At 41.4% G+C, this 144179-nt stretch overlaps 1 protein-coding gene and 1 pseudogene across 2 annotated transcripts; both read right to left on the reverse strand.

Moving 5' to 3' along the window:
- Positions 1-7923: 7923 nt before the first annotated feature.
- Positions 7924-65776, reverse strand: LOC124595015 (transcription initiation factor TFIID subunit 3-like). Of its 2 annotated transcripts, XM_047133565.1 has the most exons (3): positions 65648-65746; positions 23464-24001; positions 7924-12487 (listed from the first exon to the last, which is right to left on the reverse strand). In XM_047133565.1, exon 3 carries the CDS (start codon positions 12389-12391, stop codon positions 9203-9205), a length of 3189 nt encoding a protein of 1062 aa, XP_046989521.1. In that variant the 5' UTR covers positions 12392-12487; positions 23464-24001; positions 65648-65746; the 3' UTR covers positions 7924-9202. The 2 variants fall into 2 exon arrangements, with proteins under 2 accessions (XP_046989521.1, XP_046989520.1); XM_047133564.1 differs by lacking the exon at positions 23464-24001 and having other exon boundaries at positions 65648-65776.
- Positions 65777-121314: 55538 nt separating this feature from the next.
- On the reverse strand, positions 121315-121432 carry LOC124596769 (annotated as a pseudogene).
- Between the last annotated feature and the right edge of the window lie 22747 nt (positions 121433-144179).

Genomic DNA, 144179 nt, shown 5'->3' on the forward strand with positions numbered 1-144179 from the left:
CGGATCTCCGGGCAGGGACTACTCATGAGGACGTCATTATCAGGAGAAAGAAAACTGGCGTTCTACAGATCGGAGCGTGGAACGTCAGATCCCTTAATCGGGCAGGTAGGTTAGAAAATTTAAAAAGGGAAATGGATAGGTTAAAATTAGGTATAGTGGGAATTAGTGAAGTTCGGTGGCAGGAGGAGCAAGACTTTTGGTCATGTGAATACAGGGTTACACAAACAAAATCAAATAGGGGTAATTCAAGAGTAGGTTTAATAATGAATAAAAAAAATAGGAGTGCGGGTAAGCTACTACAAACAGCATAGTGAACGCATTATTGTGGCCAAGATAGACACAAAGCCCACGCCTTCTACAATGGTACAAGTTCATATGCCAACTAGCTATGCAGATGACGAAGAAATTGAAAAAAATGTATGATGAGATAAAAGAAATTATTCAGATAGTGAAGGGAGACGAAAATTTAATAGTCATGGATGACTGGAATTTGGTAGTAGGAAAAGGGAGAGAAGGAAACATAGTAGCTGAATATGGATTGGGAGTAAGAAATGAAAGAGGAAGCCGCCTGGTAGAATTTTGCACAGAGCATAAATTAATCATAGCTAACACTTGGTTCCAGAATCATAAAAGAAGGATGTACACACAGAAGAAGCCTGGAGATACTGACAGGTTTCAGATAGATTATATAATGGTAAGACAGAGATTTAGGAACCAGGTTTTAAATTGTAAGACATTTCCAGGGGCAGATGTGGACTCTGACCACAATCTATTGGTTATGAACTGTAGATTAAAACTGAAGAAACTGCAAAAAGGTGGGGAATTTAAGGGGATGGGACCTGGGTAAACTGACTAAACCAGAGGTTGTACAGTGTTTCAGGGAGAGCATAAGGGAACAACTGACAGAAATGGGGGAAAGAAATACAGTAGAAGAAGAATGGGTAGCTTTGAGGGATGAAGTAGTGAAGGCAGCAGAGGATCAAGTAGGTAAAAAGATGAGGGCTAGTAGAAATCCTTGAACAAAAGAAATATTGAATTTAATTGATGAAAGGAGAAAATATAAAAATGTAGTAAATGAAGCAGGCAAAAAGGAATACAAACGTTTCAAAAATGAGATCGACAGGAAGTGCAAAATGGCTAAGCTGGGGTGGCTAGAGGACAGATGTAAGGATGTAGAGGCTTATCTCACTAGGGGTAAGATAGATACTGCCTACAGGAAAATTAAAGAGACCTTTGAAGAAAAGAGAACCAATTGCATGAATACCAAGTGCTCAGATGGAAACCCAAGTCTAAGCAAAGAAGGGAAAGCAGAAAGGTGGAACGAGTATATAGAGGGTCTATACAAGGGTGATGTACTTGAGGACAATATTATGGAAATGGAAGAGGATGTAGATGAGGATGAAATGAGAGATATGATACTGTGTAGAGAGTTTGACAGAGCACTGAAAGACCTAAGTCAAAACAAGGCCCCGGGAGTAGACAACATTCCATTAGAACTACTGACAGCCTTGGGAGAGCCAGTTCTGACAAAACTCTACCATTTGGTGAGCAAGATGTATGAGACAGGCGAAATACCCTCAGACTTCAAGAAGAATATAGTAATTCCAATCCCAAAGAAAGCATGTGTTGACAAATGCGAAAATTATCGAACTATCGGTTTGATAAGTCACGGCTGCAAAGCACTAATGCGAATTCTTTACAGATGAATGGAAAAACTGGTAGAAGAAGACCTCGGGGAAGATCAGTTTGGATTCCGTAGAAATATTGAAACATGTGAGGCAATGCTGACCCTATGACTTATCTTAGAAGCTAAATTAAGAAAAGGAAAAGCTATGTTTATAGCAATTCTGGACTCGGAGAAAGCTTTTGACAATGTTGACTGGAATATTCTCTTTCAAATTCTGAAGGTGGCAGGGGTAAAATATAGGGAGCGAAAGGCTATTTACAATTTGTACAGGAACCAGATGGCAGTTATAAGAGTCCAGGGGCACGAAAGGGAAGCAGTGGTTGGGAAGGGAGTGAGACAGGGTTGTAGCCTCTCCCCAGTGTTATTCAATCTGTATATGGAGCAAGCAGTAAAGTAAACAGAAGAAAAATTCAGAATAGGAATTAAAATCCATGGAGAAGAATAAAAAATGATACTGTAATTCTGCCAGAGACAGCAAAGGACTTGGAAGAGCAGTTGAACGGAATGGACAGTGTCTTGAAAGGAGGATATAAGATGAACATCAACACAAGCAAAACGAGGATAATGGAATGTAATCGAATTAAGTCAGGTGATGCTGAGGGAATTAGATTAGGAAATAAGACACTTAAAGTGGTAAAGGAGTTTTGCTATTTGGGGAGCAAAATAACTGATGATGGTCGAAGTAGAGAGGATATAAAATGTAGACTGGCAACGGCAAGGAAAGCGTTTCTGAAGAAGAGAAATTTGTTAACATTGAGTATAGATTTTTAAGTGTGAGGAAGTCGTTTCTGAAAGTATTTGTATGGAGCGTAGCCATGTATGGAAGTGAAACATGGACGATAACTAGTTTGGACAAGAAGAGAATAGAAGCTTTCGAAATGTGGTGCTACAGAAGAATGCTGAAGATTAGATAGGTACATCACATAACTAATGAGGAGGCATTGAATAGAATTGGGGAGAAGAGGAGTTTGTGGCACAACTTGATTAGAAGAAGGGATCGGTTGGTAGGACATGTTCTGAGGCATCAAGGGATCACCAATTTAGTATTGGAGGGCAGCGTGGAGGGTAAAAATCGTAGAGGGAGACCAAGAGATGAATACACTAAGCAGATTCAGAAGGATGTAGGTTGCAGTAGTTACTAGGAGATGAAGAAGCTTGCACAGGATAGAGTAGCATGGAGAGCTGCATCAAACCAGTCAAGACTGAAGACCACAACAACAACAACAACAAAGAAATGCACAAATATTTTTAGAATTGTTTCATTACTAAGAGTCATAACTTTCCTGAGTTTTTGATACAATTGCAGTTTAAAAGAAATGTGCAATATTCATCTCAGTAACACCACTCTCCTCCCTAGTCACAAAACCATAGCACACTTTAATCCTTACCAAGCGAGGTGGTGCAGTGGTTAGCACACTGGACTCGCATTTGGGTGGACGACGGTTCAAGCCCGCGTCCGGCCATCATAATAGTTTTCCGTGGTTTCCCTAAATCGCTTCATGCAAATGACAGGATGGTTCCTTTGAACGGGCACAGCTGACTTCGTTCCCCATCCTTCCCTAATTCAATTGGACTGATGACCTCACTGTTTGGCCCCTCTCCCAAACCAACCAACCTATCTACTTTAATCATTACTGTAGGAACATGATTAGGAAGCCTGTAACAAGCCAATATTTTTGGATCACTCATCACTGGTGACTGTTAGATAGGAACAGATTATATTGCTTCACTGCCTATAAGGGATATTATGCTTTACTTTAGAATTTTTTTTGTCCAAAAAGCCATAATATGTCACATACAGGTGACAAACATCTCGAGTAATACTCCTGCAATATGGCACTACCCATAGTGAATGACATACAGATAGACCCAGTGATGTTTTCAAGAGACATTACATTTTATAATTAACTTGTTCAATATATTTTCTCAACCCCCATGTTTACAAACACCCTGCTTACAGGTGATTGAAACAAATATTGATGTGTGTATAGGATTCCTACAGGCAGGTGTCCCAGTCACAAAATTCAGGTTGTGAGAGAAGCATCTGCTGATGGTAGTAGTGTTGAATGATGAATGGACTTTTAAAAGTTTATGGAGACAGATAATGGACGTAACTGTTGCCACATAGTGAAGAGCTTACTGACACTGTTTGGCACTATTTGGATACTGCACAGTAATTTTAACCGCCAGTCGGTTATTAAGAACTTTGTACATTAGTGTGTACCAGTTGTGTGGCACATAGAATATCATCAGAACCAGATGTACACCAAGCTACCAATAGCTCTTGATTAATTTTCTTGAACTAGGGAATTTACATAGCTTATAAATTACTTCAAATACAACAAACTCTTAGTTAAATACTGCAAAGGGCTTCTCTGCAAGTGGCAATTTCTGAACTAACAGGCATTTATTAATCCATGAAGGAGTTCTTATTAACTGAGTATTAAGTCTTTAGCCACTCTACGGCAGATCTAGCTAAATTTCTCTTTAAGTTTCTGAAACTATACAGTTATTGTTCAGTAAGCTAACTGAGATTTCAGCATGTGGAAAGCAGAAAGCAGGTAATCAGTTTCTGATTATTTTTTAATTACCCATATTAGTATTTTGTTGGCCATTGTTCAGTTGGTGGCAAGAACAATTGTTTACAAACATTGGTGAGAATGGTAACAAACTATTGGAAAGAACTATACAAAACCTACAGGTAACTGCACTGCCTCTCCACAGTGTGGCATTAGGGCTTGTAACATCGCCGTGTCAATAAAGCAGCGATGAGCTGCATTTAAGAACCTTTAACTAATTCTGTGTTATATTTTGTTTAAATAAACGAAAGATTGTTTTGTCTCACTCACTGCCATGAAGAAGACACCTTCTGTTTTACCTCTAGTTACAATTAGACATCTTTTTCCATTAGAGGTGCGGTGACCATTTTGCAATGTGTAATATTTACTCAACTATCATAAAATATATTTATGTGAACTCAATCAGCCATTCTAATAATTTAATTAACAAAACTGAGACTGTCGCTGCATGTCAATATAGAGATACATTTGACCAGCAAAAGTTGTCAATGCTGCTAGTGCAAACTGAACGGCCAAAATATCTAAGAGCCTTGTCTTCTCGAATGTTTAATTAGGGATTTCAAACTCTGATGCCTTAAAATTATCTTGTCCTTATTTCAGTTTCAAGTAACACAGTCAAAGCATCCCTTTTGTTTAACAGGCAATGGCACAACTGTTAATATTTTTGCAATAAGACTGCAGGTCTTCCAGATAGTCTCACGTACTGATGTCATTGCACAAGTAAGGTGCTTCTTTCTATCCGATCCTCGCATCTGACCTAGACTTTATTTCAATCTCTAATTCCGAAATCCAATATCCAGCCGCAAAACCTTTCACACAATTGTCTGGTAAACATCAATGTCTTTTTTTCATGTCACCCCTTCTTAGTAAAAGAACAGATATAAACTAATGAAATAAATGACGGAGGAAGATACAGATATAGGCTTTCACACAATCTGTACTTACTGGCTGATTAATTTTTTTTAAAATAATGAGTGAATTAAGCACACTAAACATAAAGCACTCATCAATAGTATTTAACAAAAGCAAAGAATAAATAAATAGGTCTAAATGTGGGATATACAGTAACCAGAGAAGTACAATCTTTCAGTATGTCAGTAAACCTAGTATAACTTCTGGTTGTGCCATAAACTTCAAAGATCTACCAAAACGTCTTAAATGTTTCATCCATGAAAAGTGTATCACTCCTCACCCTCCGGTCATTTCTCTGTTTATCATTTCCGCCTTGCTCTCAAAATAGCTGAACTTCCAGACAGAATCAGTTACATTAAGTCTAGAATTTTTAAAATTGAAGGAGAAACTTTGGCAAATGTCCTTGTTCATCCAACCCATATCCAAGCATGGATGACAAAGTATACTAGAAATTGCCCGAGTTTTGAAATACATATTTACTTTCCTTCAAATGCACGGAACTCCGGAAACGAAAGAAATTTTTTTGTTAGGTTATGGCTATGAAATTATCATAAAGATACATGAAGTGATTATCTTGCACACTTTTGTGAAAAAACATCTGCTGTGTGTGTGTGTGTGTGTGTGTGTGTGTGTGTGTGTGTGTGAGAGAGAGAGAGAGAGAGAGAGAGAGAGAGAGAGAGAGAGAGAGAGAGAGAGAGAGAGAGTGTACTCAGTTATCACTGGAAATGCCAGAGCTCCGTTAGCAGAGATCAGGTGATCAGAATTCAACTAAAAATGATACTCTGGCCACCTGCTCTCCCCCAACTCTCACCACGAGGAGGTGGAGATGGTCTTTGAGAGTCACACAAATTTTTTATGTTATGCAACAGTGAATAGCACCATTACAACTTAAAAGAACATTAGCTAACTTTGCAAAAGGCTTCTTAATTGTGTAACACAGCCAAATTCACTTTAAAGGAAAAATGAAGCAAAAAGCATAAAAATTACCTAATCACTGTATATTAAAAAATATACTATAAATTTTGACAATTTCAATTCTGGACATTAACCAATGTTTATATTTGTGACTGAGTAAATGTTCATTGTATCTGCAGAAATCTGAAATCATGTATCATCTTTTCAGGCTATTGGGCCTTACAACTGCTGCTATGGAAGCACAGATCCTTGTTCTGCATCATCAGTGTCAAAAATGGCCCTACTTTGGAAATAAATGAGTAGTACATTGAAATGTGTGTAGTTCATTATCTGATGATTATCATTATCTGGAATAATATAACAATTTCATAGTCTGTACCTCAACGATTCCAATCACAGCAAACACTTAACCATTTTTAAATTATTTTGTACGAGTATAACACATTAACTGCTACCTGGAATCTGTGTACACAACAGGTGCCTCTGCTGCGCCATCACCGGCCTTGTGACAGTAAGCATGTTAAACTCTACAAATGCTTCATATAGATATTTTATCCTGTGCTTTTAAATTTTACATACGCAAATATTTAACATTTTCTCATTACAGTGCACAGGTACAATATTTGGACTACCTTCTTTTCAACAGAAACAAATATTAACACAAACAATAAGGATACAATGAAATTATTTTATTTCAGTTTTCTGGTGGTATGAATGTGCAGCATTTCAATGACTTTTTGGGAGGAGAAAGAATTTTGAGGCCATTCTTTAATGTTTGAATTAAAATAGGGAAAATACCATTCTAATGTTGTACGAGTTCATCTCAAGTAGTCAAAAAGTGCAGCAAACAAGTCATTTTTAACTTAGACCAACTTAGTTATTTCCAATACTCTCCCACCCCTTTCTTCGTTCAATTTCTAATGCTTCAGAAAGGAACAAGTTGGTGCTGCCACTTCAGAAATTGTTGCAATATAAAAATTATCTTTTTTGTGTGTGTTCATTTTGTTATGTTTAACAAATACACCATATTGTGGCTGAAAGTCATTAGAAAAAAACTATATCTTATACTTCGCAACCCATAATACAGTGCGTAGCAGAGCATTTAAAGTTATTTTTAAAACAAAAAACCAGCAGGCCTTTTAAGACACACCAAATGATGCTGAATTATCAGGTTTACTTTGCATTAATGGAGGCAGTACACGCTATGTTTTTCCTACTTGGTTACTGATTTATTGAAATGCCAAGTTGGGCACCACCACCACCACCACCACCACCACCACCACCACCAAGAACTTTCTATCCTGGTAGACTAATTGCCATGGAAAAAAAAAAGACAGTACCATCTAATCCATACACAGAATATGAAGCTATACAGTGTGGAAATCAAATTTATGGGCCTTATATAATGCCACAAGTTAAAAATTGAAAAATTAAGAATTATCCAATCAGCTGACAGGTCCCCTAAAACCTGCAACTTGCTCTTATAAACCAGTGACATCTCTTCAATCCTGTACTAAATAAAGTCTGTATGTAAGAAAATTGTGCATCCATAATTAAGAGTAAGAACTGTAAACTTACAGTCACAACAAAGATGAATCACAAACTAATTAATGCTCTCCAAATGAAATGTGAACACTGACTTTACAGAACAGCCATCACAAAGTATAAGCCTTTTTATTTTGACAATAACTAAATAATGAAGACACCAATATTTTTGAAGAAATTTGGTTGATTTCCAGTTACTGAACATACAGACATATGTGTATTTTGTGTGTGTGTGTGTGTGTGTGTGTGTGTGTGTGTGTGTGTGTGTGTGTGTGTTTTAGAGAGAGAGAGAGAGAGAGAGAGAGAGAGAGAGAGCAAATATGGCTGAAATTGGAATTGTTACCAGGACGTTCTTGTTTACTTTCCAGTTTTTAGGGGTTCTCACAAAAACATTTTAGGTTTCTTAAAAAGAATTATTCTGGGACCTTAATCGACCCAAATGTAATGTGTTACCATGTTGTAGGATATAAATAAATAAATCTCTGGATATACACAAATTAATTATAAAGTACGTAAGTGCCAGCATATTTTTATGCCACATAATGACTATCTTACAGAACATTAAGACTAAAGTTATGTTTATTACCTTATTGCTGAATATATCTGAACAATACTTTTTATATTTTCTGTAACAATGTACCAAAACATTAAACAAATATGGTACAAAAACATAACTTTCCTCTGACATATTTAACAATATCCACTTTTTATCACAGTACAACTACAAATAACAATTAAAACACAAATATAACAGTTTATTTCTTAACATAAGCAAGGTTTTGCACACACTTTCTAATTACAAAACATTTTGGCATGGATTACAAACACATTTCATTAACACATACACAAATTAAACCATTATAGCAAATGACAATGGAAACATATAAAAATACAGTCTTATCAGAGGAAGTTTTATCTTTAAAGCTTGCTTTCATAGGTAACAGTACAAAATTCTTTGGTGCATAACATGCACAGGAAAATAATCATCATTCTAATACATCAAATAACTGAATTAGTGCTCTGTTTTAGTTTTATGTTGTCCTTAGAGGCACATCTAGCAGTATCAGTCAGAGTTACAAACCAATAACCACTGTACAAAATTTAGGTAATTATGAAGTATGCAGACAAAAAAACCATCAAAAGCTGTAAAATGATGGATAAACAATCTGCAACTTTTAAAAGGTTCAGTCTTTTGTTAATTCTACAATTACTGCACTCACAAAAATACTTTCTTCATAGCAATGACTTACAGGTTTTGTACTAATAATACAGATGGACTGGAAGGAATATCACAGTGGCAACAGAAAAAAAACACACAATTCAAGTAGCCAGAAATAATACGTCAAAAGGATGCATTACTACAGCTTTTAACAAAATGAAATCAATTTTTCAAATGATTTGAAAACAACTTTCACAACTCACCTTTATACACCACAGATGATATATATGTATCCGTTTCACTCACATAATTAAAAAACAGAATTTGCATTTAACTTGTAAGCAAAAGACATGACCTTAAACCCTTCAAAAGTGTTAATATAATTTCTTCAGGTACACGAGTATATCATTTTTTCGAAGATTTGCTATGAGATTTTTTACGGTGGACTGAAGAACTTTTATGTTTCTTCATCTGCCTATCATTTTTGGAAAAGCAATATGAGCAAAACCAATCAACATTTTCATCTGGTGCAGAGTCAATTCCTACACATGCCCAGTGGTACCATGCATAGCAGTCATCGCAGCGTATCATTGGGCTACCATCATCTTGTCCACCACATGAAGGGCACACCCAAACACGGTTGCCAGATTCATCAAAATAGAATCCAACAGGACCATCATCTGAAATTGTTACAGGAAGGCCATTCACTGGTACTTGAACTTTGGGAAGCGAGGGTTGTTGCGAGACAGAAGGAATAACAACAGGTGAAGATGGTGCCACAGGTAATGATGCAGACAACCCATGGCGCTTTTTGGAGTGTTCTGTCAGTGCTGAATGTTTGTGTTTTCTCTTCACACCGGAAACAGTTTCTTTGTGCGACAGATCACCAGACCGTTTATCACCTGAGAATGATGTCAACTGCATCAGACCTTCTGCAGCCACTAGATCACTTTTTGAGTGAACCTTATCTCCATCAAACTGTACCTTTTCTTTCTTTGGGCTATGTTTCTTTTCATGCTTCTTTTTCTTTTTCTTATGTTTGTGCTTCTCTCTGCCTATTTCAACAACAGGAGGTGTCACTTTACCTGGTGTTGGTGGTCTTGCAGGTGGGGGAGTGCCTAAATCTAAGCCAAGCTGTACCTCTTGGGCATCACTTATAACTTTTTTACATCTAGAATGTACAGAGATCCCTGTAGGAACATCTGGAGTACGTGGTGTTTTCGGTGTTTCTGTGATTCTTACAGCTGATGGTGTTCCAAATAAAGCTTTAGCTGGTTTCACCACATCAATTTCTGAGTCACTGCTACTGCTATAAATGAGAGCTGCCCTTACACGCCAAGTGGGCATATTAGTTGAACTAGATATTTCTTCTTTCACCCTTTTATGCGAATGCTTTGACAATGACTCTTCTGTTGTAACAGAAGATGTTCTCTTACTTGAAACACACTCTTTTTCCTTTCCTTTAATGTCCATATTAGCAGGTGTCATTACCTTACTTGTTTTGTTGGGTTTTGTTGTATCATTTCCCACAACTTTATTCACAACTGGGGGCTGGGAGATTCCTTTATCACTGTGCAGCTTCTGTACTTCATTTGTAACTGGAGGTACCTTCTGTGCACGTATGAGATCTGTTCCCTTGGTAGTGTTTGATTTATGATCTTTGTCCTTGACAATGTCACACTTTTTCTTCTTTTGGACAATGTCTGGAGCAAATAGATTATCTAAAGTAGTATCCCATTGGCTACCTGTTTTCTGGGGGAGTTTAGAAAATGATCCAGCATGTTTTGCTTTTTTACTAGAAAGGTTCCCTTTATTGCTTGTGCATGCTTCTTTTGTGGATGATTTTGCAGAGGAATTAAGCAGCTTTTTTGACGGTGTTGCAGTTTCAGTCTTTTTATCTTGCTTTTCTCTTAATTTATCAGCTGGCACAGGAAGATGGGAAGTTCCTTCCTTCGATACAGGTTTATTTCTCTCGTTGATATTCATATCCACAACTGTAGCTAAGCTATTGCTTTTATATGTCGAAGATGGTGTAACAGCAGTATCTGTGACCTTAGTAATTTTTGGTTGCTTATTCTCAATAGGATCAACACTTGACTGAGTTTCAGCAGAATTACCACCTACACACTTTGGACTGTTCCTTTGGTGATTGATAGGCTCAGACTTATCTACAGTCTTTACTGATTGGGGATCTGTCAATAACAAAGGTTTAGCAATTTCTTTTGGAGTGCATGTGAGACTTCCATCATCTAATGAGCTCTTTCCTTCCTTATTATTAATTGTAATTTCAGTTTTAATTTGTGACTTTTGAGGCATTAAATTATTTGAATTAAGAGTAGATGAAGTTTGATCACTTGTTACAGGATTTACATCCATAGGTTCTTTTTTAATAGGAACATCGCTCCACTGCGAACTCTCAAGTGGTTCAGACTTTGGTTTATCCCCTAATTTTTTACACTGAGGTAGCAGATTATTAACAGTTGTGTCCGGTCCAAAATCAGAACTATCTTTATAAGATGTAGCGCCAGGCACAGGTTGCATATTGTGCTTGAATGCCAATTTATTGTCCGTTGAAATATGCTTAGCACCAGGTAATTGTAATGGCTTAGGATTTCTCTCTTTTGCTGATGCAAGGGTTAAGGATTTTTTATCCACATGATGAGAATGATGCAGAATATCCTTTGAAGTCATAGAATTCAATGGATTCCCCTTAGAATTAATGTATTTTTGTGAATTGAATGGTTGTGTTTTGTCACAAAATCTTGAAGTAAAAGCTGAGTCAACGCTTTGTCCAGAGGAACATTCAGGTGGAGGTCTTACCTTACCCATCCCTAAAACAGTTTTGATTTTTGTTTTACCAACTCCTGTGTTCTCCTTCCCTTTAATTTTTTTCTTTTCCTTCTTTGTATGGAAGCCACTCAAAGCACGCTGTCTGTCAGGAGATGGCGAATATCGAGGTGGTGTAGTTGGCCTGCGAGCAGATGGCTGTCTACCATCACGTGATGCGGAGAGGATACCACATTCTGTCATCGCCACCACTGAGGCTTGTGATGCCTGAGGTATATTGTCTGTTGATCTGGATATATCCTCAGCCTTACAAGATCCTCCTGTGACATCAACTGAAACTTCAGATGGATATATACCAACATTTGAATCTGTATGCTGTATGGGTGGTACCAGATGGCTACAGCATTCATCTTCTGATTCAGCCCAACTGTCGAAGAACTGAAGATGTTGTTCCACTCCATTACGGCGGGAAGGCACTTGCACTGGGAAGACTGGGACTGCACCAGAAGAGGTAGTGCCACTGTTCTCAGGCCACGGAACTTGGCCAACTTCATGAATATACTCCTCTAGAGGGGGGATAGTAACTCCTGCATCACTAAGAGCAAGAGCAAGATCTTCAAGAACTGGAACTGTTGAACCACGTTGTTCAGCATACTCATGAGCTCCCTTACCAAGGCTTTTGATATAATGTTCTAGAAGATCGATCAGTACTTCCATAGATGTTGGTTTTATCTTCCTCCAACCAATCGTCTGGCAAAGTGCAGCAACAACAATTCGTAGACATTTTCTTGCGAACACATTTGCCATCGCAGTCACTCCTCCAAATTCACTTGGAGCTACAGCAAACTGGCACTAACGAATGTGTGTGCCATGTTTCTTCATAAAATTTCGCAGTGCCTCTTTCTGGAAAATCATAGGAATTACATACACACACACATCATCAAGACAGAGTTTACAACAATATTTATTTCTGATAAGTAAAGGAATGACAGGGAAATTTCTTTAACGTAGAAAGAGCTCAAAGTTGTTCTCACTGTAAACTAAAATAATGGGCTCTGCTAGGATTCCAAATGCATAATCAAATATTCAACACACAAACAGTTATCAATTCCTATTTGAACATTTGTATGAGAGTTTAAAACTATAGTTACAGTTCTGAAAACTTAAACTGCAATTACTATACAGTGTTGCATTGAATGGGGGTGGGACATGAATAATCAAAATCAAGTTTAATTAAACAATGACAAAATAAATTTACATTGTATGAGCTACATCACTGTTTAATTAAAAAGAATAAAATAAACTTTCATTATACTACTCTGATGCCACTGCATACAACTCTTACCCACAGTAATGACACACTATGCATTAAAGAGCGCAGTTGTATCAGATCACAGCCAATCACTTATTAGATTGCTAATTATCTTGTATAGACCTGCCTCATTGTTGGATTGTGGTGCTAGCTCAGAATCTAGGTAATTTTCTTGCACGCATCATACATCTTTTCCCACCCAGCACTCAGTGTATTTTATATTATTGCTGTTGGGGCGGCACAACTAATCACTGGGTTAGCTGAAGCAACAATGAAGGAATAGGTATGGGCTCACATTTGTAAAGCGAAAATGGTACAGCAGAAGACAATATTATTTGTGGTTGGCGTACTTTATACGAAAGTGCATCTGCTGGAGGGTTAATATAATAGGGGGAATGATAAAGTAATGGCAAGAACCAGGTAATCCAGTAACAACTATTATTACAAGCAGCAGCCTGGTATAATGACAAAAATTTGTATTCACGTGCAGCATTCACACAAATTCAAAGCCATCAAATTTTGGATGGATGATTTTCCTGAAGCTGTGAATGTCAAAATTTTGATAACTCAATCAACAGAATGCTTAGGAAAAAAAGTTTAGGAGACTCTAAAGGAAGGTATTTCGTTTTTCATCTCAGGATCTTCTCCTGACATTTGTTTAATGATTTTTCTGATTTTCGTCAGCACTAATTGCACTGTCAAAGGTTCACCCTACATTGTTGGTTGTGGACAACTAAAGCAACAGTTTTTCTGTTTGAAGTTTGGTTGGCACTCTAGCTCAATTAACCACAGATCAAATGGCAAATAGGCTGCAGCTCAGTGAGGGAATTATCTTGGCATTCACCTGAACAACAGGGGTGAACCACACTATGGGAAACTAAATACATTGACAAGGTGGTAATTTTAAGCCTGCTCCTCCTGCACACAAATCCAATGCCTTAATCCTTTGAATGTCAAGGTCACAATCTATCTTTATCCTTTACAGATGCCAGTACTGTCAGAGACGCAATTTGTTGCTACTCTGTTTACTTTCACATAGCTTATAATTGTAGCTAGCAGGCTTGTATTGATGCTCAACATTTCGATTTACATGTACATTGATAGTTAACAACTTTTGAGCACCACTGCAGTCAAATATTGAATATTGACAACACTGCTACTGCATTATTAGTTTGCTGACATCATGCTTTGTAACTTTTTTACATTTTGTTATTTCATCAGCCAGCATAATTTAGGTGAAGTATTTTTATTTACTGTTTTTTTTTCTGTGCTATTTCTCTTTAAGCTAATGTTTTCAGTTTGTTTCATTTGCTTTTGCAATTTATTTTTTTTAAATTTGTCCAACAATGAAATTTGAAAGTTACTGGAAAATAATGGTGATACAGAGTATTTTCATGAAAGTAGCTGTGGTTCAGAAAGTAAATCATGTTCCTGCTGATATATTGATTGAAACAGAAGACAGAATGAAAAATACACGATACACTGAAGTGATTGCACTTTAACCCATTATTTCCCATTGAATGATTCATCATACACTTGCTCTTCTCAGGCACATTTGTTTTCAGAAGCTCTCAGTCAACAACTGAAATATTCCTTTTATGTTTTACTGTTAGTCTGAAACTCCATCATTTAAACTAACAGTAGCAGTGGAGATCAGGCTTGTTTATTTCCTGATGGAAAGCATTTGTTCTAGTGGTATTGACTGTGCTGCTTCTCATCATGGACAGCTGGTAAGTATTAAAAGTATGATGTGCAGGTTCATAATTTCGCTCATATTATTACGGATTAGTAATTTGAATATTTAAATGCAATATATAAGCACACACTGGAAAAGAGTACTTTATATGCTTTGTTGTGGTACTTACTTATGTCTTTACGTATGAAATAAGGGGTCATTTTCTTGCAGTTGGTCCGATTTATTTCAGATATAATTTGGAAAAGGAGTGGGACTCAGAAGAAGTTCTAAATATCCTGTTCTCCACAGATGATGATGATGAAACTTTGTCAGACATGTTTGATACATGCCAGGAGCTAGAATTTGTACTTGTTATGCCAAATGATGGTGTGGACACTGATGATGATCAGGTAGTGATGCAATAGTTGCTGGTTTAGGGAAGAAGGTTCTGGGACAAACTGCAGGGATAAGATTAGTAAATACTGACAGCCTTGCTGAAAATGTTACATCTTCATCCACTTAAGAGGAAAATCCCTGCTGTTCCAAATCGCGAAAGTGGTCTCGAGTTAGGAAAACAAGACACTGGATAGAAGACTAGGCTCTTCACCAAAAATTGGCGTATCTCGTGATCCTACACCTGATATAATAGAACATCTCCCCACATCAAACTCGACTCCAATAGATCTTTTTCGGAAAGTTTTTGATGCTGATTTGGTTGAGATTCTGACGAGAGAGAGAGAGAGAGAGAGAGAGAGAGAGAGAGAGAGAGAGAGAGAGAGAGAGAGAGAGAGTAAAAATGCTGTTCAAAAAGGATACGGCATACAAATAAGTCATAACGACATCCACAAATACATTGCCAGTTTGCTGTTATCCGAATATTGTGAATATTGTAAGATCATGCATAGACGTATGTACTGGGAGACCAGACCTGACACAAACAATGACCTTGTTTCGAATTCTATCTCCAGAAATACTTTTGACAAAATTCATAGACTCTTCTGTGTTAATGATAATGACAGCATTGAAAAAGAAGATAAAGTCTATAAGGTTCAGCCATTATTTCACATCTAAATAAAACATTTCAAGATATCATACAGCCTCTAGAGTCAAACATCTCCTCGGATGAGGTCATGGAGCCTTATTATGGCCATCACTTCATGAAACAGATTATAAGAGGCAAGCCAATTCACTATAGTTTCAAATTATGGTGTTTACTACATCTAATGGATATCTCAGCCAATGACCTTGCCGCAATGGTAACACCGGTTCCTGTGAGATTACTGAAGCTAAGCGCTGTTGGGCTGGGCTAGCACTTGGATGGGTGACCATCTGGTCTGCTGAGCGCTGTTGGCAAGTGGGGTGCACTCAGCACTTGTGAAGCAAACTGAGCAGCTACTTGATTGAGAAGTAGCAGCTCTGGTCTTGTAAACTGACATATGGCCGGGAGAGCTGTGTGCTGACCACATGCCCTTCCATATCCGCATCCAGTGACACCTGTGGGCTGAGGATGGCATGGCAGCCGGTCAGTACCATTGGGCCTTCCAAGGCCTGTTCGGAGTTTATTTTAGTTTGGTTTAATGGATATATCATCAAATTTAAGCCATATGTTGTAGTACGTTGAAGAGATCCCCATAAGCCACTGGGGCATACTGTAGTTGAAAAGCTCTCTGTGGGCTACATCCCTCGCAACAGCACAGTGTAGATTTATAATTACTTTAACTCTTTGCCCCTACTTGAATCTCTTACTTCAAATTGAATCAAATGCATAGAAACCCCGAGAAATGACTGCTTGGATAAGGCACCCATACCAGATATAAAGAAGGCACCATGAGGTGCTACTCTTGTGTTACATGATACATAGAATACTATCACACTTTTAAGATGGAATGACAATCGTCAAGTGACTCTGGGGACAAATGTACGGGATGAAAGTGTATTGGGTGAAAGTACAAGTTGACGGTGGAATGGACAATCAAGAAAGAAGGTTTCCATACCACAGCCATCCCTTAGTTGCCACATGGGAGGGGTAGATCTTTTTGACGATCTACAAAGTCTACATCGCATTCGAATAAGATCAAAGAAATGGTGCTGGCCAATGATCAGGTTCTGCCTAAATGGTGCTGTTTTGAATATGTGGATTCTATACCAGCAGCTAAATAACAATGTAAGCTTAATGGAATTTACCAAACATATTGTACTATCCGTTCTGACTTCACCCAACATTGAAAAGCTAAGAGTTGTGAGGCCAAGATTTCTGTCACAGGTGAAAGACATAAGACATAAGATTCATGAGCAGAGCACACAAAGAAGATGTGGGCAGTGTGGTAAATGTACAAAATTCTACTGTGTAAAATGCAATGTGAGACTCCATCCGAAGTGAAGTTTCATTTTGTATCAACAGTGGTAAGAAGACTAAGTTGTCTAATGAACTATTATTTTTATCATTTGCCCTTTATTATTGCAACGTCTTACTTTATTCATGTAATGCAGTAGTTATTTTGTTGGTTCTACTATATAGATTTGCCATGTCTACTTGATGTATAAATAAATACTTTAACCTTAAAATATAAATAAAATGAACATTACAATACCTAGGTATTATTATTGTACTTTCTCTTCATTTATTTGTGTAATGAATGATAATCATGAAAAATTCAACATATTACTTGTGATAAAATTGTGTAAGGAATTCTACCCCTTACTGCCCACCGTATGTTATATCATATGTAAAAATGATTTATGAATTGACGACTATCATCATAAACTAACATCAATACTGTGATTATTAATCCACGGGGGTAGTGGATCTGAAATTTTATCAAAACCTTAAAAAAAAAATTCTGGGATATAATGGGTTAAACACAACAGCCACTACCACATCCATCTCACAATGTGCCTGGACCAAAGCACATGCCAACAGTGTGGGATATTTTATATATATATAACGGTTGCTTCATCAGGAAAGAGGGAAGGAGAGGGAAAGACGAAAGGAAGTGGGTTTTAAGGGAGAGGGTAAGGAGTCATTCCAATCCCGGGAGCGGAAAGACTTACCTTAGGGGGAAAAAAGGACGGGTATACACTCGCACACACACACATATCCATCCACACATATACAGACACAAGCAGACATCAGATGTCACATTGGCTGCAGTAAGAGATTTTATAACATGCTTACAGAACATGGGATTCAGCAAACAAATTACACTGTTTTCACACAGGAGCACAAAACCATCTAAGGCATTTCCATGGTTTGGTAAAATGTATTCTGCTCCAAAACACAACTGCATACGTTGAACGTATTAGTTAACTGTCCAATTATTATCTTTGTAAACAATATTAAAAAATTCCTTTTTCTCGTGTCACTTTACTCAGAAATTTGTATAGATACTAAAAACATTAGTGAGCTTCCTTTAAAGCAAGTACAGTGTTAATTATGTTAAAACAAAATCAAATTAAATTAATATTTACTATTTTTTAGAAGTGCTCTTTACTTCATCACTTACATAAACAATTTACAGTGGAGAAGTATGACAATCTGGATATACCATAACAAACATTTTTGTGTGTAAGTGGCATTTTTTCATGTTTTTAAATTGAATGCAGCATGATATATGGTAATTTAAACAGAATACTACATGACAATGTATAAACTGTAAGACATTTTTAGCAGTCACCATAGTAAAAGGCTGATTGAAAAAAGGTTAACTAATGCATCATAAGCTTAGTTCCAATCAGTGAAAATGAAGAAGTAAAGGTAATTAACCACTTCAATGCTATAGAGTTCCTCTTTGCATTCCACGCTGAGGCGGCTTTTGCTATGACTGTACTGCTTGCCAAATGCTGGTGCCTGTGCTGAGAGACAGCATTCCAGCCGATGTGAAATACGTATCACCCAATTTTTCAAATATTATTAAGTGGGAAAAAAAGGAGTTTTGCACTGTCTGATATCTTCGACTGATAAAGGACTAATTTTTTTTTCCGCTAAATGTCAGTTATTATAATGCACCACATTAGGTAAAGCATTGCTTCGACTGATAAGGGACTGAATTTTTTTCTTCTTTTTTTGTTATATGCTGTAGTTATTATTATACTGCTTCAAATTAAGTACAACATAGAACAACACTGTAAAGATTTTACAGAGACAAAAACGCATTGCCTAAATGTTGCATATGGTTGATTCAGCTCGTACATTGCAGTGAATTAAATGTAGATAAGACATTTTCACCCCCTTGCACATCATGAATCATGTTGTCATAACAATCGCATTATCTCAAACAATTCAAGATGTCAAAACAAGGTTTTTTGCAAATCACATGCACTGAGGCACATATGTTGTATGATAAATACTCTAAAGTTTTTTGTTCAATGAGATACTGAAGTAACTCGTCCACAGCAGTGAGAGGTCAGCGGCTCAGGACACAATCAGGTGTCCATACCACTGTAGGAAAATCCAAGCGGTACGCATATAGAAGTCCACGTCACCTGGCGAACGGCTTAGCAGCAAAAGTGTTGAAAACCTTAAACGCAACAGCCAGCGGATGCAGATGAAATACCAGTGTCACTTATTATGCAAAGTGCTTCAGTAACTGCAAAATCCTTGGTACGCAAATGAGGGAGTAGATCCTGAGACATTAACCATTTCTCAGGTGATAACTTTATTTAAAAGCTATCAACTTATTATTCCTCCCAGCATTTTCTAAATTCCTTGAGAGATCATATGAAACAACAAATCTATTACTTAAATGACCACAAGCTATTTAATAGTAATAAACATGACTTTCAAAACTGGCAGATGTAAAGAAACAGAAATAATGGATTAGACACACAAAAAATTTAGTAAACAACAAGATAGTTGTAGGAACTAATTTTGAGCTTTCCAAAGCTTTTATACTGTTGGTCATCAAATTGAGATAAGAGAGAAGCAACTGGAATCAAAATAGTAAAAAGTAAGTGGTTCAATTCCTATATATCCAAAATACAACACAAGTAGTGGAACTTGCATCAGCTCATTCTAATCATGAAGTCGGATTAGTATCTGTCACCAAGAAAGTTAAACAGGTGAAGAGCAAGATGGTGTGGAGGACCCCTTTTGTTCCTTATTAACATAAACGATATACAGACCTCAGACACTGCATCTAAATTACATTTGCAGATGATACTAATGTAATGAATGAATTTAATTCTTTGGGGAGGCTGAAAGGGACTAAACATGGTATTGCTGGCACGTGATCGGCAGAGGTTATACCCTTCACAAAGGGCAAAGAAAGATGATCATGCATTCGTGGCATCTTTTACGGTACACAGCTTGTTAGTAGTGATGTCATTCTCCGTTTCAAGCCTCCAAAAGAAGAATACATAGTGTCAACTGCAAATTGGATCGCAGTATCCACATCTCCCGGGTTTCTATCTCAGTGCTTCCTTTGCTAACTGGTCTATAAGATAATTTCCAGGAATCCCAACGTGACTTGGGGCCCAGAAGAATATAATTGAGCAACAAGTATTGTAGACACAAGAAAGATGATCATGTCAAGACCAACAGGTTTCAAGGATAGCATTTGGCTTATGGCTAGTAAGCTGCTTGGAGTGTTACAACAGATCAGCAAATTTTCATGAGTGCAAATGTAGAGGAGAATTTTGATAATGTCCACTAATTGTAATGTAAACACACTACACCCGGACAGCAGCGAGTGCTGAAAAATGTGCCCTGGAACGTGTGAATGCATAACTGATTTAATTGTCGACCTCTGCGCTGTCACTACAGATGGCTATTGAACCATGAAATTCACCAAGAACTGAAAGAAACAAATGCCAAAATGCAGGCCAACTGAAATGTTCAGCCAGATCTTTGGATGAAGTACACACAACTGTTGTAGGGGAGGTTGGTTTCAAGAAGGTAACCTGACAAGAGGAAACCGAGGTCAGGGTGAAGAGACTCCAGGTAAACTGCTGTTAGGACACCAGGCTTAGGTCACCCTTGTGGGAGGTAAATCCCCCTGTGAGGGGAATGTAAATAGTAATTTGGGCGTACTGGGTAACAGTGGATCTGTAGGACGATGAATCCCAGTCTCTATCAGGAGACAATGAGGGTGGTTTGATAAGACTGGTAAATTTCCAAGAAAGAATGGAACATTTTTGTTGCAACTTCACAGTTGGTAAGTTCGATTGTTCCAGGATTGTGTAACTAATCTCAACAATGTACAGCATACTGTTCAGCATTGACAGCTGTCCAAATTGCTCGGTGTGTCCACTGTGATTGAAAATGGAGAACAAGAGAGTTATGTGCTAAACATGGTTGGACAAGCACTGAAGACGAAACATGCTCCCTTCGTCCAACTGAGGTCACCACAAAGGAAACCATCGATGAAATTCATGATTTGGTAATGCAGACTGCCGAATAAAAATGCATGAGATTGCCAAGACTGTAGGCATCTCACTGAGCAAGTGCATAACACCTTGCATGGAGAATGGACTACGAAGAAACTGTGTGCGAGGTGGGTGCCGCGATTGCTCAGTCAATGAAAAGTACATGTGGCACAACATTTCAATACAATCTCTCACGATGTATAACCACAATCCTAAAAAAATGTTTTGTGCTGATTTGTGACTGTTTATGAAATCTTGGTCAATCATTACACTACAGAGTCAAAATGGCAGTCGAAACAATGAAGAATGCTGGTGAACGTGCACCGAAGAAGGCAAAGATAATAATTTTATCAGTTGGTAAGGTAATGGTCACTGCTTTTTGGGGTTTGCAAGGAATAACCCTTGTAGATTACTTGGGGAAAGGTAAAATCATAACTGGAGCCTATTATAATGACTAAGGTTGGTATGCAAATATTGCTCTATCAGCAGGATAACTCACCACCCACACACCATCAATAACAATGGCAACAGTGCATGAACTGGGTTTTAAATTGGTTCCTCATCCACCTTATTCACCACACTAGCCCCAATTGACTTTTCTCCCTGTTTCCTAACTTGAAATTTTGATTTGCTGGGAACAAATTTTCTCAAATGAAGTAGTGATGGTTGTAGTTGGTGAGTATTTTGTGGAGTTTGACAGAACCTATTTTTCCGATGGGATGAAAAAAGCTGGTGGAGTGCTGGATCAAATGTATATCCCTCAAAGGAGACTATGTCAAGAAAGTCAAATCCTGCAGTGGTGAACTGGATCTGACTGCTGTTATATTGAACGGCTGCTTATCCATACACGAGGCACCTCAAATCCAGACGGGACAAGACTAGTACTTTGTACAGATGCAAGAGGGTGTAGTAGTCTCCAGACAGTAGTGTTGAGTTTTAATTGGCACTTCTTTTTAAGTTGGCAAATATCTGGTAGCCATGTCAACTGAGAATTTAAAAACCCTAAACAATGATATGACAATCACATTGAGCAGTTCATTACAAAAGTAAAGTTCAGTGTGCGGATGGACAGTTCCATGTTAAATCTGTGAGTGAGAACCCAGTATTGTCCTTTGCTAATGACAAATGTGCAGCTGTCATTCAGAAAAATTCATGGTTATAGATACATAGTAAATACAAAAGTCATTTGGATGCGCAGACATTGAGAAAAGGGCCCCCCAGTCTCTTCAAGCCTATTATTTGCTATTGGAAAAAGTATTACACTGAGCATGGACCTCTGTGGGACTCCCTTTTGCTATATATGGAGAATGCTGTAGGACACTCCAACTCCGATAGGCAACTGCAGAGAAAGAGAAAATTCTGGATGGAAATCAGGACAGGGTCTCTATAATCCCACTTGTACAATGTGGTAAGAATGTGGTAGCACCATGAGGTCACATTGGCCTTCCTTAAGTCAATGAAGAAAACAGCGAGTTCCTGGGGAATCGCCAATTCTACTGTGTGTAGCACTGAAGCAGTATTATTGTGTATTACCTATTCACTGTTTTGTTGGTTAGTAGCACTGGTGTTTAAAGTACGGCAGTCACATTCTTGAAGGCCCATCACTGAGGGCATTTGGTTGGTTAATTACAGGTGGAGACATATGACAAGCAGGAAGTGACGACTCTTGTAGAGACTGCCAAGAACAACAGACTAAAAGATCGATAGCAGTATAAGTTCTATTTGCCTTGATAAATGGGTTGGTGTGCCACTCTTTAGCAAACAGCATTCAGCCCCCCATTCACTGATTCTTTAAAAATCTAACTCCCACATACAAATCAGCTTCAAATACATGATTACCTTGCAAGTGAGTTAATGTACTAAATATTTGATATCAAAGGCATGCAAGAGTGAAAAGCTCAGAAAAGGTTTGAAATTGAATGTAAAGTTTGTTTGAAGTCACTAAGTGCTCTCACTCTCAAATAATGGATGAATAGTTGGCAAAATATTGCGTGCCCTGAGTTACATTGCCTCAAGACACACAGACATTTTCGAACTTTAGCACTCAACTTTTGTGTTAGACCTTTAATGTAAGACCATACCTCTTAATGAGCAGACTATGACAGCATTTAAATTTGGTCAATCATTATTTGAAATACTGGAAATCAAAATTTTGTTGCCCTGGAAGTAGTTAGGTAAGAAACCTGCAACTGGAAATGGGCATTGCTTTACCCATTTTGCAGTACAGGTATGCCAAGGTCTGTGATTATTTCTTCAACTAGAGTACTTTCATTACATGTTCTATTACCACCCCACACTGGGTTACGGGATCACCAAGGTGAAAAGGTGGAGGTAGCGGACAAGATCAGTTCAACTATCTCTTGTTATTTCATCTCCTTGTGTGGTGAAAAACAGGCATTACACAGAGTAAAATCTGTAGTTGTCTGTGTGTAAACAATCACAACCTCTAATGCTGTATTGTGTGGTACTTTATCACTAAAAATGTCCACCAGTATCAATTTACAGACCACCTGACAGGGGCATACTTACCATGTTTGCATCATTTATGGTCATTTGAACTGGATGGCGTTATTCATATTTTTCTTGCCCTCAGAATGCTAAAGGTAGTCAAGGGTTTTTTATTCCTGCAACTTGTTTTCTTTAGCATCAGACAGTTCAAAGAATTATGGGAATGTTCCTCTCCTCAGTTTATATATGAGGGCCACCCAGAAAGTAAAGAACATTTGCACTTCTAGTCTGTGCACATGTCTTGTGGCAGCTGCTCACTGGATCTTGGTGTTAGTCTAAAGTGGACAGTTGCCACACGTGGTTGTTAAATTGGACCTTGTCACATGGTAAGTGCAGAAATATCTGTGACCATGGCAGTGCTAAATGCAAATCCCGCCAACTGAAGTGCAAGGTGATATTCCTTTTTTGAAGGTGGAAAACATTAGACCCTGTGATATTCACCACAGACTTGTTACCACTTATGGCGAAGGTGTAAGAATGCAGCCCTTCTCCGAAAATGGTGTATACTGTTTAAGAATGGGAGAACCGATGTTCAGTAACCTCCATCATCACCAATGCACTGAAACAAAAGATAGATTGCATCATTCGAGAGAATCTATGATTCACTATTAGCGACACGCATGAACACTGCAAGAAGTGTCTCATTCAATTGTGCATGAAATTGTTCCTTAGAATACCACAAATATCTTTGCACAGTGGGTGACTCGTATGCTCATTAATAACTAAAAAGTTGGGGGGATGGGGGCTGCATTAGTGTTCTTGGCGTATTACAAAACAGACGGCAACATGTTCATTGACTTTACTGCAACAGGAGATTGAACATGGGCTTCTCACAACACCCCCACGATGAAGAAACAGTCTTTGGTGTGGCATCATCCTCAGTTGCCACAGAAGCCAATCAAGTTTAAACAAACTGCACCAACTCAAAAACTGACGGATTCTATATTCTGGGATGGTGAAAGGTCCTTACTTGGTAAATTCACACCCTGCAAGACAACAATGAATAGTGATGCATACTGTACTACTCTTTAATATTTGTCAGGCTATTCAGAACTGCAAAACAGGCAAGTTCTAGCAAGAGTTTTTCCTAGTGCACAACAGTGCACCTCCACATGCTGCCTGGCAGACAAGCCTACTGCATGAGAAATTCCAGTAGAACATCGAGCAGCCTCTTTACAGTTCAGACCTGGCATTGACTGACTTTTTTCTGTTTCCGAAACTCAAGTAGGACTTTGCTGGTACATGTTTTGCACATGGAACTGGTTTGAACAGCAAGGCAGGCACATGGTATGAAGACGGTATATACAAACTGGTGCCAATGTACATCAAGTGGCTTACTTCAAAGGGGAAGTAGATGAACTATGTGCCAACACGTGTACATTCAGATGCTTTATTATTATTATTATTATTATTATTATTATTATCTTTCTTTTCTCAGACCTTAGGTCTGGTTCGGAATGAAAGTGACGCGGACCTTGATCAAGCGTCACTTCCTTTTAACTGTACGGTATATGTTACATTGCGTTTAGGAACTTTCGGGTAATTGAGCATGTATCAATAATTACGGATTTCTGAAGTTGTGTATATAAGTTTGGATGTAGCTGTATTGCATTGATGTACTGGTGGATATTGCGTGGTATGACTCCTGTAGTTGAAAGTATAATTGGTATAATGTCAACTTTATCCTGATGCCACATGTCCTTGACTTCCTCAGCCAGTTGGGTGTATTTTTCAATTTTTTCTCCTGTTTTCTTCTGTATATTTGCTGTATTGGGTATGGATATTTCAATTAGTTGTGTTAATTTCTTCTTTTTATTGGTGAGTATGATGTCAGGTTTGTTATGTGGCGTTGTTTTATCTGTTATAATGGTTCTGTTCCAGTATAATTTGTATTCATCATTCTCCAGTACATTTTGTGGTGTATACTTGTATGTAGGAACGTGTTGTTTTAAAAGTTTATGTTGTAAGGCAAGCTGTTGATGTATTACTTTTGCGACGTTGTCATGTCTTCTGGGGTATTCTGTATTCGGTAGTATTGCACATCCGCTTGTGATGTGATCTACTGTTTCTATTTGTTGTTTACAAAGTCTGCATTTATCCGTTGTGGTATTGGGATCTTTAATAATATGCTTGCTGTAATATCTGGTGTTTATTGTTTGATCCTGTATTGCAATCATGAATCCTTCTGTCTCACTGTATATATTGCCTCTTCTTAGCCATGTGTTGGATGCGTCTTGATCGATGTGTGGCTGTGTTAGATGATACGGGTGCTTGCCATGTAGTGTTTTCTTTTTCCAATTTACTTTCTTTGTATCTGTTGATGTTATGTGATCTAAAGGGTTGTAGAAGTGGTTATGAAATTGTAGTGGTGTAGCCGATGTATTTATGTGGGTGATTGTTTTGTGTATTTTGCTAGTTTCTGCTCGTTCTAGAAAGAATTTTCTTAAATTGTCTACCTGTCCATAATGTAGGTTTTTTATGTCGATAAATCCCCTTCCTCCTTCCTTTCTGCTTAATGTGAATCTTTCTGTTGCTGAATGTATGTGATGTATTCTATATTTGTGGCATTGTGATCGTGTAAGTGTATTGAGTGCTTCTAGGTCTGTGTTACTCCATTTCCCTACTCCAAATGAGTAGGTCAATATTGGTATAGCATAGGTATTTATAGCTTTTGTCTTGTTTCTTGCTGTCAATTCTGTTTTCAGTATTTTTGTTAGTCTTTGTCTATATTTTTCTTTTAGCTCTTCCTTAATATTTCTATCATCTATTCCTATTTTTTGTCTGTATCCTAGATATTTATAGGCATCTGTTTTTTCCATCGCTTCTATGCAGTCGCTGTGGTTATCCAATATGTAATCTTCTTGTTTAGTGTGTTTTCCCTTGACTATGCTATTTTTCTTACATTTGTCTGTTCCAAAAGCCATATTTATATCATTGCTAAATACTTCTGTTATCTTTAGTAATTGGTTGAGTTGTTGATTTGTTGCTGCCAGTAGTTTTAGATCATCCATGTATAGCAAATGTGTGATTTTGTGTGGGTATGTTCCAGTAATATTATAGCCATAATTTGTATTATTTAGCATGTTGGATAGTGGGTTCAGAGCAAGGCAGAACCAGAAAGGACTTAATGAGTCTCCTTGGTATATTCCACGCTTAATCTGTACTGGCTGTGATGTGATATTATTTGAATTTGTTTGGATATTAGGTGCGGTTTTCCAATTTTTCATTACTATGTTTAGGAACTGTATCAATTTAGGATCTACTTTTGTTTAGTTTTAGCTTGAATTGTCACCTCTGCATCTATTATCAGTTGCTCTTTACATCCTCTTGCTCCTTTGCAACAGTCTCTTTGTTCTTCATTTATAATTTTGTTCTGTGTTGTGTCATTAATTTCTGTGTAATGACTGAAGTTAATATTTTGTATATTGTTGGTAGGCATGTTATGGGGCGATATTTAGCTGGGTTTGCTGTGTCTGCTTGATCTTTAAGTTTCAGATAAGTTATTCCATGTTTAAGTGTATCAGGGAATGTGTATGGGTCTGCAATGTAACTGTTAAATAATTTAGTTAGATGTGAATGTGTTGAGGTGAACTTCTTTAGCCAGAAATTTGCTATTTTATCTTTTCCTGGGGCTTTCCAATTGTGAGTAGAATTAATTGCTTGGGTGACTTCATGTTGCAAAATTATCACTTCAGGCATTTGTGGTATCATCTTGTATGTGTCTGTTTCTGCTTGTATCCACGTTGCACGCCTGTTATGTTGTACCGGGTTTTACCATATGTTGCTCCGGAAGTGTTCCACGTCTGTTATGTTTGGTGGATTGTCTATTTTAATGTGTGTGTTATGTACTGTCTGGTAAAATTTCTTTTGGTCGGTGTTGAATGTTTGGTTTTGTTTCCTTCTATTTTCACTGTTTTTGTATCTTCTAAGTCGTTTGGCCAATGCTTGTAATTTCTGCTTCTTTTCATCTAATTGCTCTATCGCTTCTTGTTGTGAGATTTTACCTAAACTTTTTCGTTTTTTGTCTGATATTTCATTTCTTATAAATTGTGTTTGCTGTTCCATGTCTTTTCTCAGTTTTTCTATTTTGATCTGTAGCCTGTGTTGCCATGCTGGTTTTGTGGGTTTCTTCTGTGTGTTGGTTGGTTCTGATCTCTGCCTAGTGTGTATATTTAGTGTAGTGAGTGCTCCTATATAAACCAGTAGTTGTAACTCTTCAATAGTTGTGTTTTCATTTATTTTGTTGTGTTTGATTGCGTTGATAGTTGTTATTGTTGTTTCGACTTGTGGGTTATTTTGTGGTCTATGCAAGAATGGTCTAATGTCTGTATTTGTGTCTTTGTATTCTATATATGTCAGCTGAAATTTCTCTTCTATATCTAACATGTGTGTCACTTCGTGTTCTATTTGTGCTTGTTCTGGTGGCTGTCTTAAGATTTCGTTTTCCTCTGATTGTTTAATTGATGCATGTTGGTCTTTGTTTGTTTGCTCTGGGATGTTTGAGTCCATTACTGTATTTTCTTCTTCTTCTGATTGCACATTATTTTGTTCCAGTATTTGTTGTACTTGTTGTTTGATGTTTTCTAATTCTGACTGGGGTATCCTGTTATTTTTGATTATTACACGAATCTGATCAGCTAGACATTGTTCTGTTAAAAATTTTAATTATGGGTATCTGGTAATAAATGTTGTGTATACTTGTGATCTGTATCCAGTTGTGTTGGTTCCTAGGTTTGTTGATTGGTAATAACAGAACATGAGGTATCAATTAACTTCATTTGACCATCTCATCCTCTGTCTTTGTTTTCCTTCTATGGTGGTTGCAGGAAGCATATCCTGCAAAACACCTCTATTTGGATTTAAATCATTTTCCAGTTGGCTAGCAGTGTCGTTACCATTGTGGGCGGGCATAGGGTTCAAGCGTCATCCCCGACCATGTCAGCGCTTGTCCGAGGCTTCTTTAGTTCTGTCCTGAACCAACTAATCACACTAAAAGGGGGGTTAGCCCTATTAGTGGTTTGTTCTTTTCGTCGCCTTTTACGACTGGCAGAACATACCAAAGGCCTATTCTTTTCCCGGGCCTCCACGGGGGATGATTATTATTATCATTATTTTAATGAGTATCTTTGAATACCAAATGTTCTTTGTTTTCTGGTTGGCCTTTGTATATTGGCAGTTGGACACATGGAATGTTCTGTTACTTCAACCATCTGCTGTCACCACATAAAGGTATTGTTGCAGTGAGATGTGTCCAAAACAAGAACATGGAGCGATGGAGAGTATAGTTTTACATCAGATTGGTAAGTCATTACTCTGATCTTTTCAGGTAATACAGTGGCTCTCTGATACACTCTGCTATCCTCTGGCCCCATCGGATATGTCAAACATATTGAATGCTACATTCTGTGAAGTTTGTCGTGCAGTTCTTCAAATGTCTGTAAGGTGAGATCTTGATGAAAAATAATACCCTGGATGTGTGTGTGTGTGTGTGTGTGTGTGTGTGTGTGTGTGTGTGTGTGTGCGCGCGAGCACGCAGGAGAGCAGTGTCTGTGACTGATCACTTGTTGCTTATTTAATAAGGATGCTGCCACTTTGCATTTTGCTAATGGATGCTACTTCCACAAATTTTTCTTCAATATTTTTAACAAAGAATAATAACTTTGCAGTAAAAAAGAACCTCCCACCAGTTTGCGGACAAACTAGGTGTTGAGGAGACATTTCTCTTCACCTCTATTGAATTTACTTCAACCTTTTGAACTTTCACATTTCTGCATTTCACAGATATGTTCAGCCTGGTGAGGCTGCTGGGGTCTTGCAGCTGCCAGCATACAAAGTTTGATACTTTTCATTGTGGATCATCCGCAATGGTGTCACCCACTCTGAGCGAAGACTCTTGCTATGGGCCACGCCCTGTCACAGCAATGGCTGTCTGGCACTGTAACCAGTGCTTTGAGCATCCATACCCCAATTAAGACTGGGATCCTTTATGTGCATTGGGAGAGGGAATGCAGCTCTTGCACAAACAGTTTGTTCCACCTGTTGTGAGGATGCTACAACTGCAGGTACCTGATGACCACCCTACAACGGCCTGGCTAATGTGTTTAATCTTTAGCACCTAACTAGACTTTTCACAAAAAATGAGATCAAGACAGAATTGCATAGTGGGTGGAATGTGTGTCACAACATACCTGATACGCACTACTATAAAACTGGAGGTCAAACTGGTTATGGGGACCAAACGTAAGTTAGTCAACAGATGTGGAAAAGACAGTAAGAAAGAAAAGTAAGCTTATTCTGTGTCCAAAAGAAAAGCCAGGTTGCTGACAGGGAAGGTGTCCTACAGATGGATTACGAGAGAAGGTGCAGTCAGATAGTAGGCTCAAGCACCAAAAAGACAGTCTTGTGAAATACTTCTGAACACGTTTTCTGAAAACTGTCTTGAGCAGCTAGCCCAGCAGCCCACACGTAATGAAAATATCTTTAAGTCATTGGCACACGGGATGAATTATGTAACATTGACGTGGCACTGAACGAGTTTTGTTATGTCACTTTCTGCTACTTCTCATTGAGAAGCATTTAGTCACGTGAAAAACACAATAAGTTCTGTGATATTTCAGCAACTTGTCACGTAAAGTAGAACCAATAGGAAGCAACAGCGCTTCCTATGACAAGCAGAAAGCAAGATGCCATATTGTACGTGCCGTGTTCAGCAGGAAGCCCACATTCGATGTGTTTTATGTTATACATTACCTCCTATGAATATATGCTGTTTCTAAGCACCAGCATATTGAATGTCTCGAGATGACTCATTATTGGTAAGAGTTGCTATAATAAAATGGCCGTAAAGTCATACTGGTGGTTAAAGAATTTTCATATTTAGTTATTTTCAAGTTATAACTCGTGTGTAATGAGAAAAAGCCATTTTAAATCAATGACCCATTTAAGATGGGTGAAAACATGTTGTTATTATGATATATTATATAATTAAGAATCAACAACATTTCTCCAAATAAAATACAAAAAAGGTGATATACATAAGGCGTGCTTCAACTTAGCGTTGTTGGTTGAGGCACTGTGACAAAGAACCAGCAGTAGTTTGGACAGGACGTGGGTACATGCCCCACTACATCCATTTTTTTTCACCTCCACATTTTCCAGAGAGTTGTGGGAGTTTGATACGAAATTAACAGAAATAATTTCTGTGATATAAGTGCACTCACTGTCAGAAGTGAGTGGGTCTGATTTGGTGAACTTTCATAAGCCGATGTCTTTCCCGAGTGGACATGCATCCATTTTTGTTTTGTTACATATTCATGGATATTAAAACTTTTATTTATGTATACCACAGAACATGACTGTCATACAGCCAGGAAAGGAAATGTTTGTTTTAACAGAGCTAAGGTCGGAATTCTACGCGCATCCATTTTTGTGAACAAGCTGTATGGTTCGTGAGCCAAATAAATCCAACAACTGCTGATGGAGAGTGCAGGAGTGCAAAATCACATCCACAAGGTCATGCTGCATGGTGCATGTCTTGTGATGTGGGATATCCCTCTGCGTGCATATCAACGTTAGCTGCCTAGTCCTGTATGCCGATGGCTTTAGACCTGGTAGCTACAAATATGCTGGACCTTAAAAACAATGCTGGTACAGAAACAGGGATTAGCGATCATTATGTCATTATAGCAACTATGATTATGAAAATCAATAAAGCAGTCAAGAAGGTTAGGAGTGTGTGTCTGCTAGATATAGCAGATAAGCAGTTATTAGCATCTCACTTAGACAGTGAATTGGCATTACTTAGTTCCAGTAAGATGGATGTAGAGGAATTACTTTTAGCACATTATAAATTGTGGTCTGGAGAGTTATGTGCCTTGTTTAAGTGGACAAAGAATGGAAAATACCCACCATAGTTTAATAACGAAACATGGAGGATGCTGTGGAAGTGCAGGCTGATGCACTCTGTTCAAAAGGGAACACACAAATGACAAGTGGAAATTAGTAGAGATTCACGCATCTGTGAAAAGATCTACGCATGAAGCATAGAACAACTACCACTGTCAAATCTTAACAAAAGATCTTGCAAGAGAGCCCGAGAAAATTTTGGTCTTATGTAAAATCGCTAAATCGCTATGCGGGTCTAATGCTTCCATTCAGCCGCTAGTTGACCAGTCTGGTGCGGCATTTGAAGATAGCGAAACAAAAGCTTAAGTTTTAAATTCGATGTTCAAGAAATCATTCACACAGGAGAATCATACAAACTTAATGTCATTTGACCAGTGGACAGCCTCCCGTGTGGATGACATAGTAATTCACATTCCTGGCATAGAGAAACAACCGAAGATTTAAAAGCAAATAAATTACCTGGTCCAGATAGAAGCTTTCATTCATCATGAATCTCTCACTCAGCACGAAGTCCCAAGCAAGTGGAGAAAAGTGCAGGTGACTCAAATAATAAGGGTGAAAGAACGGACCCACAAAATTACAGACCAATATCCATAATTTCTGTTTGCTGAAAAATCCTTGAACATATTCTCAGTTTGAATATAATAAACCTTCTTGCGGCTGAGAAGTTTATGTCCACAAATAAGCATGGCTTTAGAAAGCATCACTCATGCTAAATTCACCTTGTTCTTTTTTCGTATGATCTACTGAGAACTTTGGATGAAGGGAACAAGCAGATTCCATATTTCTAGATTTCCAGAAAGCATTTGACATGGTGCCCCACTGCTGGCTGTTATCAAAGCTACAAGCATATGGTATAAGTTCACAGGTATGTAACTGGCTTGAAGACTTCTTAAATAACAGAACCCAGTATGTTGTCCTCGACGGCGAATGTTAATCAGAGACAAGGGTGTTGTCAGGAGTGTCCCAGGGAAGTGTGATAGGACTGCTGTTGTTCTAGATACACATAAATAATTTACAGGATAGGGTGGGCGACAAACTGTGGTTGCTTGTTGACAATGCCGTGTTGTACGGTAGGGTGTCGAAGTTGAATGACTGTAGGATGATACAAGAAGACTTTGACAAAATTTCCAGTTTGTATGATGAATGGCAGCTAGCCCCAAATGTGGAAAAACGTAAGTTAATGTGAATGAGTAGGGAGATCAAACCTGTGACGTTCAGATACAGTATTACTAGTGTCCTGCTTGACACAGTCAAATTGTTTAAATATCTGAGCATAACCTTGCAAAGCGATACGAGATGGAACAAGCTTGTGAGAACTGTGGTAGGGAAGGCGAATGGTTGACTTAAGTTTATTGGGTTATTTTTGGGAAAGAGTGGTTCACCTTCAAAGGAGACCCCACATACAGGATGCTGGTGTGACCTATTCTCGAGTACTGCTCAAGTGTTTGGGACCTGTACCAATGAAGGAAGACATTGAAGCAATTCAGAGGTGGACTGCCAGATTTATTACCTGTAGGTTCAAAGAACACATTAAGTGAGATGCTTCAGGAACTCAAATGGGAATCCCTGGAGAGTAGGCGTCATTCTTTTCGAGAACACTACTGGGAAAATTAAAAAAACCAGCATTTGAAGCTAACTGCTGAACGATTGTATTGCCACCAACATACATAGCGCTTAAGGTCCACAAAGATAAGACATGAGACATTAGGGCTCATATGGAGGCACACAATCATTTTTCCCCTCACTCTATTTGCAAGTGGAACAGGAAAGGAAATGACCACCAAGTAGTGGTACAGGGTACCCTCTGCCACGCAGCATGTGGTGGCTTGCAGAGTACCGATGTAGATGCCTCAGAGCTCCATGCTCACCACACACGTATTCACAAAATAATTGTTAACCCCTGCAGAGAGGAAAAAGTTAGTTAGTTGGTTGGTTGGTTGGTTTGATTAAAAGAGGGGGAGGGGGGGTACCAAACTACAAGGTCATCAGTCCCTTGTTCCTAATAAATCAATGCCAGAAGTGTGAAAATAAAATCGACAAGACATGTAACACAAAACGGAAAGAAAGAAAAAATCACAAGAACGAAGGAAAGGCAACGAACACTAAAAGGAACGAATGAGGACTAGAAAACAACAGGTAGACGCTAGAAACAGAACAGAGTAAAACAATAAAGCAGATTACAGTGGTTGGCCGACCATGAGAATAAAAAGGAAAAGCCAGACACTCCGCAACACATTAAAACCTCCACCCGAAAAGCACTAGGGTAGAGGACACAGAGGAACAAAGGACATGCGCTAAAATCTACATAGAAGTACAAAACCCACTCTCACAGATAAAACGTAAAACTAAAGCTGCTGTTGAGGCACTGTCGCCCAACACTGAAAGCAAGGTGCTGGGAAAGTTAAAAGTCTGCCGCAGAGCGGCTAAAACTGGGCAGTCCAGCAAGAGGTGGACGACTGTCATTTGGGAACCACAGCGACACAGGTGGGTCCTCGCGGTGGAGTAGGTAACCATGCGTTAGCCATGTACGGCCCATGCCGAGCCGGCAGAGGACAACTGATTCCCTGCGAGCGGACTGCGATGAAGACTTCCACACATTCGCAGTCTCCTTAATGACATGCAGTTTGCTGTATGTACTGTTACGCCATTCCGTCTCCCAAAGCCGGTAAACCCTGTGGCATAAGACAGAATGCACGTCAGCTTCAGAGGTGCCCATCTCCAGAAGCGGTTTCCACGTCGCCTGTCGGCAAGTTTGTTGCCAGGGATTCCGACATGTGCTGGGGTCCACACAAACACCACTGAACAGCGGGATCGTTCCAGGGCATAGATGGACTCTTGTATGGACACTACCAGATGATGGCAAGGGTAGCACTGGTCGATAGCTTGTAGGCTGCTCAATGAGTCAGAACACAGGAGAAATGACGCGCCAGGGCACGAGCGGTTGAGCTCAAGAGCACGAGATATGGCCACCAGCTCTGCAGTGAAAACACTGCAGCCATGTGGGAAGGAGTGCTGTTCAATATGTACTCCACGAACATGGGCAAAGCTTACGTGACCATCAGGTTCAGCTGTTGGTGTAAACCACATCAGAGCCACGGAACACATCAAAAATCAAGAGGAGGTGACAGCGGAGAGCGGCAGGGTTAACGGAGTCCTTAGGGCCACGCAAAAGGTCCAGACGAAGCTGCAGCCGAGGCGTACACCATGGAGGTGTACGAACGGACCGCAAGTAGAGGTGATAAAGGAAAGGACTCCAGTTCAGAGAGAAGGAACTGCAATCATAGCCCTGCCTGGGCCGCCAATGCGGGAGATGGACTGCCGTGGGCGGGAGATGGAGACGTTAATTCAGATGTTCAGGAGACCTATGAATGTGTACAATCACTGGCAAGCAGTTGAGCACTCTGATCTTCAATCGACGGACTCCAGCCTCCACCAGTATGCCCGTCACCAGAATCGTTCTAAGACCTCCTGTCGCTAGTCAAACTCCACAATGATGCAATGGGTCGAGCAAACGCAATGCTGAGGGCACCGCCGAACCATAGTCAAGACTGGATTGAACAAGGGCTCTGTAAAGCTGCAGCAGCGTGGAGCAATCTGCACCCCAGTTGGTGTTGCTCACGCAGCGGAAGGCATTGAGGTGCTGCCAACACTTCCGTTTAAGCTGACGAAGACGAGGAAGCCAAGTCAAACGAGCGTCGAAAACCAGACCTAAGAATCAATGTCTCCACTACAGTGAGTGGATAATTATTAAGGTAAAATGCTGGTTCCGGATGAACGGTGAGATGCCGACAGAAATGCATGACACACGTCTTCATGGCGGAAAACTGAAGTCAAGGGCTAGAGCCCATGACTGTGCCTTGTGGATGGCTCCCTATAGGCGTTGCTCAGCAACACCAGTACTGGAGCAGCAGTATGAAATGCAGAAGTTGTCTGCATACAGAGAAGATGAGACAGAGGACCCGACAGCTGCTGCTAGACCATTAATGGCCACTAAAAATAGAGAGACTCAATACAGAGCCCTGCGGGACTCCATTCTCTTGGATATGGATGGAACTATGGGAGGCACCAACTTGGGACACAGAAAGTAAGGAGTGACAGGAAGCAGGAGCAGGCCCCGGAGACACCACTCATACAATGTGGCAAGGATATGATGCTGCCAGGTCGTTTCGTATGCTTTACGTAAGTCTAAAAAGACAGCAACCAGGTGTTGGCATCCGGAAAAGGCTGTTCGGATGGCAGACTCGAGGGACGCAATATTATCAGTGGTAGAGCGACCCTGGCAGAAGCCGCCCTGACATGGAGCCAGTTGGCCACGTGACTCCAGGACCAAACCCAACTACCGACACACCATACATTCCAGCAGCTTACAAAGAACGTTGGTGAGGCTGATGGGCTGATAGCTATCCACATCAAGTGGGTTTGTACCAGATTAGAGCACCAGAATGATGGTGCTCTCTCGCCACTGCAATGGAAAGACACCATCGCACCAGATCTGCTTGAAGACGACGAGGATGTGTCGCTTGTAGTCAGATGATGGATGTTTAATCATCTGACAGTGGATTCGATCAGGCCCAGAAGCTGTGTCGGGGCAATGTGCAAGGGCACTGAGGAGCTCCCACTCTGTAAATGAGGCGTTATAGGAATCACTGTGGCATGTAGTGAATGACAGGACTTTCCCTTCCAGCTGCCATTTGAGTGTGCGAAAGGCTTGGGTAAGTATCCGATGCAGAGGCTCGAGCAAAGTGCTCAGCAATCGCATTTGCAACGGTAGATAACACGCAATTTATGTTAACACTGGGAGCACCTGTTGGGGTCTGGTACTCGAAAACATGTATGATCTTTGCCCAGACTTGGGAAGGTGACGTATGGTACCCAATGGTCACAACGTGTGTCTCCCAACATTCCTGCTTCCACTGTTTGATATGTTGGTGAACGCGGGCACGTAGCCTTTTAAAGGCTATGAAGTGCACCAGGGAAGGGTGCCGCTTTTGCCACTATAGAGCTCGCTGACGCTCCTTAATTGTTTCTGTGACTTCCGGCAACCACCAAGGGACTACCTTATGCCGGGGGCACCCTAAGGAGCGAGGGATCACATTTTCTGCCGCAGACACAATTTTTGTTGTCACCTGCTCAAACATCACATCGATGTTACCGTGTGAGGGCAATTCAATGGTGACAGCAGAGGTGAAAGTTTCCCAGTCCGCCTTCTTTAAAGCCCATCTGGGCAGGCATCCGTGGGCCTGACGCCGGGGCAGTGACAGGAAGACGGGGAAGCAGTCACTACCACACAGGTCATCATGTTCTCTCCAGTTTATAGATGGGAGAAGTCCGGGGCCGCAAATTGATGAATCAATGGCCGAGTAACTACCATGAGGTACACTGAAATGTGCGGCGGCCCCAGTATTTAAGAGGCAGAGGTCAAACTGAGACAGTAAAGTTTCGAAATCTCTGCCTCAGCCAGTAAGCATGGTGCCACCCCACAATGGGTTATGGGCATTAAAATCTCCCAAAAGTAGGAAATATTTAGGGAGTTGATCAGCGAGTGCAACTAATACATCCTGGGCTACTGCACCATCTGGAGGAAGATATACATTGCAGACAGTTATTTCCTGCATCATCCTTATTCTGACCACCACAGCTTCAACAGGGGTTTGAAGGGGCACAGTGTCCCTACAGACTGAGTTCAGGACATAATCGCAATCTCCACCTGACACTCTATTATAGTTGCTACGGTTCCTGTAATATCCCTTATAGCCATGGAGGGCAGGGGTCTGCATTGCCATGAATGAGGTTCCTGGAGGGCAATGCAGATAGCAGGTGTAAAGCTTAACAGTTGCCGTAGCTCCAGCCAGGCAGTGGAAAAAACGGCCCCAATTTTACTGAAGGATGACGTCTTTGTGAGACTGGGAAGGCATGGAACATTCAATGAGGTAGTTTACGCCTCAGAGTCACCTGCTGCCACCAACTTATTGCCTGAGCAGTCTACATCCATTGTGTCTGAGGGCCTGGCGAGATCCAGGTCCTCAGTGGACGCCAGAATCTCCACCCCATCCTCAGACGCAGAGCTTGTAGGTAGCGGTGGTGTGGGTGCCACCGCAATTTCCTTGGTCTTAGGGAGTCTTTTGGGTTTCTCACACTGTTCCTTGGTTTTCTCTACCTGGGAGGATTTCACTGACTCAGTCTCCAGGACTGAGGATGAGCATGAAGCCCTACGACCAGCTGCTTTTGAGCTTTTCAGCCACTGGTGGGTGCAATCTTTCCCACTAGCAGAAACTTGGGTTGGGAGTGACCCAATGGACCTCTTCCTAGCAAGAGAAGTCGAAGAAGGCTTACACTTCTCCAGCTTAGAAGTGGGGACCGACGTCCCTGATGGTTGGGGGTGGGGGGTGGGGGGGGTTTGCTCCCAAAGTAAGTGGTGTCGGAGCAACAGGGAGGGAAGTGCCTCCCACCACCAAGGGAGCAGGTGTAGTCTTCCAGATGTGAGAGGTGACGGGTTGGCGGAGCTGATGGTGCCAGAACTGTTGTAGTGGCAGCATAAGACAATGTCATACGTACAGGATAAAGGTGTTCAAATTTTCTCTTAACCACAGTGTAGGTCAGTCGGTCCGGGGTCTTGTACTCCATGACTTTCCTTTCTTTCTGGAGAATCCTGCAGTCTGGCGAGCAAGGTGAATGGTACTCTCCAGACAGATGACACAGATGGGAGGTGGGGCACTGGAGTATTGGGATGTGATGGGCGTCCGCAATATCGACATGTGACGCTGGAAGTACAGCGGGAAGACATATGGCCGAACTTCCAGCACTTAAAGCACCATATTGGGGGAGGGATATAGGGCTTTACATCACAGCGGTAGACCATCACCTTGACCTTCTCAGGCAATGTATCACACTCTAAGTCCAAGATGAAGACACTGGTGGGACACGGCTGACAAAATGTACACCTCGCCGATCTAAATTGGCACGCAGCTCATCGTCAGACTGCAAAAGAAGGTCCCTGTGTAATATGATACCCTGGACAATATTTAAGCTCTTATGGGGCATGATGGTTACAGAAACATCCTCCAGCTTTTCGCAAGCGAGTAATGTCCGTGACTCGGTTGTTTTGATCAAGACTGACCAAGATCTTATTTTGGACAATCCCTCCACCTCCCCAAACTTGTCCTCTAAATGTTTAACAAAAAACTGAGGCTTCATCATCATGAAAGATTCCCCATCAGCTCTCGAACACACAAGGTACTGGGGCGAATAAGATCCGCAGCCATCCTTAGCACGATGTTCCTTCCATGGTGTGGCCAGGGAAGGGTAGGATTTGAGGAAGTACTTCTGTACATTGAATTGAGCTTGTGAACGCTTAGAGACTGCTGGTGTTTCACCACCAGCAAGGGACGATGGACGAAGCTTCATCGCATGTCGTCCGACCTGATGTCACCCACTCCGACCAGGGGCCCTCCCTACAGCCACCACCCAGCCGCAGCAAAGGCCACCTGGCACGATGGCCATTGCCGGGAGTCCCAATGCCCCAGGGGGATGGGCATCTACCCCTTGGCATATGTGGGGAGTTAACGGTGCAGGCTTCAGCAGAGCGATCCCTGTGTAGTCAGGGGGCTACAACCAACAGGCTACATGGCGGCCACCACAATGAACTGGCTACAGTGCTGGATATAAGGTGCAAAGAAGTCCATGGTCATCGTCGACACAGAAAGCAACACTACGTAGTGCAGGGTGGAAAACGTACCCAGGAAGGTGTCCTTGCCCAAAAGATTGAGAATGGGCGTGACTGAAATGTGATGACAAGAATGTGGGATGAAGATCTCAATGCACGATGGACATGATGCACCATGTAAGGCGCCTTCTCCAATTGGCTCGCTCTTTGGGAAAATTTTGAAAAATGGAGGTCAAACCTACAGGGGACCATCGCAAAGGCCAAAACATGTGAGACTCCTTTTAGTCACCTCTTACGACAGGCAGGAATACCTCGAGCCTATTCTAACCCTCGGAACTGCAGGGGGGAGAGGAAAAAGTGAGCAATGTTGAGGGGGGGGGGGGGGGGGGGGGGTCTGTATAAACTTATGAATCCCAGAAGTCCATGCAGTTTTGGTTCAGTGCCAATAGGCTGATCTTATACGAAGGAAAGTTGGTTGGTTGATTGGGGTTGAAGGGACTAAACAGCAAGGTCATCAGTCCCTTGTTTCACAGATGGTCCATTCGGACGGATTTACATCTTGTAAATGTGATGTGTTGTTAATGGTGAAAAAAGGAGGGAAATCAGCAAGTGGGCAACCCCAAGACTATGCTAGAGGCAGGAAATATCCCACCTCTGATGCAGTACAGGCGAGACTACCTGCTATTCAAAAGTGTTCAACTGCTAGAAAGTAAAAGTGTGTATTGTAAAAGGAGACTAACCAAATCCAAAAAGCGATAAAAACAGAGTTTAAGGGAGAGAAAAAGAGGATCTTGGCCAAGGAGGTGTGTCAGGAATCTCCAAACACAGCTTACAGTGGGAGACACCCCAACCCTCACTGCCCTGCCGCTACTCCAGAGGGAGATTAAAAACCTTAGAACTGAAAATAAAAACCACTTTCACAGAGGAAACTGAGAACCAGTTCAACCATCCGGGAATCGTCTGCAAATATTAAAAGTAAGGTGTGGAGTAGTCTGTACTTAGTACGCAGAGCCAAAAGAAGGGGACATTCCACCAAAATGTGGGCTACTGACTGGAAGGATCCACAACAACAAAGTGGAGGTGGCTCATTACACAAAAGGAAACCATGGCTCAGCCTGGTATGGCCGATGCAGAGACGACACAGAGTGGTCAAGTCCTTTCGGGAGAGGCAGAAGGAAGAACGCCACGGGACAGGTGTCACCTTAATTGCACAAAGTTTATTAGACAGGGAGGTAGCCTCCCAAGAGTTGGCCCATGATTGTGCGAAGTGGGATTTGATACGAAGCCGTGAATCCTCCACAGGAGGGGTTAAGGGGGGGAGGGGGGGGGGGGTGGTAGCTGACTGCTACCCCAGCCAAATGATCAGCAAGCTCATTACCTGGGATACCCATATGGCCAGGGACCCAAAGGAAGTCAACGGAACAAGCAGCATGATAAAGATCAGCAAGACGTCATGGAGGGCCGAGACCAAGGGATGGCAGGAAAAACACCGATCAATAGCCTGAAGGCCACTCATTGAGTCCGTACATAACAAAACGCAGTTGAGTTGAGACTGTTTAATAAAGGTAAGGGCTTGGGAAATTGCCGTTAATTCTGCAGTAAACACCCCACATGCAGTTGGCAGGAGATGATTTTCCATGCCAACAGAGGACGCGAAGGCTTATCCCACATGATCAGCAGATTTAGAGCCATCGGTGTAAAAAACAACAGCATCCCGAAACTCCCATAAAAGTCCGTCAGCGGAAAAAAAACGGAACACTATCATGGAAACGGAATCTTTCAGACCTCGGTAGAGCTCCATCTGAATCCAGGGCCGAGGAACTAATTATTATTTTATCTGTTACTACAATTTTTTCTTGTGCGACACTGAACTATATCAGAAGCAAATTCATCAACTGTCATTCGGGTGAAATGTTTGATGTCACTCTCTCGGCCAGAGGATAGTTACACGAGGTCAGTCAAGAGAAATTGTTTGCGTGTTACATGCCTACACTGTCTACAATTGTGTTTGATAATGCTCCCAACCACTCTCTTCATGACACGAGAGCTACAGCTAGCACAGTGGTGGTGGATCTTAGAATCTAATCTCTCTCCATAATACACAGTTCTCAAGTAAGAAACTGACAACTGCAAATACATAATGGCATACAGTCTTTTGGCAATTTCAAACCAATAGAATTGATATTTATTTTATTTATTTAACATGATCTGGACCCAATTTAAATGTTACATTGACCACCTCCTCCTCACAACCCAAAAAATGTCATGTCTCAAGACTGGAAAAATGCGGTCTGTCATATGCATCACACCACGGAAAAATACTTCTAGCAACTGTGTAGTTCAAATGGCTCTGAGCACTATGGGACTTAACATCTGAGGTCGTCAGTCCCCTAGAACTTAGAACTGCTTAAACCTAACTAACCTAAGGACATCACACACATCCATGCCCGAGGCAGGATTCGAACCTGCGACCGTAGCGGTCGTGCGGTTCCAGACTGGAGCGCCTAGAGCCGCTCGGCCACAACTGTGTAGTGACTAGAATAATGTCACTAAAGTTAATAATAATAATAATAAGAAGAAGAAGAAGAAGAAGAAGAAGAAGAAGAAGAAAGGAGGAGGAGGTTGCAACGGAATTTCAGCTAAATATTTGATGTGCCAAATTTAAGTACCTGCACATCGAAATTATATTTTTCTAAGACCCTGACCAACAAAAATGATCATGTTCGATAATGTTCCTGCCTGCATTACATGTTCACACCTCTCACCATAAGAGGGTTCGTGCCACCACCTTCCACCATATGAGGATACATGATGCACCCATGAACATTGTAATGTAATTACTGTCTTTGAATAAAAATGTCATTTCCTTTTGTCTCATTCTGTGTTTCTTTCAGTTACCTTATACACTATAGTGAAGCAGTTCTTAATATGTTACTGGCACTGACATCACGTGAAAGTTATTTTCATCCTTAAGTTTTGCACACCAGTGTATTAGGTACAGAAAGCAGGTTAAAACATAAAATTCACAGCAATGATATATTTTATTTAAATTTAAGTGTACATCAAAAGAATGGGCTAGTGGTAAACTGAGGTGGTGTATATGTTATAGTATGTTCTAACAATAGTTTGTCAAGTACAATTTTGTGATCTCTCATGCATAACCTTTGGAATGATAACTGAATACACCAACAGAGCAATTTTTCTTATTTTGCTCTGTTCTATACCCACTGTTGATGTTTTCTATAGCTGTGAGAATCCTTTATGAAAGTTAAGCTGAATAGCAGTTAAAAAGTTCAGCACAGTTAAATGAGGCCACTTTCCCATACACTTTTGGAGACCGGAAGCAGAAGAGGTTTACAATTACATGTAGTTTGCTTATCCCATTTTTTTTTTAAATATGGTTATTTCTATATCATATTTAAATATTTAAGGAAATGTGCCACAAGTCGCAGATTGAGACTAGCCCCATCATTTCAACACAATCTTTAAACCCGGCGATGATGTAACAGTGTCAATTTGACCCTGCTCATTTTGTTTTGTTGGCAGTTCTTTGTTGCGCAGTTGCACATTGTCGAAGTCCACAGTAGCTGTAATTACTGAACTACCCTCCCTAACGTGCGCACGCACTCAATCGGCTTCCATCTGTGAAAGGAGATAAACGAGTTCAAAAGGTAGGAGGGTATTTTTTATCCTTCCACAACCGCAAGCACTATTTGTGTGCCATTTTTACATTTAACTTTTTTCATGAATGTTTCATGTTTTTTGGTGTTTTTAGCCAAAATGGACAACTAAGAAAAAGAGGCTGAGCATCTACGTCGTTCGCTGGCGGAATTATCAGACAGTGAAAATCGCTTTACAACAGATGGCGGTGAAAATGCCAGTCTCCACCACAAATACTGAAACTGATGAATTGACAGGAGATAAAAAGAAACCAAAAATAAACATGTTTTATAATTCAACGAAAGGTGGAGTTGATGTTGCAGATGAGCTGTCAGCGACTTATGATGTACGCCGCAACTAAAAAAAAAAATGGCCTCAGACTGAGTTCTACACAATACTGAATATGGCCAGCATAAATGCTGCTATTGTTCAGCAATCAAATAACAATAAAAACCAATAGTGTCGAATTTCATAAAAACACTAGGCTGTATGCTCGTCAGTGAACACTTGAGTGCCCGACAAGAAATACCGCAACTACCAAGCACTTTGCATAAGAGAATCAGAGAATTTAGCGGAGAATCGGCCCAAGAATTGACTGTCAGAGTCCGAGGCATACAAAAAAGATGTCAAAGAGTGTCCCCTACGCTAGACATCGTAGGACACCACAAGTTTGTGAAGGTAGTCCTAAGTACATTTGTCAAGAACACATTGATCCATTCTGCCGACAGTGTGCTATGGCAAGAGATGATTAACAGCTTATGTCAAAAGTTCATTGTTCGTTTTGCATTCAAAAAGGATTTATCTTATCTCTTAAATATTTAGCTAAAATCTGAATTACTGATGAGAATGTATGGTTTTGTAGGATTTTAAAAAATATGCAATGTTAAGAGCTGTTAAAATGGTTATTTTTAGACTTTATGTAAAAATTAAGTAATAAAGCATTTGTACACTTAATGGTGTTTATATGAAAATTCTTTAATTAATAAATAATTCATAAATTTAATCCCCATCTTTTCTTAAAAAGTGCCAATAAATACTTAAAAACTATAAATGAAAAACAGAGCCAATATGACCCTTCACATCCTCGCTGGGTTAATATTCTATTAGAAATATCATCAGCATAATTAATACTTTTTAGTGATCTGATGAAGTTAGTAATCTCTATTTTGCAAGTTGAAATTTTAAAACTAATGTCTGTTAGCAGTTTATGCAATGCATGCACAAGTAAATGTAACACTTCTCCCTACCACACTAAGTTGTAGCACCCCCCCTCCCCCCCCTTTCCCCCTTTAAGCTCCGTGAGTGCACACAGTTTGTGGATTGTTGAAAACTCATGAAGATGAAACCAATGAATTTAATTGTGCAATTTCAACCATCAGAATACAAGTATACAAAGAATCACGTGTGCTGCAAACATTGCTGACAGTTTCTTTCTTTTAAATCATTAGAAAGCTTCAATGACAAAATAGTCGGATGTAACTTTTGCCCAGTATCAATAGACTCTAGTGGAAGTTAATCTTACCCTCGAAACAAAGTCCAAGGATACTGCTGGGGTTAAGACTTTCACTGTACAGCTTATTATATTTTACTTAAACAATAACACGTTAAAGATTTGTTGGATGACTCGTGACAAGATGTGTCTGTATTGCCTAAAAGGTACAGAAAACTGACAGATTTTATCAAAGAAATGCATTGGGAACATTTCCAAGGTTGTTTCTACAAACTATCCTCACCCAAAACTACTATGAGTGTCCCACTACACATTGGTTCTCAGAGCTTGGATACATTTTTACGACACAATTGCTATTTGTTTGCACAAGTGATGTCACAGTTCCCATGCAGGATTTGTTATTGTTACAAGAACAGATAACCATTATTTGTGTAGCCATCGTAAAGCAAAATAATATAATGAGTACTTTGGATTACAATGAATCACAACAAAATCCATCATGATATTTGGACAAAGAAGAGTGGAAGCAGTTTTTAGCTGGCATACTGTGGACCAGAATTTAACTCCTAATTACACTTGGTGCGCTGCAGCATTTTTGATCTGTGCCTGTAAATATAAAAAAGGAACTTAATTTTGGATTATTTTTCATAATTCTCATGTTGTGGACTGTGCATGATGATGTATACACCGATCAATCACAACCTTATGACCACCTACCTAACAACCAGTACGTCCACCTTTGGCGCACACAACAGCAGCTACACATCGTAGCCTTGTTAAGTTACTGAAGGGAGCTGGCACCACATCTTCTGTCACCTAATTCCCGTAAATTCTGGGAAAGGTGCGATGAGCTCAGACGCCATGTTCACTCAAACCCAGATGTGTTCAATCAGTTACAGATCCGGCGAGCTGGGAGGGCCAGTACATCAACTGGTACTCACCAGTGTTCCTCGAACCACTCCATCACACTCCTGGTGTTGCAACATGGTGCATTAGAGTTGAAAAATGCCACTGCTGTCGGGAAACATTATCGTCATGAACGCATGTATGTGGTCTGCAAATGGTGTATGACTCCTCAGCCATCATGGCACCTTGCATGTGTCCCACTGGACACATGGATGGCCATGTGAATGTTCCATAGAGCATAATGCAGCCACCACCAGCTGGTCTCCATCTTGCTGTACAGGTGTCAAAGAGCTGTTTCCCTGGAAGATGATGGATTTGCATCCTTCCATCAGCATAATAAAGAAGGTATTGAGATTCATTAGACCATGCAACACACTGCCACAACACCAACGTTCAGCACCAAAGGTCATGTGCTCATTTCAGTCGTAGGTGCCTATGTCTTGGTGTTAACATTGGGACACGCATAGGTCATTGGCGGTGGAGGCTCATTGTTAGGAGTGTTCTGTGCACCTTGTGTTTAGGCACACTTTTACTCTGCCGAGCATTAAAGTCTGATGTTAGTTCTGACGCAATTTGCTGCCTGTCCTGTTTTACCAGTCTGCCCAGCCTACGACGTCTGACAAACGTAATGAGGGGTGGCTGCCCAACCCTGTGATGTCTGGATGTGGTTTCACCTTGGTTTTGCCACACATCAAAGACACTCATCACACCACTCCTCAAACATCCGACAAGTCATGCAGTTTCCGAAATGCTCTTGCCAAGCCTCTGAGCCATCACAATCTTCCCTCTCAGTCAAACTCTGATAGACTGTGTGTCTTCCTAATTCTACACACAGACAGCACACTCTCTGACACCACATGCACTGTGTGTGTGTGTGAGACTAGCAGTCAATCATGCCTCGCCAGATGACACTGCTATAGCTACTTCATGTATTTTTGCTAGTCTTGTTAATGATGTCGCAATAGACACTCCTCAGTTACGGTGATCTCTCTTAAATGTTGCTCAAATGTTTACAGTGTACATAAAATTACCTTGCCTCATACTTACAGAGATTGGTTGGTTGGTTTAAAAGGGGGTGGCGGGAGGGGGGGGGGGGCATGTAAGGGACCAAACTATGAGGTCATTGGTCCTTTGTTCCTGGTAAAATAATTACACAGGCAAAAGAAGAAAAGAAAGGAGACTTACAGCACAATACAAGGAGAAAGGAAGAACCATAAGAACGACAGAAGGACAACCAACACTACTATGGATAAAACAGGAAAAGAAAACCACAAAGAGAAGCAAGAAACATGTAGAAGGGGTAAAAACAAGAGAGCAGATGACCATGGCTGGCCGATCATGAGAATAAAAAGGAAAAGCCAGCCACTCTGCGACACATTAAAACATCAAGCCTAAAAGCATTAGAGTGGAGAATACAAAGAGACAAAGGACACGCGCTGAAACTTATAAAAAATGTTAAAACCCACCGTCACGCATAAAACATAAAACTAAATTAGCCAATGAGGCGCAGTCAGCTAAAATTAATGGCAACAAGTCCAGTAACTGAAGAGTCCATTGCAAGGCAACCAAAGACGGATAGCTCAACAAGATATGGGCCAGCCACTGTCAGCCGGGCGCCGCACCGACACTGAGGTGGGTCATCACGGCGCAGGAGGTAGCCATGCGTAACACAAGCGTGGCCAATGCAGAGCTGGCAGAAAACCACAGACTACCTGTGAGAGGCTCGCATGGAGGACTGCCACACATTTGTAATCTCCTTAATGCCACACAGTTTGTTGTGCGTGCTGAGGTTATGCCGTATCGTCTCCCAAAGCCGCAAAACCTTTTAGCGTACTACTGAACGCACGTCAGTTGCAGAGAAGCCCATCTCCATTAAGCAGTTTCCGCGTAGCCTGTTTGGCCAGGCTGTCGGCAAGTTCGTTGCCTCGGATTCCGATGTGACCTGCGGTCCAGACAAACAGCACTGAACGCCTGGACCGTTCCAGGGCATATAGATGGACTCCTGGATGGTCACTACCAAATGACGACAAGGGTAGCACTGGTCGATAGCTTGTAGGCTGCTCAAGGAGTCAGTACACAGATTAAACGACTCCCCAGGGCATGAATGGATGTGCTCAAGAGCACGAGATATATCCACCAGCTCGGCAGTGAAGACACTGAAGCCATCGGGCAAGCAATGCTGTTCAATACGTCCTCCATGGACATACACAAAGCCGACATGAGCATCAGCCATCAAGGCGTCTGTGTAAACCACTTTGTGGCCTCTGTACATGTCAAGAATCGAGAGGAAGTGGCATGGCAGAGCCGCAGAGCTAATTGAGTCCTTAGGGCCATGTGAAAGGTCCAGGCAAAGCTGCAGCCTAGGTGTACAACATGAAGGTGTACATGAATCGACCTCAAGTATAGGTGCTAAAGGCAAGGACTCCAGTTCAGAAAGGAGGGATCGGACAAGAACCGTAATTGGAAGCCCTGACCTGGGCCGCCGATGCGGGAGATGAACCGCCATGGGTGGGAAAAGGAGACGGTGATTCAGATGTGCAGGAGAACTATGAACATGTGCAACGTAACTGCCCAGCAGCTGTGCATGTCTAACCTGCAATGGAGGTACTCCAGCCTCCTCAAGGAGGCTGGACACCGGACTTGTCCAAAAAGCTCCTGTTGCTAGGTAAAAGCCACAGTGGTGCCCTGGGTCAAGTAAACGCAACGCTGAGGGTGCCGCTGAACCATAAATCAGACTCCCAGAGGCCAGGTGTGATTGAACAAGGGCTCTGTAGAGCTGCAGCAGTGTAGAGCGATCTGCACCCGAGTTAGTGTTGCTCAGGCAGTGGAGGGCACTGAGGTGCTGCCAGCACTTCCGCTTACAAAGGTGAGGTATCCAAGTCAATTGGGCGACTAAAACCAGTCTTAAGAATTGATATGTCTCCACTACAGTGAGTGGATCATCGTTAAGGTAAAGTTCTGGTTCCGGATGAACGATATGATGCCGACAGAAGTGCATGATGCACGACTTCGCGACTGAAAACTGGGAGCCGTGGACTAGAGACCATGACTGTGCCTTGTGAATGGATGGTTCCCTGTAGGCCCCACTCGGTAACACCAGTACTGGAGGAGCAGTATGAAATGCAAAAGTCGTCTGCATACAGAGAAGGTGAGACCAATGACCCAACAGCTGCTGCTAGACCATTAATGGCCACTAAAAAACAAGAAACACTGTATACAGAGCCCTGCGGGACCCCATTCTCCTGAATATGGAGGAACTACGGGAGGCACGAACTTGGACACGGAAAGTACGAAGCGACAGGAAATTTTGGATAAAAATCGAAAGCAGGCCCTGGAGCCCCCACTCATACAATGTGGCAAGGATACAATGCCACCAGGTCATGTCGTACGCTTTGCGCAAGTCAAAAAGGATGGCAACCAGGTGTTGGCATCTGGAAAAGGCTGTTTGGATGGCAGATTCGAGGGACACAAGATTATCAGTGGTAGAGCGACCTTGGCAGAAGCCGCCCTGACATAGAGCCAGTGGGCCACATGATTCCCGGACCCAACCCAACCTGCCGACACACCAGACATTCCAGGAGCTTACGAAGAACATTGGGAGGCTGATGTGTCAATAGCTACCCACATCAAGTGGGTTTTTAAAGGGTTTTAGCACCAGAATGATGGTGCTCTCCCTCCATTGTGATGGAAAGATGCCATCGCACCATATCCAGTTGAAGATGATGAGGAGATGTCGCTTCTAGTAAGATGAGAGATGTTTAATCACCTGACTGTGGATCCGATCTGGCCCAGGAGCTGTGTTGGGGGAATATGCAAGGCCACTCTGTAAATGGAACGTTATAGGATTCACTGTGGCGTGTAGTGAATGAGAGGACTTTCCGTTCCAACCACCGTTTGAGAGTGCGAAAGGCAGCACGGGGGGAGGGGGAGGGGGGGGGGGGCAATTCTCTGATGCAGAAGCTAGAGCATAGTCCTCAGAAAAGTGCTCGGCAATCGCGTTTGTGTCGGTAGATAACACGCCATTTATGTTAACACTGGCAACACCTGTTGGGGTCTGGTACCATAAAACAAGTTTGATCTTTGCCCAGACTTGGGAAGGTGACGTATGGCACCCAATGGTTGAGATGTATCTCTCCCAACACTCCTGCTTCACTCGTTTGATAAGTTGGCGACGCGGGCATGGAGACATTTAAAGACTATGAGGGGGCTCCAAAGAAGGGTGCCGCTGTAGAGCTCGCCAACACTCATTTATTGCTACAGCAACTTCCAGTGACCATCAAGGGACTGGTTTTCATTGGGGGCACCCTGAAGAGCGAAGGATCGTGTTTTCTGCTACAGGAACAATTGTTGTTTGCACCTGCTCAACCATCACATTGATGTTACTGTGAGGGGGAGATTCAATGGTGACAGGAGAGGTGAAAGTTTCCCAGTCCGCCTTCTTTAAAGCCCATCTGGGCAGGAGGTAATGACAGGAGGATGGGAAGTGGTCACTACCACACAGGTCATCATGTGCTCTCCAGTGGGCAGATGTGAGAAATCCTGGGCTGCAAACTGATAAATCAAAGGCCAAGTAACTACCAAGAGACACAATGAAATGTCTGGCGACCCCAGAATTTAAGAGGCAGATGTCGAACTGAGACAGTAAAGTTTTGACCTCTCTGCTTCGGCCAATAAGCATGGTGCCACCCTACAAGGGGGTTATGGGCATTAAAATCTCCCGAAAGTAGGAAAAGTTTAGGGAGTCGGTCAATCAATGCAGTTAATACATTCAGGGATACTGCATCATCTGAAGGAAGATCTACTTTGCAGACAGTTACTTCCTGCATCGTCCTTGTTCTGGCAGCCACAGCTTCAAGAGGGGTTTGAAGGGGCACAGATTCACTACAGACTAAGTTTAGGACATAAAAGCGAATTCCACCTGACACTCAATTGTAGTCGCTACGGTTCCTGTAGTATCCCTTACAGCTGCAGAGGGCAGGGGTCCACATTGCTGGGAACGAGGTATCCTGGAGGGCAATGCAGAAATCAGGTGTAAAGCTTAACAGTTGCCGTAGCTCAGCCTCAGGGTCACCTGCTCCCACTGACTTTTTGCCTGAGCAGTCTACATCCATTGTGTCTGAGTGTCCAGCGAGATCTAGGTCCTAAGCAGACGCCAGAATCTCCATCTCATCTGCAGACACAGAGTTTGTAGGTAGCAGTGGTGTGGGTGCCACCGGGACTCCCTTGGTCTTGGGGACCTTCTTTTTGGATTTCTCTCACTGCTCCTTGGGTTTCCCTGTCTGGGAGGACTTCACTGACTCAGTCTCATGGACTGAGGATGAGCATGAAGCCCTACGACCATCTGCTTTTGGGGTTTCAGCCACTGGTGGTGTCACCTTTCCCATTAGCAGAAACCTGGGAAGGGAGTGACCCAAGCGACCCCTTCCTAGTGAGAGGAGCCGAAGAAGACTTACGCTTCTCTGGCTCAGAAGTGGGGACTGGTATCCCCCATATTTGGGTTGGGGGGGGGGGGGGGGGGGGGGAGGGAGGGGGTGTTGCTCCCGAAGTAGGTGGCGAGGGAGCAACAGGGAGAGAAGTGCCACCCACCATCAAGGGGGCAGGTGTAGTCTTCTGGTGCTGAGTGGCGACAGGAATGCGAGGAACTGATGGGGCGTCAACTGCTCTAGTAGCAGCGGCGTAAGAGGTGGTCATAGCCACAGGATGCAGGTGCTCAAATTTCCTCTTAGCCTCAGTGTAGGTCAGACAGTCCACGGTCTTATATTCCACGATTTTCCTCTCTTTCTGTAAAATTCTGCAGTCCGGCGAGCAAGGTAAATGATGCTCTCCGCAGTTGACACAGATGGGAGGCAGGGCACGTAGAGTATTTGGATGTGATGGACGTCCACAATCTCAACATGTGATGTTGAAAGTACAGCGGGACGACATGGCTGAACTCCCAGCACTTAAAGCACTGCATCGGTGGAGCGATATATGGCTTTACGTCACAGCGGTAGACCATCACCTTGACCTTCTCGGGCAAGATGAAGACACCAGTAGCAACCTGATTATCCCTTGGACCCCGATTGACACGCCGGATGAAATGAACACCTCGCCGCTTTTAATTGGTGTGCAGCTCGTGGGCAGACTGCAAAAGAAGGTCCCTGTGGAATATGACACCCTGGACCATATTTAAGCTCTTATGGAGTGTGATGGTAACAGAAAGGTCCCCAACTTGTCACAAGGGAGTAATGCCCGTGACTGGGCAGAGGATGCTGTTTTTATCAAGACTGACCCAGAGCGCATTTTGGACAAGCCCTCCCCCACCCGAAACGCTCCACAAAAAACCTGAGGCTTTATGGACATGAAGAAGTCCCCATCAACTCTCGTACATACAAGGTACCTGGGCGAATAAGCTTGATTGCCATCCTTAACCTGGCGTTCCTCCCACAGTGTGGCCAGGAAGGGGAATGGTTTGGGGTCATATTTCTTAGCACTGAAGTTAGACTTTGCCCACTTAGAGACTGCTCGCAGCGGACCACCAGCAAGAGATGATGTACTACACTTCCAGGTGTGTCATCAGTGCTGATGCCACCCACTCCGACCAGGGGGCCTCCCCACAAGCGCCAACCAGCCTCAACAAGGGCCACCTAGGAGGATGGCCATTGCCAGGAGTCCCAATGCCCCAGGGAGATGGGCATCTACTCCATGGCATACGTGGGGAATTAACAGCGCAGGCATCAGCAGAGCGATCGCTGTGTTATCAGGAGCCTACAACCAACAGGGTACAAGGTGCCCCCCCCCCCTCTCACACACAATGGACTGACTACCGTGCTGAATATGAGGTGCTAAGAAGTCCATGGTCATTGTCGGCACAGAAAGCGACACTGCATAGTGCATGGTGGAAAATGCACTCAGGAAGGTGACCTCGCCCAAGAGATGGAGAATGAGTGGGACTGCAATGCGATGACGAGAAAGTGGGCTAAAGATCTCAATGCGCGATAGACACGATGCACCACGTAAGGCGCCCTTCCCCAATTGGCTCACTCTCCAGGAAAATTTAGAGAGATGGAGGTCAAACCCGACAGGGGACCATCACATGAACTCCGAAACGTTTGAGACTCCTTTTAATCGCCTCTTACGACAGGCAGGAATACCTTGGGCCTATTCTAACCATCGGACCTGTGGGGGGAGGTGGGAGTGGGGGGGGGCTGGGGGCCTCGCTCAGGAAGTGTGGTGTGGATTCTAGCCTTCGGACCCGCAAGGGTGGGGAGATGGGGGGCTTCCACAGAAAGTGTGGTGTAGGGAAGGGGACAACAGCAGCAGTGGGGGTTCCACTGCAGGTGGTCACCCCATGGTAGGGAGGTGCAGTTCAACAGCTGAAGGTCACTCACAAGCAGATCTTGTAAGATACAGATGGGAAGTCTGCAAATGATTATATTAACAGTTTGTGCCACAACAATCAGTAATTCAAGTCAACCACTTATTAAAAACACAATGGGTTAACGAATTAAGATGAAATTGCAACATAAGGGCAAGTTATTTTCGCTTGACTTATAAACTTATTTTTCCTTTCTGTTGTTAGTATGTTAAAATTAGCTTATTTCGCCAAAATCCAGCATGGTTTACAGAATTTTAACTCACATGGTACTACAAGTTCAATTGCAACAAAATCCTGAAACAGTCTTATTGAGCAAACAACCGAGGACAAGTCTGGCCAACAGGTTAGGAAAAGGCAGTGTTCTGTATCTAACATTCTTCACTTGTAAATCTATACTAAGTCTCATTTCAGTAGCTATCAAAGGCCCTTAAAAAATTACATTACATCATTGGGGTGGGAGTCAGGGGGAACTGTACGTACATCACCATTGGAAAAATGCTTGTGTCGAAGCACATAAAAGATGAAGACGTTCATCTTTAGAAAACTGGCAGAAACTTTGGAAACCACCTACCCCAATCCTCATTCTGCCTTTCTCACCAAAAATTTTGGCAGGCGAACATATTCATCCTCTTTTAGATGGAACATTCTGCGGCCTTTTACCCAGTCTCTCTTTGAAAGCCTTCATTCTTAGTAACTTCCTCTCACTGCCGCTATCTATATGCGGCACACTCCCTCTTTTTCTCCTCTCACTTACACTGTCTCCTTTTGCCTTTCTTTCTCACCGCTACTGCTATATTTACATCACTTTTTACAGTCAATTTAAGTTCTTTTGAGTCAGGTTAAGAGCATTTGCAACCTATTTTTTGTAACTGTGATACTACACAACACAATGGCTTATGTTGCAATCTTAAAATAGCCTAACATGTGGTACACACACAATTTCCATAAATTCAATGAGGATTATACACCATTGATTAGGACATTAGCGAGACTTGGCAACACATATAAAGTAGAAGCACCAGCCTTTTGACAGTGCTCCAGTCTTTGTCACTTCCAAGTTTTGGTAAGTAGTAAAGGAAGTGAAATCATTCGCTTTTGTATGGATATAGGAAATTTTATGTCTTACTATATGGTAGCAGGATGGGTTGGCAAGATGGCGAGTCAAGGACAAGTGTCATTTAAGTCCTTGGTTGAAAGATAAATCTGTATTATATTTTTGTTCTTTTTGTACATTTCACATTTTGGATACCTTACCAATGCTGATGGTGGGTACGACACTTGTCAAATTGTCATGGTATTTTAAGACTGGCACAGAGCTGGAAACCTGAGCTCTGCACAAATGTCTGTCTTGTTTACCTGAACTCCGTTCTATACACATCCCCACCTTTTTTAAATACTTTTTGCTGCAAATAGCCACATTTGTGCACTAACCTTTAGGATCGCTAAATATAATCAGTTTGTTAAGAGGGTGGGACAGGAAACTGCCTGTATAGGTATAGGATGTACAACACAGGTGGTGCCCTGAGGACCATAACTGATAGCACCCAATGTTAGCATGGTTGAGCTGTTCCAGTTACACATATGGTCACATCTTGCCAGCATTGTATGGCAAGTCAATGAGGCGCTGCAGATGACTGATGAATGCTGACTAAGTTCACACTGCACTGTTGCTGATGGACACTATTGGGAGATGGAGTAACACTAAGCATGGCCTACACCCCCTACAGAACTGGGAAAAAAAGTTCATAGAATTAATTAGTGAGAGTACCGCAGATCAGCGTGGGGCAAATCCATGCATCATGCCGCCCCTTCTGCTTACATGATGACTAGCCGAGCTCATCTGTACTGGGAACATAAGAGCGCGAGAGGCAATGCACTGTTGAGGGCCGCTGGTTGTTCAGGTACCTGACTGAGCCTCTGTCAACAGGGTTCATTGCAATAGGGAAGGCAGAAATGTAGCTCTAAGCAGACAGTTCAGCCCAAGACAATGAACTGACCACAGTGTAAGCAACTTGCACTTGGAGTTGGTTACGGTCTTTGAGGAGGATGGTGGTATGCATAACAGAACAATGAAGTGGAGACAAATACAGCACATGGTGGTACTTCATATGAATGTGCAAGTTGCTCTTTAGAACGACCTTAAAGAGTGTTGGATCATATATTTATATCGGTGGTGGCACACATATTAATGCTGGAGAAAATCCAATCAGGGTTAGTGTAAAGATTTTCAATTGATAACTGTTGAATTAACAAAGTTAAACACCTATAAGAAGTTACTCATTTGTATATTTGTGTGTGTGTGTGTGTGTGTGTGTGTGTGTGTGTGTGTGTGTGTGTGTGTGAGAGAGCACACCACTCACCTACTGGTAATGAAGATACTTTCTTCAATAAATTAACTCAAGTCCCGGGAAGATCTTCAGCGCCCAAAACTAATACAGGATATGGATACATGAATATTAAGACAAATTTAAGCATTTTGGCATGGCAAGAAGGTTAACGCTACTACTAGGATATCAAATACTACAGCAGCAGTCTTAGACCATATACATACATACAGGTAGTGCCAGAAAACAAAACTGCGGGTCTATAAAAGGATCTTGTCTGAAAGTAAAAGTACATACTTTTTCTAGGGTATTGGCAAATCAAACCCAGAGTAATGCATATTTGAAAAAAGAATGTAGATCCTAAGTTCTCTAAATTCCGCATATTGATTAAATTAATTTTAGGAGACATTTCCAAAAGTAGGCACTTCGACCACAGTGGCTGTGGTTATTAGAAAGGCCTCCCACATACTTACTTCCCACTTCTGTACGTAAGCGCTACACTAACCCACAATTCCTAGATTCAGGTCAATGGAAGTGTCCGATTCCACCAGTCTGCTTTGACCCATAATGTAATGGTGGTGGTGTGTGTGACGTCACTATGGCGCGGTGTTTATGAGTTGATGTGTTTGTAGACGTTGTGTTGTATTTGATGGTGCTCTCTGGCGATGGATGTGACCGAGCTGAGTTTAACAAGTGGTATTTGGTGCATTTGATTTTTGGTTGTCATTGTAAATATGTTTATTTGAGTTTAGGTAGTTGGTGTGATACCGTGGATTATGGAAGCGTTTTCAGTGAGTTATTAATGTTTTCTTGTTTGTGTGTTTGGCATTTTTGTTAGGTCTGATTAGTTTGGTGTTTGTTGTGCAGAAAGAAGCTAATTTCTTTATTGCTTTTTTGTTAGTGAAGTTCACGAGTATCATTACAATCTGCGGTGGGTGACGATATGATGTCTGTCACAGTTTCTGCAGATGTTTGGTCTTATTGTTAAATATGTTATGTCTCACGTTTGTGGCAACAACACGAGGCTGACGAGAGTTCCGGCGGCTCGGACCAGGGGCACATATATGTGGTGTTGTTGGCATGACAATTTCTGGCAGCTGATAAGATGTGGCACCTGATTTGAGAAAGCTAGGTTGGCCATGTGGGAGATTGGCCTCCTTACTTATTATTTTTGTTATCGGTACACTATAAATTTTTATATGCATGAGACTAGTATGAGTGAGAGAACTGTTTTGGATCGGTTTTCTTTTCATCGAGAAGTTTATTCAGAGGTCTTGGGCTGGGTTGTGGGTGTGGACAGCTGTTATTTGGCGGTGGGAAGGGTGACCGTATTTTTAGGATTTTGTAGGGTCATAGGAGGGAACTGGTGGGTCTGATTGAGGAATGTATCGAGGGAGATAGTACTATAATTTCTGATTCAATTTCGACTTATATGGGTTTGGGGAAGAGAGGCAGTAAGCATTTAGTAGTTAACCACAGAACTGAGTTTAAGGATTATGTCACTAGAGCTTGTACTAACACTATAGAGAGATTTTGGGTGGCAATTAAATCAGTGATGGGGGTCTTCCAACCTGCAATCCAATTTAGATGAGTATTGCTGGCAGAGAGTATCCCTGATAATTATTGTATTTTTCACAATTTTTTTTGAGGGCTGTGGGAAGATGTACATATAGGCTGAGCGTGGTTAGTTGAGGGGGTTGTGTGTAGTTGGTGGATGGGGTGTTTGTGGGGTTAATGGGGCAGGTTATGGGGTGGGGTGGCGTTTAAAGATTATATTGGTGAGGACCAGTCTGGCTGCTATTAGTTTTTTTGTAAGATGTGACTGATTTTGATTTACTTCCGTGTTTCTTTGCTGGTGGTGTTTTTTCCAGGTGTAATATCAGTGGATGGGGTTGGTTTATGGGTGGCAGATTGTGAATGTTTTAGGGGATTATTTTTTGTTTCTGGTGTGTGTACGAGTGCATGCACACTGTGGCCAACATATGTGGTATTTCCGGGGGTGTCTGTTGATAAGTAATTTTTGTTTTTATTTCATTCTATAGTAATTGTGGTGTTCTGTCTGTTGTATATTTATGGACAGTCAGTTTTATTTTAATTGAAGTAGTAAATATGGGATATTTGGGTTTTTGAGCTGAGGTTTTGGGTCCACTTTTCTGAGTTGTAGATGTTGGTTTTTCATTACGGATATCTGTGATTGAGCTATATAGGTCAAGGGAAATAGCAGATTCCTGTGGTTTGTTGGTGTACTAGAATGCTGCAATTAAATTTTTTTTTTGATGTAATTTGTTTTGGGACGGTCGGTTTTTTTCTATTATTGTATATTTCGCGTGTCCCTGCCAAAAACCCACCATTTTTCACAACTGTCCCATTAATTTCATTTTATTTTTTAAGTGACATGTTATTGTGTCATTTTTATTTTTGTTTGCATCTGCTGCTGGTGCATGTATATAGTGATGTCAGTGTCACCATTTTGTATACAAGGAAACTAGCCGTTTCTGCCATACTAATGATATCATGGGTAAAAGCAGACAGGTGGAATCTGACACTTCTGTAATGCCCTTGATACGTATCATGTATAAGAAGCATACATGAGGGTACTGCTTGCTTAAAAAATCAGAAATAAATATATTCTGCAGGAAACAGAAACAAAGTAGTGTGGAATGCCATAAAACATGACACTGGGAATGACAAATATAACAACATACAAATCACAGATAAGGGCAATATAAAAGAAAATCTTCAGGAATCAGCAGATTTTCTAAATGAATAATTCTCTAGTCCTCCACAGAACTTGCAGCCAAATCTTCCCAACACACATGAAGCACTCACAATGACACATATACCCAGCACGGCAATTATGTTTTACACAGAGTGTGAAGTCAGGAAGACAATTTAGAAATTTAGTTAGCAGGCATGGACGAGGTTCCAGTCTTTGTGCTGAAGGTGTGCATCAACAGCTTGCAAGCCTCATTAACAAACATGCAGTTTCACTATGGTCTTCATTCTGAAAAGTGAGTTGCATGAATAAATATAAGCTTTTTAACAAATAACAGTTTGGTTTCTGAAGTGGGAGAACAATATCGACAGTTACAGATTTAACAAAAGTGGTCAAAATCCTTGACAAGGACTACTGTGTTAAAGATATGTACTTAGACTCGTCTAAGGTTTATGGCACTGTTGACCACAAAATACTGCTAAAAAATCAAGAAGCAATAGGGGTGAGAGGTATGGGGAACTGGTTGTTCCAGTCTTACCTGAAAAACTCTGTGAAAAATAGCAGAGAGGGTGCACATCGTAACAGCTGATAATATTTTAACTAAACAATTGTCAGACCAGAAAGACACAAACATAGGCGTACCTCACGATAGTTTACTGAGACCTCACAGTAGTTTACCGAGTCTAATTCTGTTCCTAATATATATCAATAACTTTTAAGTATTAGACATGGAGAGAGAGTTATTTTTCTGATGATCTCAATTTCATAGTGACTTAAAATAGCAGACCTATTATAAGAGAAAACAAATGAACCTCTGAAGGAGTTTACAATTGAGAAGTATGTAATAAATTAACATTTAACACAAAGAAAACAAATAGTAGGCACTTCTGCATAAAGAAGAAAAGTAACTCTTGTTGCATTAAGCATATATGAGAAATCTACAGATTGTGTACCACAATGAACAGAGTTTTTAGGGACAAATATCAACCATAACATGGAATGAACATTAAAAAAAATTGTAAAAAATTTCATCAGCATGTTATGTTGTTACAGTTCTATCATTAGTTTTTAAAAGCCAATGTTGTGGTTACACAATATTCTAACGTACATTCATATCTTACTATGAAAATTTAAGGCACAAAATACAGATAATTTTTAAAACTGCTTGAAAGGATCATAAGAATTTAACTGGATGCAGTAGTCTGGCTTACTGTACAGAACTTACTACAACTTGTTTTTTTTTTTTTTGGGGGGGGGGGGGGGGGGGGGGGGGGGAGATAGGTATCCTTACTGCACCAAGTGAGCAGATCTACCAGTCTGTTGAGTATATAAAGGAAGACACAACTCAATATTCCATTAATAATTCTCCCCGTGATCAAGAAAGAAAATTCGGTTTGGACTTACATTTATAAAGGAAAAACAAACCCAAAACAGCATTTTCTATCAGGGAATAAAATTGTACAACAAAATACCATATGAGATGAAGAAGAAGAAGAAAAAAGTGCTAAACACATCATTTAAAAGTAACCTAAAACATTCACAACTAACGAATGCTATACAATTAAATACTACCCGCATTAGATGTTAACACTGAAAGGGGATAACAAACATCCTGTCACACTACAATACATGATCGCAATGTAATGCTATTACAAGGGAATCTTTTGCAAAAACATATAGTGCACACCACTAATGTATCATTCTGAGTTTAACATCTTAGTCAGCATAATGTGATGCCGACTAAGGTCTTCAGGTGGATTCAGAACAGGACAAGAAGACGTGCATGTGGCATAACTGCACATTCACAGGCCCGACATCAGTTATCCAAACAGACTGGAATTAGCTCAAAGAGCATAGCAACAAAGGGGTCAAGAGAAATTTTTCTGATTACGGTTTTAGGGCGCAAAACTGCAATGGTCGTAAGCACCCATTCTGTGACTCAGGGAAGTGTAAAAAAACAGCATGTTAAATCAGCATGAATGGGAGCGAAACAATGTCATCTCACTAACACTGATAAACTCAAGGACGTGATCGGCTGAGTTCGTGTCATCTGCTAAAAGGGAAGATATATCAGGCAACAGCTGTAAACAGGCGCGTAGCGGATTAAAATAGGGGCACTGAAGTAAAAGGTGTCTCACCACCCACAGCACAGTACAAAGCGGCAGAGGATCGCCACTTAAAAGATGTCGATGGCTAAAAAGACAGTGCCCTATCTGGAATCTAGTTTAAATTACCTCCTCTCAATGACAAGTCCGGGAGGAAAAGGTCCGATCACAGGGAAGAGGTTTTACATCCTGTAATTTATTATCGGGAAGTGTAGACCGATGTGTGTGCCGTAAAAGAGCAACACAATGACACAAGACGCTCTGCAGATCGGCAAAGGGAACCGTGCGAACAGCGGGCCGAGGAAGAGAGACTGCTGCTGCTATATTGGCTGCCTTGTTTCTGCAGATGCCAATGTGCCCTGGGATCCAGAGGAATGCCACGAAGATGCCCCCCCCCCCCCCCCACAAGTGGAGGCAGTCCTGAATCCGGAGAACCAGAGGGTGGACAGGATAAAGAGCTTGGAGGTTGAGAAGAGAGCTGAGCGAATCCATGCATATAATATACTGTAGCCGCTTATGGCGACAGATGAATTGGACAGCCTGCGGAACAGCATTAAGCTCCGCAGTAAAAACTGAACACTGGTCAGGAAGCCGAAATCTAATAGGGGTGTCGCCAAAACATATATGGGCACTCCCAACACCAAATGTGGTCTTTGAGCCGTCAGTGTAAATAAATGTGGCATCCTCCATTTGTGTGCACAGAGCAGTAAATGCCCGATGATAAACTATAGGGGGGGAAGGGGGGTACTATCCTTGAGAAGCTGAGAAAGGTCACGAAGAAGGCATGTCTGGGGACAAGGCCACGGTGGCACCGTGCCCCCATTTGTCGAGAAAGTTTTAGGAAAGTGGAAGGAAAGAGAACGTAACAGACTCCCGGTGATAGAAGAGAGGAAGAGCAGCCCCTGCATACCCTAAATCCAAGGAGGCGTCGAAAAAAAGGGCATGGGTCAGATGAGCAGGCATGGAAGACAGATGACTAGCGTAATGACTCAGTAGGACAGCTCGCGAATTGGACAGCGGAGGTTCAACAGTTTCAGCGTAACCGCTCTCCATGGGGCTGGTGTAAAAAGCTCCAGACACTAAATGCAATCCATGATGGAGGGCATAGTCGAAATGTCGAAGAATTGATGGCCATGCGGAGGAGTAAACTATGCTTCCATAGTACAATTTCGAGAGCACTAAGGCGCGATACAGGCGGAGGACGACCATTCTGTCCACTCCCTAGGAGTTACCACTCAGAAAACAAAGGGTGTTGAGGGATCGCAGGCTATAAGCTGAAAGATATGAATCGTGGGAAGACCAGCACAGTTTTCTGTCCAATGTAAATCCCAAGAATTTGGCGACGTGCGCGAACAGAAGGCCAACAAGGCCTAGATGTAAGGAAGGCAGAGGAAACTCCGTATGACACCAAAAATTTACACAGACGGCGAAAAAAATCTGAAGCCGGATTCGATGCTCCACGAGTGGAGGCGATCGAGACATCCTTGAAGATGTCGTTCAAGAAGGTTGGTCTATTGAGAGCTGTAGTAGATTGTAAAATTGATGACAAAGAGGGATCCCGTGACACTGGGAAGGAGACAATCCATAATTGGATTTATGGTGATAGCAAACAGTACAACACTTACCATGGAACCCTGGGACACCCTGTTTGCTTCAGAGAAAGAACGGGAGAGAGTAGTATTCACCCACACCTTAAACCCGTGCTCTGTCATAAATTCACTAATGAAAAGGGGTAGCTGACCTCGAAAGCCCCAAGAGAACAGTGTGCGGAGGATGCCTATCCTTCAACAGGTATTGCATGCCCTCCCCAGACCAAAATACATTGCTACCATTTGGCGTTTCCTGAGACAATTGTTCATGATATAAGTAGAGAGAGCAACAAGATAGTCAACAGCAGAATGATGCTTTCGGAAACCGCATTGAACAGGTGTTAAAAGGTTTCGGGACTCCAGCCACCAGCCTAAACAGCAATTCACTATATGCTCCAAAACCTTAAGCACAATATTCGTGAGAGATATGGGGCGAAAACTAGAGGGGAGATGTTTGTCCTTTCCAGGTTTTGGAACAGGAATTTTGTTTCACCTTATGACGTAACTGTTGTCTTGTGTGAAGTCCACAGGGGCACAGCACATTTAAAATGGACTTTGTTTGCAGAAGGTGTATTGGACTATGTGGCAGCATTCTCTAGTGTGGGTTACATATGTTTATAAGTTGTTTGCGAGTGCTGTTAGCGATTTATTCCACTTCTTGAGTGCTATTTGTGACAATAATATTTGAGGAATTTGTGGCAGTCTGTTAGTGATGTATTTTGATGTTGGCAGTTGTGGGCATTAAGAGTTGTTTTCAGATGTGGAATTATTAGTACAGGGTGCGTATGCATGCAGCTCTAATTTTATGTCGTATATTTCGGTAGTTATGGATTGGGTCCAGCATATGTGGCGTTGTCACAGGACAATACATGGCTTTCTATCTGGACCAGTTCCTATTCCAAGTAGTCTACACTGACCATTCAAGAAATTGTGCTGTTGACATTTTTGCTGATGCTAGACTTGTGTGTTGACTGCTTTCATGGTTATAATTTTTTGTTGTAGAATGTATAGTATGTTTATGTGCATAATTATGTGCTTCCTGTTTACCAAAACTGGTGTTAATGCACTTTTTTTATGAATTTCTGGATTTTGCTAGTTTCTGGTGATTATGTTCAATCGTGAGTGGAAAGTATTGTGGAGTTTGTTTTACCTAGATTTGTGAGTTTTGGTTTTTAATATTTGTTACATGGGTGAGTTTGGTTTTGTGGTACCACAGACAGTTTTAGATATATAGTCAAGTGAAATTACTGGCACTGGGTTTTAGATCTGTGCATGTGTTCATGGTATCGTGGACCTTGTTTAAAGTATATGCGATAAGTGAGATTTCTGATACTTTTTCTAAAATTGTGGTTTTGTTGACTATTGAGGATTCTGATTGCTTCATTTCTGCTTAGCATTTATTTAGTATCTCATCAGTATTAGGACAATATATATTTTGTTTGTCAACGTCTAAAATCCTCAAATTCCCGCAGTTGTCCCACTAGTTACAGGTTAAATATTTTTCGTAATATTTGTGTGTCTTTGTGGGTAATGAGTGATGCCATGATCACCATAGCATAAAATAGGTATGTCCACCATCTCAATGACATCACAGGTCAAAGCCGATGGGTGGATACATAATCTTTGACTTTGCCCAAGATGTTCATGGTGCAGGAATCACCAGCAGTCACTGTGTGTCAACCAAATGAGGAAGGGCAGTTGTTAAAACAATGAACCTTTATTTGGGAGGTTGGAGTTTGTTCTGAACAGATCCCGATTTGTTTTTCTAAATCATTTCAACAAGACCGTGGCTGACCGAGTGCCCTACTTCTTAAAATTAGATCTATATATCCTACTTGTATGTGTATTTTGAGCGATTTATTTTCACTGTATTACCATGACAGATCCTATACTATTTGAAGATGATCCCTGAACGATTAAATTAAACGTTACGAGATTTTTATTGCTCAGTTGTTTTGTAAGGGAAATAAATTAATAAGTGATTGATGATGTTCTGAGAGCAACTTTCACTATTTTTGCAGAGACAAATGTTAAGGATGGGCTCTTCTTTAATGCAAGATATGTAACATTCACTTGTTAGATTTACTAACCCACACAAAGGTGCAAAGACTGGTGATCACGAACATCACGACGCCAACTCTCTCATGGCCTTCAAACACTGGCAGTGAAATTTTCTTCCACCATAAGGATTCTAACTGGCTTACCTCCAAGTCGATTGCAACTGAACACATGTGTGTTAGCAGCTCAACTACAGAGGCGAGTATATTCGAAGTTAAGTTAAGACCCATGAATTTATATAAAAATGCAATCTCCCTTCATTTTGACATGGCCAATCAAAACATGGAAACAGTTTCAGCGACAAGACCAAGGGAATGTGAAATGCTTAACAAGATTCAGAGGACTGGAACACCTGGCTGTCAATAACTGATGCAGCTTGTTCCAGGTTCAAGGCCAAGAGAAGTTACAAAAATGAACAGGCGATAAAAGCTATCCAGGGAGGCACCAAATGTCTACTGAAGCCAAAGATAATGGTATGCCAAGGGTGACGAAGTGTCAATTTTTGCTATTTCACAACACCAGCTGAGGATAAAGGAAATATTTTAGTCCAGCAACTTTTGTTGACTGCTAAAGCACTACACAAAATTCTGCTGGACAGTGTATAGTAACTAGTATGTAAAAAGAAGAGACAAAACCCATTTACTAGTGGAAGACCAAACAGAAAATGGTATAAATCATATACTAAAATTTGTCAATTTTGAGAAAAGAGAATGACACAGAATTTGACGTCATCTTGTGAAATTGTTCACTGAGCAAAAATTTTTTACAGCTAGTTCCCAGGGATAGACCAGCTTTTGAAAGAGGGGAAAAAAACTGCAAATAGCAAATACTGCACACAGTTTTCAGGCCATAATAAAGTGCATTTTTTTCCAACTGAAGGGAGAAAAAGTGATCACACATATGGTGTATGAAGTTGATTACAGTGACCATTTGACAGTAAATGCAGTCTGTAAGCTAGCTCTGCTTGTTGTTTTTTCGTAAGAGATAATTCCTACAATATCAGCTAACAGCACACCAAAAACAAGGTGGAGTGTTAGTAATGTCCCATATTCTATGAACACACAGAAAATGTGTTCCTACCTTCAAGAAATCCAATAGCCTATAATATTTTTCACTGGTGGTTGTATATATCATATGACTTTAGCGTTGTCCAAGTTCTTTTCAGGGAATCGTATAGTGGTTTTGCACTGTTCCTAGCTCAACACATTTTCGTACCCTAAGTACTACAGAATTCTCTGCAACACTTTAAATAGTTACTTGAATATTCAGTAAAACTAAGAGATCTATATCGTAAAACACACTGAAGCTATGGATCAACAACCTTGTAGGAAACACACCAACCTACAATATACTGTCAAAGACTGCTACATCTACCTTGGTGGAATTTCTGAATGAGTACAGGCCTACACCTTCCTCACAAGAGGAGCAATTAATGCTCAAAGTCAAATGGTTGCTAGCAGATCAGAAGTCATTAACGATTGTTGTCATACTGACAACAAGAAACTGTTCAGAATGAAGTATAAGACGACACACAACAGGAAGGTGAAGTACAACACCACCATGATTTATTAGGCATGGTACTTTTGGTCATTCCCTTGTCTTTCTACAGCAACTTAAACTATGATACCACAGTAGTAGCATTAAAAACATAATAACAGTCATGAATTATAGTTAAACAGAGAAACTTAGATACCGGAAAGGTTAAGAAAGATGTCTACGGCATTCCTTATAACGATAAAGTTAACAATTTCATTAGGTCTAAGTCATAGAAGTTGTTAACTTGCTGCAAAATGCAGTAAAAATCGAAAAACATAGATTAATAATTCGAACAACTAACCTTGGCACAGAATGTAGTGTGCAATAAAAAACTAGAAACACACTGGTACTGCCGGTGTTAAGTGAAACCAGTGCAATGAAGGAATTGTAAAATCTAACAACAATCTGATTCGAAAGTAAAAAGATTTAAAACAGGGTCACTTTATAATCTCTGCGAATTAGCAACCTCCTCTCTTGATAACGCAATGTAACACTCGATCTAAGATGCATCAAAATTAGAGCATCACATGTCGAAAATAATTTGTTGCAAAATTCAAGCACGTACACCAACAAAGTCCAGCATCTCTCCATACAAAATAGGTGCGGTATATATTCCTTTTCGAATGGTAAATGAGAATGGTTAAGGTGCAATCTGCTGACAAAACTGTCGTCTAACATTCACATTGTCTCCATTTTAATTATTTCTCAATTAAGACACCACTTTACCACAATTAATACATATTGCGTAATCTCTCGAAAAATAAATTAATTGGAGGGACGAACTTGCCCGCATTGTTAGAGGTTACATTCTCAAATTTCACGAAATTTTTACCAACACTGAAACAGCATTTTTGAGTTCAATCATAACCAAGCAACGAAGACAATAATAAAATTGTTACTAATAAAAGATTAAGAACCTGATTAACATCTTACCTTACTCTCCGCAGCGATAATCACTTATATAAGATATTGGCATATCTTTGCCATGCAAACCAAATGCAGTTCCAAGAATATTATCAAATATCATATTACTCATATCACATTATTAACACCATGTGTTCCAGTTTTGAAACGAATATGCAACTTCATAGATACCATTATCCTACACGGCTACCAACAGCAAGGCCATCACGTATGTGTGCTTTGTTATTTCTGAAATTGTCACGGCAAGGATACACACCTTTAAAAATCTAAAGTTTTACAGATTCCTGCATAATGTTTGCCTGAAAACTGTTCCAAACTTTCGCAACAGAATACCAAACTCCACACTAAACCCTCGACAGGGATGGAAAGTATATAGGATATATACCAAGCTCGTCTTGTTACAAGAGTTAAAATTTATAGTAGTATTTGTTTTGGCCTAGGTCCTCATTACAAATATTTTTCACAGCCCAAAATTGTTTCAACTTGTTCGTTCAACATCTTTCTAACCGCAAACACAACACACCTCTAAACAATAAATATTCAACTGTCTTTCTCTAAATAGATATGATGCATGTAACAAGTAATTTCTCTGATCAGCATAGTCAAACAGCATAAAAAGGAATTCACAGATTCACATTTAATTAAAGAAGGGAAATATAGTTTCACTGATCGAGTCATAAATGCAGACTCCTGACTATATTCGAGATAGTTTACTGGTCAAACGATGGGAAGAAGTTCACCAATGACAGACAGTGGATGATAAATCATATTATTTCCTAAACACATTCACACAATGCTATCATTAGATTTGGCCAAAGATCGCTCTTTGCGTGGCGTTGACGTGACTGAGACCAGGTACACTGAAACTATAGCAAAATGAGAGAAAGTGTAGGTAGCATTTGGGATAAAAGTGACTCAAGCCGGTTCGCACACGCAATGAAAGTGTCGCGACAGCTACTGGTATTCTGTAGTGGTAATGTAGTTTCATACGTGAATTCCCAATTTTTAGTGGCGCAACTTGAGAGCCGCAGCTTTTGTCATCCCACAAAAGTTCAACTTTGCGGCGCCACTTTCCTTCCACCACCGCTCCCCGGTGGCTGTATTTCGAAACACAAGCATTGTGTCGGAGTTAAGACAGATACTGAGGAGTCATTGTACTGTACTCCATTCAGTTTCAGTATATTTTCCTTTTATTGCTGAAAAAAGTGAAAACAGTATTCGACAGGCACAGTTTCGTAGCTTATTGATAGACTATTCCGTCGGCTCTTAAGGCCCGTCCACACGCAACGATCTGTCTGCGCAAATGTCTGCGCACATCACATCTGCGCAGACAGATCGTTGCGTGTGAACAGAAGATTTGCACCAACCTCAGGTGTGTGCAAACCTGGAAGTTGGAGTTGAAGGTTTGAGCGAAACCTCTCAAACCTGTGGGTTCAAACCACATCTGCGCAGACAAGTTGGAGCGTGTGGACAGGAGATCGTCGCAAATCTGGCGCGAAACAGCTGTTTGCTCAGTCTAGTGTTTGTATTTGTGTGCACAGGGCATTAAAATGGCTGATACTCGTCAGTGTTCTCGAGAGTTTGTAAGTGAATTCATTGAAATATACAGAAACCACCCATGTTTGTGGAAGATTAAAAGTAAAGAATATAGTGACCGAGACAAAAAGACAGCAGCATACAATGCTCTAATTGAAAAATTGCGGGCAGTTGGCGCCTCGGCAAACAGAGAAACGGTAATAAAAAAATAATTTCGTTGCGAATTGGCGAAATTATTTGCGGATGGATGTCGAAACTTATAATTATCTCTTAAAGCATGTAACCCCTCATATTATGAGAAAAATACTTGTATGAGAAGGGAAATTTCTCCTCATGAACGCCTGGCAGTAACATTAAGATTCCTAGCAACAGGAAGGAGCTACAATGATTTGGAATTTTCATCTGCAATATCGAAACAAGCATTGAGTGAAATAATACCCAACACATGTGAAGCTATTTACGCTTTCCTGAAAGATGAGTTCATGAAGGCAAGTCAAGTAAATCAGTCTGTCAGCGAACTGTTTACCGAAAAGAGTTATCCAAAGTTCAGAAATCTAGAAGATCTGGTGTAGGAGTAGATCAAGTATACCAGCCAACGTTATGGTATTTTGATCTACTTGGCTTTCTTAGTGATCAAGAAACGCCAAGGCCAAGCAGGAGTACAATTGAAGATGAAATTGGAGTGCCAATGTGCGAGGAAATGGAACACGAGGTTATGTAAAACAAAACAGGTTCGCCCTGCAACTCTCGCAGTAAATTTACGTGACAAAACTGCTTTCGCTTTAGCAGTCACTGTCTGCACCATTTTGACCGCTTTCTCTGTTTCCTGCGGTTGGTCTGAATGTTTTTTGCAACACAAGTTGCGAATACAGACCACAACAGAACTTCCTCCATTTCTATTTTTCAAAATAACTGAATTAAATTTTGACGTTTTCGGGGAGCGTAGTCGCTTGCCACTGATATTTCTTTTCTACACCGACAGATGGCGGGCGAGTAGTAGATTGGGGTTTGTGTCGTGTGAACACACCACATTTGCAGCGATCTTTTGCATGTACAGACATCGGCGCCGATGTCTGCGCAGACAGATCGTTGCGTGTGGACCGGGCTTTAGTAGAATATTTTATTCATTATAAATGAAGAAGTGATTTCACTCATAACTTATATTTGATTTTCTGTAGCAGTGTGTGTGTGTGTGTGTGTGTGTGTGTAGGTAATATTTGCACACCAATGATGTATCCTACAACCTTAAAAATTTTTGGATGAATAAATAAATAAACTTATTATCTAACCAAAAAATCAGTCGTATAAACTTCGTGATTGGCAAGACAAACCACTGTATAAATTGTGGATTATAAGCTGGATATAGCCCCTAAATATGATGAGGCAAATGTTAAACTAAAAATTAGTTATTCCAAATGCCTTTGTCGACGAATGCAATATGATTCTAAAATCTCGGAAGAGTGGCATGTTTGCAGATGATGTTTACATGCCAGCTGTTGGATAGTTTGACATAGCGTACAGCACCTTTTTTAAATATGTGTTTGCGGCCCCTGATTTGTGCCTGCGTGAAACCTATTTTCCAATGGCATATTTGGGTTTCATCTTCCTGGTATTTAACTCCTGTCACAGCTCTAATGCCACAAGATGCACTGATACCTGCACATATGATTCAAATTATTGCCATACTGAAAGATGTGCAAGTACACAGAATTTGTGGCGTCCTTTGTGAACTGTAGTTCACGCTTCCACTACAGAAAGCCACAAGCTGTGGTTGTGTGTGTGAACCCAGCTTTACACGAGGAAGAGATGATCAATGACTAGCTTTTCACAATAAGGAATTAAAAGTTCACTGCAAGTAGTAGCCTACTGGAAAATCCTCCACCTTGTCTTAAAAAACACAGTGCAAAAGTACAAAATATCAAGAAAAAAGCAAAGATAATTTGTAAATATTAGCCCTACACATGAAAGTAATAAACTCTCTGAGTTAAGTGTTGGAACTCTCTGATGACAATATCTGTGAAGCAGATGAGCTATATTCTAATTACAAAGGCCTACAAATTTATATTTTGCACTTTTTTTTTGCAACTCTGGTAATCATTCTGGGTGCTCCTAATGATTATTGATGTGCCGAGTTCACAAAAGCCAGGGGTTTCCCTCTATATGTAAAGTTGTTTGACAAGAAATGATAAATATCCAGAAATTTCACAAAAAACACATTTTTATTTAACATTATGAACCAAGGCAATAATATCCAGGATGACCTTTAAAAGATAGCTTAGATGAGTTTAGATTAGATTAGATTAGATTCATCATTCATTCCAAGACCCACAAAAGATGGGACCCTTCTGGGTGAGAAACATGTTAGTTAATCACATTACATAAATGTAATTAGAAAAACTTGAGTTTCATTAATTTTAATGATCCTCAGTCAATAAACAGTAAAATTATGTACATGAATTAAAATTAAACTTCTAATACTTACAGGTTTAATACTTACATCTGCTTTCATTAAGTCCATCATTCACACAGTAGCTAGATACTTGGCTATTGCAACCAAATATTGTCAAAAAATAAAGCAAATTATTCATTTCAATGATCCTCAGTTAAGAACAGTCAAATTATGTACAAGATTTAAAATTAAACTTCCACTATTTACAGACTTAAGACTTACATCTGTTTCCATACATCCATCATTCACGCGGTAGGTAGTTACTTGGCTGTTACAACCAAGTAGTGTCAAAAATTATAGTATAATAAATTTTCATTAAATGGTCTACTGCACTTGTTGAGTAATTCATGGATGGAATAGAAGGGGTTGGCCATCAAAAATTCTTTTAAATTATGTTTAAATTGTGCCTTGTCTGAAACTAAACTCTTAATGGTTGCTGGTAACTTATTGAAAATATGCGTTGCTGAATACTGGGCTCCTTTCTGGGCAAGAGTAAATGATTTTAAATCTTTATGTATTTTGTCTTATGCCTAGTATTGATACTGCGTACTAAGCAGTCAGTTGGAAAAAGAGATGTATTATTTACAGCAAACTTAATTAAGGAATAAATATACTGAGAAGCTGTAGTTAGTATGCCCTATTCTTTGAATAGGTTTCGACATGATGTTCTTGGATCTACACTACACATTACTCTTATTATACGCTTCTGTACTCTAAAAATTTTTTCTCGGAAATGAATCACACAAATAACGAAATTGTTCATGTTTTCAGGCATTATAATTGTCCCAGTTGAACAGCTCTGTGAGTCAGATCATTATGAAGTTAGATTGACCACTACTGTCAGATGCTGGGTCGAATATGAATTTTGTTTCTGTTGATGCTATTGACAGATGGTGTTTTACAAGACATCTGAATGGGAATGGGAAATGGAAACTAGAAGAACTGGTAAGTGGGGACACTGACACTTACGAGCATATCTCTTCATCACTTCATCGCCATGTCATCTATTAGCAGACTACTGAGAAGGGCTTTGAGATCGTTGCCATGAAACTATCAAAGTTTAAATTAATAGCTGTCGCTTTTATTACTCCCCATTTATTGGTAAGCTAGATTAATTTCTGAATAAATCAAGAACAATGACTTGGGATGGAACTTTAAAGGAGATTACAACTTTTTGTTTACTTCAAGTGTTACAATGTTATCCCCCCTCCCCATCACACACAGACACACACACACACACACACACACACACACACACACACACACACGCACATCTGTCACAATTGATACCTAAAAAGGAATTGTGGCTTTTCAAATTAAATGCCTCAATGCTTCACACTTAAATAATCGTAAAACACATTTGGCTGAAAAACAACATGCTACGCAGACAGTTGACATTTCATGTTAATACTAAATGACCTGATGTAGCAAAACTAGCTGATCAATCTTATGGCAAATGAAACTCCATGTTCACTAAGACATTACACAATTACTACCAGCTACTGGAAGAATGCATTTAATTCCATTTTTATGCCTACATTTGGTGTAAGGTACAGCGGACCCTCAACTTAAATGTTTCCACACGTAAACTGTTCTGCGGTGCATTTCAGGTGTTACAGCGGTATCTACACATCTAAGTTACTTAAAAGATGTAGACAGTTCAATCAGATGCCATGTTTTTCTATATTGCAAAAATACACTGTCAAAAAAAATAGCAGCACCAAGAAGGGGCTATACAACATAAACAAAAGTTGGTAGGCGTATCTCTACATCTGAAACATAATGTCTATTCAAATTTCACACCAGTTGCGTAAGGGTGGCGATAGTAGCATCACTATCAGGATCCAAATCATATTTGCTTTAAATATATGCTGTAACAGTCGTGAGCGTTAGTTATCTTTGAGACTGGACACAGTGAGTTGACATGAGTTGCCTCTAAGGCGACAAAAACGCCATTATTATCACCTCTCTGAGTTTGAATGAGGTCGTGTAGTAGGGCTACTAGAAGCTGGACATTCCTTCTGCAGTACTGCAGAAAGACTTGGCAGGAATGTAACCACTATACACGATTTCTGGCAGCAGTGGCCATGAGAATGTGAGGTCACAAGAAGGCTAGGCTCCAGATTGAGACATGGCACTACAGAGAAGGAAGATCACTATGTTTGATTTATGGCTCTGGCACATCGTACTGCATCTACAGGAGCAATCTGAGCAGCAGTTAACACAACAATGACACAACGAACTGTTACAAATCGATTACTTCAATGTCAGCTTAAGAGTCAGATGCCCTGTAGTACACAGTCCACTGCCCCCAAACCACCGCCATTTGCGACTTCAGTGGTGTCAAGTGAGAGCTCATTGGAGGTCTGATGTGTTTTCTGATGAAAGTTGGTTCTACCTTCGTGGGTGATGGCCAGGTATTAGTTAGAAGAAGGCCAGTTAGGGGTCTGCGACCAACCTGTCTGCATCCAAGACACACTGGACCCACATCTGGAGTTATCGTCTGGGGTGCTATTTCGAATGATAGCTGGAACACTCTCTTGCTATCCCATGTACCCTGACAGTATATCTGTGTATCAGTTTGTTTATTTGACTTCTTGTACTGCCATTCATTAACAGCATTCCATGGAGTGCTTTCCATCAGGGCTATGCTCGCCCACATACAGCTGTCGTTAACCAATATGCTCTACAGAGTGTCGACATCTTGTCTTGACCTTCTAGATCACCAGATCTGTTTCCAGTGGAGCACTATGGAACTTCATGGGACAACAACTCCAGCATCATCCACAAACCATGTGAACTGTCCTTGTATTAACTGATCAAGTGCGTTGAATGCCACCCGACAAAACGACATCTAGCACCTATACAGCACAGTGCATGCACATTTCCAAGTTTGTATTCGATGTCCTGATGGTTGCGCCAGTTATTAATGTACCACCATTTCACATTTGCATTGACTTACCTCACGGTTAACTTAACCTGTGATCTTGCAAAGTTAATCACTTAAATATGTTACATAGTCAACTGTATTCCCGAAATTTCATTACTTCACAGTAATTATTTCTTGGTATAGCGATTTTTTCCCATTGAGGCGTAGCGCCTCTAAATCGTCCCTATTGAGATGGGGGCTTCGTGAACAGGTGTGCAGTATGAGTTAAGTGCAAGACAGGTGGCGTCACATGGCTCGAGTGTATGTAGTTTCTATGCCATATAATAGAAGCCACTGGCTGATGAACACTGTTGGAGATGTAGTCAAACTACTATTTATATTATTTCTGATTTTGTTTGTTTAATTTTCTAATTTTGTTTTAATTACTACTATGATTCTGCTTTGTAATTAGAGTAAAAGAAAGTGTGAATCCAATTGAGTAAAGCTTTTATACTATACATTGAAGTAACAGCTGTCTGAGTAATGTTTGAGAATGAGGTGTATTATTCATGCGAAGAGCTTCTGTAAAGTTTGGAAGGTAGGAGACGAGATACTGGCAGAAGTAAAGCTGTGAGTACCGGGCGTGAGTCGTGCTTCGGTAGCTCAGTTGGTAGAGCACTTGCTTGCGAAAGGCAAAGGTCCCGAGTTCGAGTCTCGGTCGGGCACACAGTTTTAATCTGCCAGGAAGTTTCAGTATCTATCTTATCCCTCGTGAGATAAGCCTCTACATCCTTACATTTGTCCTCTAGTCATCCCTGCTTAGCCATTTTGCACTTCCTGTCGATCTCATTTTTGAGGCGTTTGTATTCCTTTTTGCCTGCTTCACTCACTGCGTTTTTGTATTTTCTCCTTTCATCAATTAAATTCAGAATCTCTTCTGTTACCCAAGGATTTCTACTAGCCCTCGTCTTTTTACCTACTTGATCCTCTGCTGCCTTCACTATTTTCATTCCTCAAAGATACCCATTCTTCTTCTGCTGTATTTCTTTCCCCCATTCCTGTCAATTGTTCCCTTATGCTCTCCCTGTTCTGTACAACCTCTGGTTCTTTTAATTTATCCAGGTACTATCTCCTTAAATTCCTACCTTTTTGCAGTTTCTTCAGTTTTAATCTACAGTTCATAACCAATAGATTGTGGTCACAGTCCACATCTGCCCCTGGAAATGTCTTACAATTTAAAATCTGATTCCTAAATCTCTGTCTTACCATTATATAATCTATCTGAAACCTTCTAGTATCTCCAGGGATCTTCCATGAATACAACCTTCTTTCATGAGTCATGATCATTAAGTTATGCTCTGTGCAAAATTCTACCAGGCGGCTTACTCTTTAATTTCTTAGCCCCAATCCATATTTACCTACTACGTTTCCTTCTCTTCCTTTTCCTACTGCTGAATTCCAGTCATCCATGACTATTAAATTTTCGTCTCCCTTCACTATCTGAATAATTTCTTTTATCTCATCACACATTTTTTCAATTTCTTCATCATCTGCAGCGCTAGTTGGCATATAAACTTGTATCACTGTAGTAGGCGTGGGCTTCATGTCTATCTTGGCCACAATAATGCGTTCACTATGCTGTTTGTAGTAGCTTACCCGCACTCCTATTTTTTTTATTCATTATTAAATCTACTCCTGCATTACCCCTATTTGATTTTGTATTTATAACCCTGTATTTACCTGACCAGAAGTCTTGTTCCTCCTGCCACCGAACTTCACTAATTCCCACTATATCTAACTTTAACCTATCGATTTCCCTTTTTAAATTTTCTAACTTACCTGCCCGATTAAGGGATCTGACATTCCACGCTCTGATCCGTAGAATGCCAGTTTTCTTTCTCCTGATATTACTATAATACTCTCCTGAAACTGTAAAAAGATTGTAAAGGTGAAGAATCATTATGACTCTGGTAATCACTCTTGCATTCACATTAAAGGACCAACTCATTATCTTCAATTGTTACATCATTGAAATTTGGAAACTACTACTGCTTTTTCTTTCTCTGAAAGTGATAATGGTCCGAGTTCATACTAGTTATTTCCATATGTATTACGAAAAGTACTTAGCAATAAGCGCCTTCATTTTTAAAAGTGTCCTGATTATGTGAAGTATATTGTAATTTGTGCAAATATTGTGATTCATGCCATAAAAACCAGCTTCTTCTTTGTTGTTGAAAGTAACTGATACAATGAAAAGAAAAGAAGAAAGCAGCAGGAGGAACATTCCTGTACCAATATCAGTACTGGAAAACATTTCGTCTGCATATGTACTTTAATTTAAAACGTTCTTATTTGGAAAAGAAGTCTCCAAAAATAACTATAGTCGAGACTGTGTAAGAAAATTCCTCACACCTCGCACCACTGTTGTCAACTTTCAACTGCAAAGTACAAGCGGCGGATGACGAAAACAATCGCCATCAAAAAAATGGCTCTGAGCACTATGGGACTCAACTGCTGAGGTTATTAGTCCCCTAGAACTTAGAACTAGTTAAACCTAACTAACCTAAGGACATCACAAACATCCATGCCCGAGGCAGGATTCGAACCTGCGACCGTAGCGGTCTTGCGGTTCCAGACTGCAGCGCCTTTAACCGCACGGCCACTTCGGCCGGCCAATCGCCATCTACAGAGCTTTGACAACAGTGTGTCATTGTCACAGAAACGTTTACAAAATTGCATTATGGAACTGGTCGAGCTAGGCAAGCAAAGCTTCCATGCCCAGCTCACTGCACTATATGCAATACATGATTCTGGCTTTGCCGTATACCTTCTGATGATATTAACTGCTGATATATTTTTGTCCTACTTTTAATTATAATAAATCATACCAATAATGATATATGGTTGAGAGATCATTAATATTTGAAGCAGCATATTTTCATAGTAACTTAAAATCTGCCAAACACAAATCCAACTAAGTGACGAAACGCAGTATGGATCTTATTTCTCAGAACTTTATATGACCTCGAAAGTCGATAGACATCCCCAATGGTCGTAACAGTGAATCTACATGTCGTAGTGATGTCAAAGAGAAGTGTCACGGAAGTGAATGAAATGTCTACCAAGATGGTAGTGGAATAAGGCAGAGATGAAAAATAGCCAAAGATAGTGATGAGACAAGACTGAAATGAAGGTGTGTATCTCACACACTTACACAGATTGGTTATTGTAGTATGCAAGTATAGTTATAGTTCTCTGATTGTGAACTTCTCAAACTTGGCAGTAATACAAAACGTATGCAGCACTACTTTCATAATTTAATTATTCTAAAAGATTAAAAATAATAAGAACTGCTGCATGTTGGCAGTGCTGATAAAACTCAACAGTGTTTGTTGACAACCGAATTTCGATTGTTCTATCACATTTTACAAAACTCTGGAACTTCAAATAAAATATTTCCACATCTAAATTGTTTGTATTAATTATTAAAATACATGCATCTTGCTTGCTGACAGTACTTAACTGAATTATGTATACTAGATAAGTGTAGTTCGATCTTTGTACCACACATAAAATTCATAAAAATAAAAAAGTTGTACAACATTGCAAAACACACATGAACATTATTGCCGATCTACAGCTTAAAGTAAACTTGTTGATGAGGATTACCCCAAAATAAACAATATTAGTTACATGTATAAATCAGTGAAAAACTCGTCTCTAAATCAATATCAAAGTCAGTCTATCGTTGTAGGATCCCATGTTAAAATCTTAAACGGTTTTGAAAGCATAACAACCCTCATTTCTTCACTACACAAATACGTATTACAATTGTTTGTATGCTGTTTCACTGACATTTGGTGTGGTCTCCACTGCGTGACAGCAGAAGATGACTCTTTGAAATGCAACATTAAGTTGATACCCTAGCATGGCATCAGTGTAATGTTTGACTGATTCTGATATTCGTTTTAGAGACTACTTTTTGACAGATTTAATATGTGAATAAAAATGCTAACTTTGGTAATCCTCACTGATTAGCACACTTTAAGCTGTAAGTTAAATTAGTGAAAGTTCAGTTAAAGAGGAGCCTAGGAGTTATTGATGTACAATTCCTTCTACTCCATTGACCGATTTTTGAGTAGAATCAACTTATATATAACATCAAATAATGCAAGTATTAGTACAATGTGACTTCTGTCCAAATTCAGTGCTGTAATACGAATATTGTAAATAAGTGTTGCAAAATAATTTTTAGTTTGGTATTTTTTACCTTGTAAATGAAAATGTGTTGAAATCTTTTTTTTTTTTTTACTCATTCCACATCCGTGACAATCATTTCACTTGGGATCTGTGGAAGGTACAAGAGCAACAGCTGATGATGACCTGAGAAGCCGAAAGGCAGTCTGTGAAAAAATAAATGTAATTTTGCAGAACATAATGAAATGTTTCCTTTTTAATATTAACATTTGTTTTTCATTAAAAAAATTTTATTCTGGTTTTTTATATGTTCTAAATCCTGGAAGACCTGTGCAATACAGCTCAATTGTCAGAAAAAGTACATCTAATCTAGTCTAAACTGGTGTTCATGCTTGCTTTGCCATGTGATAGAACCAAGATTGAACTATGTTCATCTAATAAACTATAATTTATTTCAGTATTTCCAAAAGCAATCCATGTGTATTTTGCTAAGCAATGCAGACAATCTATATATGGAAATATTTAATTTGAATATCCATTGTACTTGCAAACTATGATAAAAACAGCTGACCTTTGATTGTCAATAATTGCTGCTTAACCTATAAGATCTATCAGTCATGCCAATATGCAACTGAAGTGTATCTTTTCAGTGTTATAGAACAATTAACCTATGACACTAGCAACATGTGTGTTTTGTGTACGAAATCTTATATATTTTGAGATACAACACAACTTTATTTTGGCGCCAAGTCTGAATTTTTGTTCACAATTAGCGAGTTGTACTTATACTTGTATATTACGCTACGCAATCTGTGTATAGGTGTGAGTGTGATGTGGACATGTTTTTGCAAACGTTGTAAATGTGGAAAAAACATTGTGACCCTCAACAAGCTTCACACAATAATCTAGATATGGAAAATATTTAATTTGAGAGTCTGTTGTCACTGACACCAGACATGGCACAATAATCGAATTTTGGATGTTCTCACACGCTGGCTTTAGACCAGTTCACACTGGCAATCACATATCATGTCACAGCACATTCAGTTTTTCTTGGGAACAAAGTTTTGATTGGTGACATGATCGCCCATAATTGGTCACATGACCCCAGAGCTGATTTCCTCTCAATAGACGGCCTTGCTGTCATCGCAGATACTTCATATCATTGTGCTTGCATTATCAGTCACTATTCTACACTTTTTTATACATTCTTTGTGATTTTTTGTTGTTACTTGTCATAGATTCTTGTTTTGCTTCGTTATTTCTTTTATTACATTTAATAATATAATGAGGAATGACGAAATTTTAGTTGAAGCAGTGTGGCACGAGTCTGAATTGTATGACATGAGCCATAGCAGGTTACCTTGCATGTTAAGTTTATTAATGTTTGCTAGTTTATCTGAAGCATTGTTTGGCACTAAAGCACAACATGGTCCTTTACATAATCATGCAAAATGTACATGCCATTATAATTCTGTATACTTTTCTGGAATAGCCTGTATTCTTCTGGAATATATTTTAAATTTTCGTGCTATTGGCCAGAGGAATTTTGTGAACCTCTCGTGGCACTGTATTTAAAATTTGATTTTCGATGTTGTATGTTGTTTGTGATTTTGGGATGGATGTAAGAGACACATTTTATATGAGAAAGCCATGTCTCTTACAATTATGTGATGTGGTTGCATATTAGTGCCTCACAAATTTTTCTTCTTGGGGACAACCAATTTATTTGCCTCCAGTACTCTGCCAAGATTCAAATGTGCAAAGATTCCTCCATCACTCCTTTTGCTATAGGTTCCAACAACCAAGGCAACGAATTTACACTGTGTGACTACCAATGCTAGCAGCACAATCGAATAGGTTTTTTTATAGAGTTGATAATCACTATGTTACGATACCACAAGTCATGCATGTCTATTATCAATGGCACCCAAGTATTTTGGAAATTTCCACATCTGCCAAAATTCTTCTGCAATTCACTTCCAGTCCCCCTCAGCTGTCGTGGGTATTACCTCAGTTATTATGTCACAAATTATGGCTTGACAAACTACCTTTATTGTATTTTGCACTGTGTAGAGCCAAAGGCAGAAACTGCAAGAAATAGTTTGCAATGAATCATCGGTTTCAAGTTACCTGCAGATTTTAAGTAGTGGTGTTAAGACATGCTACTTAAAAACATAGTATTCATTATTATTGCATCTGAAAAATAAGTTCTAGTGCTATCATTTAGCTCATGTGTTATTGCTAGTTCCTGTTTCTGAGTTGTTAACTACGCATAAAGCCATTTTAATGCTGTACTTCTAATGTCATACTTTTGAAACTTTTCCGATAGAATTTCGTGGTCCATGATTTAAAAAACGTTATTTACATCTAACAAAATACTAGTAGCATTCCTGTTTTTGGCTGTTGCTTCTATAGCATTTCGTAAAAAGTTAAAGAGGGCACTAGCAGCAGATTATTTTTCTCAAAATTACACTGGGCATCAGCAAGTGTGCCTGTGCACAGAGGCAAGGGGAGTTTGTGTCCCTCTCATATCCCTGGCTCTCAGGCAAAAGAAAAATATAGTGTACTCAGGTGCTTTTCTTTCAAGAAACTGGTTTAGAATTCGGTGTTATGTAAATTTTAACTGGGTTGTAATTGGAAGTTTTTAGTGGCCATTTAAAGTCATCATTCCTCTTACAAAATATCAAAAATTATCCGTACTTACAAGTCTTGGCCCCTCCTGCCAACTAACATATGGGCAGCCATATGTGTCAGTGAAGATTTTGTTCTTGTCCAGGAATTTCAATAGTCTGTTTTGCCAGCTTTCTCAAAAATATCTGAAAACGCCATGTTCAAGCGTCTCCTTAAGCATCTGACTGCAAATAATATATTGTACATAATATAGAGAAAGCTATTTACAGTTACAGAGAGAATTTACTTACTTGATTAGATAATAAATTAGATTAGTGGCATTTTCTGTGACCTTTGACTTTGTGAAACACAACACTGTCTTAAGTAAATTAGAATATTATGGTGTTACTGGTAATGCTGCGAAATGGTTTGAGTCTTATCTATCTAACAGGAAACAAGGGGTGTTGTTCCGAAATACCTATGTAGTAAGCAGTCAGTCTTCATGTGGTGTTCCTCAAGGTTCCATCTTGGGTCCACTGTTTTTTCTTGTGTACATTAATGACCTCTCATCTGTTACATTGCCAGATGCAGAAGACCCACTATATGCAGTTCAGAACCTGTAAGAGATTTCCTTCCAGCTTGTGTATAGCATATGAAGACATGCAGATAGAAGAGGTTGACAGTGTTAAATTTCTGGGAGTATAGCTCGACAGTAAATTCAGGTGGGAAGGGCATACCACAGAATTGCTTAAGTGCCTAAATAAGTCTGTATTTGCTGTGAGAATGATATCAGATGTAGGAGATACAGATATAAAAAACACTTGCATAGTTTGCTTACTGTCATTCTATAATGTAATATGGGATAATATTCTGGGGCAGCTCATCAAACCAAGCAAAAATTTTTAGAATGCAAAGGTGTGTGATAAGAATCATTTGTGGTGTAAATTGAAGAACATCATGTAGGAACCTGTGCAAGGAACTTTGTATTCTAACCACTGCTTCCTAGTATATGTATTCCTTAATGAAATTTGTTGCAAGTAATACATCTCTATTTCCAACCAATAGCTCTATACATAGTATCAAAACTAGGAATAAGAGCAATCTACATAAAGACCTAAAATCACTTACCTTGGACCAAAAAGGGGTCCAATATTCAGGAACACACATTTTCAATAAATTTCCAGCAACCATAAAAACTTGGTTTGAGATAAAGCACGGTTTAAACAGAGTTTGAAAGACTTTTTGATAGGCAACACCTACTCAATAGATAAATGTCTTAACAGAGACTGTTAAGCCAGCTTAAGTAAAAGTATCTGTTAGATTTCAGCTTAGACAGCACTTCGTCACAACAGTCAAGCTTAGGTATTTTGGGTATGATTAATTAATACATAGTGTATAACCATGTTTCATTCTGACAGCGTGTTAATTCTGTAAATTCCTGTTTACCACATTGTATTCACCTAGTTCGACAATATCCTGAGAAATAATCAGGGTAGTAAGTATTGTATTCTAATGTTTTATGTTATACTTTCTAACATGTTCCACACCCTCGAGAATCATCTCATTTTTTTGGGTATGTTGAACAAAAATTGAATCTGATCTAATTCAATCTAATCTAAAACACACTTCTTTCAGTGATTCTGAGAAATCCTGATAATAAAGCGACTTGTGTACAGTTTTCGAAACTTGCTTTGTCACGATTTTATGAATAAGGGTCACTTTGGAAACTTTAAGACAGTCAGGAAAGGCTGGAGACTTGTGTATAGTTCTCTATACTTGCTTTGTCACCTTTTTATGCATAAGGATCACTTTGGAAATTCTAAGTCAGGCAGGAAAGACTCCTGTCATGAAGGATGAGTTGATTGTCTCTGCATGGGTTGTTGGAATGTTCATAATACTCTCCTTTATGATGAAGTCTGGAATACCAGCAATTCCTGAGGACCTTTTTTGAAGGTTCTTGCTATATGAATGATCTCATTTGGAGCTATTTCATAGGAATAAATTGTGTAGATGCTAGAATTTACTTTGTTATGGTGGCTGTTTTTGCTGTCTCTATTATTACTGATTATTCGATTTCTTGTATTGTCATCTGAGGACTGCCTGAAGAGATTTGCAATCTGTTGGAGGTCAGTAGTTCCCTTGTTGTCACAGTTGTGTTTTTACTATTTCATTCCTGTTGTATTACTTTGTATTACAGATTGCTTTGCACTTTTCTGACTCTGACAGAAAATTATCATTAACCAGCATTTTTGCCTGACATACTACTTTTCTATATATCTGAATATATTTTGTAGTATAATTGTAGCATCAGCATGAAGCTCTTCTGAGTTAGTAAGACAAATATTGGATCACAGAGCACAGTGTCCCCATTTCGTTGTTTTTTACAGACAAGATAGCTACTGTGGAAATTATGTCAGCACAGAAACAGAGAACTTCCACTGATGAAGTTTACTTCCTGTAAAGTGAAGAGGCAGATATGAAAAGTTACACCTCAGGTTTCAACCCTGGGTAATATCTGAAAATGTAAATTTCTTTTTGTCAAACATGACTTAAAAAAATATGTGAGTTCTGATTCATAAACATTTTAAAAATTTTTTCCACATATATACAGTGATGGTATGTAACTGAGTAAAAGTAATTTAAATACATGTAAGAATTACTATTCATGTAATTTTTCCTTGTAATCGATACATTTTAGAAAATTAATTAGTACTTGTATTGTACTTATTTGAATAAAATAGTAATTATACAGCACTGGAATCGTTACCTAACTGTCGTAAGTCGTCACAGAGGGCTGAGTGCAAAACCTCTGCATGAAGTCATGATAGCTCTTGCAAACCTGTGAAGAGTCTTCGATTCTAGTTAAACATTATTATAGTTCAGTCGTTTATTCACAGTGCTTACAAGTCATCATGCTTTCTCACCAGCCTCGGCTGTCGCTCTTTCAGCCATGTACTGGGTTCTAGCTGACGTTTGTCGTGTCAGCTCAGCGATTGTGCGCCAAGGAGAAGACGTCAGTGATCCAGATGCCACAGCCAACTGTCGGCAAGCAAGCACGACCATTTCTGGCTGGCTGCTGGAATGTACTTGGTCCCACTCTGAATTCTACAATGGCCTTTGATAAGCCGTCTGACATGTAGCTGGTGTCAGCTGTTGTGTGCCCAGTTGATCTCCTTCCTACCCTTGTTACGCGTCAGCACCTGAGTCTTGAACTGGAATGGGGATACCAGGAGGCCCTGTTGCTGACTTGCACTCCATGGAGTGTTAGTGGAAGACAGTTTCTTCATCAAATGGTAGATTGCGACCAGCATGAAGTTCATCCAGTGAACATAATCATCTTGAGTACATATTTGGCTATTTCATATGCTATGCTGGAGCATCTAGGACATAGATTCATTACAACATCATAACCATGGAATCGAGTGCTATTACTGTGAACGCCGTCAATCCGAATGAACAATGCCTCATGAGAGCTGGAGTATTTCAAGGAAGATAGCGTGAGGCTATGGCACAAGGCTCAGTTCGCAATGACTGAATTGTCCTTTTTCTACTCTGTTCTCTTAATAGGCTGTTAACTGCTGTGACAGTCCCTCACTATGTGCTCTTATGAAAGAGATAGAGTCTCTTTCAACATGTCTTCAAATAAGCTAACCGATATACTTGTCTAGCTTACTTTAGTTTCATGTCTGCATGCATATCCTTACTCAGCAGACAGTGTCGTCGCCCTGACCCACTTGTGACGTACTGGTTTGCTTCCTCCTTCTGCCTCTATCTCTGGCATGACTTGAGTTATGAATCTCACTGAGTTAATAAAATTTTTATAATTTCTACCCCTTACTATTCTGTGTGTATCTTGCAGGTGATGAAAGATGTGTCACCTGTACATTCTTTGGCGCAACCCTCATTCGTTCTTTCTTAAAGCTGAGTGCTTTGAGTGAAGGTGAAAGCTGATTGTTTCTTTGATGTACAGTATGGTCAGCAACAGTAAAAACATTGGGAATGAGGTTATAGCAGTTCCGTTTCCTTAAGAAGTTATTTTGAGTTAAATGTTGCCCAAAGAAAAGAAAATATAACTAAAGTGTAAACTTTGTCTGGTAAATAGATCTTCGAAGTCCACATAGTGTATGGCAACTAATTTAAGGAAGCAATACAAGTAAGTAACTACAGTTTGTAAATATATTATGTTACCTTAAAGCTATAAATTAAAATACAAGTATGTTCTCCTTAGTGACGCCACAATTTTTCAAGAAATCCACTGCCAAACTAAGGAAATAATGTAGTTACAAATGTTACTAAATGATTAATATAATGATTATCATTTATTACAGTAAAAATATAACAAATGGCAAAATAAAACCATTTTATGAATAATCATACAAGCTTTGTTTCCACTGCTAAGAATTCATCAAACAAAGGTATCTAAAATGGAGCAATTTCGGAAAAGAAGGAAGAAGAAAAAAGTCTGATCGTGAGACAAAGTACAGGTGCAAAGAAAACAGAATATACATTTTCCTTCACAAATAATGTTACCAGCTCAACAAGTGTCAGCAACGTGGTTTTATATTTTGTATGCCACTCTATTCAGCCATTTTCATTGATAGGAGAAGGGTTGTTCTTAAATTTAATTAAGGTTTGGAAGCATATAGGATAGTGATGTGTAGACAGGCTGTTGCTGCACAACTACAGTAAAGGTACAATAACCAAAAACAGAGATTCATAGTAGAGGTGTCAAGAGTTGATGCAGTTACAACCACAGCAGATTGCTGGACACATTAAGAGACACTACATAAGAAATCAGCTGCTGTTTACTATAAAGATATTGAGGTTGCTGCTATGCACAGCAAACATCTCGATTTTAATATTCAAAATAAAGTGGTGTCTTTTGTAACAGACAATGGCAGAAATTTTGTCAAAACTAATAATTGATTTAAAACAATATATAAAAAACACTTAACAATGAAACTTTAATTTAATTTAATATGTTATCTTGACCAAGAAAAACTTTACAATCTGAATTGAATATAACACAGGCACTCATCTTACCAAAATTACTGCAGCTCCTCATTCGTCTATCTTTGCTCAGTGCAAACTGTTACAAAAGAATTTGTCTCTGGAAAGGACACGAAAATAACCATCTGAATACAGGTCAAATCAATAGCATGACGCCGGCACTGGTGGCCGTGCGGTTCTAGGCACTGCAGTCCCGAACTGCGTGACTGCTACGGTCGCAGGTTCGAATCCTGCCTCGGGCATGGATGTGTTTGATGTCCTTAGGTTAGTTAGGTTTAAGTAGTTCTAAGTTCTAGGGGACTGATGACCTCAGATGTTGAGTCCCATAGTGCTCAGAGCCAATAGCATGACATGTTTTCGAACTCCCCCTCCCACACAGTTCTCTTAAACATACGCCAGAGCTGAGCCACATAGAACACGCCCCGAATTCAGACCTCTGGGCGACGACCATTCCAATCACCACAACTCATTATAACTCAAAAAGGTTAATGATCGGTAGTACCCACGGTGTCTCCGATACCGACCAAATGCATCTTCCGTCCAGAACACGTCGTGTAGTATGTTAATGCAGTCTGGGGCTTCTCTCCTCTGTCTCGCTCTCTGGTTGCAACCATTCTTCCTGTAGCTGGCTCCGGCGCCCCTCGTGGCAGTCGGCAGAGGGCGACACCTGATTGGCGCTAGTCGCGCCACACTGTAGTACCAGCGTGGGAAGGTTGTGCGCAGCATTCAAAGGCGTCGGGAATGTGGCGATGATAACATCAGCACACTTTTACAAATATCAACTTTCAAATTATTTGTGTTAAGGTTAACCTGATGAAGGTGTAGTTCAGGCATTTGATGAATCAGAAGAGATGGAGTTCATTCAAGTAGCACCCATTCTTGATGAAAGTGTAAATGAATTCCAATGTCACTTGGCACCTCATCAATAGTGTGCTGCACATGCACTTAATCTGAAAGCAGTAAAGGAAAATGGGAACTTTTTTCTAGTTCCACATCTACATCTAAATCCACATCTACTCTCTGCAAACCACAGTGAGATGCATGGCAGAGGGTACATCCTACTGTATCAGTTATTAGGGTTTCTTTTTACTCCATTCACATATGGAGCATGGAAAAAATGATGGTTTGAATGCCTCTGTGCATCCAGTAATTATTTTAATCTTAGCCTCATGATCCCTATGTGAGTAATATGGTTCAAATGGATCTGAGCACTATGGGACTTAACTTCTGAGGTCATCAGTCCCCTATAACTTAGAACTACTTAAATCTAACTAACCTAAGGACATCACACACATCCATGCTCGAGGCAGGATTCGATCCTGCGACCGCAGCGGCCTGCAGTTCCAGACTGTAGTGCCTAGAACCACATGGCCACTCCGACCGGGTGTGAGTGATATGTAGAGGGTTGTAGTATATCCCCAGAGTAATCACTTAAAGCGAGTTCTTGAAACTTTGTTAATAGACATTCTTGGGATAGTGTACATCTGTCTTCAAGAGTCTGCCAGTCCGGTTCCTTCAGTACCTCTGTGACACTCTCCATTGGATTAAACAAACCTGTGACCATTCGTGTTGCCCTTCTCTGTATACGTTCAATATACCCTGTTAGTCCTATCTGATATGGCTTCCACACACTTACTAGAACCGGTTGCATGAGTGACTTGTAAGCAGTTCTTCCACACACTGAGTGCACTTCCCCAGTATTCTACTAATAAACCGGAGTCTACCACCTCCTTTACCCATGATTAATAAACAATTTGTTTCTTACCAATAGTCCCATTGCGTATTACATACTTACATCTGTATTCACTGTAGAGCAGCCAGAAACAGAGAATGATCCTCATATTAAAAAGATAGCAAGAGCAGCATTTGCATATTGCCAAGCTGTATGAATAAACAAAGAAATACTGTGATATCTGATTCCACCCTCATGACAATTCATAAGTTGCTTGTGATTCCAACTGGTACAGTATTAAAGAGCACATACAGCAGTGCTAAACGTCTGATATATGCAATAGGAAAGTGCAGCTGAGATGCATGAGACGACCTCATGGACAGTACTGGGCTTGTACACTTTTGACCAGTAGATATGGCATTTCTGAATGAATATACTGAGGTGAGTTTTACAATTACAGTACGAAAGACACATAATTTAAACATTTGTATACAACAGTTTAATAGATTTTAAAGTACTAATATCCGTTTTGTGTCATGAAACCTATTGCAGTCTAACTGAATATCTTGCAAGCTAAAAGAATATGTATATGGGGTATCTGGTTCCTACTATAAAATGTTTACTGTGGAATCTAAAAAAAAAGTAATGATAGTTCCTTATTATACAGCAAACCTCTCACAAAAATCTAACAGAAGGTGTTCAAAAATTGTTTGGCCCGATCATGCTCTATAAGAAGTTAACCACAGCAGCAGGTTTGATCCTAGCGCTTGGGTGAACATGAGAATGAAGAAGCTATTACATACGATCTGTAGGATGGCGTAGGGCGAAACATTGTTTCTGAAAAATGACGAAACCTCAGAAGTAAGCTACAAAGAATGTGTGTTTTTCACAACTGTTTCTTCAACAGCAGTTGCTGCACTGTTGGATGAGACAGCTTAATACTTCCCCAGTAATTCAGCTGAAGTCAAACTTGTCGTCCAACATAGTTCACTACATCGATTATTTGTAAAACTAAAAGAAGGGATACCCTAAAGTGTGCCTGTGGAGCGTCTCTTTGGTGTATGCAAAGATATTCTTTCACACAAGGGAGCCAGGCTCGCCGTTAAAAACTTTTGAATCGCAGCTTTTTCGCAAAGTCAGTCGTAATCTAAAACTATAAATGGATACTGAGTATGTTCCTAATTTGTATATTTATTCTTTTATTAGCTCGGTTTCATATGCTATATATGTTATTTTCGATTATTCCCTTTTAAGAGAGCGATTGAGCCTGAGTAGTCATTATTTCTTCTTCTTTCTTTGTTCTTCCCAAATTTTCTTCATACATTCACTATTGCGTTCTTCTGACGATTTTTTTCTCGTTCTGTTCTCTGTGTGTTCATGTTTAAGTGTGTGTTTCTTTATGATGTTCCTAAACTGTTCTCTATTGTTTATGTTGTTTTATTTGATTCCCAGTTCTTTAATGTCTTCTTCTGTTTCAGTGATATCGATCAAAAAATGTTTTGCATCACTTCAGTTCCGAGAGTTGCAGAACCTGTACAGATGTACACATATTTGGAATAGAGATCAACTAAACATCATTTCCGCCCTTTTTATTGCTCATGAAAACCACACACTGTATGTTGTACCACCATACAGCGAGACCTTCAGAGGTGGTGGCCCATATTGATGTACACACCGGTACCTCTAATACCCAGTAGCACGTCCTCTTGCATTGATGCATGCCTGTATTCGTCGTGGCATACTATCCACAAGTTCATCAACGCACTGTTAGTCCAGATTGTCCCACTCCTAAACGGCGATTCAGCATAGATCCCTTAAAGTGGTTGGTGGGTCACATCGTCCATAAACAGCCCTTTTCAATCTACCACAAGCGTGTTTGAAGGGTTCATGTCAGAAGAACACGCTGGCACGATGGGGCGCGAATTGTCGTCCAAGAAGACGAATACCTCGCCAACACGCTGCCGATTTGGCTGCACTATCGGTTAGAGGATGGCATTCACGTATCGTACAGCCGTTACAGCGCCTTCTATGGCCACCAGCGGCGTACGTCAGTCCCACATAATGCCATTCCAAAACAGCAGGTAACCTCCACCTTGCTGCACTCGCTGGACAGTGTGTCTAAGGCGTTCAGCCTGACCGGTTTGCCCCCAAAAAACGTCTCCGACGATTGTCTGGTTAAAGGCATATGCGACACTCATCGGTAAAGAGAACGTGATGCCACTCCTGAGTGGTCCATTCAGCATGTTGTTGGGCCCATCTGTACAGCGCAGCATGGCGTCGTGGTTGCAAAGATGGCCGTCACAGTGGACGTCAGGAGTGAAATTGCGCATCATGCAGTCTATTGCGCACAGTATGAGTCGTAACACGACGTCCTGTCGCTGCACGAAAAGCATTATTCATTATGGTTGTGCTGCTGTCCTCCGAGCCATAATCCGTAGATGGCGGTCATCCTCTGCTGTAGTAGCCCTTGGGCGGCGTGAGCGAGGCATGTCATCGACAGTTCCTGTCACTCTGTCCGAACAACATCGCTTTGGTTCACTCCGAGACGCCTGGACACTTCCCATGTTGAGAGCCCTTCCTGGCACAAAGTAACAATGCGGACGCGATCGAACCGCCGTATTGACCGTGTAGGCATGGTTTAACTATAGACAACACGAGCCATGTACCTCCTTCCTGGTGGAATGACTGGAACTGATCAGCTGTCGTACCCCCTCCGTCTAATAGGCGCCGCTCATGCATGGTTGTTTAGTGTCAATATATATATAGTTGAAGGATATTTGCTATCGTGAGCCACCGACAACGCGAACATTACGGAAGGCGAACTACTCGCTGTTGAGAGGAATGTCATTACACGTATTGCCAAATGCATTGAGGTTGACGGACATCATTTTGAGCATTTATTGCATTAATGTGGTATTTACAGGTAATCACGCTGTAACAGCATGCGTTCTCAGAAAAGTTCGCAAAGGTACATGTATCACATTGGAACAACCGAAATAAAATCTTCAAACGTACCTACGTTCTGTATTTTAATTTAAAAAACCTACCTGTTACCAACTGTTCGTCTAAAATTGTGAGCCATATGTTTGTGACTATTACAGCGCCATCTATCACAAAGCGAAAAAAGTGGTCCAACTAAAACATTCATATTTCTGTACGTACTACACGAACATGTAATAAAACATTGTGGGTTCCTATTAAAAAAAAAACCGCAGTTGATATCCGTTTGTCCTATGGCAGGCCGGCCGAGGTGGCCGAGCGGTTCTAGGCGCTACAGTCTGGAAGCGCGCGACCGCTACGGTTGCAGGTTCGAATCCTGCCTCGGGCATGGATGTGTGTGATGTCCTTAGGTTAGTTAGGTTTAAGTAGTTCTAAGTTCTAGGGGACTGATGGCCTCAGATGTTAAGTCCCATAGTGCTCAGAGCCATTTGAACCATTTTTGAACCTATGGCAGCGCCATCTAGCGGGCCAACCATAGCGCCATCTGATTGCTCCCTTCAAGCTAGACAAGTTTCGTTCTTTGTAGTTTTTTCGTTTGACACTTATTTCGTGAGATATTTGGCCCGGTCACTATCAATGGACCACCCTGTATATACAGGGTGAGTCGCGTAAGACGTAACACGTCCATTATTCTGGGGGCGATTGCACGTATCGGCATTCGGTTTTCGGCGAATCATAGCCGACTATGGGGCACATACGTAGGTACATGCGCAATAATCACAACGTTTATATTGACCGAGATAATGAGGCAAGTTCATGTTTTTTAAATGGGACGCTGTACTTTTTTTATCATCATTCGAACGCTCTGGAAAAGACGCGTATAGTGATGTAACGCATGTTGCTATTGTGATTCAAACATCGCTTAAAAGACGCTGGGAAATATTGTACGATTGAAGGTCGAGGCCGTCGGAAGCGGCTGCAGACCGTAAACACGCCTCGCGCGACCCGCAGGCCGAGTTGCCGTGCTCTATGCAGCATGCACGGCCTACACTACGTAGGTACATCCTCATCCGCCCTCTTTTAAGCAAAGTTTGAATCGCAATAGCAACATGCGTTACATCACTATATGCGTCTTTTCCAGAGCGTTCGAATGATGGTAAAATAAGTATAGCGTCCCATTTAAAAAAACATGTACTTGCCTCATTATCTCGGTCAATATAAACGTTGTGATAATTGTGCATGTACCAACGTATGTGCCCCATAGTCCGCTATGATTGGCCGAAAACCGCACGCCGATACATGCAATCGCCACCGGAATATATATATATATATATATATATATATATATATATATATATATACTGTTGTGTTGTCCTGTTCAATGTCTTTTTCACGTGTGAAGCATTCAGATCTCTAATCATCAAGGTCCAGGGAATATGGCTTCACCTTTTCTTTGGGCGCAAGAGAATCAGTGAGTGACTTACATGTGTCGAACAATGTACCAGTCGCTACATGTGAGAGGAGGGCTTGGGTAATACAGTAGCGAAGGGGACGTGAATGGGTTGTAGTAGAGGATGTTGGACTCTTTAATTTCGTGTATTAAGCAATCTATTCTCTTATAATGGATTTTATGTTTGCTCCATGCAGTCTTTATACATTGACTGAAAAAAATCGCAACGCCAAAAAATAACTAATGAAATTTTGGGAATACATTTGTCTAGTTAACATATGTAAGTGAATAACACTGCAAGATCATAGGTTAATTTAAGTGCGAGATAAAAATGCGAAATGCTGGTATGAGGGTGGGAACTTAAATAGTGGCAAATATTTATTCAAAACCGATACAAAAGAGTTATATGTTTGTACCTGTTACTGTCCCTCAAAGCAGTCACCAGCGTTATGTAGAACCCGTTGCTAGCGATGTGGAAGGCGTAGTATACCGTTAGCAGAGCCTGTTCTGATGGTGGTGCAAATGGAGCGGTCTACTGTCTGTCGAATCTCTGAAACAATTCTGAAGCGAATGACACGAAGTGGTTCCTTCATCTTCGGAATCAAATCAAAGTGGTTCAAATGGCTCTGAGCACTATGGGACTTAACATCTGAGGTCATCAGTCCCCTAGAACTTAGAACTACTTAAACCTATTTAACCTAAGGACAACACACACACCCATGCCCGAGGCAGGATTCGAACCTGCGACCGTATCGGTCGCGCGGTTCCAAACTGTAGCGCCCAGAACCGCTCGGCCACTTCGTCCTGCAATCAAATCAAAGTCACAAGGACTTAAGTACGGGGACTATGGTGGATGATACAGTACTTCCCAGTCCCATCAACCGAACATAGCAGCCACAGCTTTCGCTGTATGCACCCGCGCATTGTCGTGCAAAATGATGGGTGGGTTGCGCAAAACGTGTCGCCACTTCTTTCGCTAAGCTGGTCGCAGGTGATGCTCCAAAAACGAACAGTAATACCGTGCATTGACGGTCTGCCGTGAAGGAACGTAATGCGTTAGGATAACATCATCACAGTCGTACACGAGAATCACCATAACTTTCACCATACTGGGTCTCTGGCGCACTTTCGACTTTCGCGGCGAACCATAATGATGCCATTCGTTGGATTTGCGTTTCAGTTTTTGCTTCGTAGCATTCGCTTCAGAACTGTTCCAGAGACTCGACAGGCAGTAGGCAGCTCCATTCGCGCCATCAACAGAAAAGGCTCTGCTAACGGTATACTACACCTTCCACATCGCTGCCAACGGGTTCTCCACAACGCTGGTGACAACTTTGAAAGACAGTAACAGGTGCAAACATGTAACACTTTTGTATCGGTTGTGAATAAATAGTTGCCACTATTTAAGTTCCAGCCCCCGTATATTAGTAACCGGTGTAACCGCCAGAATGTTGAATGCATTGTATTGAACAGTACTGGACGTCACTTTGTGGGATGGAGTTCCATGTCTACTGTACTTAGTGAGTCAATACAGGAACAGTTAATTCCATTTAAGGATGAAGTTGAAGTTGTTATCCGATGATGTTCCATATGTGCTCGTTTGCAGACAGATTTGGTGATCGAGCAGGCCAAGGCATTTGTTGACGCTCTGTAGAGCTTGTTTGGCTACAACAGTGGCATGTGGCGAGCGTGACCACCGCTGCCACCGGTCATGCACGGTGGCAATATTCCTGCCAAGTCCTGCAATATCGCAGATGGGAGATCCAGCTACTTGTAGCCCTATTACACGACCTTATTCAAACTCAGTGAGGTATTGATTATGATCTTTGTCACCTTAAAGGCATTCTTGACTAACATCAATTCACCAAGTCCAATGACAAAGGTAATTAAAGCTCATGACCAATACAGCGTGTATTTAAAGCAAACTTGATTTGCATCCTCATAGTGGAGCTACTGGCGCCACTCTCATGCAACTTGCGCGAAATCTGAACAGACATCATTTTCAGATGTAGAAACGCGCCTTCCAACTTATGTTTATGTCGCACAACTCTTTCTTGATGTGCTGATTTGTTTTTTCCGACTTAGCATTCTTAAGCTGTGTCGTTAATGCAACCAGCTGAATAGTAATTGTAATTTGTAACTGTAATCATACTCAATTCTTCTTGAAAATGAAGTTTTTAATTGTCATTGAGTACATAATTTGCCAAGTACTTGTAATTAAATCCAATTAATTTTTTTGATTACTTTTGCCATCACTGTAGGCAACATGACCAAAGACGGTGAGGAGATACTAGATGCACTTATGTGACACTTCTCCGAGACTACACTAGGACGTGTACGTGACCAGTTTCGACTGTTGGGGTTGTCTATCGACTTTCGTGGTCGAACTGAGTCTGAGTATGATGAGCCTCCTGTGGCGTGAAAACCTACATTCGATATACTTGCTTCTGTAACTTAATGCTTCTTAGAAATAGTGTGACTGGCTGCTGTTTTCAGTACCTAATTACTTCCAAACATTAAAGTGGGGCTATCCAAGACATGTTAATTTCAGAAATGCTGTCTGCAAATCCACAATCATTGTGTGTGTCTCTTCAGCATTAATCAATTGAAACATATTTATAGGTTGTGCCCAGTGGAGCGGATAAGTCACATCTTGCCTCATCTTATTCGATCTGTTTATTGAGTTAGTTTTAATTGATCTGGTTGTTTGTTTGAGAACCATGTACATAACGTTATATCGTTACATATACAAAATTAAACATACTTCGCACATCAGAATAATTAACTTACCATTACAGTAATACTCTCCTGAAACCGTAAAAAGATTGTAAAGATGAAGAATCATTGTGACTGTGGTAGTCATTCTTGCACGCACATTAAAGCAGCAACTCGTTATCTTCAATTGTTACATTCATTGCAGTTTTGGTAACTACTGCTGCTTTCTCCTTTTCTGAAAGTGAGAACGTTCTGAGTTCATACTAGTTACTTTCATACCTATTACGAAAAGTACTTAGCAATAAGTTCCCCCAATGGTAAAAATGTGCTGGTTTTGTAATATGTATTCTAATGTGTGCAAAATATTGTGATTCACTGCTTCCTCCCTTCTCTCGCCATCTGAGACAGCCGCAGATATGTTTCAAACCACTATGGGCAACAACGGAAACCGCATTTTGTAGCTGCGAAAGGTGACATACTGGAAACTGTTTTTCAGCCGTATCTTCCAGATGGAGAATTCGTTCCTAACATTTAGCAGTTTACGCCGTCGTTCACGTCTTGATTGTGTTTTCGATCTTTTGCCCTATGTTTAATGGTGGTATTTGGAACAGTGGGGGCTGGCAACGTTAACATATGTAGAGAATACACATCCTGTTTCGGCGACAGCGGAATCGTCATTCGGTTTGCTGGCTCCAGTATTTATTATTTCATGTACAGTAGGTTTATTGCTGTGAAGCTCATCTACAGGGTGGCGCAAGAAATGTGATACCAATTGTTTCTTTCAAAATTTACGTCCGCAGCTCGTGGTCGTGCGGTAGCGTTCTCGCTTCCCGCGCCAGGGTTCCCGGGTTCGATTCCCGGCGGGGTCAGGGATTTTCTCTGCCTCTTGATGACTGGGTGTTGTGTGATGTCCTTAGGTTAGTTAGGTTTAAGTAGTTCTAAGTTCTAGGGGACTGATGACCATAGATGTTAAGTCCCATAGTCGTAGAGCCATTTGAGCCAAAATTTACGACGCACATTAGATATCCCGCTGGTATCTCTACAGCAGTACCAGCATAGCTTGGAAAAACAAATTAGTTACGAAATGTTGTGTAATTCACGATGCTGCCGCTAGGAGACTAGTAAGCAGCAATGGCTGACAATGGAAGACTGACGACACACCAACGATCGGCAATTGTGTTACTTTTTCATGAAACGAAAAGCCTTGTTGTGACTCAGAGGCGTTTCCGACAACAGTTTAACACACGATGGGTCCCTTGCAAGAAGACCATCCACAGGTTGTACGATAAATTTCTACAGGAAGGAACAGTATTGGAAGCGAAGCGACCTCGGCCTAAGACTGTTTGTTCGCCGGAGAATATTGAAGCGGTACGAGTTGCTGTACAGAGAAGTCCTGGGAAATCGTGTAGAAAGGCAGCAGTGCGACTGGGAATATCCAGACGCTCCGTTCAACGCATTCTTAAAAGTGACCTCCATATGTACCCATACAAGATGACCTATGCACAGAAGCTCACTGAAAAACACAAGCAGCAGAGACTACTGTTTGCTCAGTGGGCGGCGGATAGGGAAGAAACTCTCAACAACGTTTAGTTTTAGACGAGGCTCATTTTCATTTAGACGGTGTGGTTATCAAACAAAATGTACGCTTTTGGGCCACTGAAAACCCACAAGTGCTTCATGAACGACAACATTATGCTCAGAGGGCAGCAATTTCCAGTTACGGACTTATTGGACCCCTTTTCTTTGAAGAAACTGTGAACAGCGAGCGTTATTTGAGCATGCTTCGCAATAGCTTCATTCCACAGCTTCTCGCTACTGCCTCGCCCTTCAACACACAGTGGTTCATGCAAGATGGAGCAAGGCCACATACTGCAAACACCGTGTTGGAGTTTTTACACGAGCATTTCGACATGCGGATCATTTCACTCAGGTTTCCAGGTCGCTTCAATGACGGACAAAATTGGCCCCCCAATAGTCCAGATCTCAATCCATGTGACTTTTTTCTTTGGGGGTACCTAAATATTTTCCCGAAACGTCCACGTGATTTAATGGAGCTCAGAAGACTTATTCTTCAAGCTTGCAGTGAAATTACGGAAGACATGTGCCGTAGGGTAATCACTAACTTCAGTGTTCGTTTGAAGGAAGTTAGGAAACGAAATGGTGGACATATTGTGCATGTGCTGAGTTAGAAGAAATCTCCATGGACGTCTCTTCATTGTAGTATATGTTCCTTTCAGATTGTATTGACAATAAAGTTTATATTCAAAAACAAAATGGTATCACATTTCGTGCGCCACCCTGTACATCGATCGAAGCGCTAACAGTAATTTTTATCACGTTAGAATAACAGGGGCGGAACAGAAATATGGAAAGACCGCGAGAAACACAGTTTGAACATAAATGCACATCCTGGCCAAGCCTGTACTATTTTACCACAAACACCACTTGCGCAATGTTCTCAATATATTGCAAGTGTTAGTCGTGGTCAGAACAGTGGTCTGTGTAGTTGGTGAGGTGACAGTGGTTGAGGGATAGCGATATGCACATATACAGATGACGGTAGTATCGCGTACACAAGGTGTAAAAGGACAATGCATTGGCGGAGCTGTCATTCGTACTCAGACGATTCATGTGAAAAGGTGTGCGACGTGATTATGGCCGCACGACGGGGATTAACAATTTTGAACGCGGGGTAGTACTTCTAGCTAGACGGATGGGATATTCCAATTCATAAATCGATACGAAATTCAATATTCCGCGTCCAAAGTGTCAACAGTGTGCCGAGAACGTCAAATTATAGGAATTATGTCACCAAAGACAACGCCTTCATTTAACGACCGAGAGCACCGAGAGCAGCGGCGTTTGCGTAGAGTTGTCAGTTGCAACAGACAAGCTACACTGCGTGCAATAACCGCAGAAACTAAGGTGGGACATACGACGTACGTATATTTTAGGGCAGTGCAGCGAAATTTAGCATTAATGGGCTTTGACAACATATGGTCGACGCGAGTGCCTTTGCTAACAGCACGACAACGCCTGCAGCGCCTCTCTTGGGCTCATGATCATATCAGTTGGACCCTAGACGACTGTGGCCAGGTCATAAGAGTTCCAGTTTCAGTTGGTAAGAGCCGATGGTAGGTCTCGAGTGTGCCGCTGACTCTACGAAGCCGTGGACCCAAGCTGTCAACAAGGTAATGTGCAAGTCGGTGGTGGCTCCATAGAGGTGTGAACTGTGTTTACATGGAATGGACTGGGTCCTCTGGTCCAACTGCACCGATCATTGACTGGAAATGGTTATGTTCGGCTACTTTGAGAACATTCGCAGCCATTCATGGACTTCTCAAACAACGATGGATTTTTTAAGAATGACAATCCTCCATTTCACCTGGCCAAACTTGTTCAAGATTGGTTTGAAGAACATTCTGGAGAATTCGAGAGAATTATTTGGTCATCCATATTGCCCGACATGAATCCCATCTAACATTTACTGGACATAATCGCGAGGTCAGTTCGTGCACAAAATCCTGCACCGGCAACGATTTCGCAGTTATTGACGGGTGTAGAGGTAGCATGGCCCAGTATTTCTGCAGGTGACTTCCAACGACTTGTTGAGTCTATGCCACGTCGAGTTGGTGCACTACGCCGGCCACTGAGAGGTGGCAGGAAATTAGGAGGTATCCCATGACTTGTCACCACAGTGTATGTATAAGTTAAGTGAATTCGCGCGTGGGTAAGTTGTTGGTGCTCTTACATGGGTACTTCCATAACCAAGGTAGCCGAAGAGTTTGGTGTTTCAGCACGCAGCTTATCTAAAATAGATACTGCATACAGTGAAAGGGGAAAAACATCAACCGCTAAGTCACAACAAGGACGAAGGTATGTGTCGTGTGACCATGAGGGACGGTCACTGAAGAGGGCTGTGGCGAAAATAAGAGGATGACAGCTGCAAAAGTCACCACAGGACTGAAGTTGCACTCACAACCCCCTATCAGCATCCAAACAACACTAAGGGAGCTACATAATTTAGGGCGATCTGGAATACAAGCACCACACATCGGTAATGCAAATGCCCACAAATGGAAAATGTTTAGTCTAAGCCTGCTTGATGCCTAGAGTGAAATATGTCGGTGGTTCGGTGATGGTTTGGGTACCCATATCGTCGTATTCCATGGGCCCCAAGGTGACATTACTATCAAGGGTTATGGACAATTTGGGCTCCTCAGGTCCATGCCATGGTACGATGCCTGTTCCCCAATGGTGATGCTGTGTTCGAAGACGACAGGGCCCCTTTTCAGACAGCTTGTATCGTCCGCGACTGATTTTGTGAGCACAAGGATGAACTGTCGCATCTCCCCCGGCCGCTGCTGTCACCAGAACTCAGTATTACTAACCCTTTGTGGTCTAATTTGGATAGAATGGTGGGTGATCGCTATCCACCACCCACCTCCATCGTCACCACTTGATCTAGCCACTGTTTTGCAGACTAATGGTGTAAGATTCTCTTGAAAACCATACAGGACCTGTACTTATCCATTCCAAGATGATTGTTTTGAATGACAACGGCTTTCGTACACTGTATCAGACATGGTATTGTGGTTTTTTTGTGTTTCCGTATTTTTGTCCATCCCTGTAGATAATAGGCAAAATGGTTCTTTTTGAGTGTGTGCCGAAAGCATGTGTGCATGACACCGACTTACAGAGGGAAGCATTTGTAATGTATAGAAGGCAGGGGGTGGGCAAAAATATACAAACACCAAAAAACAACACAAACCGTTGGCATTCAAAACAGCATCCAGTCGTCTTGGAATGAATAAATGCAGGTTCTGTGCGATTTCTAGGGTGATATTACAGAAAAAAAGTGGCAAGTCTAGTTAACGATGATGTAAGTCGACAGCGATCCGCACCCTTCTCTCTAAAACAGGCCACACAGGCTCAATAATATTGAGATATGGTGACTGTGCTGGTCAAGGGAGAGTCGACGATTCATCCTTATGCTAAAATAAAAACCAGTCCTGGACGGTGCGAGCTGTGTGAACATGGGCCCTCTTGTCTTGGATCACAGCACCACAGCTGGTGAACAAACACAAACACAGTAGCACGGAATGGACCTCATCAGCCAAAATGGTCGCACAATCCTTCGCAATAAAGACCGTGCAGAGTATCCATGGGGCCCATGGAATATACCACAATACGGCTGCCCAAATCACCCCTGAAACATCACCAAGTTTCACTCTTGGGGCGTCAACTCGGCCAGAATTTGGAAACAGTATGTTACAAGACTCATCGGACTAAATAACTTTCTTACAATGCTTCATACCCCAGGTTTTACCGCCTCGATATGACATTTTCATGTTACAGGCATTTGCTTCACTGATGAGTGGTTTCGGAATATATATATATATATATATATATATATATATATATATATATAGGGTGTTAGAAATTGGTACGGCCAAACTTTCAGGAAACATTCCTCACACATATGTGGACATGTGTCCGGAAACGCTTACTTTCCATATTAGAGCACATTTTATTACTTTTCCTCAAATCACATTAATCATGGAATGGAAACACACAGCAACAGAACGTACCAGCGTGACTTCAAACACTTTGTTACAGGAAATGTTCAAAAGTCCTCCGTTAGCGAGGATACATGCATCCACCCTCTGTCGCATGGAATCCCTGATGCGCTCCCCACCAGTGCACGAGTTTTATTTGGAGGACAAAACACAGTTCCGACCCAGTGTTTCTTCAGAATGAGGGCGATTTTCCCCGAGAGTGCGCCTGTGTATGGAATAAATGCAGTGCCTACCTCCTCCCTCGTGACTTCATCCATCTCAACAGGTTGTGCTGCAGTGGTTGGGCGGAGAGCACGTTGAATCTGCCACTCTGAGTACCCATTTTTTCGAAATACAGTTCTCAGATGTTCCAATTCCTGGGGTAGACTCTCTGCGTCAGTGCCGTGAACACCAGAGGCACACTCGACTGATGTATCCGAGCAAGTCGGCGGTCGCTGAACATTGTTTGTCGGAAAATCACGCCATGGAGTATGACCGCACGAGGATTCTGGCACAGACGTCGAGATACTGGGACAGCGTTGCTAGAGAGGCCATCGAAATTCGCACCAATGACGACCTCATAAACCGTGACTGTGGCTATAATCTTAGCAAAGCTTGGGAACCAGCGATTGGGTTAATCAAGAGTAAATCGAGCAAACGTGTAGTTGTGACGACCACGGCGGGCAGAGCCATCACACCGACGTCATCTCAGACGCCGTCGCAATCTGTTCCACCGCGCGACCGTGGCGCGGGGCGCGGACGGCGGAGGGAGCGCGCCGCGGGCGGAGGGTATTTAAATCGGCCGCCGCCGCGACCGAACCCAGTTCCCTCTGAGCAGCCATAGCGTGCGGATCTCCGTGCCGGCACGTTCACAGGAGCTCAGTCCGTCAGTTCACCTAATGATGGCGACATGTATGATCGCCGAAATATTGTGCCCGTTGGACACTATAGACCGGCAGCACACCCGTGGATATTTTGATTATCAAATACGCCGAGAGAAACTCAAGAATCACATGTTGCATTTTCGTAATATATTCCTGATTCTCGGCACGGGTTTTGTTTTTATAACTATCGAATATCTGTTGGATAGCTAGAACTGAGGGTCGACTGTATGTAGTCGTCGAGGGAGGCTTTTACTGTTTTTATGATCGTAATCAGCAGATACTATGAAATAAAGTCTTGTGATGTATTAATCGAAGAGGGGTGCACTCTTCACCTATTATGGACGATCGCTTTTCTGGAAACTCAGAAAATGTTCTCGTAGATATGGTTTACAAGAATCATTCAGACATTCAGCACTGAACTGATCTCAACATACCTGCTTAGTATTGTGGTACGGGCCACGGTACATTTGTTAAGGATAAAGAAGCGCTAAATAAGACTAACTCAAAAGAGCGGCTATATAAGGTGCAATTAAAGGTGAAATTGAGGACGACAGACTCTCAGGAGTCAAGCAATGCTCAGACGTAGAAGATTAAAATTTGAGGAATATACAAGTTGATTATAATTTAAGCTAAACTTTCAAAATACTGTAGAAATAACATGACTGGTCAGAATGAATATTATCGGAGAAGGGGGAAAACGTATGGCAAAAAAAGTGTGAAAACTGATCAATAGATGGTGCTGAATGTGTCAGAATACGTAAATGAAAACACCTGTCATAGGCACAACCCATTGAAGTTGGTATAAGCACGCCGGGTACACGGCTTTTCCTCCTTTCGCGTCTGCGACGTTCGCCATGATTGTCTCAGTGCAGCATAGCGCTCTGCTTGCAAAGCTGTAACAAGAATGATGACTGTGCGCACACGTCGCTCTACAGAAGTTCCGGACGCTTAAGGGTTTGAAAAACGGCGTTGGTCCGATGACTGCCGTGGGACTGGAGAAAATGATTCGGAAATTCGAAAAGATGGGTTCTTTTGGTGTGCAATTTGGTAGAGGGAGGTAACGAATTGATTCGACGTCAGTGGAAGCAGAGGCTATAGGAATACAGGAGAAGACGAGTGGTTGTGTGCACAGAGAGTTGCCCGAACATTGGACATACCTATCAGCATGGTGCGTAAAATCCCACGAAACATCCCTCTTTGCTATCCATTCAAAATTACACTTGTGCACGATTGCTTCTGTTAACCTGCTAGCAAGAGAGACCTTTGCTTTAGAATTTCTTTCTCACATGGAAGTGGCCAATGATTGGCCGTGGAAGATTTTGTGGACAGACGAATCCCACTTCATTCTGACAGGATATGTCAATACCCAGAATTGTCGAATATGGGCAACGAAAAGTCCACACGCAAATCAGTCAGTACCACTTCATCCTGAAAAGTCACTGTGTGGTGCTGGTTTATGGCATAAAAAATCATAGGGCCATATTTTTTCGAAGGGACAGTTGCTTCTGGTCCTGTTACCTGTACCGCCACTGGTAAGCACTGTGAGTGTCTTTTGAGCAACCAAGTAATTCCAGCTCTCCAGCAGCCTGAATGTGTGGATGGGATCATTTTTATGCAACATGGCACACCTCCGCACATTGCAAATCCAGTTAAGCAGCTGCTGAAGCGCCATTTCGGATAATCTACAATTATCACCCGCCATTTCCCTACAGCCCGGCCGTCCCGATCACCAGACCTTAATCCGCGTGACTTCTGGCTGTGGGGTTATCTCAAAGATGTTGTGTTCAATGTTCCGATTGCAAACTTAGCTGCATTGAAGACACGCATTGCGCAACACATTCTGAACGTGACCCCGGGAGCACTTCGATCAGTTGTGGAACAAACTGTTTCACGATTTCAACTTGTTGAAGAAAACGGTGGACAGCATATTGAACAAGTTTTGCGCCAGTCACATGGAAATTAAAAATTCGATTTGATTTTGATTGATGTTTTTTATGCGGATTTTGACCTCAGGACAATTAAAAACGGATGTGAGCGATGCTTTTCATGCGGTTTTTGGCCTTAGGATAATTAAAAACCGATTTTTCGCATTCGATATGATATGATCTCGCTGTGGTGGATGGGCTTATGTAACTAACAGTATCACATTTGTACGCCCGTGCACACTGCGTAGTACAGTTTGTTTAACGTCAAACGTACACCTTAGGCATTGTTGTATGATTAATTTGTCATTTTCAGTCGACCAGTATTAAATTATAATGCTTACAGCGCCCTCTATTGCTACATTTTATAACTATTTATTTTTCTTCCGCCATACGTTTTCCCCCTTCTCCGATAATATTCCGTTGCAATTTGACGTCATTCTGACCAGTCGTGTTATTTTTACATCGGTTTGAACGTCTAACTTTAATTGTAATCACCCTGTATGTACAAAATTAAACACGCATGCAATTAAATCACTATTTTAACATCACAGCTCTTGTATGCTGGCTTTTGCAAACGATAAACCTACAAGGAATCTTTCAATATACAGGGTGAGTCACCTAACATTACCGCTGGATATATTTCGTAAACAACATCAAATACTGACGAATCGATTCCACAGACCGAACGTGAGGAGAGGGGCTAGTGTAATTGGTTAATACAAGCCATAAAAAAATGCACGGAAGTATGTTTTTTAACACAAACCTACGTTTTTTTAAATGGAACCCAGTTAGTTTTGTTAGCACATCTGAACATATAAACAAATACGTAATCAGTGCCGTTTGTTGCATTGTAAAATGTTATTACATTCGGAGATACTGTAACCTAAAGTTGACGCTTGAGTACCACTCCTCCGCTGTTCGATCGTGTGTATCGGAGAGCACCGAATTACGTAGGGTTCCAAAGGGAACGGTGATGGACCTTAGGTACAGAAGAGACTGGGAGAGCACATTACGTCCACATGCTAACACCTTTTTATTGGTCTTTTTCACTGACGGATATGTACATTACCATGAGGGGTGAGGTACACGTACACACGTGGTTTCCGTTTTCAATTACGGAGTGGAATAGAGTGTGTCCCGACATTTCAGGCCAATAGATGTTCAATGTGGTGGCCATCATTTGCTGCACACAATTGCAATCTCTGGCGTAATGAATGTCGTACACGCCGCAGTACATCTGGTGTATTGTCGCTGCAGGCTGCCACAATACGTTGTTTCATATCTTCTGGGGTTGTAGGTACATCACGGTACACATTCTCCTTTAACGTACCCCGCAGAAAGAAGTCCAGAGGTGAAAGATCAGGCAAACGGGCTGGCCAATTTATGCGTCCTCCACGTCCTATGAAACGCCCGTCGAACATCCTGTCAAGGGTCAGCCTAGTGTTAATTGCGGAATGTGCAGGTGCACCATCATGCTGATACCACATACGTCGACGCGTTTCCAGTGGGACATTTTCGAGCAACGTTGGCAGATCATTCTGTAGAAACGCGATGTATGTTGCAGCTGTTTGGGCCCCTGCAATGAAGTGAGGACCAATGAGTTGGTCGCCAATGATTCCGCACCATACATTTACAGTCCACGGTCGCTGTCGCTCTACCTGTCTGAGCTAACGAGGATTGTCCACGGACCAGTAACTCATGTTCCGTAGATTCATTGCCCCGTGGTTTGTGAAACCCGCTTCATCGGTAAACAGGTAGAACTGCAACACATTCTCTGTTAATGCCCATTGACAGAATTGCACTCAATGATTAAAGTCATCACCATGTAATTGCTGATGTAGCGACACATGAAACGGGTGAAAGCGGTGACGATGCAGTATGCGCATGACACTACTTTGACTCAGTTCACCGGCTCTCGCAATGGCCCGTGTACTCATGTGTGGGTTCATGGCAACAGCAGCTAACACACCAACTGCACCCGCTTCTCCTGTGACGGGCCTGTTACGGACCCGTTTGCGTGCTACGACCATACCTGTTGCATACAGTTGGCGGTAGATGTTTTGCAATGTGCGGCACGTTGGATGCTCTCTGTCCGGGTGCCGTTCTGCATACACCCTGCAGGCTTCAGCTGCATTTCGTCGACACTCACCATAGATGAGTATCATCTCCGCCTTTTCAGAGTTCGAATACACCTTGGTCACAGTTCCTACAACACTACACTATCACAGACGTCTGGTAACACGGTGTACTACAGTTGGTCTGCGTGCGGAGACGAATTCAGAATAACAATAGCAGCAAGCGCTACATGCGGACACTGCGACAGCTAGACCAAACCACAACAGTGCACTACAGCCACACTCGTAAACACGGTCGTCATCGTAAACATGTCCCTGCAGATGCTGCTCGCCGACCGTGGCCCGTGTTTGTTAAAACACGGAACTGAACGTCGGAGGTTTCAAGCGTCAACTTTAGGTTACAGCATCTCCGGATGTAATTAACATTTTACAATGCAACAAACGGCACTGATTACGTATTTGTTTATATATTCAGATGTGCTAACAAAACTAACGTGGTTCCATTTAAAATAACGTAGGTTTGTGTTAAAAAACATACTTCCGTGCATTTTTGTATGGTTTGTATTAAACATTACACTAGCCCCTCTCCTCACGTTCGGTCTGTGGAATCGGTTCGTCAGTATTTGATGTGGTTTACGAAATATATGCAGCGGTAACGTTAGGTGGCTCACCCTGTATACGTCTACTACAGCTGCTGAAACTGTCTACCAATCTGAAGGAATTGTGCTACAAAAGATAAAACTATACAGGAAAGTTCAGTATACGCTGAGGTGAGAAAATTTATGGGATGCCTCCTAATATCGTGTCAGATCTCCTTTTGTCTAGTGTAGTGCGGCAACTCGACGTGGCATGGACTGGACGCAAGTCGTTAGAAGTCCCCTGCAGGAATGTTGAGTCATGCTGCCTGTACAGCCGTCTATAATTGCGCGATTGTAGCCAGTGTAGGATTTTGTGCACGAACTGATCTCTTGTTAATGCCCCATAATTGTTCGATGGGACTAATGTTGGGCGATCTTGGTGGCCAAATCATTTGCTCGAATTGTCCAGAATGTTCTTCAAACTAACTGTGGCCCGGGGACATGCTGCATTGTCATCCATAAATATTCCATCATTGCTTGGGAACATGAAGTCCATGCATGGCTACAAAAGATCTCCAAGTAGCCCAACAACTATTTCCAGAGAATTAGAAGACAGTGGACTGCTTAATATTTTATTTTAGTATATAACTTTATTTCGGCTTTATTGCCTTCATCAGTAAATGTCCTGACGCTGTAGATGGACATATGTCAACTCCGACTAAACCATTATTGCTATCCTCCAATTCTCTACATAATCTCCTACTGTGACATAATATATGCTACAAGTCACACAATAAAGAAAAGAAACCATTTCCAGCTAGTGATCGGCTCAGTTGGACGAGAGGACCCAGTTCATTCCATGTAAACACAGCCCACACCATCATGGAACCACTACCAGGTCGCACAGTGCCTTGTTGACAACTTATGTCCACGGCTTTGTGGGGTCTGCGCCACACACTAATTGTACCATCGGCTCTTACCAGCTGAAATCGGAACTCCTCTGACCAGGACACGGTTTTCCAGTCGTCTAGAGTCCAATCAATATGTTCCCATGCCTACGAGTGGCGCTGCTGTGTAGTTAGCAAAGGCACTCGCGTTGGTTCTCTGCTGGACTGGCCCATTGACGCTACATTACAGATAATTGTCGTAACGGATACTTTCGTCGTACGTCCTACATAGACTTCTTGTCTGTTAGCACCGACAACTCTACGCGAACGACGCTGTTCTCGGTCGTTAAGTGAAAGCCATCGACCACTACGTTATCTGTGCTGAGAGGTAATGCCTAAAATTTGGTATTCTCGGCAGACGTTTGACGTTGTGGGCTCGGAATATTGAAATCCCTAAAGATCTGCGAAATGGAAAGTCCCATGCGTCTAGCTAGAACTATCATTCCACGTTTTCAGATTCTGTTAATTCCCGTCGTGTGTCCATAATCACGTCGGAAACATTACACGTGAATCACATGAGTACAAATGACAGCTCCACCAATGCACTGCTCTTTTATACTTTCTGTGTGCGATACTACAGCCGTATATGTGCATATCGATATTCCATGAATTTTGTCATCCCAGCGTGTACAATCTTGAGAGATGGCCATTGTCTTTGGCAATGGCAACTCTCACTTATATTTCTAATAACGTAGCTATATTTAATTCAATGGATCGTCGTGTTCTTCTGAAAACACGAGTCTGATTGTAATAATATAATTTTTTGATCGTAATTATGTCATTTAATTTACTTAGCACAGACTTACTGTTGGTGTCTGCAAAACAACACCAAGTTATAAAAGAATGACCAGAGGAATCGAACTGTTTTTATTGATTGAATAGGTTAAGAATGCCCACGGTTTCCTATATTTCCTTATCCTATTGAGTCCACAGGAGGAGGGAGAAAGAAATGAATATATGAAAATAATTGCAGGAAGAATGTTTGGGGAGAGAATAAGGATCGATCGACATTGTGGGTGTACGATAGGGAACAAGTAGTCGATAGGCAGCGATTATGGAAGCTCTGAAACTTCAGATTTTGGTTGTAGCGAGGTGTAGGAAGGTTGGATAGTCTGCAAAACTTACGTTTCAGTCTTTGGGAGGCAAAGCGCGGGCTCTTTCCCCATTGTGTAGAAGGAAGGTTTGACCGGCAACTTTAAACCGGAGAAATTCTGAGCTGATGATTGGTTGGTAGCAGCCCCCACCATGAGCGGTCAGGCGAGCAGAACAGTGGCGTGGGTCCGAGTCGAAAAAACTGCTGCTGGAGCCTTGGACGAGAGAGGACGGTTTTCTGAGATGGGTCGAGCGATGCTCGATTTGAGTGTGGGAAATGTCCTATATTTATGATTAATGGTTTCATATTAGGTGAACAACACTCTTTTGCTGCTAGACGTAAAGTAATTTTAATATTTTGGGGGAACGAAATTTATTTAGGTAGGTAATGTGCAATAGTAAGTGATGTAGAAATGTTGTTTTGCTTTGTGATAGTAATTCGCAATTTTGGGGTTTTATAACAATTCCGCGGTGAATAATTTAATCTTAAATTGTTGAGCAAGCAAGTTCATTAGGAAAAATGAAATATTTAAGTGCGTGTGGTAATTTACTTAGTTTTACACCTGGCACTCAACACGCGGGGCTGATCAAGGATCTTATAATAGTGCAGGCATGAGAGATAGGGACCTATAGCATGTAAGTAGGAAGGGAATTCAGTATTGTTATAATTTTTCAATTTTCTTACATATCTGCAATCTTGAAAGATTTAGTAATGTGGATCCCATCAGATGACCTTTCTTTAAGGTGTGAACTCGGTGATGCCAGGTATACAATCTGAGTTTTACAAGAGATTAATAGCAAAAGGCAAACACGGCAGTGCAGGAGGATGGAAAAGGAAATGGATTGCTGAATGCAGCAACACGATCACGAGATTTTGTTCCATCACTTCTCCGTTGTGTAGGTGCCTATATGTAAAAAAAAAATTTGTTCGAAAAAGCTCATTATGTTCTCTCAGCCATTGGATTTTCATGTTCCTACAAACAGGCATATTGTCATTCTTCATCCGGAAATTCCAGTTCAAGACATCGCTTTTAAGTAATTCGTATTTCACGATGCGGGCCGTAATGTAGATATTTTGGGTGGATATGGAACGTTTCATGCAAAGGAAGGGACTTCAGCTGTGGCACCAGTAACAACCATAGAGCCCGATCGGGACAAAGAGTTTGCTCAGCGTTTATAATCAAGCAAACCCTGGGAAAATTTGGTTCTGTTCCGTTGAAATGCCATCATAGAGTGCAGAATAGCGGTTTTCAGAAAATCCGAGTTTATAACGTTGTACATATCCATCCTGAAGATTTTTACGGTCACCAGCTAAGATTGTTTGGCTGTATGAAAAATGTTTTAAATTTTCTGCACGCCCGAGACTGAATGGATTTATGGAGCAGGTAGCATGAGACGACACTTACGAAATGTCAAAGGTATTCTGCAATTCCTCAACGTCGCACACACTCACGAAACGGTACTGATCTCTTCAGAAACAGCTACTGAAAAAGCCGCTCTCACAACCAACTAACTGTCTTGGTATAGTCTGACCAGCAAGGAACTACGATGTTCTCAGACTTAAGACATGCAATTGTTAGACTTGGAGGATTTCTTCTGCCGATGCCGTTTATAGCATGCACCGGGTTTATCAAGACTGAAAACGGTTTGAAAGATCTATTAGCAACAAAGCAGAAATAGCACTGAAAAAACCCTTTCAGGTAATGGGTACTCAAGAACTCTTAAGAGGTAATATGTTGTCATGTCGAGCTTTGGCGTGCTTGATTTTCGACACACTCTACTTTAGTGATGAAGAACGTAACTCTATAGAACAAATACTTTGAAGCGAAGATGAGAATGTGATACTCAGTTCTCATGACAATAAGGTTTTTGAGGCAGTTCAATCTAAACTGATTGATGTACAAATTTTTTTTGAGAAAACGGTTATACTTCCCAGCTGTGGGTTCAGTAGGTCCGGGTAACTACAATCATTGAGTGTATATTGAAGCAGAGCGTGCTGGAAACTGGGAAATCCGTCTTGAACAGTCCGCAAAATGATACCAGCTGTTCACTTCAGCTAAGCCAAATGTGCACATCTGTATCTTCAAAATATTTTGGTACTGAAAGAGAAGATGGATCCAATAAAGCATGAAATATTTACAAAAGACTTGCTACTTTACAATTCGACGGTCTCAAATTTTGGTCAGTGATATGGTCTGAGGCGACCACTGAGCAAACTCTGATGCGCTCGATAAAATCGTCAGGAGATTAGACCCAAGGACTTGGAATTACAGACCGTTGTGTTCTTCGTTAGAATACTGGATTTGTTAATCAGTATACAGACACAAACGACACCACTGTTTTGGAAATCATTCAGCGATTAAGCTATTCGCAGACCGTTAAACCGTGCAGTACTACAAGAATGCACATTATCCATGAACACTACAATGGGGGAGGTGAACAGTATACTTCAACTGTCAAGCTCTTCCTTTAGCGTCAGTTTTGCATTCACAGAGAGATATCTTGAGAATCTACTAGTCCGATACGTTTTTCAAGCCATTTTCAGCAACTCTGATGGATAAAATAAGGAGGTTCTATTTATCTCCTCTTGGACCTGTACAATTTTTAATTACTATTACTACTACTGCTACTACTACTACTACTACTACTACTACTACTACGACGTTACATTCAATGGTAACTCATCTTTAAGAGAGAAAGTCTTCATTGCGCAAAAAAATGCTGTAAAAATAATATGCGGTGTCACCCACGATCATCTTGCAGATGTGTTTCAGGAGTGGAGCATTCTGACCACTGCTGCACAGTATACTTATTCCCTCATGAGTTTGTTGTAGGTAATCCACAACAGTTCAAAAGGAACAATGATGTACATAATTACAATACTAGAAGAGAAAATGACATTCATTACTCCACATTAAGACTGTCTTTAGCACGAAAAGGGGTGCACAATGCTACAACAAAAATTTTTGATCGCTTACCCAGTGACATAAAATGTCTGACACTCAGCAACGTAAAATTTCAAAAAGAAACTGCGGAAGTTTCTCCTTGGCAACTCCTTCTATTCCGCAGAAGAATTTCTGTTACTGTAATGTGTACAAGTTGGTGGGTAGGAATTACTAACTCACATCTGTAAATCTCTTTTCTTTTTGTAATTAAAAAAAAGGTAAAAAATCTTAGAAATGTTCGAAATGCAATAGTGTGTAGAAATTAATTTATGATGTGAATGTGAAATGAATCGTCGCACAACATTACGATCTATCGAGTAAAATGATCCGTGGAACATTCAACAATAACAAAAAATAATTAATTACTATTATCATCATTGCTAAAATACTAGTACAGTTTCTTACCGCTGTGTGGCCTTTTATAAAAACGGAAATGTGGAAACAAAAACTTACAGTAACACTACGCTGGGGTAGGGGGTGTCCCAACAATTCTGCTAGTGAAAAACACAACCACTTCAAAAACTTTGCACCTGCTACAGGGACGCAACGTACGGTCTTGAGGCCGGCCGGCGTGGCCGAGCGGTTCTAGGCGCTTCAGTCTGGAACCGCGCGACCGCTACGGTCGCAGGTTCGAATCCTGCCTCGGGCATGGATGTGTGTGATGTCCTTAGGTTAGTTAGGTTTAAGTAGTTCTAAGTTCTAGGGGACTGATGACCTCAGATGTTAAGTGCCATAGTGCTCAGAGTCATTTGAACCGTACGGTCTTGAGGGCCGCAGGGCGAGTACCCATTATGAGCACCATCTTCTCCTGTATGCCTCCTGGATGTCCACACTATTGCCAACTCAACGAAACGCCGCTCACACATTGTTTTCTCACCACGCTTGCACAATTAGACAAAAAAGTTGTAGATATTACCAACTGTTTCAGAAAACGGTCCTGCTTTCTAAAATGTACAAATGTGTGTGAATTCTTAAAGGACCAAGCTGCTGAGGTCATCGGTCCCTAGACTTACACACTGTTTAAACTAACTTACGCTAAGGGCTGTACACACATCTACGCCCGAGGGAGGACTCGAACCTCCGGCGGGAGGGGCCGCGCTATTCGTGGCATGGCCCTCTCACCGCACGGCGTGCTGCTTTCTGCTCGACTTCTTAAGCTGTACAGCGCCTTTTCTTTATACACCTCACAGTTGACACCATTCATAATGAATGCTCTGTCATAGTCTTGGAAAAAAAATAAATCTTGCTCACTTCTTGTCCCTTTCGTTGTATATATTCTATCAACAATTGTTCGAGATTGCTTTTTGACCTGAATGAAGAAGATAAATGAATCTCATTTCTTAATAGCTGAATGATTTCTAAGACAATGGTGGCAGTTGAGTCTGTCGATAAATCGGATTTCAGTAGACGTGACCTACACTACATTAGGCACGGAAAGAGGAGACTGACAAAGCTTATAGGTGACACTTTAGCAGGGAAGGGTGGAGTCAGTCACTCATTGAAAAATTCCTGTAATAGTTGATTTTAAAGCTGCACCTTTTTTGGGTATCCCTACTAAATGTAAGTCACTCTAATATAGGATTCACCTTCATGAAAGGTCAGGTACCTTGGTAATGAAGGAATTGGTATGTTTCATCAAAATATGGGAGGTACTGGAGATAAAGTTAGTGAACTATTTATAGACGTTGAATCTGATATTACTGATACATCAGTCCACTACTTAAATAATGTGAGAGTTCAGAGGCTTTCTTTACCACGACACAGATTAGCTGGCTGTTTTTCAAGGAGCTCTTTGTGGAGTGGGGAAGTGACCAAGTACGAGTAAAACGCTTTTCCATAGGAGTCTACTGATATATGAATGCACTGCACTGAAGAGGTCTTTCAACGCCATGCAGGAGACCGAGCGACGTGGCGCAGTGGTTAGCACACTGAACTCGCGTTCGGGAGGACGACGGTTCAAACCCGCGTCCAGCCATCCTGATTTAGCTTTCCAGTGATTTTTCCTAAATCGCTTCAGGCAAATGCCGGGATGGCTCCTTTAAAAGAGCACGGCAGTTTTCCTTTCCCATCCTTCCCTAATCCGACGGGACCTATGACTTCACTGTTTCCTCCCTTCCCCCAAACCAACCAACTAATCATGCAGGGCAGTTGAATTTAGTGAAACCAACCTTTTAATTATAGTTGTTTATAGGATCCCTAACTTTAATTTCTGGACATTTCCGTTCAAGCTAGAGAGTATTCTTGGTTCACTTTATAGATCATATCAAAAATAAGTTGCCTGTGGTGACTTCAGTACTAATTTTATACATATTGTTTTGAACTGCAGCTAAATGGTTCAAATGGCTCTGAGCACTATGGGACTTAACAGCTGTGGTCATCAGTCCCCTAGAACTCAGAACTACTTAAACCTAACTAACCTAAGGACATCACACACATCCATGCCCGAGGCAGGATTCGAACCTGCGACCTTAGCAGTCGCACGGTTCCGGACTGCGCGCCTAGAACCGCGAGACCACCGCGGCCGGCTAACTGCAGCTAAAAGTCTAAGTAATTATATAAGAAAAAGAATGTTGGAAGATCTCCTACATTCATATCAGCTGATGCAAGCTGTATTATTTCCAACAAAAGTACAATATCACGTAGAACAAAGTGGGAATTACATAACGTTATACGTAGTCACAATCTAGCGCAAGTAGTCCTTTACAGACAGCACTGTAAGGTTCTTAAAATGTTATTAGGAAGACAAAAACATGTGGCATGCAAACAGAATATCTAATTCTCAGGATAAAATAAAACTACATGGTCAGTAGTGAAAGAAGAGTCTGATCAGCAGCACAAAATCGAGGATGTAAAGTCAGTGCGTAGCCAAAATTATTCTGTTGTGATATTTGTACAGCATTTAACAACCACTTTCTGAATATAGCAGGTGAATTAAATAAAACTTAAATTCTACAAGGTATCACATAACTACTAGAAAATGGCTTTCCAAGACTGCTATTTGAAATACACCTCCGTGAAACTGACTAGGGGAAAACCGAGACAATAATTAAATCACTGAACATTACGGCGTCTCATAGATCTGACGGGGTACCTAGTAGACTACTTAAGCACTGTACTGCACATGTTTGTCCAGTATTTAGCCATTTTTGTAATTTTTCGCTTAGAAATGGTCAGTTTTCAGAATGATTAAAATAATAGTGCAACAGCTTTATGAAAAAGGAGCGACAGATACTGTAGACAATTTTAGGCTTATTGTTTTGCCTTCGGCATTTGATAAAGGTATTGAAAAGGCTGTGTATATACGAGTAATTGATCATTTGGCAGTTCACATAGTTTGCTGTCAAACGTACAGTCTAGTTTTAGAGGTGGTTTAACAACTGAAAATTCTACATCCTCTTTTTCTCTGCGAGATATTGGACGTATTATATGTTGCGAACACTAGCCGTCTTCTTTGATATAACTAAAGCGTTTGATTGTGTTGATCACAAAATACAACTGCAGAAGTTAGACCATTGTGGAACACGAGAAACACCTCACAATGGGTTCCTCTCATACTTCAAGGACAGATAGCAATTGGTCATTCTTCATAGTAATGAGAATTGCTATGACGTCGAGTCCGATTACGGTACGGTTAAATCGGAGAGGGGGGCGGGGGTGAGGATGGGGATGGAGGAGGACGAATTTATGTTAAATCACAATAAAATTCAGTTTGCATAGTTTCTAGCACACAGTTATACAGGAGCTTGTCACCTGCAAACTATTCGTGTAAATTTTATGTTGTCAGTTATTAACGTCTTCGTTGTTAATTTCATTTACTGACTCGCTCAGTGACCATGGAGATTTGCTCCTCAGTTTGGTTCTATGGAATTAGACGTGTAAAATAAAACAAAAACAAATAAATAACTCTGGTTGCTTTAACAGCGAAAGATTTGTCTCGGCTGGTCGATTTTACTGCTTTTATCCATTTTTTCCTTCCTATTTAATGTCTCCTTATTTCTTTCCCCTTTGTTGTCAAGGGCATCTTATTCTCGCCGGCATTGCCTCGGACGCCACAGTCCATTTACGTCCGTTATTATCGCTGGATGGTTTCTTGAAGTTACGGTGATTATTGTCCGCATACCATCTTAGAGTAAGTAAATGACACAAATCGCAACGCGACGGAGTTTTCAACAATACAGGGCTCACTTCATCACCCCGTGACGTTACTTAGAAACAGTTTGAAACGAGTCGAATGGCGAGCGACACCAATGTTCTTGTCCTTATTCAGCAACATCGTAAAAAACCACGAGATTCAGTAAGAGCACGGAGCAAGGACGGCAGTCTTTGGCAAGCCGCCAACTAGCATCTGATTTCTACCAAACATAGGACGCCAAAACACAGGCGTCAAATCGATTGCAAGGTAATTTCCACGATGACTTGCAGAAGATGTATATCGAGCGCGCGACAGTTTTGACGGCAGGTATAGACTTTGTTCACACCGTTGACAACAAAAACGCCAAAAGATGACAGTAATTTAACTTACCTTACTCGACATCAAGATCATCATCGACAATTCCGTGTGTTGTGTACGCTGTGTCGGCAGTTTACATCTGCAGAACCATATGTTCTTCCAGAATGTAGTTAGTTTCTGACATTTCGTACGATATCGCTGAAACGGGAAATCAACGTCGGTCGTTTTATTTACCAAGATATACAAAATGTTCTGTTATCATCACCGTAAACAAAAGCAATAACTAATCGATAACTCCTGTCACGATAGTCGCGCGCTCGATGTATATCGCTTGCAACTGATCTTTACGGACGCATACATTAATTCTCATTCATGTATGTTTAATGAATTCAGAAATCTTCGACACAACAGCTATATTCAGGATAATTTAATTTTGTAAACCAGTCGCCCATATTTTGTTTTACGACGTTTCTTCGGCAGTTTGCGTTGGATAAACATTAATTTTGAACATCCTGTAGTTAGATGAAGAGAGATATACTGTAAATTATAAATGCTCCTACGAAGCTGCCATGCCAGGTGCTTACTGTATTCGCTCGGCAAGTTTAGTACATCATCATTATGGTATCTTGAAACACAGGCATTCCATGGATTTATCGTAAGAAATAATATATTTTATAAGAATTTATAACGGTCTGTGGATTTCAGGCGTTAACTTCTGTTTCTGACAGGACACTAATTTGCGTTTTATATCATAGGTCTTATTCATTGGGTGAAATGTGTTTTGAAACGGTTTTTTCTGCTTTTTAGGTATCTGCTTTATCGTCTTTGTGTCAGCTCAAATGGTTCAAATGGCGACTTAACTCTTGAGATCATCAGTCGCCTAGAACTAACATAAGGACATCACACACATCCACGCCCGAGGCAGGATTCGAACCTGTGACCGTAGCGGTCGCTCGGTTCCAGACTGTAGCGCCTAGAACCGCACGGCCACTCCAGCCGTGTGTCAGCTCAGTTCATCTCCTCAATTCCAGAACAGTGCTCTCATATTTTCTTGGCTTCTTGTCTCCGTAGTACCAAACTGCGGGGAGGTTGCTCGAATTCGAGCTGCTAATGTGTTGATTTATTTTGCTGCCAACATAGGTAATCAAGTCATGTATAGCCCTACCGCTACAGTCGTCTAGGTCAACGCTGTGTTTCATGTCGGTGATAAAGTAATTTATAGTAGCGAGCGTCATTTTTGCATAACCCCTTAGGCTGTTGTGTATCCTATGTTCTGGCACAAGCAGTTCTGTCGACGACGAACTCATATATCGTCCCACACACAAGCGATAAATCGCTGGCATTGCCGCGAGAAATTATAGCCTGCGATCGGTCACACAACACACTAACGATTTAGCCAGCAGTTTCAAACAGTTCGAACAACACTATCTCAAGAATTTATATTAGTGACAGTTAGCTGTTATTGTTAGCAAAACTTCGTATGTTGAGTAATGTTCGTAAAAACGCAAGTATTTAAATGTATTAAACTTGTTTTGGAGTATGTTCGGTTGGAAACTAACGTATAAACTAAGATGGTGTTCGGATTTAAATTATCTGCTTTTCTTTTTCCTGGCCTTTATACCATACCTTCATGAGTCGGCAAGGGGTGGGGGTACGGTGAGTGGCACAGCTTCGGCAATTCCGACAAGGGCGTAGCATTACCTAGATACGGCTCTATCTGGAAGGGTTCATAAAATGTGAAACACGCACGTCTTGTATGAAATTTTATGCTGTGCTACATTGTTGTTAGTTAATAATTCTTAAAATTGCATTGGGAACGAGTTACTTGCGACAAATCAAACCTATCCACGCAAAATACTTGCTTTTACAAATCATATGTATTTTTAAGGCCTAACATTGGAGAGTATAAGAGAGAGAAGAAAAACTGTAAATACAAGTTTGTAAGAAATGTTATACTCCACAAAATTTATTCGCCCTACATCAGCGAAATCTGCATTAGAAAGGAGATACACGGGAGGAAAACTATTTTGACGTGATTTATGGCTTTTTTTCCCAATATGACAAAGCGCGAACATGAGCTCCAGTGTCCAGAACTTGGTTTTGGACTGGTTATATTTTCTCGGGTTATGTGTTCTCGGATTTTTGCCGTCGTGGCACCGTAACTCCACAGTCTAACCAATTATAAAAAGACCTTAGCGGTGAGAAAGCTAACAGCAAGATTGACGATTGTTTTTAATTATATTCCTACTCAATGAAGGTATAGTCATTATATCCAGTAAAGTATCAAGAAACATGAATGTCAGTGAAATAATGGTAAAAGATCTGAATCTCATTTATTCAGTAACATAATCTGCGACTCATTCATAAAGAAATACTTTCGAATGTGTGTATAATAGCAGCTTACTCCGCTAAAAGCAACAAAATATTAGCACAATATTTCACGCACGAGAAGCATATATTTCTGCTGCTGTCTGTTATTATTATAGCCACTTCCCTTGATACGTAATTGTTTTATACGGACTCTAACTTTCTAGTACACGAATATTTTGTAAATGTAATTAATTTTTCTTCAAAAGATGGCTCTGTTGAAGTTCTTGCTATTAGCAGCTCAAGGGAAGCGACAATTGCGTAATTGGATTCTTCTGTGTTGGGAAACAGTTTATTACTTTTACGTTTTCTTTTCACGTCTTTGTGATCTTTCTCTTCGGCTACAGTTGCGGTGGCCTATTTGGTACGTTGAATAATGTAGGTATTACATTTCATAAAAGTTTTCTGTGTTTCACGTTCACTGATTTGGCTGGAAGGATAGAGAACAAAACCTCATGTTGTTGGTTAGTTATACGAGGTCTTTCTGCAAAAGTTCAGGTCTTCTGATGTTTACTAGCCTTTTTTATACTTAAAGGAAAACGACATTCTTCAGCAAATAGCTGTTCGTTACAAGAGAGTAGTTAATATACTGTCTTGCAATGTGCTGTGTCATACCTCCCAAGATACTCATAATGGTACTATTGGCGGTCCTTGGTTATCTTATTTGAATATGTAGCTAATTGTCCGCTTGGAGCGCTGCTGTCGCAGTGTGAGTGTATAACAAAAACTGCCAGCAGTGTTGTGGCTGAATTTGTGAGACTGCACTGTGGAATAACACACAAGAACTCCTAAGTAATCCTTTTAGGCAACTGGCTTGGTTGCTCTGTTATCGACAGCTGCAGAAAAGTTGAGTCTGAACTTCCTAGGTTTCCTTGGGAGAAACCAGTAGCACGAGATTTGGATGTCAGTGTGGACGATTAAGTTTCCTTAGCATAAAGGTAAGAATAGTACCTCTTGCTTTGACGCTGATGACAATTTTATGTCAATTACATATACTGTACATGACAATTTTACGTCAATTATATGTCGATATTACTAGCTCTCTGTTACGCAGAGATCCTTCAGTCGGTGACGTCTCGCCCCTTCAGAATAAAAAACATTCGATAATCGTGCCTGTATTTTGGACATTGCGTCATTCTCACTAAGCCAAACTTAGGGACATGTATGCTACTACGTTTTGTTATTTTGTTATGGATGACATTAATCATACGTACAAGAAGTTTCGAACACTTATAGGTCTTTCACTCTGCACTCAGTGGTGCTCTGCACTACTAAATGGTAGCTGTGTCACAACTCTGATTCAGGCACCGAGTTTAGTTCTCCAGTTCCGGAGCGCACCGAGAATGGGGTGACAGGAGCAGTGTTTCAGAGATAAGGATCACAGGGGTAGGAGGGAGGGAGACGAATCGATATAGAGAATCCAAAGTAAAAGATACAAGATTGCAGAGAAAGGAAACAGAAATAAATACTGAAACACAATCTAATACAACTCGCATAGACGTTTTTGGTGATTGACAGCCGAGCGTTGGGCCCCGTTAATTGGAAAGGCGTTAAATTAGCCTTGGTGCGACCCGGTTCTGCCGATGGGGCGCAGAAAGTGACAGGTATAAGGCTGGCACCATCCTCGGAGAAAACAAGCACTTTGTTTCTTGTAGGCTAAACGTTCGTCACGAAAAGTGCTGCTCTCATTGAGGTAAAATTATACATTTTGATTTGAAACTTGAGAGTGAATAATGTAGTCGTTAGTAAAGCGGACGGCTGGATGCCCACTGTCTGCTACCGACCACTGTGGATATTCTCTGAGCCAAGTTATCTCATTCAGTTTGTTTTATCAGGATTAGTGGAACTTACAAAATTGCGATGTGCTCAAACTGTTTGTCATCATCTGGCACTTCCATCACAATGTGTTAGTTCAACAATAGATAGTAGGAACAAAGAACTAAGTCAACTTTCCGCCACTAATCGACTGGAGAGAGTTAATTAATAATATATGGTAATAAACGGCTAGACTGAAATAGCAGCCTGTTACCAATATAACGATAATTTTCCATGCACATTGGGTAGCCCTCGTTCTTGTTGACGTCAGATAACTGCAACAGAGCACGTACTTTGGGAATAATAAACAATATATCAGTATGAGCCCGTAGTAGACCGTTCTATATGGTATCATTTAAACTTGCTGAGGTCCCACTGGGTAAACAAATCAGAAAAAGTAAAATACATAGTTCTTTTGCGTGCATGTTTAGCCATCCGCATGAAAAACGTCAGCTGGAAATTTCAAACGGTAGCACTGTCAAGTTCCTTGTTCCTGTTGAAGGTAAAATGTTTATAGTGCACACGTGCTCGAAGCCAGTCACCATATGAATTCAATAAATTGACCAAAACAGCAACGGAATAGCAGCAACGTAGAGATTTAGTGCGCTGCTGTCTCATGTCTGATCAATTCAGATGTTATTGACATCCACACTGCGTCAACGAAGGTACACTACTGGCCATTAAAATTGCTACACCACGAAGGTGACGTGATACAGACGCGAAATTTAACCGACAGGAAGAAGATGCTGTGATATACAAATGATTAGCTTTTCAGAGCATTCATACAAGGTTGGCGCCGGTGGCGACACCTACAAATTGCTGACATGAGGAAAGTTTCCAATCGACTTCGCCCGCAGCTCGTGGTCGTGCGGTAGCGTTCTCGCTTCCCACGCCCGGGTTTCCGGGTTCGATTTCCGGCGGGGTCAGGAATTTTCTCTGCCTCGTGATGGCTGGGTGTTGCGTGATGTCCTTAGGTTAGTTAGGTTTAAGTAGTTCTAAGTTCTATGGGACTGATGACCATAGATGTTTAAGTCCCATAGTGCTCAGAGCCATTTGAACCATTTTTTCCAATCGACTTCTCATACACAAACAGCAGTTGACCGGCGTTGCCTGGTGAAACGTAGTTGTGATGCCTCGTGTAAGGAGGAGAAATGCGTACCATCACGTTTCCGACTTTGATAAAGGTCGGATTGTAGCCTATCGCGGTTTATCGAATCGCGACATTGCTGCTCGCGTTGGTCGAGATCCAATGACTGTTAGCAGAATATGGAATCGGTGGGTTCAGGAGGGTAATACGAAACGCCGTGCTGGATCCCAACGGCCTCGTATCACTAGCAGCCGAGATGACAGGAATCTTATCCGCATGGTTGTAACGGATGGTGCAGCCACATCTCGATCCCTGAGTCAACAGATGGGGACGTTTGCAAGACAACAACCATCTGCACGAACAGTTCGACGACGTTTGCAGTAGCATGGACTATCAGCTCGGAGACCATGGCTGCAGTTACCATTAACGCAGCATCACAGACAAGAGCGCCTGCGATGGTGTACTCAACGACGAACCTGGGTGCACGAATGGCAAAACGTCATTTTTTGGATGAATCTAGGTTCTGTTTACAGCATCATGATGGTCGCATCCGTCTTTGGCGACATCGCGGTGAACGCACATTGGAGGCGTGTGTCGTCATCGCCATACTGGCGTATCACCCGTCGTGATGGTATTGGGTGCCATTGGTTACACGCCTCGGTCACCTCTTGTTCGCATTGACGGCACTTTGAACAGTCGACGTTATATTTCAGATGTATTACGACCCGTGGTTCTATCCTTCATTCGATCACTGCGAAACCCTACATTTCAGCAGGATAATGCATGACCGCATGTTGCAGGCCCTGTACGGGGCTTTCTGGATACAGTAAATGTTCGACTGCTGCCCTGGCCAGCACAGTCTCCAGATCTCTCACCAACTGAAACGTCTGGTCAATGGTGGTCGAGCAACTGGCTCTTCACAATACGCCAGTCACTACTCTTGATGAACTGTAGTATCGTGGTGAAGCTGCGTGGGCAGCTGTACCTGTACACGCCATCCAAGCTCTGTTTGACTCAATGCCCAGGCGTATCTAGGCCGGTATTACGGCCAGAAGTGGTTGTTCTGGGTACTGATTTCTCAGGATCTATGCACCCAAATTGCGTGAAAATAGAATCGCATGTCAGTTCTAGTATCATATATTTGTCCAATGAATACCCGTTTATCATCTGCATTTCTTCTTGGTGTAGCAATTTTAATGGCCAGTAGTGTAAATGATTTCTTTCAGCGAATGAAAGAGCGACTCGCTAAACAAAACAGTCGTTGTCAGTATACTGCATGCATGTTCCGTACAGGTGAATTAACATCTTTCGAAATGTTTTCCAGTTGTGGGTCAAATGAAGCATTGCTTATGCTAGGATATGAAATACAACACGCGAAACATTGTACGTAATTTGGCCATCATAAATCACACAATGTCTAAGTCACAAGTTCGAATACGGAATAATTCATCTTCATAAATACTGTCTTATCAATGGCTGGAGAAATGTGGTTGAATTATTACTGTAAACATACGTATTTACGGAGGGTACTGCAATCGATGCTGGTACGTGCAAAGCAATACATTACTTCAGTTTATGTTTTGTTTTGAGCTAGACGACTACGTCGCGATCGCTACGAAATTGTTTTTCCCCGACACGTATTATTTACTCTCTGATTGTATTTGAAATTTGTGGTAAGGTCTTACGGGACCAAAGTGCTGAGGTCATCGGTCTCTAAGCTTATACACTACTTAATCTAACTGAAACTAACTTACGCTATTGACAACACACACACACCCATCCCCGAGGGAGGTCTCGAAGCTGGCCGGTGCGGCCATGCGGTTCTAGGCGCTTCAGTCTGGAACCGCGCGACCGCTACGGTCGCAGGTTTGAATTCTGCCTCGGGCATGGATGTGTGTGATGTCCTTAGGTTAGTTAGGTTTAAGTAGTTCTAAGTTCTAGGGGACTGATGACCCCAGATGTTAAGTCACATAGTGCTCAGAGCCATTTGAACCATTTTTGAGGACTCGAATCTCTGACGGGAGTAGCCTTACCCCGCGCTGCTCTGATTGTTTTCCCACGGCAAATAATTCTTCTTTGATCGGCGTATATAAACAAACAGCTGTCGGTTAGTGACACTTGTCTTGTTGGTGGTCCATTCGACAGTTGCATACAAGGCGAGTTCAGAACTTCCAGCTTTCAACAAGAGAGTTCAGTAACATAAGGTTTTATTTTTAATTCTCAGTAGAAAGTTATTCTCGCCGTAGAGGTAAGAGAAATTCAACTTTGGCAGCACGACATAGTGCTCAGAAGAAGTCGCGAAAATTTGAACTTAACTACTCCCGAACAGGCCATAAAGGCCTAACGGCACCGACCGGCCGCCGTGTCACTGTATGCGGATATGGAGGGACATGTGGTCAGCACACCGCTCTCCCGGCCGTCGTCAGTTTCCGAGACCAGAGCCGCTATTTCTCAATCAAGTAGCTCCTCAGCTTGCCTCAAAAGGGCTGAGTGCACCCCGCTTGCCAACAGCGCTCGGTAGACCGGATGGTCACCCATCCAAGTACTAGCCCAGCCCGACAGCGCTGAACTTCGGTGATCTGACGAGAACCGGTGTAACCACTTCGGCAAGGCCGTTGGCTTGCGAAAATTTGAGATGTGTGTATTTTGGGAATGTGAAGAAATGATTACGTTAAGTTTGTTGCTTTTGCATTAAATATGTCAGCACATATGAAATACGTATGAGCTCAAAGCGCATGCAGTTATTCGTGTTCTGTCGCTTCCATGATAGTCATTTCCATTACGATCACCGATGGGCAGAATCAGTAACGTAACTGAGATAGTATTTGTGTTGCATGTCAGTGGCTTGAAACAGATAACAAACTAGCTGTGTGCCATTAATAAAGTAAAGCCATAGTAAGTTTCTAGTCAGTCTCACATTTATAATTTATTGTGTCATTGGACAATAATCGTAATTTATAAACATTTTGTCGATGTAACTGACTGCCTTCAACTGGAGCAATAGTTCCGTAACCGTTTTATGCGGAATGGTTTAGCCAATCTGATTATTATTCATGTTATATTTTGAATATACCGTTGACCGTTGTTAATAATAATAGTGCAATTTGCTGAAAACTGAGAAAGAATTGCCCGGTATTCAAGACTTTCATTGTCTTGGCACTACCCACGGAAAACCAAAATATTTGTTTGTAGATTGCATAAAGTCTCATGCATGCATTTTTGGCGCGCGTTTGTGTGTGTGTTTGTGTGTATGTGTGCTTGTGTGTTTCTGAAGAACGGAATATTAAGTTTGCGAACCCGCATTTCTAAGTGTAAGAATGCCTTCGATTCCAACGGCATGTAAATAAAATCTTGAACTTTCTCCGTCGCAAGTTTCCCGTCACAAATATAACGCATGTTTGCATCAGTTGCGTAAATTCGTGCCAGAATGCCACAAACAGTAGACGGCTTATGTTTAGTGAACATTTCTGTGACTAAATATGTTCATGTGTGGCTGCAGTTGAGTTTTCTACGTTGCGTTGTAGATAGCACAAACAGAAGCATTGACCTGCAGATCCTCGTTAATCTCCCTCCAAACTGCCTACCCTACCTGCTCTGTTTTAGTCATTCTGATTCAGTGATCATTCTTTCTTCGCTGTTGTCCACTGATCCACACAACCATTTCATATCTGTGTTGAATTCTGATCTTGGTTGAACGCCAGATTGAATCTTTTAATAGAGATACAGCAGCGTCTATGTCTCGACTTCCAAAAAAGAGTAATCGCTCGTAACATGTGCAGAGGCCCTGCTGTTGGCTGACTGTTACAACGTAATGCAAGACATTCCTTCGTAGTGTTTGCCAAGCACAATAGTAGCAAAATCTTTTATGTGACGTGACGTACGTGGAAGAGCTTCTTAATAATAACTCTATTCTGCAGGTTACCAGGAAACGTAGAAGCTCCCGTCTTTACAGCAGATGCAGTGAAAAGCAGCCAAGTAAACAAACATGGCAGTAAACAAGGGGGCGGCCTAAGAAGCGGCAATCTTTCAGGTACGAATTCATCCCCTCGGTTGTACAATCGAAGAACACTTTCTTCTATGCAATCTTATGCAATTGTAAAAGAAATAATTGTTTGAAACAGGGCTACATCAGACGCCTCAAAGACAGGGTCTCATCTTCACCATCCCATTTCTTTTTCATTTGTTTCATCTCAATTATATTGTTCCGCCTTGCACGTCGAGTGAGCAGCGTATTCTTACTTCCACTCGTACCACAGCTCTGTGTTTGTCGAACTTTTGTACTGTCTTGTATGTGTATCGTCGGTGTCGCATCGTTCTTGCCTAACGGATTTTGTTATGATTTCTTGTCTGGCGGCGGAGGGGTTCTCTGTTCGCGCTATGACGTGTGTCGAGTCTTTCAAGAATATTCCTCATCGGGTTACTGTTAGTTTCAGTTTTTAGTTTTGACAAGAGTACGCGTCATGTTCAACCACGCTCTTTAGAAATTCACTATTGGATGGACGATACGATTCGAGCTACATCTGATCAGGTACATACTGCTTATTTTGATTCTGATTTGTATGCATTTCTTGTGAAGTTCCAAGATCTCTTTCAAGTATACAGGCTTCTCTCTCGTGTTGCTTCTCAGATGATGTTTACACATCGGGATGGTCCCGTTAATCCAGTCCTTCTTGCAGATGCGGTGATTGAATATATTCGGGTTAGAGCTTAAAATCTTCCACCAGAAGTGCACGATCATTTCGCAAGGTTGGCGTTTCTTCCTTTTGGATTCCTTTGGCGTATCTACCGTGAATGCTGGTCTGTGCAGCATCGCTTTCAGAGTTACTATTATATCCGAACCTTAGAAATGTGCGTTCAGAAGAATATCCCTTTCCTCCTGAATGTTTGTGGTTACCGGATTCATGTTACGTATACAGGGCAAGAAAGGACCTTTTTCCTTTGCAACGAAATTGGCCATCTGAGATCCATTTGTCGGCGTGGTGTTATGGTTTTGAGGTCGTCCTACGAAAAACGTCGTCAGTTGACATTAGTTGAGTTAGTGTCTTCGCATCTTCGCAGTCTGCTGCTAGTACTTCAGTACTTATCCAGCTTTATAGGACGTTGGGGAACGTCCGCCCCCCCCCCCCCCCCCCTTGCGACTTTCTGCCGTTACCGGCACGCTCAGATGCGGCCCCTGCTGTCGTTAGGACGCTAGTACAATTCAAACGCCGGCGGACTCAAGATGGTGAAGATTTTGATGTCACCCCTCCTCAGACTCGCCTTTCCGAGAAGGTGATGGTGGGGGTACTTCTCCCAGTGGTGATGATTTGAATACTGACGTAAATTGCGGTTCTTGTTTCGCCACGGATGACGAGGCTGGTTCTGTTGATGTTGAAATGAATGTTGCATCTGTATCCTCTTCTCCACCCGTAGAAACGGCTGTTCCAGTGGGTTCCCATGATTTAACGGAGACATAGTCTACTGTTCTGCCTTGTGTTCTAGTGCAATACCCTCCCTTCCACATTCTGGTACCGTGGAGCAAAAGGTTACTACAGATTTTTTCCTGGTTAATCAAATGATGCAGGCAGATTCAGAGACTCACGCCTTGGGTTTCTCGCATTCGGTTGAATGGAGTGGGAAGGACCCCCCCCCCCCCCACACCTTCCCTCAGTGGACCTTGATGAACCCCCTACACATTCGCGTTAAGAAGAGGTGTTGTCACCTCGTAGAGTGAAACAAAGTTTTCAACCTGAGCGAAAAGAAAGAAAAAAAGAAAGGTATAGAATCTGCACCTTCTTCTCAGCAATGCGCTGGTGTTTTGGAGAGCAGGTGATGATGCGTAAATTTTCTATTTCTCCTTTCATGCCTTACATGTGTTAACTAATGCAGGCGTTTACGTTTCTTACCCTAAATGTTAAGGGTGTAAGCTCTCCATTACGGCTTGCTGCTTTACGACAGTTTATTAATGATTCCCAGGCTGATGGGTTTTGTCTTCCTGGGTATTCTATGCTTTTTTAATGTTGCGCGTTCTACCGGCATGACTATGTTGTATACGGACGGTATTCCGTTAACGGACTTCGAACGCTAGACAATCGTCGGCGGTAGAGGATGTAGTTTCTATGACCTAGCCTTAATTTTACTTTATGCTCCATCTGGATCTGGTTGTACATATGAACGCTCCCATTTGTACACGAAAGATGCCATTTAGTGCAAGCCGCTGTGATCGAGCGGTTCTAGGCGCTTCATTCCGGAACCGCGCTGCTGCTACGGTCGCAGGTTCGAATTCTGCCACAGACATGGATGTGTGTGACGTTCCTTAGGTTAGTAAGGTTTCAGTAGCTCTAAGTCTAGGGGACTGATGACTTCAGATGTTAAGTCCCATAGTGCTCTGAGCCATTTGAACCATTTGAAGTGGTGTCCTCCTCATACCAAGTCGTTCATAACCTCGTCGCTACAAACGTTTGAGTTTTTCGCATTGGCCTTTGTGAGACAGACCAGTGCAGTCGTTGTCATGAAACGGCTACATTCTGTCATCGGTTGGTCGCCTGCAGACACGGACATTGGAGTTGGCTCCGCCGACAATTGGCCTTTCTTGCCAAGACTACGGAAGCGAGAACCTATGTTGATATTTTCCTGCGTCCCGTTTCACCCTTCTTTCCTATTACGAAGAACAATACAGTTATGTTGTTTGCCAGGCGTTATGTTCATTACATGGTGGGAAGCGGATATGACTCAGACCCTTGTGCCTTTTATCAGTATATGTATGGCTGCAGCCCATTGAACATGGCCTAGTGGTATTTTTGTCATGGTCCCTTTTCAGGAGTTTTGTTACACAGTTAACTTCATTTTGTGGCCCTGTTTTTTTAATTAAAGAAAGGGTGGCTTGAGGCAACCATTCAAGAGGCGCAGAGCATTCCGGTTCGATTCCCGGTCCTGCACAAATTTTCAGCTCTTGCTGTTGCATTGCCGCAGTGCCCTGTGCGGGTGGAAGGCATTATTTCCTTCCTATCTCTTCCCTCCCCTCCCCCATGAACCATGGACCTTGCCGTTGGTGGGGAGGCTTGCGTGCCTCAGCGATACAGATAGCCGTACCGTAGGTGCAACCACAACGGAGGGGTATCTGTTGAGAGGCCAGACAAACGTGTGGTTCCTGAAGAGGGGCAGCAGCCTTTTCAGTAGTTGCAAGGGCAACAGTCTGGATGATTGACTGATCTGGCCTTGTAACAATAACCAAAACGGCCTTGCTGTGCTGGTACTGCGAACGGCTGAAAGCAAGGGGAAACTACAGCCGTAATTTTTCCCGAGGGCATGCAGCTTTACTGTATGATTACATGATGATGGCGTCCTCTTGGGTAAAATATTCCGGAGGTAAAATAGTCCCCCATTCGGATCTCCGGGCGGGGACTACTCAAGAGGATGTCGTTACCAGGAGAAAGAAAACTGGCGTTCTACGGATCGGAGCGTGGAATGTCAGATCCCTTAATCAGGCAGGTAGGTTAGAAAATTTAAAAAGGGAAATGGATAGGTTGAAGTTAGATATAGTGGGAATTAGTGAAGTTCGGTGGCAGGAGGAACAAGACTTCTGGTCAGGTGACTACAGGGTTATAAACACAAAATCAAATAGGGGTAATGCAGGAGTAGGTTTAATAATGAATAGGAAAATAGGAATGCGGGTAAGCTACTACAAACAGCATAGTGAACGCATTATTGTGGCCAAGATAGATACGAAGCCCACGCCTACTACAGTAGTACAAGTTTATATGCCAACTAGCTCTGCAGATGACGAAGAAATTGAAGAAATGTATGATGAAATAAAAGAAATTATTCAGATTGTGAAGGGAGACGAAAATTTAATAGTCATGGGTGACTGGAATTCGAGTGTAGGAAAAGGGAGAGAAGGAAACATAGTAGGTGAATATGGATTGGGGGAGAGAAATGAGAGAGGAAGCCGCCTGGTCGAATTTTGCACAGAGCACAACATAATCATAACTAACACTTGGTTTAAGAATCATGAAAGAAGGTTGTATACATGGAAGAACCCTGGAGATACTAAAAGGTATCAGATAGATTATATAATGGTAAGACAGAGATTTAGGAACCAGGTTTTAAATTGTAAGACATTTCCAGGGGCAGATGTGGACTCTGACCACAATCTATTGGTTATGACCTGTAGATTAAAACTGAAGAAACTGCAAAAAGGTGGGAATTTAAGGAGATGGGACCTGGATAAACTAAAAGAACCAGAGGTTGTACAGAGATTCAGGGAGAGCATAAGGGAGCAATTGACAGGAATGGGGGAAATAAATACAGTAGAAGAAGAATGGGTAGCTTTGAAGGATGAAGTAGTGAAGGCAGCAGAGGATCAAGTAGGTAAAAAGACGAGGGCTAGTAGAAATCCTTGGGTAACAGAAGAAATATTGAATTTAATTGATGAAAGGAGAAAATATAAAAATGCAGTAAGTGAAACAGGCAAAAAGGAATACAAACGTCTCAAAAATGAGATCGACAGGAAGTGCAAAATGGCTAAGCAGGGATGGCTAGAGGACAAATGTAAGGATGTAGAGGCCTATCTCACTAGCGGTAAGATAGATACCGCCTACAGGAAAATTAAAGAGACCTTTGGAGATAAGAGAACGACTTGTATGAATATCAAGAGCTCAGATGGAAACCCAGTTCTAAGCAAAGAAGGGAAAGCAGAAAGGTGGAAGGAGTATATACAAGGGCGATGTACTTGAGGACAATATTATGGAAATGGAAGAGGATGTAGATGAAGATGAAATGGGAGATATGATACTGCGTGAAGAGTTTGACAGAGCACTGAAAGACCTGAGTCGAAACAAGGCCCCCGGAGTAGACAATATTCCATTGGAACTACTGACGGCCGTGGGAGAGCCAGTCCTGACAATACTCTACCATCTGGTGAGCAAGATGTATGAAACAGGCGAAATACCCTCAGACTTCAAGAAGAATATAATAATTCCAATCCCAAAGAAAGCAGGTGTTGACAGATGTGAAAATTACCGAACTATCAGCTTAATAAGTCACAGCTGCAAAATACTAACACAAATTCTTTACAGACGAATGGAAAAACTAGTAGAATCCAACCTCGGGGAAGATCAGTTTGGATTCCGTAGAAACACTGGAACACGTGAGGCAATACTGACCTTACGACTTATCTTAGAAGAAAGATTAAGGAAAGGCAAACCTACGTTTCTAGCATTTGTAGACTTAGAGAAAGCTTTTGACAATGTTGACTGAAATACTCTCTTTCAAATTCTAAAGGTGGCAGGGGTAAAATACAGGGAGCGAAAGGCTATTTACAATTTGTACAGAAACCAGATGGCAGTTATAAGAGTCGAGGGACATGAAAGGGAAGCAGTGGTTGGGAAGGGAGTAAGACAGGGTTGTAGCCTCTCCCCGATGTTGTTCAATCTGTATATTGAGCAAGCAGTAAAGGAAACAAAAGAAAAATTCGGAGTAGGTATTAAAATTCATGGAGAAGAAATAAAAACTTTGAGGTTCGCCGATGACATTGTAATTCTGTCAGAGACAGCAAAGGACTTGGAAGAGCAGTTGAATGGAATGGACAGTGTCTTGAAAGGAAGATATAAAATGAACATCAACAAAAGCAAAACAAGGATAATGGAATGTAGTCTAATTAAGTCGGGTGATGCTGAGGGAATTAGATTAGGAAATGAGGCACTTAAAGTAGTAAAGGAGTTTTGCTATTTGGGGAGCAAAATAACTGATGATGGTCGAAGTAGAGAGGATATAAAATGTAGGCTGGCAATGGCAAGGAAAGCGTTTCTGAAGAAGAGAAATTTGTTAACATCCAGTATAGATTTAAGTGTCAGGAAGTCATTTCTGAAAGTATTCGTATGCAGTGTAGCCGTGTATGGAAGTGAAACATGGACGATAAATAGTTTGGACAAGAAGAGAATAGAAGCTTTCGAAATGTGGTGCTACAGAAGAATGCTGAAGATTAGATGGGTAGATCACATAACTAATGAGGAAGTATTGATTAGGATTGGGGAGAAGAGAAGTTTGTGGCACAACTTGACCAGAAGAAGGGGTCGGTTGGTAGGACATGTTCTGAGGCGTCAAGGGATCACCAATTTAGTATTGGAGGGCAGCGTGGAGGGTAAAAATCGTAGAGGGAGACCAAGAGATGAATACACTAAGCAGATTCAGAAGGATGTAGGTTGCAGTAGGTACTGGGAGATGAAAAAGCTTGCACAGGATAGAGTAGCATGGAGAGCTGCATCAAACCAGTCTCAGGACTGAAGACCACAACAACAACATCTCTTCCCTATCCCGTTTCCTTTCCCTTCCTTTCACCCCAGTTATGCGTGAATTGCTTCTACCGCACGGTCCAGCTAGCTGTACTAAATACACTCCTGGAAATTGAAATAAGAACACCGTGAATTCATTGTCCCAGGAAGGGGAAACTTTATTGACACATTTCTGGGGTCAGATACATCACATGACCACACTGACAGTACCACAGGCACATAGACACAGGCAACATAGCATGCACAATGTCGGCTCTAGTACAGTGTATATCCACCTTTCGCAGCAATGCAGGCTGCTATTCTCCCATGGAGACGATCGTAGAGATGCTGGATGTAGTCCTGTGGAACGGCTTGCCATGCCATTTCCACCTGGCACCTCAGTTGGACCAGCGTTCGTGCTGGACGTGCAGACCGCGTGAGACGACGCTTCATCCAGTCCCAAACATGCTCAATGGGGGACAGATCCGGAGATCTTGCTGGCCAGGGTAGTTGACTTACACCTTCTAGAGCACGTTGGGTGGCACGGGATATATGCGGACGTGCATTGTCCTGTTGGAACAGCAAGTTCCCTTGCCGGTCTAGGAATGGTAGAACGATGGGTTCGATGACGGTTTGGATGTACCGTGCACTATTCAGTGTCCCCTCGACGATCACCAGTGGTGTACGGTCAGTGTAGGAGATCGCTCCCCACACCATGATGCCGGGTGTTGGCCCTGTGTGCCTCGGTCGTATGCAGTCCTGATTGTGGCGCTCACCTGCACGGCGCCAAACACGCATACGACCATCATTGGCACCAAGGCAGAAGCGACTCTCATCGCTGAAGACGACACGTCTCCATTCGTCCCTCCATTCACGCCTGTCGCGACACCACTGGAGGCGGGCTACAAGATGTTGGGGCGTGAGCGGAAGATGGCCTAACGGTGTGCGGGACCGTAGCCCAGCTTCATGGAGACGGTTGCGAATGGTCCTCGCCGATACCCCAGGAGCAACAGTGTCCCTAATTTGCTGGGAAGTGGCGGTGCGGTCCCCTACGGCACTGCGTAGGATCCTACGGTCTTGGCGTGCATCCGTGCGTCGCTGCGGTCCGGTCCCAGGTCGACGGGCACGTGCACCTTCCGCCGACCACTGGCGACAACGTCGATGTACTGTGGAGACCTCACGCCCCACGTGTTGAGCAATTCGGCGGTACGTCCACCCGGCCTCCCGCATGCCCACTATACGCCCTCGCTCAAAGTCCGTCAACTGCACATACGGTTCACGTCCACACTGTCGCAGCATGCTACCAGTGTTAAAGACTGCGATGGAGCTCCGTATGTCACGGCAAACTGGCTGACACTGACGGCGGCGGTGCACAAATGCTGCGGAGCTAACGCCATTCGACGGCCAACACCGCGGTTCCTGGTGTGTCCGCTGTGCCGTGCGTGTGATCATTGCTTGTACAGCCCTCTCGCAGTGTCCGGAGCAAGTATGGTGGGTCTGACACACCGGTGTCAATGTGTTCTTTTTTCCATTTCCAGGAGTGTATTTCGGGAGCGCTGAGAGTGACGACTTCGTCTGCCGCTCTGGATGTCGCCACCCTCGGTACACAATAAATACAATTTCTGTGACAAACTTCAGTTTTTAATTTTGAAGCTTCTCTGGAAATGAACTACTGCACAGACAAACACACACAAATGTCAACGATGTTTCGCGCCTAAGAATTACATATATCCAGTAGTTTTTAATAGGATTTTCGTAGCTTACGACGAAAGCGACGTTTCGCTTTGGATTCACCTCAGTAACTTTGTGATCTTTCGTTGTTACTCTTCTATAATACCTGCTGTGCTCCGTATATTCGTCACTGTAATAATTTAAGGAAAGGATGAATGTATCTGTGATATCTCTCTAACACATCATTACTTGTTGGTAACCACAGTAATACCTATTTCGCTTTACTTTTGTTGATTCCATTTCATGAGATATCTTTGATATTTTAAAGTGGGATTTCGTATGCGATAGCAAACTGAACGTTTTGTCACGGAAGGAGAACAGATCGCGTGCATGCAGTGCATAAACTGTTGTCGTAAGAGAGTGACTGTGGAACATCTTTCACTGTCCAGTTGAGAAAGTTTTCTTTAATCTGCGATCGCTCGCGCCTGTTGTCACGCGGTAGCTCTCGTGTTAAATATTTTCCAAAACACATAACTTTTACGTTTTTTCAACTGTAAGTTCAATACAAAGATACATTTATCAAGTAAATTACTTTTTTATTATGACCAACACATTACGGATATGTATAAACGCAAAATGAAAAATTTATATCACTTAAAATAAAATATTTCACTGTGAAATGGTTACACAAAATTTATAATTAAATTCACAACATCTCTTCTAACAGCACTTCGAAATAATCATAGTAGGTGAACAACTAAGGCTAGCTTCATTCCCGTTTCCTCACCTGAGTCAGATACGTCTTTAGAGACGGACACACAAGGTGATTGAGAGCACTAGTTGTCATGTGTTCTTTAGAGCAGGACGCACAAAGTTAGCAGCAAAGCTGTGTTTATGTTTTTCCCTTTACAGCAGTAGTGACTTTTTTGTTTTTCTCTCGATTCACTTGTTCGTTCTCCTGTAGACAGGTTGTGGATATCAAAAAATCTTTTATTGTCTTCTTCAAGTGGTGTGGTATACTGGGAATTGATGTGCGTTTAGTCATATGTGCTTTTGTAAGCACCATACTCAGTTTTGTAATGAAGCATTTGTACTGATGATGTATATTATTTGACCATTGACTGTTCCGATCGTCAGAAAGCTGGATAACAGCGTAAGGGGCCAGCAGTTGCTTATTCTTGAAACAGAATAGTCAGATTTCAGACGATCAATAATATCCACGCCTCCTTATGTGAGACTGTGGAATGTAATCTCTTCAGGTTTATTCGCTTCGCCTCTTCAGCGTCAATACTATCTTCACTGTTACATGGTAGATACCATTCACAAATTCTATTTCTGCTTCCTGTTTGCAACGTATGAGCAAATGAGCCAGTTGCACCTCGTTTCTCTTCCAACGCATAAATACTAGCCTACCCTTTATTGACAGCAATTCTCTTAGAATTTCTCTCCTATGCTCCGCAGAGTACCTACCAATGTGAATCTGTGGTTTGTGAACAGTTCGTTGACGACTGTTACAGATTCAAAATATTTGTCTATCGCCACGTCTCTGCCTGTGTTGTCAACGGGTCGAATTAGCAGTAACACCACATTTCCTGCATCACTGGGTGCTTGATGTGGACCATCCGGTTGTTTGCTTACATATACCTCCATTTGAAGGTTAAAAAATTATGCCAGCACAGATTTCATATACTTTCATATATTTTGCTGCCTTGTTTGGAATGTACTGCCTGAATCTGCAACAGTTTCAACACCTTTTTTATTGTTGTCAATGTAAACCCACAGACTCGTCGAATATTTAAATGGTCCCACATTATCTGTTTCCTTCTTCCGTGCTCTCGTAGACTTGTTTACAACTTGGAGAAGAGTATCGAATCTGCGTTTGTTCATCGACGGGATAAAAAGTCGACTGCAGTCCCATCAGTGCCTCGTGGAGAATCTGCGACTTTTCACTTCTGCGAGGAAAAAACGCCAAGGAAAGCAGATAATTCTTCAAAATCCGTTCGTGCGCAGTCTCGAGTAAGTCGTGAACAAGCTTCTGCCATTCTCTCTAGTTTTCGTTTAAAGTGCCGTCTATTACATTCTGGGAAAAACAGTATGCAGCAACCGAGAACCGTTTTCGAATTTCTGGTTTTCCATTTTACAGGTGGAAGCCATGTTCCAAATTCTGATGAGCTATTTTTGCTGGAGGGGCTTTATGTCTGAACCATTTTGTTTGTCCATCCAAACCTTGATACATGCTACCCCAGGAAAGCTGGAGAAATGATTTATAAAATTTTGAAACTGGGGAAACACTCAGAGGGGATGTAGTAGTAAGCATAAAAGTTCCCTCTTCTAGTAGATGGGCCTCCCCTCCCATACCCCTTAACTGAATTGTTTAACATTTTTTCCATTTTTACGAAAAACGGTTCGATTTTCGAAGACGTTTATTACGTCAAAAACACTTCTAGACAAATTCCGCTCAAAGAAGGTCATACGGATGTTTTAAGCAAGATAACCAGTTTTCGAGACGTTCTATCTGGAAGATTAAAAATACATTAATCTATGACTCTGGCATAATTTTCAGCTTCAATTTCAATTCCGTTAAATCTTTCTTTTGTTCCTCCACAACTACTTGCCTTTTATACATATAGAAAGATAATATTGGTAGCACATAAACATTAGTACTAAAATCTGAAGATTAAACGAAAGAGAGAATGAAATTCTTTTCAAAATTAACATTTATTGATTCAGAACATTTCTGCTGTATAATGTTTTGTTCAATGTTGTACACCTTAATATTTCTATTGAAATCAAAATGATTTGTCGGAGAATGAAGAAGTATTGTAGAAGTAGTCAACTATTAGCATATTATAATACTTTTAAAATCATCATATGTGCAACACCTACACAACTAAAATAGCAGAGCATCTGTTGAACAAATAAGCTGTTGTATGTAATTATTTACAGAAAACCATTCTACAAATCTGCTGCCAAATCGCTGCGAGTCATGTTAGTGCACTTTATCCTCATCAGCCTATACACGTTGCTATCCATCGTAAATCAGCCTTCACATACTTGCATTTCCTTCTGCAATGTTCCGCATGAAATTAGTCGTAATTGTCTGCAGCTGGTGGTCGTTTCATGTGAAGTGGAGACAGGGATTAGTTTGATTCCCTCCAATCCAGTTTCTGGATTCAAGCTGTTCGCCAACCATAGCTGGATTTGTACACTCCTGGAAATTGAAATAAGAACACCGTTAATTCATTGTCCCAGGAAGGGGAAACTTTATTGACACATTCCTGGGGTCAGATGCATCACATGATCACACTGACAGAACCACAGGCACATAGACACAGGCAACAGAGCATGCACAATGTCGGCACTAGTACAATGTATATCCACCTTTCGCAGCAATGCAGGCTGCTATTCTCCCATGGAGACGATCGTAGAGATGCTGGATGTAGTCCTGTGGAACGGCTTGCCATGCCATTTCCACCTGGCGCCTCAGTTGGACCAGCGTTCGTGCTGGACGTGCAGACCGCGTGAGACGACGCTTCATCCAGTCCCAAACATGCTCAATGGAGGACAGATCCGGAGATCTTGCTGGCCAGGGTAGTTGACTTACACCTTCTAGAGCACGTTGGGTGGCACGGGATACATGCGGACGTGCATTGTCCTGTTGGAACAGCAAGTTCCCTTGCCGGTCTAGGAATGGTAGAACGATGGGTTCGATGACGGTTTGGATGTACCGTGCACTATTCAGTGTCCCCTCGACGATCACCAGTGGTGTACAGCCAGTGTAGGAGATTGCTCCCCACACCATGATGCCGGGTGTTGGCCCTGTGTGCCTCGGTCGTATGCAGTCCTGATTGTGGCGCTCACCTGCACGGCGCCAAACACGCATACGACCATCATTGGCACCAAGGCAGAAGCGACTCTCATCGCTGAAGACGACACGTCTCCATTCGTCCCTCCATTCTCGCCTGTCGCGACACCACTGGAGGCGGGCTGCACGATGTTGGGGCGTGAGCGGAAGACGGCCTAACGGTGTGCGGGACCGTAGCCCAGCTTCATGGAGACGGTTGCGAATGGTCCTCGCCGATACCCCAGGAGCAACAGTGTCTCTAATTTGCTGGGAAGTGGCGGTGCGGTCCCATACGGCACTGCGTAGGATCCTACGGTCTTGGCGTGCATCCGTGCGTCGCTGCGGTCCGGTCCCAGGTCGACGGGTACGTGCACCTTCCGCCGACCACTGGCGACAACATCGATGTACTGTGGAGACCTCACGCCCCACGTGTTGAGCAATTCGGCGGTACGTCCACCCGGCCTCCCGCATGCCCACTATACGCCCTCGCTCAAAGTCCGTCAACTGCACATACAGTTCACGTCCACGCTGTCGCGGCATGCTACCAGTGTTAAAGACTGCGATGGAGCTCCGTATGCCACGGCAAACTGGCTGACACTGACGGCGGCGGTGCACAAATGCTGCGCAGCTAGCGCCATTCGACGGCCAACACCGCGGTTCCTGGTGTGTCCGCTGTGCCGTGCGTGTGATCATTGCTTGTACAGCCCTCTCGCAGTGTCCGGAGCAAGTATGGTGGGTCTGACACACCAGTGTCAATGTGTTCTTTTTTCCATTTCCAGGAGTGTAGATATATCCGGTTGGAAAGGAAGCTTGCGGAGTGAATAGGGGTGGCAAAAGAGAAAGTATGACACATTGTTTGCCTGACTGCGAAGTGCTTTAAGACACTGACATTCACACTACTATAGGAAGAACAGAAACCATATCTGAGACAGTTTCAACAATGTTTTTGATCCGATTTTACGAAGCATGTATACTGCAAAACAAAGTTACCCAGAGGATGAACAAGGCCTCATAGCTGAAACAAACGTGCAGGGTATTGCTGTAAATTTTCTGAATTGTGATTGTTCATTACCTTTCTTGCTTGAGCCAACCACTCCCTTGATAAATTCTTCTAAAGTTTCTAGAATCATAACTTCAGTATTCTCAATCAAGTCAGTGATACCTGGATAATCAACAGTACTGCAGGGAGACATTCTTATATCTTCACGAATGTGACTTTCGCTATTCTCATTTGGTCACATTTTCCATTGAAAACTCACTCAGTGCTCCACTGGTTCAACAGTTTGTGGCAACTACCACGAAAACAAACAATGCTGGGGAGATTTGGAATTGTGGCAAACAGGACGCTATCGCCGAAGTGTTCAGTCAATTTGTTTTTTTAGAGTTTTTATGGTCATTGTATCTCATTCTGGAAGACATTCATTGCCTTTCCGCAATAAATCGAGAAGCGAAAATAGACATACATCTGAAAAATCTACAAAATTGCATACTCCTTTGAAAACACCGTCAAAGTTGGTTTCATAGGTACGGTCTCTTTTTCGAACAGAGGAGGGGTTCTACACTAATTTAGCATCGCCTTCTTGATGACAGAGGGCTTCTGCAGCTACTAAACGCAATTTACTGTTATTCTGTTCTGCAACAATTCTGCCGAAATCATCATCGCGTTTATCTGGTTTCTCAAACGGTGTGCGTTTCAGAGCTAAAGAACAAAGTGTAAACATTCCACGACCTTTTTCGAAAGTAGTTCTTCCTGGAGTGAGTATTTAAAATTACAGATTGCTTATAAGATGAAAATAACAGATTTCATTTAATGAACATAGCATCATTTTCTCCCCTTTGTCATTAGCTGGTTCATGCAGGATGTGTGGAAGGGAGAATATATTCTGCAATGAACCACCTTTTGCTCTGCATAGAAGACATCCCATACATCGTACATCACATGGAGACGTGGGGAACTGAATTTATATATCTTTCATTTAGTGAGTAATTACTTGTGGTTTCCTTGTTCAACAGAACAGTATGATTATTCTGACTTCACATAGACAACATAGTAGAAGTTGTGTTTCTCATTTCATTCTCTCGCACGTTGATGTGGCATCTGTGAAATCGACAGTTCATTCAGCCATTGAATACCTTTTACTCTGCATAGATGACATCCTCTACACCAACGTTATCTTCGACATCTGAGGAGTTGAATTTATATATCTTTCTTTTGGTAAGCAATTATTTCTGGTTTTAACATAACAAACTAGAGCTTCCATATACAGATAAAAATTACACAGTTATAATGAACAATGTAACAGATTTGTACCTATTGTCTTTAATCAGGGCCGGCCGGAGTGGCCGATCGGTTCTAGGCGCTACAGTCTGGAACCGCGCGATCGCTACGGTCGCAGGTTCAAATCCTGCCTCGGGCATGGATGTGTGTGATGTCCTTAGGTGAGCTAGGTTTAAGTAGTTCTCGGTTCTAGGGGACTGATGAGCTCAGAAGTGAAGTCCCATGGGGCTCAGAGCCATTTTTTGAACTTTAATTGGGTCGTTCATGTGGCCCGTATGCTAGTGACAATTTATTCTGCCATCAAATGCACATTGCTTTACATAGAAGACATACTCACCAGGAAAGTTGTCTTTGGATGTGGGAATCTGAATGTATAGGTCATTATTCCGATAAATAATTGATTTTGTTTTGAATGAGGAATATGGAAAGTTTTGTTTCTCTTTTATTTCATTAGTATGTTCATGTAAGATGACTGAAAGAGAAGATTTGTTCTACAATGGAATACACTTCGCTCTGCTTAAAATACATTCTCGTCAGCACACTTAGCTTTGAAAAGTGCGGAACTGAATTTATACGTCCTTTTTTGGAAGTAATTAAATGTCGATAGAATGTTTATAATTATGGTTTGCTTATTCACATGACTACTAGAGATACCATGTAATCAACATAATAACAGTTTTGTTCCTCTTTTCCATCATAAGCAAGGTGTAGGTGGGATGAATGAACGTAACAATTTGTCCTGATGACGAATGTCCCTTGCCCATCAAGGAAAATGTAGTCCCATCAAAGTCAACTTTGAGATGCTGGAAACTGAATTTATAAGTCTTTCTCTTGGTAAGTAAGTACTTGTGTTTTACGTACTGAAATTTGCAGTATACTTATTGAGACGATTCTTATACAAATCATATAATCAACATAGTAACAGTTTTGTTCCCTGTTCTTCCATTAGCAGGTTCATATGGGATGAGTGAAAGAGGCGATTTGCTCTGACATCGAGTACCCTATGCCCTGCATGGAAGACATACTCTCCAGCAAAGTAAACTTGAGATTTATCGACCTGAATTGATGTCATGTATTTGGTAAGTAGTTATTTGCGGTTTTAATACCTTAAATATCAGACAATTTATTCAGATGATAATTACAGATACCATACCGTGAAAATAGAATCAGCTTTGTTTCTGTTTCCTTTCATTAGCAGGTCCATGTGGGGTGAGTGAAAGTGATGATCTGTTCTGAAATCTAGAGTCCTGTGCTCTCCATAGAAGAAATACTGCCCAACTAAGTTAAATGTATAGATGTGGGGAACTGAGTGTATATATTTTTCCTTTGGTAAGTAGTTAGTTGTGTTTAGAATGGTGAAATTTCGATTTGCTTAGGTAGAAGAACATTATAGAACACGTATAATCGACATGCTAACAGTCTTGTTTTTCTTTTCTTTTGTTATCAGGTTCTTGTGGAATAAGTGAAAGTGATGAATTGTTCTACCATCGAATATTCTTTCCTCTGCATGGAAGATATTGTCCCCAACGTAGTTGTTGTTTAGATGCGCAGAAGTGAATTTACATTTCTTTTTTTGGTAAGTAATTAGTTGAGGTTTAAATATTTAAAATTACCGTTACTTCACGTGGCAGTTATAGATAACATACTAGGAAACAGTAACACTTTCTTCCCCTTTTCTTTCTTAAGCAGGTTCAAGTTGGATTAGTGAAAGCGATGATTCGTTTTGACATCGAATGCCCTTTGCCCAGCATACAAGACATACTTCCAACAAAAGTTAACTCGGACATGCCGCAAAATGAATATATACATTCTTCTTTTGGTATGTAGTTGTTTTCTTATGAATATTTCAGTTATAATTTGCTTATTTAGAAGAGTATTACAGAATTCGTACAAACAACGTAGTAACAGTTTTATTTCTCGTTTCTCTCATTAGCAGGTTGATGCCGGATGAGTGAAAGTGGTCATTTAAGCTGCCTTTCAATGCCTTTCGCTCTGCATAAAAGACACACTCCACAGCGAAGTTAACTTTGAGCTATGTGTAACTAAATGTATACGTCGTTCTTTTGGTAAAGAGTTAATTTTGTTTTCAATATTTAAATTTACCACTTCTTGTTTAGAAGATTATTACAAAATTCGTGTAATCGATGCGCTAATATTTTTTTTGAAACCAGCAGCTTTATGTGGAATGAGTGAAAGTGACGATTTGATCTGTCATCGAATGCCCTTTGCTCTGTGTAGAAGGCTTACTCCCCAGCAAGGTAACTTTGGTATGTGAGTAACTGAGTTTTGGTAAGTAAGACTTGCTATTAAATTTTACGGTTTGCATATTTCAGATGAGAATTACAGATATAATATAACCAACATAGTAACAGTTTCGTTTCTCTCTTCTTCTGTTAGTAGGTCCTCGCAGGATGTGTGAAAGTCACGATTTTTTTATGCTGAGCATAGACGATATATTCCCCAGCAAAATTAATCTCGAGATGTGGGAACTTAGTTTATGGGTCTTCATTTAGAAGCAATTACTTGTGTTTGAATATTTAAGATTACAGTTTCGTTATTCACATGATACAGATCTCCTAGAATGAACATAGTGACAGATTTGTTTCTCCTTTCTTTCGTTACCAGATTCATGTGGGATGCGTGAAAATGACGATTTGGTGTTCCTCTGAAAGCCCTTTGGTCTCAATAGAAGACATTCTCAACAGCAAAATTCACTTGAGATGAGAGGAAATGAATGTGTATGTCGAAATTATATTTGTTATGCATACTTAAATTAAGATTTGAGTATTTACAATAAAATTACAAGATTCACATAACCAAAATAGCAACATATTTGTTTCTCTTTTCCTTCATTAGCAGGTTCAAGTGGGATTAGTAAAAGTGACGATTTGTTCTTATATCGAATACCCTTTTCCCAGCATAGAAGACTTCCTCTTGACAAAAGTTAACTCTGAGATATGGGGAACTGTATGAATCTGTCGTTCTTTTGGTATGTAATTAGTTCTGTCAGGACAGTTTAAATTACAATTCCCTTATTGAGATGAGTATTGCGGAATTCATATAAGCAACATATCAACGGTTTTGTTGATCCTTATGTTCTTTCATTAGCATATTCATTGTGGCATGAGTTGAAGTGAAGAGTTGTTCTGCTATCGAATGCCCTTTGCATTGGATAGAAAACTTATTTGCCAGCAGAGTTAACTTTGACGAGTGGGGAACTGACTGTATATGTCGTTCTTTGTTAAGGATGTAACTTTGTTTTTAATTTTTAAATTTGGGTTTACCTACTTGTGAGATTATGCAGAATTTATGTAATCAACACAGTAAGAGTGTATGAATGCAGTCTCGCGGCGATAACACTGAATAAAATGTTCTCGGGTTTCCAACCGTGTCAATTGCTTAAAACTACACGAGCTTTCGGCCAAACTCTCCTTGGCCATTGTCAAGTGGTATGACTGCCAGTGGGCTGTTGGTGCGCCCTTATATACGCTAGCTGTCGGCTGTGACGTCATTGGTGCCCGTGACATTGCCATATATGCGCATGTTTTGAGTCGGCGTTCGATGTGCCCTCTTCAACCGCGCGATCGCTGGATCCCACGCAGCGCTGAGCTGCAAGCCACCGTCTCTATTCAGGGTGTTTACGGTAATTTTTTATTTCAATAGCTTCCTCTATTAAACTGTCCCAGAAGCCGTTACTGCGAGCCACGACAGAGATATCGTCAAATTTTATGTGGTGACCGTTTTCTAACGCATGCTCAGCTAACGCAGATTTCTCTGGATAGCGTAGGCGATAACACCTCTCATGTTCTTTCCTGCGTTGTTCCACAGTGCGCACTGTTTGTCCTATGTACTTCTGGCCACACTCACAAGGTATTTCGTAGACTCCAGGTGTTCTAAGACCCTCTGCGTCTTTAACTGGTCTCAGTAATTGACGGATTTTCGTTGGAGGCCTGAAGATTGATTTGATCTTGTGTCTTTTCAACAGGCGGCTTATCTTGCCCGACACATAGCCACAGAATGGCAGCAAAGCAAGTTTCTTTTCCTGCTCTTCGTCGGTAGTCTTATTCTGGTATTTCCCAGAAACCACTTCTTTCACTTAATGGGCGCTGTAGTCGTTACTCCTGAAAACCTTGCGTAGGTGGCTCAGTTCATGGGGCAGGTTATCGTCGTCTGATATTACTCTTGCACGATGCACCAATGTTTGTAATACTGTGCGCTTCTGTGCTGGAATATGATGGCTGATGGCATGCAGGTACAGGTCTGTGTGGGTGGGTTTTCTGTAGATGCTGTGGCCAAGGCACCCATTTCGTTTACGGTTGACAAGGACGTCGAGGAAGTGCAATGCATTATCTTTTTCCACCTCTATGGTGAACTGGATATTACTGTTGATTCCATTGAGGTGTTACAAAAACTCATCTAGTTTCTCGAGTCCGTGTGGCCAAATGGCCACAACATTACAGAGCCTCCACCATCTTCAACAGTCTCCTGCTGACATACAGGATGAATGCATTCTTGATGTTGTCTCCATACCCATACACGTCTTTCTGCTTGATACAATCTGAAACGAGACTCGTCCGACCAGGCTATCCGTTTCCAGTCATCAAAAGTCCAACGTTGGTGTTGACGGGCCGAGGCGAGGCATGAAGCTTTATGTCATGCAGTCATCAAGGATACACGAGTGGGCCTTCGGCTCCGAAAGCCCATATTGACGATGTTTCGTTGAATTGTTCGCACGCTGACACTTGTTGATGGCCCAGCACTGAAAACTGCAGCAATTTGCGGAAGGGTTGCACTTATGTCATGCTGAACGATTCTCTTCAGTCGTTGTTGGTCCCATTCTTGCAGGATCTTTTAACGGTCGCAACGATGTCGGAGATTTGCTGCTTTACCGGATTCCCGATATTCACGGTACACTCATGAAATGGTCGTATGGGGAAATCCCCATTTCCTCGCTACTTCAGAGATGCTGTGTCCCATCGCTTGTGTGCCAACTATAACACCACGTTCAAACTTACTTCAATCCTGATAACCTGCCATTGTAACATCTGTAACAATCCAAGAAGTGCGCCACACACTTGTCTTATATAGTATTGCCGACCGCAGTGCCTTATTCTGCCTGTTTACGTATCTCTGTATATGAATATGCATACCTAGAGCAATTTCTTTTTTGCTCGAGTGTTTCTTTTTTTGGGAAGGATTCACTTGCGGGTTGAATATTTGAAATATTATGGTTTGCTTATTTAGTTGATTATTAGAGGTATCTCTTAACCAATGTAGTTAACTGTTTTGTTTCTTTTTTCTTACATTAACAGGTACATGTGAGATGGGTGAAAATGACGATTCGTCCTACTGTCGAACGCTCTTTTCTCTGCAAAGAAGACATACTTCCCAGCAAAGTTAACTTTGGGTTTCGGACTTCGCAGTGCGTTTCCTTGCATACTAGCAATCACAGGCGTCGACTCCATGGGGCCTGAGGGGGCCCAAGCCCCCTCAAAAATTCATTTGCGGGGGGGGGGGGGGGGGGGGGTTGGAGCCATCCAATAATTTAAGAAAATTATTAGTTATATTATGCTTTGTAAAATCACAAAATTATGTTGGAATTTTTTATTTTCCTTTTATGGTGGTAGTTACCTTTTACAAAGTAATGAGTCATGATAGTGTTACGGTGCTGCGGGCACACTTAGAATTTGTCCTGGTGCGTGAACCTTCGGGTAAAGTCTGGCGCCGGCGGGCCAGTGCTGTGGCCGCGGCGACATCAAAAGGACTGTAGCAGAATCGCCTGGAACCCTCCGCCTCGCATCGCCTTGATTCTTCAAGACATTACGACGACGCGGCTATATAATGCCCACCCTGCTGTTGCAGTCATTCAGTGTGGATAGTTTCGTTCAGTGCATGCTGCAGACGTGTTTAGTGTTCCGGCTTTAGGTGGCCGTGCGGTTCTAGGCGCTCCAGTCCGGAGCCGCGCAGCTGCTACGGTCGCAGGTTCGAATCCTGCCTCGGGCATGAGTGTGTGTGATGTCCTTAGGTTAGCTAGGTTTAAGTAGTTCTAAGTTCTAGGGGACTAATCACCACAGCAGTTGAGTCCCATAGTGCTCAGAGCCATTTGAACCATTTGTTCCGGCTTTAGTGTCTAGTGGACTATTTTATATGACTATATATTTTATTCGTTTACTTTAGTCTCTTAGTGTATTGTGAATTAAGATTGCAATGGATAAAATTGTTACCAAAAAGTCGTGCTTGGAAGTTGATACTGCAAGTCAAATTCCAACAATTACTGTCTCGCCAATTGTTTCGTCGCCTTCAGGCGAGAACTGTTCACAGCTGAAACCTGGACAGTCCAGTAAGGGAGGATCAAATATACACGGCTAGAATATGAAGCACCTACCGAAAAAGCTTTTTGCAAAACCTGCAAAGAGGCAGATGCTGAAAGTCTATTACAATTTTCTTCAAAAAAAGAAGATGCATTTACTTGCGTAGGGTTTTCTAACTGAAAAAAAGCTTTATAAAAGTTCCGTCTTCATGAAAATACGTTTACTTGTAAAGAAGATGTTTTGAAACTAAATTCTATCACTAACCGAAGTGTGGCCTCCCAATTGAATGAACAGTTAGACAGTGATATGAAGAAAGGCCGTTTAGCTTTTGAGACAATGTTTACTACCGTGCAATTTCTATTCTGACAAAGTGTAGCAATTAGAGGGCACAAAGATGTAAACTCAAATTTTTTTCAATTGTTCGAACTTCGAAAGAATGACATACCTGAGTTTAAAGATTGGTTAGGGCGTTCAGGGTATAAGTGGAAGCCCGACGATATTCAAAATGAGATCATTGATCTAATAGGAAAGTCTGTGTTGAGAAAGGTACTGGCTTCAATAAAAAAACTGAATATTTTTCTATTATGGTTGATGAAAGAAATGATTCTTCGATTCATGAACAAGTGTCATTTTGTATTCGTACTGTCGATGATTCCTTAATCATCAACGAAGACTATATTGGCTTATACGAGACCCGGAACGCTGAATCACAAACTCTGTTTAGTATTTTAAAATGCATTTTCGCTCGTCTTGATTTGTCGATGGATAACTTAACAGGACAGTGCTATGATGGTGCCTCGAATGTGAGAGGTAAGTTCAAAGGACTAAAAAAGTTAGTTTTGGATATACAACCAAAAGCACGTTATGTGCACTGCGCTGCTCACAGTGCTTGGCAGTTGTTGCCAGTCTCCGCTATCTTACGTCTATGAGAGATATTATGGCTTTAGCCAAGGACTTAATAAACACCTTAAGGGAATCCAACAAAAGGATGGGACTTTTCAGAAGCATATGCT

This window comes from Schistocerca americana, chromosome 2 (genome assembly GCF_021461395.2).
Source record: "Schistocerca americana isolate TAMUIC-IGC-003095 chromosome 2, iqSchAmer2.1, whole genome shotgun sequence".
Taxonomy (NCBI): Eukaryota; Metazoa; Arthropoda; class Insecta; order Orthoptera; family Acrididae; genus Schistocerca; species Schistocerca americana.

Bases quoted from the DNA above. Each gene is read 5' to 3' on its own strand.
- LOC124595015 (XM_047133564.1), bottom strand. From the start codon at position 12,391: ATGGCAAATGTGTTCGCAAGAAAATGTCTACGAATTGTTGTTGCTGCA.